This window comes from Carya illinoinensis, chromosome 16, assembly GCF_018687715.1.
Source record: "Carya illinoinensis cultivar Pawnee chromosome 16, C.illinoinensisPawnee_v1, whole genome shotgun sequence".
Classification (NCBI taxonomy): domain Eukaryota; kingdom Viridiplantae; phylum Streptophyta; class Magnoliopsida; order Fagales; family Juglandaceae; genus Carya; species Carya illinoinensis.
In genome coordinates this window covers 262,690-406,038 of record NC_056767.1, presented here as the reverse complement: position 1 = coordinate 406,038, position 143,349 = coordinate 262,690, and the positions used below count along the sequence as shown (strand labels likewise).

Sequence of the window (143,349 nt, the reverse complement as noted above, 5' to 3'; positions counted from 1 at the left end):
AGGATAACCAAATATAGAATATTAACAGACCTGATGAACACGGAAAGCGAAACGCACGCCTTGCAGAACCAAAAACTCTCTGTTCGGTTCCTTCTCGGGTCCACTCAATGCATCAAGTTCTGATGCTACTCGTTTCATGTACTTTCTTGCCAATTGCACGGATGAGAGCTTTATCTGCAATAGGAAGAAATTATATATGATCAATACAACTCATGCAAGCATTTGCAGTCTGCAAATACACGCACTTTTTGTATTTCAACTAGAAGCAACCTCACTAGCAATTGGAAAGTTCTTTTCTTTCAGTTGGAAGTTGAAAACTTGAAACCATACCTTGCCAACAACTCCCGAATCTAACAGCCAATCGACTGGAATTCCAAACTCCCGGTATCGTGAAATAGCCATGTCCCTTGTACGTAAGAGGGCATACACACTAGTTTCCATTCTGTCAAAACATCAAGAGAAAAGGTAGGATTATATATGCTCCATGTAAATGGCAATTAGCAAGTCAAGCTGTACAACAAAGTAAAGATGTTGGTGAAAACTACTTCTAAAAAGGTGAAGAATGATATAAGTTCTCCACATATAAGAAACGACAGAATTTTCAAATGATCCTCCCGAAATTAATCAATAACTATGTATCCGTCCTAGTCATATAAATGCATGAGAACAAAATTTCTTACTTTTCTAGCAACGAGTACATCTTTTTCAGAGCATCTTCACATGGGAGCTTGGGATCATCGACGAAAGCAGAGACTCTCTTCTCTAGTTTCATGAGGTCCTGGTATTCAAAAGCTGCCTCTCTTAATGCGTCTGCTTTTCCCTCAGGCCAATCAAAGTGCTTGAGAACTGCCCGCTCATCAACCTTATCACATAGAGAAAGAAACAACTAATTATGAACATTTCTCCAACGGCTATAGAAATATGTGTAGACTGTTCACCCGGTGAATTTGAATACATGCTCCCATTGTTATGGATCTTGAGAAAATTTGGAGCATGCTTAGTGGGAATTTCAGAAAAGATGAGAGCTAATCTTGGAAAGCAGTGTTCAAAAGGCTAAAAAATTGTGATTTAGCAACAGCATACTTTGTGGTTTCTTGGAATTTTTATGGTCCCCTTCTGGTCTTGAGGATCTCTGACAGAAAGGAAAATAAAAGAGAACGAGAACTTTGTAGCATACCAAGAAAGAGAGTTCCTCATCTAGCCAGTTTACAAAAGCCAGAAGATCTTCTATGTTGGTGAAGGAAGCAGCTCGGACTTCAGTTGCTAATGACATGACAAAATCACCTTGAGTTTCCACATCAGCTTTCACCTGGATCCAGTGCATACAGTTTGATTCTTTGTTAAATTTCTCTACGACAAACCATAACTTTATGCTCAAGAAAATAAGAAAATGAATACAAAGAGAGATTTTAACACACAGCTAAGAGGAATGATGATCTGTTCTCGATCTCCCCAATCATGTTACTCCTGGCATCTGATGCATTCGGTGTTGAAGAAAATAAAGATGGTGTATCCTTCTTTGCCTCTCGTTTCATCAATGACTGATAAAATTCAACCAGTTCAGGAGCCCGGTGAACTTTATCACCACTCCCTCCCCCTCTTGGTAGGCTTCCAGGTGGAGGAGGTGGCCTGGGTGGTCCACCAGGTGGTGGTGGAGGTGGGGCACCAGGTGGGGGCAGTGGAGCAGTAGGTATTCCACCTGGAGGATTTGGATTTTTACCGGCAGAAGAACCTCCAGATGGTTTAGGAGGTGGCCGAGGCACCCTAGGGGACCTTTTCTCTATGTCAGCAAGTTTCATCTTGCTTATTGTCTGAGAATCAGTCTTGTCATCATTAGTTTGGTTACCTGAGTCATCAGATACCACCACCTTCTCCTTTATTTTAGCAAGTTTTGGCGGCAAATTTATAGGTTTCTGTCCTTCAACCTTGGCTGTAGGGTCACGTAGATTTAAATTTGATTTGTCACCAAACTTCTCTGCTCTTGCTTGCCCAGCCCTCTCTTTAATTTGCTTCTCCCTTTCTAGGGCCAACTTATGCCTGTCTTTATATGCAGGATATTTCTCTTCTACAACTCCTTCAACTGATTTAGACATCAAATGGAATGATGCTGCTACAGTATTCAGTGAATCACTAGATGAAACCCGTGTTCTAAGTCTAGGGAGAGTCGGAGTTTCAGGAGAGTTGGGTTCCAGCTCCATCCTGCCAAAAGTGGTGATAGCCATGCTATCACCTGCGTTCCTTAGCATTAAGGATTCCAATGGACCCCTTGGTCGCCTGCTTGGAGAACCTCCTGAGAGAGATCTGGATGTTGGTGAAAGAGCACTAGAATCATCTTTGCTTTTGCCCCATTTTTTCAACTTTTGGATTAAGGTAGGCTTCTTTAGGAGACTGCTATATCTACTACTGGAGCTATCTATGGACATACCGTCGAAGTCCTCACTTCCAGGGGAGGATGGGTGGGAAAAGTTGCTTTCAAGATCTGTATCTCCTTGTCCTCGTTCTGATCCTGCATACTCTAACATCAGCTGTTTAGCCTTCTCTTGAGATTTGGGGCTCAGACTCTTGTTGAGATCACGAGCTGATGTCTTCCCTGCTGGTGCCTGATGGTTCCGGAGCTCATATCTCAAGCATGCATTGACCCAACGAAGGTACACTAGCTCTTCAACTTCACCGAATCTATTCATCTGAAGTCCTTCTACTTGCTTTAGCAGGTCTTCATTTGCATGCCTAAGATTATTGACCTCCTCTCTTGCCTTGGCAACCCTTTCACTCTGCAGTGTGATGCAAAGCACAGAAAGAATGAGAAGAACCCATAACATGTACCAGCACATATTAAAACACATGTTTGATTCACTATTACAAACATCCCATGTCCTTTTACCAGGTCGTTATATCAAGCACTCGAAATTGTCCTTTAGAACATCTTCCAAAGTTGACTAATTATTGTGAAGAACAAGAAGTTAGCCATTGAAAAAAGGTCGCACTTATTTATTACAACAGCCATTCAGAGATATTGCGATGTTGTTATAATATTCAAGTAGCTACAATATCCACTTCATTTACCTAATGATCTCAACAATCAACATTTGTTTTTTACTATAGCATGGATATCTTGTTTGGCAAGTTACGTGATTAATTTAGTATGCAATGGATGTTAAGACACTGCTAATGAGGAAAGTTGACCTATTTAAGCAACAGGTAATATCCTAATTACTTGATATACCATCTGCTTTCTATTTATGTATTGATATGATTTGAAGAAGGAACCATGTCAGTGTTTTATTTCTCGAGTAAAAGAGCAGGTTAAATTTCAACAACCCCAGGCATGCAAAGGAAAAAAAAAAGTAGAGCATCATATGATTCTGACCTCTGTCATATTGGAGAGGACTGCTATTCTAGCCTCTGCAGCATCAAGTTTTACAGTCAACTCCCGCTTTTCATGTTGAAGTTCTTTGTTTTTCCTCTTAAGCTCCACAACTTCGATCTCTAACTCCTCCACTGCTTTCAGCTTCTTTTCAATTTCAGAATCTTTCTTGACAGCAGCTACCTCTTTTGCCTGCAAACCTGAAACTTGTTGTTTAAGCAACAGCAACTGGCCTTTCGTCTGGTTAGCTTCAAGCTGAATCTGCCTTTGCAGTTCCTTGATCTTGTTCCTTGCAACCTCCAGCTCCTTCTTTGCTGAAGTTCCCCGTGCAATCTCTTCTTGAAGCTTTTTCCTTTCAGTTTGCAAAGAGTTAATGGTGATATTGAGCATGTCAATTTCCACTGTCTTGATCTTGAGTTGCCTCTGTAACTCAAGGATATCCGATTCCTGCTCTTTCAATCCGTAGTATTCAAGCAATTCACCTTCAAGCTTTACCTCTCTCTCCTCTAATTCATTTACTAGTTTTCGCATCCGCTCCAATTCACTTGCATTATTTGCCATCTCGATTTCATATACCTTGTCTCTCTCTGCATCATTAATAGTCTTACCAGGAAATGGATATTCAATCTCCCCAGATAAAAGTTCTTCAAATTCAGGCAAAATCTCTTCATCATATATATCAATTGGATTTCCCTGAATTCTGTTAAATACACTGCTAATTAATTTAACCTCTTCTTCCTCCTCTTCCTTCTTCCCCTGCAAAAAATGTTACAAAACGCAAACCACCCAAAATCAAATTTGTATGGCCATAAAAGAGATGGAAATCTATTTAAAGTTTAAGTACTTACGTCATTCTCTTTGACTCTATCATAAGAATATACGTCCTGCTCTTCGCCTCTCTCCTCACACTGATGTGGTTCAAAGTTTGCTTCACCATTTTCTGAGTTCCATTGTCACCAAATGACTTCAGTCTTAAGAGAATAAGATTTACAAGAAAACTGAAGAAGAAAACATATTTCCTCCTTAAGATAGCCATCATCATAAATATTATGAAAATATTTCTCAGACTACCAAGAAAAAAAAAAACTACAACATGAGGGAAATATTATTGGCAACAAACAGTTAGATAAGGGATATTTGTTCACAAACACGCAAACTCGTGGAAATAAATACCTGAAAGCCTAACTTCTGAGGTCGATGACCTTGAGGTTTTGACATTAAGCTGCCTAACTGCAAAGGCTGCAATTGAAGCAGCAACCAGGAGGCCTAACCGGGCTATCATGGAGGTATTATTGGTGGGAAATTCTTAACGCTAAACTCATCTATACATAGAACCCAACTCCAAAACACCCCACCACCCATTTCTTCCTAGTCTCATCATCAACCCATCAGGCTATGTATGCAACAACGGCCACCCAAATTCTGTAATGACCAAGAGAGCTTAAAAAACGTAGCATTTATACCACAAAAAACAAAAAAACAAAAAACAAAAAAAGAGGGAAAAAAAAAAAGTCGGTCGTCTCCGACTATAGGTTTGCAACACCAGCTTTATCACCTTATCAGGTTTATGGACCTTTCAATGGGCAAACTTTCTGGTATGCACGAAACGAAATTCCTGATAAGTAGAATCCCAGCACAACTGTCATGCTAGGAGCTGTAGCAACCACCAATTACTAGTGGCCACTCTTTATCCAAAAAGGATTGACAAGTCAGAATCTCTTCGTCTAACATGTTACTACAGTTGCCAAGAGGAATATGAACAGTTAAAACAAGCCAAATAACAGAACTGAAAAAGACTAGCAACTGTAAATTCGAACAAAAACTAGGGGTGTTCTGTGTGCCTTGCGTTCTGACCGTTAGATGGATTGGATTAGATGACTGGAAGAATGTCTTGTCTTCTATGCCACACAAAATATTTGTGTGTGTTCTCCAGCTAATTGGTAGGTGCTACTCCGATAAAACTTTCAACTTGACAACATCAAGCTAAGGTAGATAAACAACTCATTGAAAACATATTTGCTAATCATAACCATTCGATTGATCTGGACACATGTAAGCTTTGATTGAAGGGTTTGGAAAACAAGATTATAATGACCCAGATGACTAAGGACATTAGTGTGGCCCGATCTCGCAGAATACGTGCATTTCTGCATTTTCTAGTGGATCAATCATGTACCTTTAGAGGATGCCTCTGTTTGTGTGTGCTGTAGCGACCCACACAAGGAATTCTTTGATCCAAGGGTTCGGTTTCTCTGATTAGTACAGACAATAAGAAATCCTAAGGGTTTCGTAAAGTGGGTCCACCTCAAAGGCATGCCTGCATAGAGGACGCACACAATGACAAAAATGAAGATGAAAAAGTAGATGGTGGGTTTGGTGAATAAAGTTTTTTGAGGCTGAAAATTGAGTTCTCAAACTCTAGCTTAATGGACTGGAGCACAAGGCATGGTGTAGCCGAACAAAATCTAGTCCACCAAAACCTTTTGCAAGTGATTGAGCCAGAACCCCGTAAATTTATCCTTTTTGGCTTTTCTCCGACACTTGTCCCCTTGTGGTTTTGTGTTCATCTATGACATCCTTTAGTGCAGTCTCAATCAATTAGCAACTAATAATTTTATGTAGACCTAAACCTAATGATATTTGTCCCAATCTCTAGTGAGTGATTTCCTGAGATCGAGTCCACACATTCCACAATTCCTTTATAAATCATAAAATAACAATAACATATTTTGTTATTGTTAGAGCAAACATATATATTTTGGCTGAGACCATCGATAAGATTGGTCACATATGTTATGTTTTTGCTATGGGGGAGGTGGACTCCATCCATCCATATTATATTGGCTTAGGATTTTTTTTTTTTTTTTTTTTTTTCCTTTCCCGAGGATTTTGGCATTGGAATTTGATTGTGCGAACTTGTCAACGGGGATATTTTCTAAAATATAATGTTGTGTGATATTGAGGATAAACGAGAAGTTGTTTTCAGGGTCCTATTTTTGTGGACTACACTGTTCCAATAGCAGCCTAAGTCTTATCCAAAACCAAGTGACGCTGGGACTCTTATAATTTCTGCATCGTTTTGGCTATATCAACTTATTGGAGGGCTGCAATTGCATAGAGTTCGGTCAGACCGTTTATAAGATTAACTCTTTATATTATTGTGTCTAGTCTTTCTATTTTGGCTGAGCAACTAAAACGAGAAGAAGGAATAGAAATAAAATGCAGACGTAAGTAAAGCATACCGGTCCGGGAGAGGTGCAAGTATAGTGTCGAATATGGTCCCTTATTTGAATGTGATCGTTAGTGGTAAACGAACAAACAAACATACTCACTCCATACGACCACAACTACATGAATTCTATGATGCTTTAAATGTAAATCAAGCAATAAGAACAACTGTAAAGAGGGTTGGTTATATTGGATGAGAAAGTCGACCGGGTTGAAACCCTTTTTGAGCGTTAACAACTGTTCTATATCATTTATAAACAAGTATACATCTCTGCAGTATAACATTCTCTAGTTTGTGCGTGAATGATTGATTAGAACTATAACGATAAGGGATTGTAGAGCTCTGAGCTGAGTACGGACGATGGAGCATCTATCAAAATCCTAACCGTGTAGGCACACGGCTTCGGCATTGCGGAGGGGTTTGGTCGAGGGAAGGTCTGTGCTTTGCTTTGCTTTGCTTTCCATGAAGGTCGAGGGAAGGGAGAGTTTTTGCTTTCTATGAAGGTCGAGGGAAGGGAGAGTTCCAAACTTTCAGATGCTGCCAATTAACGTAATGCAAAAGTAATCGCCATTTCACACGGCTTCAATGACGATTTAATTTAATTCCGACACCAAAGCGGATTTGACATCCACCACCAGTGTGGTTAGAACTGATTAAGAGGACTGAACTGATCAAAATCAAAAGAGGCTCTCGTTTGTATATACAAAATGAGTTGAGTTAAAATTAAAATTAAAAGTTAAATAAAATATTTTTAATATTATTTTTATTTAAAAATTTTAAAAAAATAAATTATTCATTTTATTTTATATAAAATTTTAAAAAAATTGTAACGATGAGATAAGTTAAAATCGTAGCCGATATTTCCACTTCCAAAATCAAACCGTTCTTTCCTTTTAACTTCAAATGAAAAGGATCGTTAAATGAGGAAAACAGATCAAGACTATTTAAAAATCAAAATCCATATCCTAATCTTTATTTTCTGGACAATCTAACATAAAAGACAACCGTAATAAGCACAGCCCTCAACCAGTTTGCTGTCAGGGGAAGACGGGCTTCATATTTACCCACTACAACATTTCACAAGTCTTTCCAAGTGTCCCTAAGGGCCACGACCGAAGATGCCTGGTCCCCGGCCCCTCCCTACGTAGTTATACCCCCTTCCATAGTAACCACCACGAGAACGGCCACCACGCCCAGACCCACGACCCCCTCGACCACCCCGATATCTTGTGAAGTCACCAAAAGTCTGCAACCAAACCACCAAATATGTTGGAAATAACCCCACAAAAACTTGGAGCGAGATAAATCAAAACACACATTACCTCCGTGTCTATCTTCATTTGCTCAGAGAATCTACTCCTTTGTGAATCATGATTGAGTGCGTTGCAGGAGAGGGAATCAAAGAAATCATCTTTATTATAGACAGACTGCTGACACAAAGAAACTACATATCATAACGAAGTAAAAGCAGAAAAATGCGTTTTTCCCACCCTCAACAGAACTCAATTTAGTCAGAGTGGCACAAAACAGCAAATCTCACATTGACTTCAAACTTTGATGGTTGAGCATCTTCATCATCTAGAGTATCATCTTCATCACTAACTTCTCCATCCCCTTCCCCTGAATGAGATTTATTACTCTTGCCAAGATGACCCCACACTTCGTCCTTCTTAAATTTCTCATTCATAGCTATGAAATCAAAATCTTCAGTGAATTTTGTTACTGGACGTGAACTCTGCACAGAAAATGGCAACATTTCATGCCAAACCCACATTCAATGAAAGCATCAAGCCAATTATAAATCACGTTCATTGTGTAAATCAAGATTTGCTGGGGAAAGATGCCATCCGCAGTACCTTGATCAGAGTTTTTAAACTTAAAATGTAACAGTAAACAACAAATTACCCCACTTCCTCTTCCCCTATCACGTCCCCGATAACCTTGACGATATTGAAAAGGAGTTCCATTCGGCTGGAATGTGTGTGTGTGAGAGAGAGAGAGACAGAGAGAGAGAGAGAAGCAATGTCAGCATACTCATCAAACCACATGCACATAACTTCAATCATAGGTTTAAATTTGTTATCATTGTTTAGCATAAAAAAGCACCAAGTTCAATCAACTTCAAAGGAGAGAAGAGAAACAAAATTGCTTTAGCACATGTAGCAACCTCTGGACATCCAGCAAGTAAATCTCACAGATAAGAGGGAAGTGGCTTACGCCTTCTTTACATTAATAAAATTTAATATTACTTATAAAAAAAAACAGATAAGAGGGAAGAGTACTTAAACAAAAACTGCAAGATACAGTGCTTTTAGCAGCTTGTAACGAAACGAGGGCACACGGGATAGGGTCAGATAAACCCTATTGACAACCTCGGATATTGTGAATTAAAGCTCACAAAAAATACTGAAAGAAAACTTTGTTAGCTGGCAACAGTGTTTCTTTGGGGAGGGTGGAACCTACCGTCCCTCATCTCACAATAAGCAATTCAAAATACCTAGCTTCTTTTTTTTTTTTTTTTTTTTTTTATTGGCACCGGGTGTCTAGGAACAACGTCCCGACTAATTCCAAGGGTGCACAGGCTCTCGGCAAGGAGTTTCCTACAAGTGCACCTCGGATAATTCAAGAAGAAAATCCCCCAGTCCCATGGCTCCTAGAGATTATTTGCACCCAAGAAAATTTGAACCTTAGACCTAGGGGGACATACCCTCAAGTCCAAGGCCTTTACCACTAGAGCCAACCCTTAGGGGTTCAAAATACCAAGCTAGGGAAACTACGACCAAGCCCAAACATATCGAAAGTAGAAACTAAGGTACCAAGCGTGTAAATAACAGAAACAAGTGGGCAGTTAATTGGACACAAAGACAGAAACATATATAAGCGGATCACCTTTTGAGAAGTTTGTGAAGGTATTGGCAAAGGCAGTAGTGGTGGCTGACCTTCAGCTGGAACTGGGACTATTGATTCTGATGATGAAGATGATACTTGATCCACTTCTACATCCTTATGCGCTGTTTGTAAAGTTTGGGAAGAAGCAACTGCACTAGGTACAGATTGCAACAGCTGACCTGGAGTTACTAATGATGGCGCTGGTGCTTCTGCATGAATAGTGTTGGATGTTCCAACAATAGATGAGGTAGATTGAGAAGAGGCTTGATATGACAAGATTGGTCCGGGAAATGCACTAGGCTTGTTGGAGATTGTTGGCAAAATAGCATTTATATCTGGGCTAGGCATCGCTAAAGGAGCCAGTGATGGCATACTAGAACCTAGTGCAATTGTTGGAAGGCCAGAACTAGGGGGGCCCTTGCTGGGCACCGAGTTTATTAATGTTTCAGAAGCTAGTGTAACTGATGGCACAGGAGGCAGAGTTGACGACAAAGTTGATGGTGCTAAAGAACTGGAGCTTAAATTCATGGAACTAGAACTGGCAGGAGGCAAAGAAGATGGAACTTCGGGTAAGTTTGATGAACCAGAGGGTAAAGAGACATTAAAATTAGGATATTGCATTAGCGGCTGCAGTGAAGAAGGCATTGGCAGCCCAGGTGGTGGACGAAGCAAAGATTGCTGATGCAAATGAGGAAGCCCATTTGGTGGGCCATAGTATCCTTGCCAGTACATTGGCATAGCAAGCCCACCACCATTTGCACTAGAAGGAGGTGGTGTAGCTCCCCAAGATGCTATATTACCTCCAGGCTGATACAAAGGAAGGCCACCTTGGAAACTTGACCCGTGGAGTCCCAACTGTGCACTATGGGAACTAATATCTGTCAAAGACCCACTAACAGCAGGAGGCAAGCTTGTAGAAGTAGAAATTGGGCGAGCATAGTGAGACTGCAATAAGAAATTAGAAAGAATTCAGAATAGTGTAGCTGATTTAATTTGAAATAGGATAAAAAAAAAAAGGTCTTCACTCCAATCACCTGAATAATAGCAGGATCAATGTTTATGGGTGGCATAGGCTGAACAGGTGGAGAAGATTTAACCTGTAAATCCTGCAAAAGGAAGCTTAAAGAATGTTTAGGAACTTTCTACTCAAATAAAAATATTAACAAAGGGGAAGTGCTTAAAGTTGAACCTTGATATGATAATTAATGTCAGTTCAGTTCTTTTCCTTCTTTCCATTTTTTATGAAACATAAAATCTCAGCCCATTCCATCCACTAAAAGGCAAAGCCACTCCATTTTAAAGGTCATTGAAAGTCAATGTCAAAGACTAAATGTACTTGTTACAGTCATCTCGACAGATTTTATGTTTCATCTCGACTTGTCAAACATACAGAGGCAGATTTGATACAGGGAACCACTAGAAACAATGTAAACATAAACCTTGGCATTATTAAGCATAAATAATGGTGTAAATATGGTATAAACAACATAAAGAGGAGCCAAAGGCCGCTTGCCCATAAGATACCTTGATGTCACTCCCACGGAATAGTATATATTTATAGATTTTGTCGCCGGGAGGGACTTGTGGACCATCTTTTTTCCTTCCTTCTGTTCCAAATGACCTTACTGCCACATTAAAAGATATTTTTTTATAAGAAATTTATTAAAAGACCATGTAATTAGGTATAGCCCAAGTACACATGAAGTATACAAGAGAAAACACCTAATTACAAACTAAAGCTGAAAAACAGCACGAAAGTCATTGGAACTAAATCCATCCATTACCTACATTAAAAGATATATACAAGCATTAATGATCCATCTGAACATCTCTTTGTTATAAATATATTATAGTGTGTTGGTGAAAGCATTCCGCACAAAAATGCCTTCGAGAGTCTAGGCACAAAGTGCAAGTGGGCGCCTTACTGAAGGCTAAATCAAATAAAAAAGGCCATGACCAAAAACTCTCGAATTATAGATATTGACTTCAAAACAACTTAAACTATTATATCGAGGTTTTTTTTTTTTTTTTTTTTTTTTTTTGATCGGTAAAAATTTATATTGATCAACTATTATATAGAGTTCAAAGCATACACATCAAATATGACAATATGTGGCATCATGGCATGTAAATAATCTTCAATATCAACTAAATACTTAAGAATATTCGTTTACAACATTTTCTGGGTCTTGAAATCATCAATGCTTTAAGCTCATAGAAAAAGCATAGAAAAGCATGCTTTTGTAAATGTGCTTCGTTGGTGCTTTGCGCTTATGCATGCTTCTACCAACACTCATCGTATACCAAATATATAAAGAAAGGGTACATTTTTCTTTTTGATATCCTTGGGTGTCCGGGCCAGCTTACGCGCACCTCGACTAATCTCACGGGGCCTTGAAGTTAATGGCCAGGTAAACCTCCAATAACCATGAGGGGGCTTTCTTTCTTTCTTTTTTTTTTTTTTAAGTAAAAGAAAGGGTACATGACAGAGGATAAACAAGAATATGGGCAAATAATCAGGAAAATACAAGAACCTCAGGCTATGTCCAAATGCATCCAAACCATAATTATTTACAAACAAAAATAGAAGATTATTTTCTGAAGAGTACTCCAATTTCCAAAGATCAATTGAGACTATGACAGGGATCAAAAGATTATCTCATCTTGAACTTAAAGAATTACATAAGTTGAGATGGTGTTTTAATTGAGACCCACAAACATCCCTACTTTCCCAGTTAGACGATTGATTAACCCAAGTCTTACATAAAACATACAGTTATGACCGTTACCCATAGCATTTATATAGACAAGTTAATGTTCCGATGTTGCACGAGTCGTGCGCACCGAAAACATTTTACCTGGCGAGTGCCACTCAAAGCACGCCCTCTACAGCAATGGGGGTTTAGTATAAAATAACCACACAACTTCAAACGAACAAAACTGGCGTCCTCCTCCTCGAAGAACTGATTCTTGGGTATTGATGTTAGAAAATCATAAGAGGGAAGCAAAACAAAATAGAAAGAAAAAAGAGTACCATTTTCAAGTCCAATACTGGACTCTTGAGTGTTGATGTTATAGAGTACGCCCTCGTATCTGATCTCGCTCTTGGAAGTCAAACTAATCAAGCTCCCTATGTAGGAATCGGCCGATGTAGTGGATGGTCTGGAAGCACTTTCGGAAGCCAAAGCCATAATCTTGCAATTCCAATCATAAACTACAATAACCCTAAGATCATTTATCACTATAATTAACGGAGAGAAAGAAAGAGGCCGGAGAGAAGGAAATGAAGGGAGAGAGAAAGTAGGGTTTAGGTTATGGGGCCGTGTCGTGTGGCTTTTTCTGTGATTATCGGGAGGAGATCTAACGAATAATGAATAATAACACCCACTATTCTTTTTAGGAAAAATCTTCAAAACCTCCCAACGTCCCAACCCTCAACCTTTTCAAAATATAAAATGTTAAATCTTATTAATATTTCACTTAACATAATATCAACCATTAAGTCTTTAAAAAAATATATTATAATAATTTAAAGATAAAATGTATCGATTTTAATAATTTAAATTGTAAATAATAAAATAAAAAATTATATTTATGTTTTTATTTTTTATTGTTTATTTTTTTTTATGGAATAATGGATAAGAAAATGACACAATTAATTTTTTTTTCATTTTTACTATTCTTTTTTTTATTTTTTAATAATATTGTTATATTTTATATAATTTTATAAATTAATTATTTAGATAAAAAAATAATATATTAATTAACATAATCTTTTTTATATAATAAAACCATAGGAAAAAACCATTACATATTGTTTTTGTCAAGCCATGTAACTTGAGAAATAAATATTAGGACATCTTCCTACCACATTTTAATATTCTCAACATTTCAAGCATAACGAGCAAGCCTATGCATTGCTTCATTTCCCAACCTATGAATAGATTGAATTTTGCATTCTATGAATGGTTGCAAAAAGCTCTTTGTTTCTTTTAGCAAGTTTTTGAGAGCTAGAAAAGAGTTTGCATACAGTCACTCTCAAGGATTAACTTAGAAAAATCCAAGTTTGCACCTAATTGTAGGCCTTAAAACATAACTAGGAGCTCAATAGTTTTTGAGCCAATTACCTCATTCTCCACTTTGTTAGCAGTCATCACAATATCTCATTTATCATCCATAAGAATAGCACCCACACATGCCTCATGTTAATAAAAAAAGCACTGCTCCATTTGCATTTAATTTGAGGTAGCCATGAAGTGGGGGTTTCCAGCGACAGATAGCCTTAGATTTTGTGCTTCGTATAATTTCCAAATCCTTGTAAATTTTCTACATAGACAAGGCATATTCAATCACATTTTTAGATTCAATACTTACTTTTTCCTATACCATCCTGTTTCTTCTAAACCAAAGTCCCTAAGCTATTAAAAAAAAGTAGTCAGATCCTCCATATTGCCCTCCTCTTTCACAAACAATGCTAGATCCATTATATTCACATTCTTCTCAATTTTCAACATAGAAGGAATATATTTGTTCCAAACATCTTGAATGGTATGGCAATAAAATAAAGCATGTGGAAGGTCTTCCAAACTGATTTGACATAACCAACACTTATCTTCAACATCAACATGTTTTTTCCTATAAGATCATATTGGGTAGGTAGGCCTTCTCTACTAACTCTCCGTGCAAAAACCTTGACTTTATTTAGAGTTTTCATCTTCCATACCACTTTCCATAGAGCTTTCCGTCTGTGCGCATTGGAGCTCTCACCTTGGTTTCTTAACTTCCCTCTAAAAAATTTGTATGCACTTTTAACACTGAATTTAACTAGAGTTCATTTTCTCTTGTACAGATAATGATCTTAATATGTCTGCAATTACAATTGGATTGAATAGAACTCTAGTTTTTTGGGTATTCCACCACATAATATTTTTGTCAATAAGATTATCAACAGTGTTTTCACTATCTTCTACCACCACCATGCTTATTTCCTACTTAATGATCAGGAATCTATACATCTTTCCAAATCTTTACTGATTTTCCATCACCTATTCTCTATCGACATCCTTGGATTAATAAGTTTTTTGCTTCCCAAATTCCTCTTCATACATATGAAGGATTTATGCCAAAAGCTAAATCAAAGAAACTTACTTTTAAAGTAAAGTATCCTCTTCTTGCAAAATTCTCTACCCCTGTTTAGCCAAGAGAGAAATGTACAAAATCCTCAAATCTTTAAAACCTAACCCACCTCTGAATTTTGACTCACACATATGATCCCAACTAATCCAATGCATCATTCCCTCATTTGTTTTCTAGCCCCACCAAAATCATGTCATCATTCTCTCCAAATCAGTATATAGGTTACTAGGTAATTTAAAGCATTTCATTGCATAAATAGGGATAGAGAGTACCACTACTTTTATAAGTACCTTCCTTCCATCTTGAGATAAAAGCTTTTGCTTCCAACTCTATAGCTTCTGCCAAACTTTTTGCTTGATTTTTGAAAAAACTTGTGATTTTGATCTACCTATCACAAGAGGTAAGCCAATATACTTCTCATATTGCTGAACATTACTAACACTCCACATTGACATAATTTCATTTTGCATCCCATCTGTCACATTTCTACTAAACATCATAGAAGTTTTGTACTTTATTTTCTATCCCGATGCAAGTTCATATTTATTCAACAACATTTGAATTTTCTTATCTGTATTAGAATTTGCCTTATAAAAAATAACACTATCGTCTACAAAAAGTAAATCATTTTGAGGGGCTCCTCTATAGATCTTGAGACCCAATTAAACATGAAAAGGCAAAGGACTATTTCTCTTTTAATTTTTTTATTTTTGGGAGAAGTTTGTCATGATTATGAGGGTTAAAGTTTAAAATTACTATTTTACATTCTTAATGTTTTTAGAATAATGGTTAGGTTTTTAACAATGGACAAGGCGATGATGATGAAGAAGGACCATGAGGCGCTCTTGGAAAAGATCACGGACCTTTAGAATGTGGTTAGTGTTAAATCTTGAGTTGAACATTTGTTTTGTAAATGGTTTTCGTAAGAATAGTGAGAAAGGGAAGAAGAACAATAAAAGTGAATTGATAAAAAATGAGACTACTACTTCTCATTCATGTGCGTGTTGCTTTTACAGACTACTGCTATCTATATATAGCAAAAAATATAACAACTTGCCAAACTAGAAATAAAAAGGAATATTTGTACAATTTGCTAACTAACTCTGTAAATACAAAAATGTACATAACACCTCATCTGCTTGAGGGACTTTCTAGTAAACTAATTTACAATAGAATCATTGCTGAATAATGCTAGACTCATGGGAAGCTTATGTAAGAACTGCTGCATTGTTGATACCATGAGTGAGTGGATCATCATGATCCTGTAGCTCCAGGATAGTGGCGCATGATGATGTATGCTACTTTGTATGTTGCCCCAATACCCCCACCCCCCAAAAGACGGATAATAGAAATTAAATATTCCCATCTTGGAGAGGTGCGAGTATAGAAGATAAGAAGGCAAGGACTTTATAAAAATGTTAGCAAGTTGTGAAAAGGAGGAACATAAGCAGTTTTAAGGCTACCTTCAAGGATTTTGTCTCTGATTAAATAACAGTCAAATTCTATATGTTTTGTTCTTTCATGGAACACAGGGTTAGTTGTTATATGAATGGCAACTTGATGGTCACAGTATAAGTCAACAGGTTGTAGATGAGAGACAGAAAAATTAGGTAAAAGTTGTCAAAGCCAAGTGAATTCTGTGGAGATGAAGACCATGGGATGGTATTCTACCTCAGCAAAAGATTGAGATACAATATTTTGCCTTTTGGATAGCCAAGAGATGAGAGAATGGCCTAGAAATATGCAGTAACCAATGATGGATTTTCTAAAGTTAGGGAAAGAGACCCAATTAGAGTCACAATATCCTTTAAGGTGAAGTGAGGAGTTGGATGAAAGAAGAATATTTTGACTAAGAGCATTCTTAATGTATCTGAGTATTTTGTAGGCAGCTGCAAGATGAGTGAAAGTGGGATGATCGAGAAACTGACTAAGGACTTTTGTAGGGTAGCTAATGTCTGGCCTTGTGAGGGTGAGATAAAGTGATCTGTCTGCCTATAAGTAGTAGGATCAGGAAGAGGGGAACTAGAAGACTTGCTAGTTTGTGATTTTGGTCTATGAGAATTTTTAAAGGTATGGAAGCTAAGGGGCAAGAATCAACAAGAATGTCTAAGCTATATTTTCTTTGACAAAGATGGATATTAGATGGCGATCTAACAACCATAATGCCAAGAAAATATCTTATGGGGCCAAGGTCTTTGATTTTAAAGTGATGATTGAGGAAGGTTTTGAGAAGGGGAATGGTATTAATAGAATTGCTAGCCACGACTATGTCATCTACATAGATTAAGAGGGCTGTGAAAGTATCACCATGGATGCAAGTGAAAAGGCTATAATCTGCCTTAGATTGAGTGAAACCAATTGAATGAGACTGTGAGAAAATTTGTCATACCATTGTTGAGAAGCTTGTTTAATCCTATAAAGACTTTTGAGTAGCTTGCATACTTGATTTGGAGAATCTTTAGTATCATCAGGTGGTCTTTTCATATAAATTTCCTCATAGAAATCACCATGGAGGAAAGCATTTTTAACATCAAACTGTTGTAGATGCCAACCCTTGATAGCTTCTAGAGCAAGAATAGTTCTCACAATGACCATTTTGACTATTGGGAAAAAATTCTTATGATAGTCTATCCTTTATTGTTGAGTAAAACCTTTAACAACCAACAAAGCCTTCTTTCTCTCAACAGAACCATTAGAGTGGTATTTGGTCTTGTAAACAAATTTTCAATCAATAGAAACCTTACCAGATGGTAAATCAGTGAGGATCCAAGTATTGTTGAATTCTAAAGCCTCAATCTCAGCCTCAATTGCCTTACACTAGTCAATATCCTTTATAGCTTGTTTATAAGTTGTGTGATCAGTGTGTGAAGAGATAGTGGTAGAAAAGAAAGAAAATTCTGGTGACAATTTATCATATGAAATAGAGGTAGACAAAGGGAATGATATACCTAAAGAAGAAGGTGATGACACCACAGATTGAGTGGATGAGTGAGAAGAAATTTGCTAGCAATGGAAGTCCTGGAGATATTGTGGAGCTCTTCTAGCTCTAATTGATCTTCTAAGAGTAGGTGGAGAGGAAGAATCTAAAGGTAATAAAGGTGCAGGTAGAATGGATTAAGAGAATTGAGGTAATGGAGAAGATGAATGAGAGAGTGAAGTAGGATGAGTGGGGAGTTGTGGTGAAATTGAAGGAGAATGTGCAGGCATAATAAAAGGTGGTATCTGAGAAGTAAGTTGGGTAAAAGGTGGCATCTGAGGAGTGGTGGAGGGAGTAGTGCAATGATAAAAATGAAAGACTTGTTCATAAAAAGTGACATCTCTGGAAATAAACACTGAATTAGTGTCAAGATCAAGGAGTTTATAGCCTTTGACTCTAAAGGGGTATCCAAGGAAAAGACATTCTCTACCTCAATGATCAAACTTTCTTCTGTTTTGAGATAAGGTGGAGGCAAAACATAAGCATCCTAATACTCTCATATATGAATAGGTGGGAGGTGAGTTGAATAGAAGCTCAAATGGTGTTTTGTTGGAAAGCAATGGATTGGGTACCCTGTTGATAATGTATGCCGCAATGAGAATGCAGTCATTCCAAAATCTTTGTGGAAGATTGGATTATATTTGAAGAGCGTGAGCAATGATTAATAAGTGTTGATGTTTTCTCTCAGGAATACCATTTTGTTAAGGGTTTCGACACAAGTTTTATGGTGGATGATCCCTTGTTTATTGAAAAAATTTGTCATTTGAAATTCAAGGCCTTTATCACTTCTTAGAATTTGAACTTTAGTGTTGAATTGAGTTTGCACTAAGTTACAGAAAGCCTCAATACAAGGTCTGGTATGTGATTTGGCTTTGAGTAGATAGATCCAAGTACTTCTTGAAAAATCATCTATAATTGTTAAGAAGTATTTAGAAATATCATAGGCTGTAATGGAGTTGGGTCCCTAGATATCAGTGTATGAACTCAAAGATTTTGTTGCTTTTATGTTTACTAATGGGAAAAGAAAGTCTGTTATGCTTTGCTATTGGACAAACAAGACAAAGTTGATTATAAGAAATAAAAGATAAGTAATTTTTAATTGAAGGATATGAAATTACACTCAATTTTGGAATAGGAGTGTGGCCCATTCTACAATGCCACAAATTTGAAATTAAAACAATAGAGTTGAAAGTAGAGGAACTAGAAGAACTATTAGGTAGAGCAACAAACATTGATGAATAAGTGTTGTAGGTGGGACTGCAGCAACAACCAAATGATATAGGTCATTCTTCATCTCACCCATGCCAATCATGATCCATGACAAAAGGACTTGAATAAAGCAATTTTGTGAAAAGAAAATGAGACAGCAAGAAAGGAAGTTAGTGAATTGTTTTGCTGAAATTAAGTTGAAAGTGAAAGAGAGAACACAGAGCACATTGTGTAGTATTAAAGTGTTGGTGAGTTTAATAGTTACTATGTGAGTAACAGGTGTTGTGTTACCAGTAGGAAGTTTTACCACAAAAGAGATGTGAGGTAATAGCTAAAAGAAATGAGGTGTTGCAAACTATGTGGTCTGTAGCACCATTGTCAATGATCCAAGATATTTGAGGTGCTATGTTCTGTGTTTGTGTGGATGAAGTGAGACTGAAATGAGTACCATTCATGACAAAAGAGGGAGTACAATCTGCTTGAACATTTATTAACCGAGTGATTGGCAATGGAGGCCTCATTTGATTGCAATAGAGACAACAATTGTTGATATTGGTCTTTATGAAGGTCATTTGCTTATCTGTAGATGCTACTGGTTCAACTGAAGTGAATTGACAGATGAAAAATCAAGAGAATTATGCTTACCATGCAGTTTATGCCCAAGGGGATAGCCATAGAGTTTATATCACTTTTCTGCCAAGTGACCTGTCTAATGACAGTGAGTGTAAAGGGGGTTGTGCATTGCCTAATTTGAAGCAATTTTCGAGAATATGGCCTTGGATTTTGCAATGTGTGCAAAAGGGTCTGTCATGGTTTTGGGAGTTAGGTGGTCTGTATGAAGGTTTGGATGGGTTATATGGTTGCCTAACAACAAGTGCCATAGAGTCAAGAGAAGGCAGACCTAAAAGCACGATGCTATGCATTTCTTGCTGTTGAATCATGGAAAAATTTTTATTGATGGGTGGCAATTAGGGGTGTAATTGGACCGGTTTGGTCCGATTTTGGACAAAATCTAGGACCGAACCGGTAGGTACCGGTTTTGTATTTTTCAAAACCGATTACACACTTATTTTCCTTATAAACCGGTATTCCGGTTTTCGGTTCGGTTTGGTCCGGTTTTCCGGTTTTAATAAAATATAAATTTGTCATTAAAAAATTCTGTTTTTAAAAAAAAAAAAACTGTTTTAAAAATCTGTTATGTAAAAAAAATCTGCTATAAAAAATCTGCTTTATAAAAAAAATCTGTTATGTAAAAAAAATCTGTTACAAAAAATCTGCCTTATAAATTGTTAATATGCTATCTAAACAAAATTCTACTATATAAAAAATTGTTACAACACAAAAACTGAAATATGAAATCTAGTGTAAAAAAAATATGTTCTAAGCTTATAAGCCTTTAAATAAAACTGCTACAAGAAAATAAAATCTATAATAATAAAAAAATTCTACTATAAAATAAAATAAGTCCAAAATTCTAAATTACAAATCCAAAAGTCCAATAAATTACAAGTCTAAATTTCAAATGTCTAAATTTCAAGTCCAAAGGTCTAACAAATTACAAATCCAAATACCAAAAGTCTAAAATACAAATAAAAAAGTTTAACAAATTACAAGTCCAAAAGTCCAACAAATTACAAATCAAAATTACAAATCTAAATTAGAAGTTCAAATTACAAGAACATCCAATAAAAAAACCTTACAACTAGAACAAATAGCTAATAATAATAGCTATGCACGTAGCCACCAAATCCAATAGTCCATTCAACAAACCTTGCAATTGTATTAAAATAAATCAAGCAGTTAATTTCAATACAAAGTTAGTAATTACATTAAATAAATAAATAAAAAACTTTAAGAAAATAAAATATACAAGTTGTCATACCTTAAATTTAATCGTCTCCAACTAAAGAAGTGGGTCTTGAAGAACTCCCTAAGTCTTCCATAAGCTCTACACAAAAAGGAAAAAATAAAGCATAATAATTAAGATAAATTACTAATATGATATACATTTTAAAAACACTTAAAGAAAATGTGAATAATGCTACATACTTGTATCAAATTTCTCAAACTCCTCAACATCATCCATTAAAGTGCGAATGTTTAACGGGGTAGAAGATGAGCGAAGCCAATTTTGTGTACAGATAAGGGCTTCAACCATAAGTGGAGATAGGCTACTGCGGAAAGGATCAAGTACTCGACCTGCTGTGCTAAAAGCTGACTCAGAAGCCACTGTAGATATCGGAACTGCAAGAACATCCCGCGCAACTTTTGAAAGCACGGGGTATCTAATGCTATTAACCTTCCACCAATTCAACAAGTCAAATTTTGGATCACTCTTTTCACGTTTTTCAATTAAATACCTATCTAATTCAGATTTACTCTCCAAAGAGTTCTCCGACTCCAACCGCATCTGAACTTTTAAACTGATATATGATCCCATTGACCCAAAATCACCTTCACCTACCCCAGGATTTGAACTTGCAGTAGCAGCCCATCCCTCACTTGATTGGCTCATAGTTTGATCTTGTGCCCCAACATTACTTTCCTCATTCGCACAATAACTATCATATAAACGAGTCAAAACATCTTTAACCAAATCCAACAATATAAGAACTTTTGAAGTGTTATCCTCATAGAATCCTTCAAAAAGAATATCTAGACATCGCATTTTATATCGAGGATCAATAATCAATGCAATATACAACAAAAGATTCATTTTTTCAATATTTTCCCAATACTTCTCAAATTTAGATTTCATATTAAATGCCATTGTCCTCAATTTATGAGACCCTTCCGTACACTCCAAATTAATTGCAGCATGAATTATCACAAGCTCAAATGCAAAACAGTTGCAAGTGACATAATTGACCCCAGAAAAACGCAAGGTTGTATCATAAAAAAGTTTTAGAAATTTTACAAACAACCTACTCTTATCCCAATCATCCATGGTTGGAGGCCTTAACTTGGATGCCCCTCCTTTACCCAACTCACTAACACCATCATCATCCTCACTGTCATCATTCCCAAGGCTCTTAACATATCCTGAATCTTCATCCTCTAGCCGTTGAAATGCTTTTTGAAACTTTTCAGCCCTATCCAACATCATAAAAGTGGAGTTCCAACGAATTGGTACATCTAAGCATACAATACTTTTACAAGTAATATTCTCACTATCACAACATTGCTTAAATGTGTTCCACCTTTGTGGAGATGATTTCACATACTTCACAACCACTCAAATTCGTGCAATTGATTGATCATATTCTTTCAACCCATCCCGAACTAGGGGTATACAAGAAACCGGAAAACCGGCCGTGACCGACTCAGACCGGCCGCCGGAGGCCGGAACCGGCGGAAACCGCCAAGGAACCGGTCAGCGGGCGGCAACGTTTTAGCAAAACCGCCTATCGTCGGTTCGGTTGCGGTTTGAGGCCGGCTCAAACCGCTGAACAGGCCAATGTAATATTCCTCTTTTTTTTTTTTTAATTTTATCAATATGAAACGACGCCGTTCCACTTAAGTTTAAGTAGAACGGCGTCGTTTTACTTTTAGGTCTGTGTTTTACACACAGATTAAACGACGTCGTTTGTTATTATAACAAACGATGTCGTTTTGTCTGTAAGGTGAGTAAAAAAATTAGAACAGCGTCGTCTGGTGTTAAACCAAACAGCGCCGTTTAATATAACCCATCGTCTTCTTCCTTTCTCCTTTCCGTTTCTGCGTTTCTAACCCTCTCTCTCTCTCTCTCCTCTGCAACTGTCTCTCTCTACTCTCTCAGACGAACGATGCCGCTGGAGGGGAATCGAGAACCGACTTTAAACCGCTAGAGAACCGCCGTAGTCGATACGGCCGGTTATTCTCCTCCCCGTCGACCGGTTACGATCGGTCCGTCCACCGTTTTCCCTCTCATAGGTCGGCGGCGGTTCTACCCAAAAACCGAGCCAAAGGGGTCGGTTTTCACCATTATCCCAAACAATTAAGTTCAAGATATGAGCACAACATCTCATATGCAAGAACTCATGTTCCAAAATCGTATCTTTTTTATTCCTTGTCTTTCTTTTAATATACGAAACTATCTCATTATTTGAACTTGCATTATCAAGTGTAATTGTAAATATTTTGGGCCTCCCCATTCAAGCAAACACATTTCAATTTTTTTTCCCAATGTCTCATCCTTATGGTTTTCCACCTTACAAAAGCTGATAATTCTTTTGTTCATTTTCCAATAGTCATCAATAAAATGTGCAGTGAGATACATGTAGTTAACATTTTGCACAGATGTCCATATATCCGTGGTTAAACAAATTTGCTGCCCCTTAAGAGCACTTTTCAGCTTGTCTTTCTCTCTCAAATAAAATTTAAAAATATCTTTTGCAACCGTTACACGTGATGGAATTCCATTCCATCTAGGTTGCACAACAAGCATAAATTTCTTAAACCCTTCCCCTTCCACAAATTTAAAAGGAAGCTCATCAATAACCAACATTTCAGCTAAGGCTGCTCTACAAGCCTCAATACTAAAAGCAATAGATACAAGCCCCCCACTACTTTCTCCAGACTGGAAACCTAATACAGATTGGTTTCTATCCACTTTCCTAAGTGGAGACTTCTTACAGGTTTTTTCCAAGTGCTGTAACATTGATTTTGTGCCATTTATATTAGGATCACAAGCATAAGTAGTCCTGCAAAAATTACATGTAGCTCTAGGTCTTGAATTATCTTCAGTTTTAATCTTTTTAAAATAGTCCCAAACTACAGATCTCTTCCTACCACTCCCAGGACCACTAGATGGCTTACTTACATTGGAGGGTGGAGAAAGTGGATCATTAGTTGCCGTTGATTCCATGGTCTTTTGACTCATTTCCTTTGAAGGTCTTACATCGCCGGGTGTTTCATTTGATTGATCCATCTATAGTACCAACAATAAATAGCATTAATATTAGATTACAATCACATACTTTATAAAATAATAGATCAAGCAATTTAGCAATCACACGCTTTATAAAATAATGTTCCAAGCAATTTAGCAATCACACGCTTTATAAAATAATAGACCAAGCAATTTAAAAAACATATTAATATTATTTAAGCCACACACACGTACAAGTAGTAATTTAGCAAATTACCAAAATAATGTTCATCAAATAAATAAACTAACAAAGAAAAAATATATCACATTGCCGGATCGTGTTAAACTCCAATAGATTTCTTTTTTTTCTAACCAAGAATATACTACAGTTACTACCAAAATAATATTCATCAAATAAATAAACTAAAAAATATATATATATGTGAACTAGCAGTTAAGTTAGTCTGTAGTCTACAAGCTTGTGAAATCCGTAGTCTACAACTTGTACAAAACTACAACTTGTGAAATCCGTAGTCTACAAGCTTTTTAATTAGTCTAACTACAAGCCCCTCAACCGGCTCAACGTAATTTTGTACGCAAGTTGATTATTCTTGCAAGAACTAATGAAGTGCTCTAGCCTCTAAGCCTCTAACTACTAACTAGCTATTTCTTAGGAAGTTAAGCGTCCCTGTGTAACAAAACTACATATAATAAATGCAATAAATGATAAATGTACCATCTCCAACTATTAAGAAAGAGCCTTGTAGTTGTAGCGTGCTTCAGTGCTTGGTCCAGCCGGCATCAAAGCAGAGAAGAAGAAGAGGAGGAAGAGGAGGAGTCGGCGCAGTAGATGGTCTGGAAGCAGAAAAAAAAGTCTAGTATGCTTTACTCTTTAGTTTAACCTAATTGGAATTGGGCTGCTGACTGGGCCGGGCTGGATGACTGGGCTATGGTGGCTGGGCTTAAAATAGATTCCAAAATATACTTAAATGGTTAAAATAAGTGTCCAATAACATAAAAATAGTACAATAAAATAAATATAAGACAATTAAAAACACTATAACAATTATATTATTAAATACAAAACAATGACTAAAACTATTATAGTATTAGTGTTACTACTACATATAATGATATTAATACTATAAGTCTATATATAGGCTATATAGTTATACATTAAATAATATAATTATTAATGACTATTAATATTAGTATATATATAATAAACTATTAGTATTAATACTATAAGTCTATATTAAACTATTAGTATTAGTATATAAATATTATTATTAGTTATAGTTATATAATATATTAGACAATATAATAGTATTATTGGTAAACTATTAGTATAGTTATATCTTAGTATTAGTTATGGACCTTATGTTGAATTAGTGATTTAGTATAACTATATCAGTATGAGTATAACTATAGTCTATATTAGACTATTAGTATCATTATAAATATTAGTATTCATTATAGTGATTATAACTACCATATAATGATATTAATATTTGTTAATTGTTATAGTGAGTTTGTTTTATTATAACTATATTACTGATAGACTATATTGATAGTATTAGTATATTAATTTAGTATTAGTGTTATTATATCATTATTTTATATATGATTATTTAGTATAATGATTTATATACTAATTTATAAAATTATACATAGACTTAAAGTATAATACTAATAGTAATATAGTTTTAGATTATTAGTATTTAGTATTAGGTCATACAATTTAAATTGTATTAATATAATAGACTATATATATATATATAATAGACTACATAGTTATACATCATAAATTAAAGAATATAACAATGCAATATAGTATTAATATTATAAGTCTATAAGTCTATATTAGACTATTAGTATTAGTATATATATTAGTATTAGTTATAACTATATAACTAATATTAGATTATATAATAGTAATAGACTATATAATAGTAATAGTATTAATATTAGACTATTAGTATAACTATATATTAGTATTAGTTTTGGTGATTTAGTATAACTATATTAGTATGAGTATAACTATAGCCTATATTAGAATATTAGTATTAGACTATTAGTATATATGTGATTATTTTTTATGTAATTAATGATTATATAGACTTAAAGTATATTACAAATAGTACTATAGTATTAGACTATTAATATCATTATAAATATTAGCATTAATTATAGTGATTATAAATATTAGTGATTATTATAACTATATTATTAATAGACTATAGTGATTATTTTATATGTGATTATTTAGTGTAGTGCTTTAGTTACTAAAATTAGTATAGTAGTTTAAACTTTATTATAGTTTATACATAGACTGAAAGTATAATATTAATAGTAAATTAGTAATATAATATTAGACTATTAGTATTTAGTATTAAGTCATAATATTTGACTATTTAGTATTAGTGATTATTTCAAAATTTAGTAATAATATTTGACTATTTGAGTAATTTTTTTTTTCTTAGTTCTTACTTCTTATAATAAAATGTTATTAATAATATATATTTATAATATTATATATTAAAAGCATATGATGAATTAAATTTCTATGTTCAAGATTAAACATTTATTTTATAAATTATAATAACATTATCTTATATATAATTATAATTTATATTATTTTATATAAAAAATATATATAATATAAAACATATTATATATAATATTAATAAATATATATATATATATATAAACAGTACCGGTCCGGTCCAATATTAAGTGGAACCGGAACCGGAACCGGATCGGTACTGCCGATTTCCTATTTATAAAAATCGGTTCCGGACTGGACCGGTCCAAAACCGGCACAACCGGTCCTGTCCGGTCCGGTTTTCCGGTTTACCGGGTTTTTTTTACACGATGAGTGGCAATGGGTCCAACAGCATGATTTGGTATCAAATAGAATAGTGAGCTTACCACAAGTACAATCAGGCAAAGGGTCATAGAGCTTGAATTCATCTCAAAGGGTCTTAAGTTTGCCAAAATAAACACTTACATAATCATGTTCTTGAAGCAAACCTACCAAGGCCTTCTTTAGTTGAAAATGTGATGTCCATTTTGCTCAGTAAATCTATCTGAGTTCAATCCCCATTTGACTAGCATCATCAGCTAATGCAATACTAGATTTAAGAGATGGATTGATTGAATTTTGAAGTCAAGAGACCACAAGGTCATTACAACATTCCCATGCATGATAGAGTGGGTCAGTAGGGGTTTTGGTTTCATCAAGGTACCATTGATAAAGCCAAGTTTGTTTTTGGCTTTGAGGGCTCTGCACATAGCCCTAGACTAGGCCGTGTAATTTTCAATGGTGAGAAGGTCAGGGACCAAAGGAATAAAAGGATTGTCCCCATGACCAAGTCGGTAAGGATTGATGATGTTGGTAAAATCTGTAAAGAGGGTACTGTTGGAGTTGCCAACCATGGGGGGTGAAAAAAAAAAATTCACTCTTATGGCTCTCATACCGTGTAAGAATAGTGAGAAAGGGAATAAGAGCAACAATAGTGAATTAATGAAAAAGGAGACTACTGCTTCTCATTCATTGCGCGTGTTGCTTTTATCGATCACTGCTATCTGTATATAGCAAAAAAATATAACAACCTGCCAGACTATAAATAAAAATGAATATTTGTACAATTTGCTACCTAACTGTATAAATACAAAAATGCACATGACACCTCATTTGCTTGAGGGATTTTTTTTTTTTTAAGAAGAGGACGGTACCCTAATTTTATTGATAGCCCTCATTTATGGAGGAGGAAAACTGTGGTTACAACCAAAACACCTGGGTGATACAAGAAATCAAAAAAGAAAAACCAAATCCCAGGTGTTAAAAGAACTAAAAAACCAAACCAACAATAAACTGAAAAAACACCATTGTTCTAGATACAATACCAAAACAAAACCAAGCCTAAAAATACAAACACATCAACACCTGCAAGAAAGAGCACACAAGCAAAAATAGATATTCAAAGAATAAAAATTTTAAAGAAAGCAAACTTACCAAGGCCAAACCTACGAGATGCGAAGATAGGGAAGCCCGAGTCTGTCCAGCTGAAGAAGCCCTCTAAGTTGATCAGGCATATCACTATCATCCACTCAGTTTCTGTTTAAACCCCCAGTGCCCCTCTTAGTAAGAAAATCAGCTACAACATTCCCTTCCCAAAAAATATGGCGAATGCAAAAAACCATACCCATAAGATACTCATGTAATTCCTCCCAGAAATTCTCTAAGTACCAAATATTACAATTCCCTTTAGAAATCCAATTGACTAGCAATTGAGAATCCGTCTCAAACTCAACACGTAAATACCCAAGTTGATAACACCTACGAATCCCTTCCAAAACCCTATGCAGCTCAACAAAGTTATTAGAACCTTGACCTAAGGAAACAAAATAAGCCATACAAAGCTTATCGCAATGATCACGAATAAGACTCCCAACACCAGCCGGCCCAACATTATCGAAGCTACTACCATCCGTATTTAGCTTAACCCAGCCATAATGAGGCCGAGACCATCTCACCACACGCACCTGCTTAGGTTTAAGGGCTAAGATCGGGATCTCAAGTCTGTTTAAGATAGCAACATCATGAGAAGAAATATTAGAAACTTTCATAATCAAATGCATAATCCTTTGAAGCCAAAATTTAATAACATGTCAAACCGCCTCAATATTATAAGCTTTACCATCATACCGGGCTTTGCAACGCCATTCCCAAACCTTCCAAGAAACAATGGAAGGGAGAAGACCAAAAATGCTTCTAACTTGAGAAGAATTATTCGCACTATGGAACCAAAAATTAATTTGTTCATGCCAGGTCTGAAAAATACCCATGTGCACAACTTACTGAATCGCGACCATGCGCCAGATCTGACGAGCAACCTCACTAGTACAAAGCACATGATTCAAATCCTCAACTTGACCCCTAGCACAACAATAACATTACGATGCTAGAGGAACACCAACATTTTTAATCTTTGCATCAACACTCAAACAATTGTGATGGGCCTTCCACATCATAATAGAGATTTTTTTAGGAAGATTTTTATGCTAGATCCAATCAGCCCAGTCTAAAGGAGATGCCCTAACTCGGATACAATCTCAAGCACTTTTTGTAGTAAAGTTACCAGCCTTGTCATTTAACCATACTAGGATATCGTGACCCTCCTTCCTCCTAGCCAAAAAATTATACAACTCAGAAGCTTTTTGAATACCCACAAGCCTCTCCATGAGAGGAACATCCCAATCATTATCAAGGCAACATTCTTTAATCTTGAGCAAAGGCTGCTCAATAACTAGATAGAGATTGCTGAGAGGGACACCTTCAACACAATTATCATGCCAAAAGGAAATATTACCATCTCAAACGAGCCATTTAGAATTATTTAAAACATCAGGAATACTTTTGACAATAGATTTCCAAAATCGGGTACCCGTATTGGTCGTCAAAAGAAAGAGATGATTACCCCTAACATACTTACCCCTAAAGAAATCCGCCCATAAAAACTGTCCCGTAACCAGATGTCAGGCCAGTTTCAAGTGTAAAGCCTTTCGAATATCACCAAAATCCCTAATACCCAAACCACCTTCCTCAATAGGCCTGCAGATATTATACCAAGTAATCTATTTTCTCTTACTTTTTCCATTGGAATCACACCAAAAGAAAGAACTCAGAAGTCTATTCAAAACTGTAAGCACAGTTTTAGGAACATGTAAAACAACTAAAAGATGGGTAGCCATACTCGACAAAACATGTTGAAGCAAAATAGTACGACTATAAATAGAAAACATTTTCATCTTCTAACTCGCAATCTTCCGTTTAATCTTTCCAAGCAAATCACCAAAATCACTAACTTTAAGCCTACCAACCACAATTGGAACCCTCAAATATTTAAAAGGAAAAGAATCTTCAAAAAAACCAGTGATAGGAAAAATGGAAGATTTTCTAGTAAGAGAAATTCTTTCAGAGAAAAAAATAGCACTTTTTTCTCTACTAAGAACTTGCCCCGACCAAGTTGCATAAATATTCAAAACCTCCATCAAACTCCTCATGGACTTTTTACCACCATTACTAAAAATAACAATATCATCCGCATACATAAGATGGGCAATAAGGGGAGTACCACGAGCCTGAATAAACTGTCCAATATTAACATTCCCGAAATAAACCTTAAGAATGCGAGAAAACACCTCTTGCATAATGATAAATAAGTAGGGGGAGAGCGGGTCGCCTTGTCTCAAACCACACTCCCCTTTAAAGAAACCCAAAGAGGTGCCATTTATCATAACAGAATACCAAGGAGTGGTAATACAAGCCTTAATCAAAGTACAAAACTTAGAAGAGAAACCAAAGGCATCTAAGACATGTAAAAGAAAATTCCAATCAACACAGTCATAAGCCTTGAACATATCAAGTTTAACCAAAACATTCCCTCCATTAATATTTCTATGAATAGAATGAACCATCTCTTGGGTAAGACTTATGTTCTAAAAAATACTACGTCCAAGAATGAATGCTCATTGCTCCTGAGAAATAATCTTACTAAGTAAATTCGTAAGACGGCTCACAATAATTTTAGTACAAATCTTATAAATCACTGAACAGAGACTAATAAGTCGGAATTTATCGAAACCAGAGGGTTTATCCACCTTAGGAATTACAACAATGAAAGACGCAATATAGAATCTGGGAAGAGACTTACAATGAAAAAAATCAGAAATAGCACCCAACAAATCATCTTTAACCAAATCCCAACAAACTCTATAGAAACCCGATCCAAAACCATCCGGACCAGGACTACTGTCAATGAAAATATTGAAGAGAGCGTCCTTAATTTCATTGAGAGAAGGAGCTTGACAAAGTACCATGTTCTCATCAATAGTAATCACAGGATCAATTAAATCACTAAGATTGGGCAGATCACGAAAACCCCCAACCCCCAAGAAATTATTAAAATAATCAACAACAACTTTATGAATTTCAAATGGAGAATTTAAACAAGTACTAGCAACCAAACGCATCTCCTTAATCTTCGCATGATTTTTAGCATTTAGGTAAGCATGGTAAAATTTAGAATTTCGATCCCCATCTTTCAACCAACTTTTTTTAGCCAAATGAGCAAGACGAGTATCTTCTCTATCAAGCCAAGTGGACAGATCCATTTTCGTCTTCAAAAGAGCATTATCATCCTCTTGACTAAAACAAGTTTGAAGCTGAACTTCCAAACCCTCAATACGATGTTCTAATTGACTGACGATGACCTCAGTCCTGCCAAACACATTCCTATTTCACTCCCTTAAAGTAACCTTGACCCTTTTCAATTTAATAGAAAGATTCGTAAGGCCATGACCATACGCCTCTAATCTGCACACACTCTCCACAAGGCGAAGAAAATCACTATGATCAGTCCACATAAACTGAAATCGAAAAGGACCAGGTCCATACCTAAAAGGATCGTCACCCATTTGAATTACCAGCGGAGAGTGATCAGAAGTAGTACGAGCCAAGACCTGAAAAAACACATTAAGAAAATTAGAATCGATAAAACATCTGTCTAACCTTGCCCAGTAGCGCGCCAAACCGCCTCGACCATTGCACCAAGTCATGCTCGGGCTTTTAGAGGACATGTCCAGCCAGCTGTCGTTATGAATATACATGTTAAAATCTTCCATAGCTGCGAAAGGACGTGGATGACTGCCTCTTCTTTCCGAATCATTTTTGATAATGTTGAAATCTCCGCATATGAGCCAAGGAAGATTACCACACCCAGAAGCTTCTAGGTCCTCCCAAAGCATCTTCCTCTCTAACTGAGTGCACTTAGTATAAACAATGGTAAGAACATAGACATGCCCATTCTCTTCTATTTTAACAGACACAAATTGATTAGAAGCAGCCAACCACTGGACAGAGACTGCAGACTTCCAAAGTAACCAAATTTTTCCATTTTGTGCTTCATTAGTGAGGAAAGATTCACACTTGAAACGCCCTAACAAATTAGGAATCTCCTCCGCTGGCACAAAAGATTCGGCCAAAGCAAGAATATTAGGCTTAAATTTTTTAATAATTTTCTTCAAGTGCATGATAGATGTACTGAGACTCCTAATATTTCAAAAAATAATTGGACTAATCATAAATTCAATTTAGAAGGGTGAGTGGCCACCCTAGTGGAGCTTCTTTTTGAAACCTTACCAGCTACATTATTTGGGCCTTCCGAGTCCCAATAATAATCTTTTCTCAAGTCACCTTTAAGCTTGTCACGTTCACTTTCACAATCTGAATGAATGGCAATGCTCACGTCTTGCTCAGCGGATCTTACACATCCCTCATGGTCTATTTCTTCGTCACTTGCACATTCAAACTCCTCAATTACAATCGGTTCTAATAATACCTTAGAATTAAGCCCAGTCTCACCAGGGCCCATAGCCACACGACCAACGCTCATGGAAACCAATTCACAACCCATAGGCATTTCGGCACTTTGATTAAGCTGATTCAATTCATGGTGGGCTTTCACACTAGACCCAAGAACATTACCTTCCTCATTCAACCCGGACGTGGACCTGCACGTAGGCCCTAGGCTTGCATTACCTTCCTCTTCAACCCTTTCCGGCGTTAGATCATCAAGAATAGCAGGATTCGTTTCAGCCTCTTGAATGGCTACATTTAAGTCCTCTCCAATCAACTGCACCTATCCAGAATCCCCCCGAGCCATGTAGGCTTTCTAGTAAACTAATTTACAATAGAATCATTACTGAATAATGCTGGACTCATGGGAAGCTTCTATAAGAACTGCTGCATTGTTGCTGCCACGAGTGAGTGGATCATCATGATCCTGCAGCTCCAAGATAGTGGCATATGATGATGTATGCTGCTCCAATAGTTTTAAATTGGAAATGAAAATGTTTTAGTTGAAAGTTTGTGACTTGGGATATATATATATATATATATATATATATATATATATATTTTTTTTTTTTTTAAAAGTCTGAAATTATGTTTTTCAAATCGGTATAATTGGCGCAAAAATAGCTTCATAGGAAGTAATTCATTGTTTAGTTATCCTATTGTGAGTTTTGCAAACTAACCACTTGACTCTGTTTTTTTTCCCATCTGTACCTAATAATATATTCCAACTTTAAAGTGAGAATCTTTGAGATTTTATTACCACAATTAAGAAATTTTGTGGGAGCAATTGCCTGCCTTATTTGTATGATCTTCTTTCCTTTTATTTGTATGATCTTCTTGTTCTTCTGTATGCGATATGAGATGCTGCGAATTCTTCATCAAAGCCTCATATTGGAGGAATTTTGTTGCATCATCTGATCAAATATTATTTTAAACAGTTTTATGGCTACTAGTACAACATGATGGGGGGCTTCTCTTGATTGAGGAGATGGACTCTCGACTTTGAAGTACTAAGAACTGAGGCAAGCGCGTCTTGAAATTGAGGAGATCCACAAACGTGATGAGTCCACATATTTAATTGCATTTTCTGAAGTATAGAATAAAGAAACATGATTCTTGAGAATATTGTTCAGTCTTAACAAAAGTCTGTAATTTGATATCTAAATTTCCCGACGCTTTTGTGGCAGAAAAGCTTTTTTACCATTAGATTTCAGCTCTCTTCAGGTTGCTGTTATCCTGATTCTGGACAATCTTTTTAAGAAGTTGATGTTTGATGTAGCAGCTTTGGAAAGGCTATACATGAAGTTCAAGAGGAGCATCACCTAATCAAGATTACATCTGAGTCAAAGTTGGCTAAGGCAGACACTCAACACTAGAAGAGAAGAATGAAGGAGGAGGAATTACTTTGTGCTGGAAGAGAAGCTCAATGCTAGAGAAAGAGTGGGTTCCAACACTTTTTTCCTGCCTAGTAAAGGTTGAATAACAACATGGGTTTTAGATTTTGTTTTTCACGTATAAAGTGACATCTTTTGAGAATATTATCCTATACAAATCACTCTTGCATAAGCATGGCTTTGTTTTAGCAAATAGCAAGCGTTGGGATGACTGAGTAGGCAATGAATGTTTTGTTGGATTTTGAATAAATCTGAGATCACCAAGATCTCTTATCAAATTTGTGAAGAAAATTAATAAGGAAACATACCTCCAAATATTTGTGATGAGTTTTCTATGGAGCTTTTAAGAGTTCCTGTAAAATAGATTTCTATGGAGCAAGCGACTCTCTACCCCTTTTCTGTTAGTCTCAATACTTGTCTAAGTCCCCATTTTCAAAGATATAAGAAAAAGGGCCAATAGGACCAGCTGAACACTAATAAAACTCAATGAGTTAGTTTTATTTAATTAGGGTGAGAGTAAGAACCTCTATATGTCTATAAAATGACCCATCACATTATGAGCTCAATAAATTTTACTTTGATAAATGAGCTCAATAATCAAACTATAATATTAGTCCATTAAAAACAAATACAACATGTTTGTAATGTTGTTGGCGTGGCTCTTTTAGGACTTGTGTCTTGTTATATTTGGGTAACTGTTGAGAGCTGAGCAGGATACAGTTGGCTTATGAAAACAGGACATTGCCTATATAGTCTTGTTTATTTAGGGGTACGTACACTCCAATCATTCAAGGCAGAAGGAAGAAGTAAATTATTAGTTCAGTTTGCACGACTCCGGTAACAACTTTGCTGTGAAGACGACCAAATAAGTGGAAGTGGGACATGTTATTTAAGGCCTGCAGCCTATACGACCATTACAGACCGCAAATCACAAACCATAAAATAGGCATCTTGACTTACAACTCATCCCTCATCCGTCCATTGCAACAACCCTATCCCAAAACTGGCGAAGTGAATAAAAAAGTTTCACCAACACGATCAAGTTGAGATTGGACTCCATTTCTTAAAAATTTTCCAACTTTGTTAAAATGGAGTAATAAAAACAAGAACTCTACCAGATAGTCATGACTTAAGATGAAAAATATTTGATGCAATAAAATTGTCTTAGTTTATAAATTGATATGCATGATAATAGTGCATCAAATTGGAAAAGAAACTTTTCATCTAACCTATCATATCACATGTTTATACACTAATGTTATGAATTTTTTTTAACCAAGCACTTGGATCCAAGAATGGAATAGAAACAGGGCATATAAGTTTATAACAAAAATCTAACTAAAAATAACCAGAGCACACAGTATCTGACCCTTCTCTCTCTCTCTCCCTTTCTCTCAGGACGGTACCTCGAAAAAGCAAGGTGGAAAATGACTTTTCAGCCTATGATAGGACTGTCTTTAAAGATTTAAGCAGAGTGTGGGCTATGCATACTTATTAACTTTCCATGCCCCTTCAGTCTGGTCCACACTTAAAAAAGCTCTAAAATTGTTTCCAGTTTCTTTGTCAAGCTGTGACTTTGGTCCACACTCTGCCTTTTTGGTTCTCTCTGTGGAGAGGGAATGGAAATTTAGAATCATGCAACAAAACCGTGTTCGGATTAAAATGAAATCGTCAGGTCATATTCACACACCAAACCCCAATTCCAAAACCTCTAGGCTTTGGTGGTTTTCATATGTTGTATATGCATTTCTCCAACCAAATTTGTTTATTAGGACTCTAGGTATCACTTATTTATTAAGCTTCAAACTTGATTTGCCTTTGGGACTTTTCAAGCTGGAAAGTCATGGAACCGAGCTTCCTGGTGAGTGGAGAGTGATGATCCTGCCAAGACCCAAAAAAACAGTAACTACGGGCCCAACTGGATCTATGATGCCTCACTGCTCTTTTTGTCTTTTATTCTCTGGTTCATAGAAGAGGAGGAGAAAAATAGGGTTAACAATATTATTTCAATGGAGAAAAATAAAGATGGGGTTAGCTCACGTGACGAAGGTCTTGAGATGAAGGTCTTGAGCTTGGAGTAAGTATTTCCTAACTTTAAAGTTTAAATTTTTTTAGATGCAAATAATCATTAGGGATTATCGGATTTGAAGATTTTTTTTTTTTTAATTATCATATATGTACTTAAGGAAACTCCTTACCGAATTCCTGTATACCTTGGCTGTTTCTCGACCCGTGTCAAATCAAAAAAGACAACGAAAGTTGGGGTGAACAAGGAAGAACGAGTTAAATCCAACTTTGTCTTTGCATGCGTGTTGCGCCTACATGCATCACTCTTTTGCACCCTTTACCCTAACTATTCCCACAAACTTAAACATGACTCCAATCATATATCTCCCAACCTATAATATCTCCAACCTGTTAGATAAAATCAAATTAACAATTTATATTTGATAAATTAATGCTGATGAAGGCCACAAGGGTGCAAAAGCAGAGCCGTAGAAAGAGCAACCCTGCCTTTCGCTTTCGCCACCAAGTCTTCAGTTACTAGTAGTACTGTTCTGATATTATAACCATTTTCAGTACCATTAATACATTGAGCTTCGAGAACTGGGATTAGATATTGGGTTTTCTCTGCTATATATGATGTACTTCCTTAGCTTTTTCCATTAAAACAAGCAAGCTTTTTCCATTATTTGCTTCTTTGTCTTTGTTTCCTTCGTTTTCCCCCCATCATTCAACAATTTTTTCGAATAATATTCTCTTTCATTCTGCGTCACAAACTCTCTATGACTCCAAAAATACCCTGTTTTGTTTTTATGGATAAAAAGTGAAAGGCCAATGTTATACGAATGCTATAATGTTCGCTTAAATTCAAGCCTAGCTTCTTCATTTTGTGTTCCTTTGTGTTGTTGTCCATCAAGGTTGTTCCGGTCCATTTTCCTTTGGGTGTGGAAGATTCTGAACATCCATGAAAAGCATTACCACCATCAGTAATGTTACTTTTGCTGTCTTCGTCTTCTGTTTGGCTGTTTGGTGCTGTGGGGAGGAAGAGATGGATGTAGCTCCAATGGAAAAAACAGAGAAGGAAGCTCTGTACTCTGCTATACAGGGCTTTGTGGGCAATTGGTGGAATGGATCAGCTCTATATCCAGATCCCTGTGGATGGACTCCTATACAGGTACTGCTTGCCCCCACCAATCGTAATGTAGAGCGTGTAGTTGTAAAACTACCATGGGACTACCTTTTTCTTTGTGCTTAATTTGGGTAAAAGAATACTGACCACTTCATGTTTTTTCACTCATTGTCAAGGTTAGAAGCCATTGCATTTTCATCTAAAGGTACTTTGAACACTCAAATCATCCGCTTTGTTTCACAGAAATAGATGAATTTCTTTGACATGGAAGTATGACTAGTGCGGGATGTTATCACCATTCTTACTTCAAAATAGAATGTGAATATTAATCTCTTCTGATAGAAGAAACCCATTAACAGTTAAGACACCTAGTAAGATCATAATCATCATCATCATCATTATTGTTATCATCATCATAACCCTTTTGGTCACAGGGCAAACATTACCAAAAAAGGAGTAAACAAACTAGCGCCTTGTTCAGTTTCTTGCTTGCACCATGGGATGATAAGCAATTCACAAATAAGGCATGGAATTATGAAAATTATTTCTCAAATACACTCAAACCATTTGCTATCCGGCTACTCTATTGTTGGCTGGAGTATTTGTCTTTAGCCCACGAAGTTCCTGAGAACTGATATATATTCTGCAGAAGCGGAAAATGGAACCTGGCCTCCTAGTTTTCTGCATACATCCTGAAGGCAACAGTTTATGAATTGCGCTCTAAAATCTTAAGGCTACAGATACCACTTGTTTTGCACAGAAAACTTCCCATGTACTCTTTAATGCTCCTTACGGAAGATTATTACCATGCACATGGTGATTCTAGCTCATTACCCAATTTTCATCACTAAAAAATCGTTAATTTCAGACGCTATATATGTAAGTGTTGAAGTTCAATTTACCCGAGTATATTTCACACATGTAATGAACTTAACTATCTGATGGATTATAGCCTCTTTTTTCTCAAGTTCAATACGTTTTCTCATTTTCTCTTACAGGGGGTCTCTTGTGATCTGTTTGAGGGGTTTTGGTACGTTACTGCGTTAATTATTGGTCCCGTTCATGACAACTCGCTTGGTTGTGCAACAAAACTAGAATTCAGACCAGAACTGTTTGAGCTCAAGCACCTCAAAACTCTATCCTTCTTCAATTGCTTCGTCTCTTCCCACAGATATCCCATCTCCATTCCATCCAATAACTGGAAGAAACTTGCGGGAAGTTTAGAATCATTAGAGTTCCGATCCAACCCTGGTCTCATTGGGCAATTTCCTGCTAGCTTTGGCTTTCTCCTGAAGCTCCAATCATTGGTGCTAATTGAAAGTGGATTAACTGGGAAATTACCAACAAATATTGGAAACTTGATCAACTTGAAGCGTCTAGTTCTTGCTGGGAACAGGTTTAATGGTCCAATTCCTTGTAGTTTTGGTGGGTTGAGTCAGCTACTTATATTTGATTTAAGTAGGAATACACTATCTGGGCCTTTGCCATCGAGTCTCGGAGGGTTGACCTCACTTTTGAAGTTTGACTTGAGCAACAATCAGCTCGAAGGTATGCTACCAAGTGAGATTAGTAACTTGAAGAATCTGACCCTTTTGGACCTTAGAAACAACAACTTTTCAGGCGGCTTGAGCAAATTGCTTGAAGAAACGTGTTCATTGGAAGAGTTGGTATTGTCCAACAACCCCATTGGTGGAGTCTTTACGTGCCTAGAGTGGCATAAACTACACAACTTAGTCGTTTTGGATCTTTCTAACGTGGGCTTGAAAGGAGAGATACCTGAATCCATCTCAAAATTAAAGAGATTGAGATTTCTGGGTCTGAGTGACAACCACCTCACGGGCAAGCTCCCTGCAAAGCTATCTACTCTACCTTGCGTTACTGCACTCTACTTAAATGGGAACAATCTGACAGGAGAGATTAATTTCTCTGAAGGGTTTCTTGGGAAAATGGGAAGGAGGTTTGGGGCATGGAACAACCCAAATCTTTGTTATCCGGTTGGGTTGAAGTCACCTAGCCATGTTCCATATGGGGTAAAACTGTGCCAGAAAGAGGTCACAGTACATGAATCCAATCCAAGAACTAAGTAGTTGGCTGATGGGAATTTGAAACAGAATTCCCATTTTGTGGCTTCTTTGGGGATTCCCAAGCTATGTTAGTGATGGGTTTTGGTGAGTTTCTCAGGTGGAAATGTTGATGGGTCTTTCCCTAAGATGTTTCCTATGGGAATCTTAATTGGAGATCAGGTCTCAAGTCCAAAATATTTCTTTCAGATATATCCAACCGCATTCTGATCTTAATTTGTTCCACTTTTCTTGTCCCCTAACATGAAGTTGTAGCCTTTTTTTCCCGGTTGTACCAGCCATATATAGTTAATGTCCACTTTGACTTACCTCTAATCATCGGAACGATATATATTGTATTACAATTCAAGCTAGTCATGCCTTCTTTTCCAAAACATGTTTTTCCGGGGATAATGTCACTTATATCCATTTTTTATGTGTATCTTGAGTGGTCATCTGTTATTTAAAAATTAAAGACTTTTAAATACCATAACTACACTTCTTTAACATGATTTTCTAGATACTAGACTCGATATATCTAGTAATAAGAACTTCCCACAGGCATGAGAATTGAGGAGGACAGCAAGTAATAGAATTTTTTTTTTTTTGAAAAGAGCAAGTAATAGAATTAAGTATTATCGTATGAGTTTAGTATAAACAAGTCATTAATCTCACTACATTACGAGGATACTTGTTAAAAAAAACAGAAAGAAATTCTTTAAAGGAGAACTAGCATTATAAAATTTGTTCAAAACTGAACGAACCGGATACCCCTCGATTTCTCGAATACCAAGTTGATCACTTGGCTTCTAGTGGACGAGGCATTTAAGTAGGAGTTCTGATCATGGGTTGATTTTTCGAGGAGTGTCAGTTAGTCCTTTATGACTTTAATTACTAGGTTGAAAGTGATATGTGGAGGATTATCCTCAGTAGGCCTGTGTACTTGGTACGTAGTATGATTAGGCTTAGACTTGTAGGGAAGCCTAGTAGCCTGTTTAAAGACGATGATCCTGGCCGGGGCTGGCTGGTTCCATGTGAAACGGTGGTAAACAAAATTAAAAGCTTTTGTCAGCCAATCTCAGCTGCCTGCATGTGTTCTGGATTGGCATGTGGAATTGTTCTTTAGGTATTAACCATTAATTAATAGCCCTGACTTCTTTCAGGGGATTGAAAATTGACTGTTCTCTGCCATTTCACGGGGACCGGGCATTATTTTTGCCATGTGGACATGCTAAGTAAAGTTGACAAACTAAAATCATTAAACAAAACAGGTTAACAACAACTACCTCAGTAATTGAGGTTTCAGGCTTTCACCAAATAACATTGCAATCAAACCAAGGAAAAAATGAGTTTAGAAGCAATCAACTACCAAACAACAACTACAGTAACTGGAGTTGCTGGTTTAGAAGGAATCATTTATCTTTTGAAGGAAAAGTTCTGGAAATAGATATCGCTATTAATCAGGCCCTCTCTATGCAAGCAGCTTGGAAGATAGCCAAAAGAAATGATACGAGGAGTATAAAAAAAACCTGCAAATGGTTACCCCCGCCACAGAATGCATTGAAGTTGAATGTGGATGGTGCTGTATTCCATGACCAAAAGTTTGCGGGTGTGGGCATAATTCTTAGAAGTCGGGGACAAGTTATAATGGCTACCACCAAAAAAGAAAGTGAAGTTGGTAACTTGGTGATCCCTCAGAGATAGAAGTACTGGCTATTCTCAGAGGCTTACAACTGTGTATCCCACTGGGTATTAGAGATCTCATGATCGAAATTGATTCCCTATTAAGTGTTAAAGAGATTCAAGAGAAGGAGTCGTCACGTTCCATGATGTACAATATCATTAAAGATGTAAAGAAGCTAATGAGGAAATTTCCAAACTGCAGTATTCAACATGTGAGAAGAATTTGTAATGGTGCAGCTCATCGACTTGCTAGATTTGCATGGAATGTAGAAGACATCATTGTATGGTGGGAATCCTTCCCTGATTTTATTCACCAGGTCATCTGGACTGATAACCAGTTGTAATTCTTGTGATTAATGCAATGAGTTTGTTAGACATAAAAAAAAAAACAAGGAAAAAAAGAGTTTTTTTTTTGGTGCCCATTGATCTTGTCAATATACATGTTAATACAAATAAAGGAGATACCATTTGGAAAAAGTTTGCTGAAACCGTTCCCTGTCTGGCCAAATAAAAGGAATTTTGCTACTTGGTCAGCGATTCATCTAAGAGAAATTAGTTTCGCTCACTTCATTTGACTTTAGCTCACTTGCCAGCAAGAAGAAAAGTAAGAGAAATTGGAAACCATCATAAATATATTATGGTGTGGTTGGATACGTTAATTCTTTATCAATGAGACAATGATTCCCATTCCAAAAACTTAATTGAAAAAACAAACAGTCATTAGTTTTCGTGCTTAGAAGAGACGGTTCTGACTAATGCCTTTCAATTCCCCCTGGCTTGAGAAACTGCCAGCTCAAGATATTTGAAGGATTTCTGATAATTTAAGAAACCCATAAACCAGAAGTCAAAATTATCCCAAGTTGTTACTTCTATGTACTTTGCCGATGGCTTCCTCGAATTCTCAGTCAGGTCAACTCTCTTTATCTTCTTCAGTGGGATTAATACCTGAGAAAAATTGAGTGCAACAGATTTCTTCGGGTTAATGAGTAAATAGTGCGAAACTTGTTAATAAGAATTTTAAGAGAGAGGGAGAGAGACCGTGTGTGTGAATATTTATGAATACCTTATAGTGGAATCTAACCATTTCTCCATTTGGAGAGGTGACTTTGATAGATCTCTCACTACAAAAAGAAACCTTTTTGGTGGAGATAAAGAGGAGCCCAGCTACTGGACCAGCTGTAGTTGATAAAAAGCATTGGAAAGCCTTCAACAGTTTCTCTCCTTCTGAAACACTAAATAACTCCTTGAATACCTTCTCAAATCCACCTACTCGAAGAATTTTAGCCCCCAACCTCAACTTCCACTTCATAATTTCTGTGAATTTGTGCCCCAATCTTACTGTAGTCCCTCAACATAAAAATTAAATAAATCAGTCAATGTTGTTTTACACAAGTGGCACATGTAATTGTAACATGTTCAAGCAACAATTTTGTCTTTCCATGTGTTGTATGTATTCAAAGTCATTCCTTAAATAGAAACATATGACTACATGGGGATGAATGAAATTCATAAACCAGCATGAAGATTATAATCAGATCTGAGCTGCTGAAGGAATGAGCTTAATTACCATGCTCTAGGACCCCATGAGTAAAGTTCTTTGCTTTTTTCTTAAGCTTTTTCATCCTTTTAAGTACTGAATCTATTTTACCTGCAATATCAAAAGCATCGAATATCTCATTATTTGAACGGCTCCGTTTCAAGGGGTTTGAGAGAGAGAGAGAGATTGGGTACCTTGTTGTGGTGAATATCCTTGAGCTGGTATCTCAGCTGGATGTGCTTTGGCATTAGACTTCATGCGTCCCATATTTGGTTCTAAGTAACTTTTGTCTCTAAGGGCTTCTTTTCTTTTATTCATGTAGAATGTTTTCAGCTGTCAGAGTCTTATGGATGAAGAGATGCTTTATATGGTTGATCAAACCTTGTCTTTCTGCATACGGTTTAGCAACAATAATTTATGTAATCTTTTCGTACTATCTTAACTTTATTACAATAATTTGAAAAGTAGAAAAAAGAAAAGTGGATGAGATCAATTAAGCTTCATTTGCAGATTTTTTTTGTTTTTTGTCATGTATTATACATGGTGCATCGATTAAAATTTATGCATCTTTTCTAGAATCACATCCAAACCTTAACAAATAATGCCCTAAAAATAAGAATGCAGGGATTGATTCATCCAACCTTAGCTATATAATTTTATAATTATAACCCTCATTCACAGAGAATATCTCCCAAATATTACGTTCATTTTTTTTTTTAAATATAATATTTAGCTGTTAAATCTTGTTGCAGTCAATGATATGTGGAACCACAGAATAATTTATGCAGATCATAAAAAAAAAGTTAGAAGGAGAAAAAAAAAAAAAAAAAAAACTAGCAAACTTGATCGAAAGAAAGGTACTGCTATTTGAAGGATGGAAGTTTTACCTTCAATGGTGTTGGAATTGGTTTGATTCTCTTTTATTATATTTCAACAATCCAACTTCAGAGAACCATAACCAAGAAAAGAATAAGGAGGAAAACAATAAATTGTGAACCTTGACCTCCTCCTTCTCCTGTCACCCTATTTCGCCTCTTGATCTTATTTTCACGGGCATTCTTTCTTGCTTCTTTTTCTCTTTAGCTCTCCTATTTCTATTTGTGTGGTAGCCGTTTTTCGTAATTTGTCCAAATTAAGCCTCCCTTTAACCAAAAATGGACGATGAAAAAAATATATATATAGTGAAGGTAACAATTAACACATTGTTGAAGAATTTAATTGAACGTCATGCTCTCACTTTTGATGCAATATAATTACACTTTTGATGCAAAAAAGCAGAAAAAGAGAGCTGGCGGAGATTGCTGATCATAGGTTATACAAAGTGAGCAACAACAGCAAAAATGTGAAATTATGACATGCTACTGCATAAGAGTGATCGATCATGATATTGTGCTATCAAAAGTTGATTTGTTTAAAATCAACAATATGAAACATAGAAATACCAGCCATTTGTCAACACTTACAACATAGAATTAAAGCCAACCGCCAAGCCACCCAAAGACCAACTCTGAAAATAGATATTTCGAATAAATGTGTCGCATAGGTTTAGATATGCTACTTCAAATGTGCCATAGAAATTAAGCACCGACTATCTCTAAAGACTAATAATGGTTCTAATAATACTCCAGAAGGATTGGAAAAACTAGAGAGAGAAACTCCCACCACTCTTTAAAAAGAAAACTCAGAGCATCCCAAGAGGGAGGTGGGAGCCTCAGCTCCCTCTCCCTTCCTCCCTCCTCTTCTAGTTTTACTGTTTTTATTTAGTTTGTTTGCTTTGTCTAGTTTTGGAATAAGGTTGCTTGGTGTTGGATGCTATGAAGACGTAATGTCGTGGCTCATGCGCCTAGCCCAAGATCTTGGTGGTTCACGGAGGCTCCTGCGGACGTCTATGACCCTTGTATCAAAAAGAGGAGGATGTTCTCGGTCGATGGGGAGGTTGCTCCCGATCGGTTGGATGCAACCTAGACAGGGGGCGTTTGGGTCTGATTCATGAAAATGCTTTGTTTTCATAGCATAAAACAGAGGAATAAATCCTCTTGCAAAAGTGGCCGGTCTGCCCAGTAGACGGAAATTTCACGGTGGACGTTACCGAAAGGTAACGATGACCTCTGGAGTGGCGGTTTGCGGTGCAGGTAAAGGGGGGGAGTACATTGTTTTCCTGGGCGAGGGGCGGTTGGCAATGCAGGATGGGACGTGTGATGACCCGTTTTGAGTGTATTTTCGTTGATATGGTTGTTTTTATTTTAATTAATATATTAGTTATTTATTTTAATTTATTTGCGTTTTAAAATTAATTTTTAATTTATTTGATGTTGTGTTTTATTTCTTTAAGTTGTTTTGTAGTTTTTAATCTCTTTTTGGCAGTTTAGTTTTGTTTCTCGGAATGAGGTTTGGACCTCATCTTTTCCCTATATCTCTTTTCCTTTTTCTCTTCTTTTTCCTTTTTCTGTTTTTTTTCTTTTTCCTTCTTTCTTTTTCCTTCCTTTTTCTTTTTTCTTTCTTTTCTTTTTTTTTTCTTTTCTTCCTCCCGCTCGAGCCCCCCCGGCCTCTCTCTCTCTCTCTCTCTCTTCTCTCTCCCTCACGCCGGATCGTTCCTCAGCCCAGCCCCACCGCCGCCGGCCACCGTGTGGCACACCACCCCCACCATCCTCTTCGTCTCCCTCCGGCGCACCTCCCCACCGGTTTCCACCCCCATCCGGCCGGCCGTTTGGCCGGAAAAGCTCTCCAAAGGCTGCACGGTTTTGGCTCCGATCTGCCGCCGTCGCTCCACCTCCGGCCACCATTTCTTCACCACTTCATCACCGGTCCCTTGCCGTCCTAACCCACCTATTTTCGGCCTCCAACGACCACCGGAACAGCTCCTACGAGCTTGCTTTCCGATTTGGGTTTTTCGGCCTCTTTCCGGCGATTCCGCCGCCACCCACGGCCAAACATCACTTCCAATAGCTTCACAACCATCCCTAAACCATTCTCTATCAATCCCAAGCCCTAGTTTGTCCCCGTTCAAAAGTGGGTTTTTCATAACCCACGGCCACAGTGAATTTTCACTGTGACGTTGCTTTTTCGCCGCCGTTTGCAACGCCGCTTGTTTTCTAAAATTGCCATATAGCGCTGTAAGTATTTTCCAAACCCTATTTTCAGATTTAAATATATATTGCTCTTTCAATTAATTAATCTACTGGTTGGTTGATTCCGGACTGAGTCCGAGGAGTTCGGGGGCCGGGTGGATGGAGGACGGAGTTGCCTGTTTAATTGTTTTATGTTGTCAGATTATTTTATTATGCATTGTTATGGCATTGCATGGTGCATGCACGTGTATTTGGGGCAGTGTGTGAAAAGCCTGTGTATTGGCGTGAGTGGTTTTACGGGTGCGTGTGTATCACGACCCCAAGCCGGGATGGGGTATTATCCCGGTGGAGCTCCTCTGGTCACTCGGGAGCGGAATAAACTGAGTGATGTCCCCTGAGTTGTCGCTAGACGACGGGAGCGGGGGCTAGGGGTTGCTTGGCTACTAACGCGCCGGGCGCGGAACCGGGCATCGCCCTACGCACCGACTCCGTGGCCCTTCGTTGGTGAGGGCTAGAGGATGCTTGGCTACGCACGCTCGGGGTGCGGAACTGGACATCGCTTGTTAGGTGTCACACGCGTGGTGGTACTCTGCGGTGTGGCACTGGAGCCAGGGTGTGCGGATGACCCCTAGGGGAGGTCATGGTGCATACGGTTAAAATTGGATAATGGTTTGAGAGGCCAAATGGGACTTTTGGCGTGGTATTGGGCCAAATGGACTTTTGGCGAGATATTGGGCCAAATGTGACTTTTGGCGTGTTAGTTAGAAAGGTTGTGTGTTTTTGGGCCAAATGGGTTTTTGGCGTGTGTGGAAAACTTGTGTTTTATGGGCTTTGTGCATTGGGCATGTTTCATGCATCTTGTTTGAGTTTTATGTGTTTTTATCTGATAGTGTTTGGGTTTTACTTACTTGCGGTACCATTTTTGGTTCCGTAGCTTTTGGTGCAGAGTTAGAGGACGAAGAGGAAGAGGCTGAGCCCGAGGATGCGGCTCCGCCGGGTTGCTGATGCTATGTTTTATATTTGTTTAAAACTGTATTTGTGTTTTTTTTTTGTAATATTTTATCTATGTACGTTTTAAACAGCTTGTATTACGTTAAGAAAAATTATGGTACTTAGTTATGACTTTCGTTATCCGCTGCGTGCTTCTTGTGCACATATGTTACCTTTGCACACACTTGGCACCCGTCGATAGGATGGTGACCCGGGTTGTCACCATCCGGACGTCTCGATTTCCCCGTGTTCGGGCGTGGGGATTTGGGGGCGTCACAGGTGGCATCAAAGCGGTTTGACTCTGGGTAAAACCACATGTCCCATAGGTAGTACCAGAATGTTTTTTTTTAAAGTTGTGTTTTAAAAATTATGTTAAGTATAGTTGTTTTATTTGTTTGAGCTTGTTTGTTTGTTTTTATTTATTTGGTTATGTTTTTGCAAGCTGGTTTCTTTTGTTTCTTGCTGTGTGGTGTTGGTTTTGTTTTTGTTGGTTTTATGATGGTTTTATTTGTTTTCTTAAAGGAGGGTCAAGAGTGGTGTTGTGGCAGGAAAATGGGGAGACCAAGGAAATCTACCCAGGAACCACGGGACAATACCTCCAGGGATGACTCCCTAGCCGAAGCAATACGACAGATGACAGAATTTATGCAGCAGAGTGCGAGGTCTCAATAAGCAGGGCCTTGGCCACAACAAGGACCTTGGCCACAACAAGGGGATCCTTGGCCACCATCAGGAGGGCCTTGTCCACCATCAGGAGGGCCTTATCCACCGTCAGGAGAGCCTTGTCCGCAACAAGGAGGGTATTGGCCACAACCAGGAGGTCCTTGGCCATATCAGGGAGGGCCTTGGATGTATCCAGGAGGGTCCAGTAGCATGGTGCAAGCCGGATGCACCTATGAGCGCTTCCTGGCGCATAGGACTCCACACTTCACTGGAAATGAGGATCCACTTCAGGCTGGAAAATGGATCAAAGATCTGGAGAAAACTTTTGAGGTGTGTGGGTGCACTGAAGCACAGCAAGTACTCTACGCCAGCTATCTCTTGCAAGGTACCGCTTCTGATTGGTGGGATACCAAGAGGGTGCTGTTGGAATCTGAACTGGGATCTTTTGCTGCGGTGACCTGGCAGCGTTTCAAGAAAGAGTTCAATGACCGCTTCTTTCCCACATCGGTAAGGAAGCAAAAGGCAAAAGAGTTCTCCAATCTGGTCCAAGGGGGCGCGACAGTGGAACAGTACGCCCGGAGGTTCATAGAACTTGAGCGGTTTGCTCCTCACCTTGTCGCCACTGAGGAGATGCGAGCAGATCGTTTCCAGGAGGGGCTGCGTCATGACATACGCCGTATGGTGGTCAGCCATCGGATATCCACTTTTCAGGAGTTAGTGGATGTGGCCACCCTTGTAGAGCGGGAAAATAATCTGAGTATGGGCTCCCCTCCAGGGCATAAGAGGCGGAGTTTCTCTGGTGAAGGAAGCAGCTCGGGTTCGCCCCAGAAATTCGTTCAGCGGACCGAAACTCGACCTCAAGCATCCTCAAGTGTTCGCATGGGAGGACGTGTACCTGTTTGTGGAGCTTGTAATAGAGCTCATGAGGGCGAGTGTCGGACGAGTAGCGGACCCCAGTGTTACCGGTGCGGCCAAGTGGGACATATTGCATGGGATTGCCCCGTCAGAGTTCAAGGAAGCCGTGGAGGTAGACACGGTGGAAGAACCAACCCGAGACAAGTAGTGCAAGCCCGGGTTTATGCTGTCACACCCGGAGAGGTGGATGATGAGGCACCAGCGACCCATGATGCTGGAGTAATCACAGGTATGGATTAATTTAATTTTTAAGTTGGATTTAATTTTTGGTGCATTTGGTTTCTTCGTTGTTTTTTTGGATTTCATGGGTTGTGTGTTTGGTTCAGGAAGAGTCCGTTTGTATGAGTTTTATGCTTGTACTTTGTTTGATTCCGGTGCTTCACAATCGTTTGTGTCTTCCACGTTTGCTCGGGTGTGTAACTTGGTCACGGAACCGTTGCCGAAGGCTATGGTAGTGGCTCTACCCGATGGTGAGATGGTGTGGTGTTTCAAGGTTGCTTTGGGATGCCCGTTAAATTTTGAGGGAAGATTCTTTGATGCTGATTTGGTGGTGTTCAAGCTGTTGGGTTTTGATATCATCCTCGGGATGGATTGGCTATACCGATATTCTGCGAGTATTAATTACAGAAGTCGGATAATTAGCTTTCAGCTTCCAGATGGTGATTGTCTGGAATTTGCGGGGAGTAGATTAAAAGAAAAGCCGATGATTATATCGGCGATTCAGGCAAGACGAGAGATTGCTTGAGGAGCGAATGCATTCTTGGTGTAGATGGTGTCCACGCCGTCTGAGAAGAAGTCTTTGGCAGACATTCCAGTTGTGGAAGAATTCCCCGATATGTTTGTGGATGACTTGCCCGGATTACCCCCTGTTCGGGAGATGGAGTTTGTCATAGATTTGGAACCTGGAGCGGCTCCTGTGCATAAAGCTCCTTATCGCATGGCACCGGCTGAATTGAAAGAGTTGAAGACTCAGTTGCAAGAACTGGTAGAGAAGGGATTTATTCAGCCTAGTACGTCGCCGTGGGGTGTACCAGTTTTATTTGTTAAAAAGAAAGATGGAACCCTCCGTATGTGCATTGATTATCGGGAATTGAACAAGGTGACCATAAAAAATAAATATCCTCTCCCGCGGATTGATGATTTGTTTGATCAGTTTCAAGGAGCAGCCGTGTTTTCTAAGATTGATCTGAGGTCGGGATACTACCAGCTGAGAATCAGAGACCAGGATGTGCCTAAAACTGCTTTCAGGTCGAGGTATGGGCATTATGAATTTAAGGTGATGCCGTTTGGGTTAGCTAATGCCCCTGCAGCGTTCATGGATTTAATGAATCTAGTGTTTCGACCTTATTTGGATTCCTTTGTAGTAGTATTTATTGATGATATACTAATTTATTCCCGAGATGTGGAAGAGCATGTGTATCATCTTAGTCTGGTACTTGAGAGATTGAGAGAACACCAGCTATACGCTAAGCTCAGTAAGTGTGAATTCTGGTTGGAAGAAGTTAAATTTCTTGGGCATGTAATTTCCCGGGGAGGAGTGGCAGTTGATCCTAGTAAGGTAGAAGCCATTTTGTCATGGCAGCGCCCGACTACAGTACGCGAGATCAGGAGTTTCTTGGGGCTCGCCGGATACTACCGAAGATTTGTAGAGGGTTTTGCTCGCCTATCCGGACCTCTCACAGCTTTGACTCGGAAGAATACAGAATTTGTTTGGTCAGAGAAATGTGAGAGAAGCTTCCAAGAATTAAAGAACAGGTTGACAACGGCACCAGTGTTAGCACTCCCAGAACCGCATAAGTCATTCGTAGTCTTCAGTGATGCGTCTAAGTTCGGTTTGGGTTGTGTCCTTATGCAGGAAGGACGGGTTGTAGCCTATGCATCTCGTCAGCTAAAGGACCATGAAAAGAATTATCCGACGCACGATCTAGAATTGGCTGCGATTGTTTTTGCCCTTAAGATCTGGCGGCACTTCTTGTATGGGGAAGCTTGCGAGGTATATACCGATCACAAGAGCTTGAAGCATTTGTTTTCCCAGAAAAATCTGAACATGAGGCAGAGGCGATGGTTGGAGCTAATCAGTGACTATCAGTGTGAGATCAAGTACCACCCGGGGAAGGCTAATATAGTTGCTGATGCTTTGAGCCGGAAATCTCATTTGGAAGATGAAGCCGAGCCGTCGGAAGTAGATTCGTTGCTTTGTGGGATGAGAAGGCTCCTTATAGAGAGTTCGCAGCAAGTAGAGATCTTATCTTCAGTTCTTGATATTCGGGTAACTGATTTTGAAGAATTGAAAACTCTCCAAAAAAAGGATCCGAAGCTGCTGAACATCAGGAAAAGAGTCAGAAAATCTCGAGGGTCGTTGCATTATAGCATGGATAATGATGGGATACTTCGGTTCCGAGATCGCAGAGTGGTCCCCAAGGACTCTGAATTCAAAGAGCGGATCATGGCGGAAGCTCATGCGGCCCCATATTCAGTTCATCCCGGCAGTACAAAGATGTATCGAGACTTGAAGAAAAATTACTGATGGGATGGAATGAAGAAGGACGTTGCCTTATATGTGGAGAAATGCCACACATGCCGTCAGGTGAAGGCTGAGCATCAAAGACCTGCAGGTATGCTCCAACCCCTCCCTATTCCTGAGTGGAAATGGGATGACATCATGATGGACTTTGTTGTGGGTTTGCCGAGAACGCCTAGTGGGAAGAATTCTATTTGGGTGATTGTGGATCGGTTAACGAAGAGCGCTCATTTTCTGCCTGTTAATAACACCGACTCTTTGGGTAAGTTGACCCGTTTGTATGTCAAAGAGATAGTGCGGCTACACAGCGTACCAAAGAGTATAGTGTCGGATCGAGATCCGAGGTTTACGTCGCAGTTCTGGAAGAGTTTGCAGGCAGCTTTGGGTACTAAGTTGAAGTTCAGTACTGCTTATCACCCGCAGACAGACGGCCAGTCAGAGCGCACCATTCAGACCCTGGAAGACATGTTGCGAGCATGTGTCATGGAATTCCAAGGAAGTTGGGAAAACCATTTGCCGCTCATCGAGTTTGCATACAATAACAGCTTCCATGCGACCATTCAGATGGCTCCCTATGAAGCTCTTTATGGGAGAAAGTGCAGGTCGCCCTTGTGTTGGGATGAAGTTGGGGAGAGTAGGATAATTGGACCCGAAATAATTCAAGAGATGCAAAACCAAGTCCGAATCATCAGAGATAAAATGGCGGCAGCTCAGAGTCGCCAGAAGAGTTACGCTGATACCAAGAGGAGAGAGTTGTCGTTTGAAGTTGGTGATTGGGTTTACCTTAAAGTCTCTCCCATGAGAGGTGTTAAGCGTTTTGGTAAGAAGAGGAAGCTAGATCCGAGGTACGTCGGCCCTTTTCAGATTCTGGAGAGAGTAGGGTCCGTCGCCTACAGAGTTGCTTTGCCAGATTATTTTGGGGATGTTCATGATGTCTTCCACGTATCATCCCTGAAGAAGAGCTTTGGACAGCAAGAGCCACACTTCGTCGACCCAGCGGGTATTCAGTTGCAACCGGATCTCACTTATGAAGTTGTTCTGTCGCAGCTTTTGGATTGGAAGGAGCAACGTTTGAGGTCCAAGACGATACCTTTGGTTAAAGTGGCTTGGGGAGATCTGTTAGCTCAAGACTTCTCTTGGGAACGAACAGCGGACATGAGGGAGCAGTACCCGTACTTGTTCGAATAGAGAAGGTATGTATCTTAATCTCGATCACAGTTGGTTTATGTGCTTTCTTGTGGCTTGCTTTAAGTTGGTGGTTGATTTGCAATTTCGAGGACGAAATTGTTTTTAAGGAGGGGAGGTTGTGATGACCCGTTTTGAGTGTATTTTCGCTGATATGGTTGTTTTTATTTTAATTAATATATTAGTTATTTATTTTAATTTATTTACGTTTTAAAATTAGTTTTTAATTTATTTGATGTTGTGTTTTATTTCTTTAAGTTATTTTCTGGTTTTTAATCTCTTTTTGGCGGTTTAGTTTTGTTTTCCGGAATGAGGTTTGGACCTCATCTTTTCCCTACATCTCTTTTCCTTTTTCTCTTCTTTTTCCTTTTTCTTTTTTTTCTTTTTCCTTCTTTCTTTTTCCTTCCTTTTTCTTTTTTCTTTCTTTTCTTTTTTTTTCTTTTCTTCCTCCCGCTCGAGCCCCCCCGGCCTCTCTCTCTCTCTCTCTCTCTCTCTCTCTCTCTCTCTCTCTCTCTCTCTCTCTCTCTCTCTCTCTCTCTCTCTCTCTCTCTCTCTCTCTCTCTCTCTCTCTCTCACGCCGGATCGTTCCTCAGCCCAGCCCCACCGCCGCCGGCCACCGTGTGGCACACCACCCCTACCATCCTCTTCGTCTCCCTCCGGCGCACCTCCCCACCGGTTTCCACCCCCATCCGGCCGGCCGTTTGGCCGGAAAAGCTCTCCAAAGGCTGCACGGTTTTGGCTCCGATCCGCCGCCGTTGCTCCACCTCCGGCCACCATTTCTTCACCACTTCATCACCGGTCCCTTGTCGTCCTAACCCACCTATTTTCGGCCTCCAACGACCACCGGAACAGCTACAGCTCCTACGAGCTTGCTTTCCGATTTGGGTTTTTCGGCCTCTTTCCGGCGATTCCGCCACTACCCACGACCAAACATCACTTCCAATAGCTTCACAACCATCCCTAAACCATTCTCTATCAATCCCAAGCCCTAGTTTGTCCCCGTTCAAAAGTGGGTTTTTCACGACCCACGGCCACAATGAATTTTTACTGTGACGTTGCTTTTTCGTCGCCGTTTGCAACGCCGCTTGTTTTCTAAAATTGCCATATAGCGCTGTAAGTATTTTCCAAACCCTATTTTCATATTTAAATATATATTGCTCTTTCAATTAATTAATCTGCTGGTTGGTTGATTTCGGACTGAGTCCGAAGAGTTCGGGGGTCGGGTGGATGGAGGACGGAGTTGCCTGTTTAATTATTTTATGTTGTCGGATTATTTTATTATGCATTGTTATGGCATTGCATGGTGCATGCACGTGTGTTTGGGGTAGTGTGTGAAAAGCCTGTGTATTGGCGTGAGTGGTTTTACGGGTGCGTGTGTATCACGACCCCAAGCCGGGATGGGGTATTATCCCGGTGGAGCTCCTCTGGTCACTCGGGAGCGGAATAAACTGAGTGATGTCCCCTGAGTTGTCGCTAGACGACGGGAGCGGGGGCTAGGGGTTGCTTGGCTACGAACGCGCCGGACGCGGAACCGGGCATCGCCCTACGCACCGACTCCGTGGCCCTTCGTTGGTGAGGGCTAGAGGATGCTTGGCTACGCACGCGCGGGGCGCGGAACTGGGCATCGCTTGTTAGGTGTCACACGCGTGGTGGTACTCTGCGGTGTGGCACTGGAGCCAGGGTGTGCGGATGACTCCTAGGGGAGGTCATGGTGCATACGGTTAAAATTGGATAATGGTTTGAGAGGCCAAATGAGACTTTTGGCGTGGTATTGGGCCAAATGGACTTTTGGCGAGATATTGGGCCAAATATGACTTTTGGCGTGTTAGTTAGAAAGGTTGTGTGTTTTTGGGCCAAATGAGTTTTTGGCGTGTGTGGAAAACTTGTGTTTTATGGGCTTTGTGCATTGGGCATGTTTAATGCATCTTGTTTGAGTTTTATGTGTTTTTATCTGGTAGTGTTTGGGTTTTACTTACCTACGGTACCATTTTTGGTTCCGTAGCTTTTGGTGCAGAGTTAGAGGACGAAGAGGAGGAGGCTGAGCCCGAGGATGCGGCTCCGCCGGGTTGCTGATGCTATGTTTTATATTTGTTTAAAACTGTATTTGTGTTTTTTTTTGTAATATTTTATCTATGTACGTTTTAAACAGCTTGTATTACGTTAAGAAAAATTCTGGTACTTAGTTATGACTTTCGTTATCCGCTGCGTGCTTCTTGTGCACATATGTTACCTTTGCACACACTTGGCACCTGTCGATAGGATGGTGACCCGAGTTGTCACCATCCGGACGTCTCGATTTCCCCGTGTTCGGGCGTGGGGATTTGGGGCTCCACAGGACGGACAGAAACGTGGACTTGCAGTTGTACAGAAGCTTGTGCTCGTGCAAAAACGTAGCTCCAATAATCCTCTTGCGGAAACCGGTGCTCGTGTGGTGGTGGACTTGCTAAGGAAAGGGAGGCGGCGGCCGCATAAAGATTTTGAAGAAACCCTAAAGAGCTCCTAGTTGTAATCAGACTTGGTCAATGTGTTTTGATGTTTAATGAGCCCATGAGTTTAGACTCGGCCCATATGTTTTGTTTTAGATTGAGCCATGTGTTTTGTATTTTTTAGGTACTTTGTTTTTGTTTTATTTTATAAATAAAAAGAAATAGGCTATTAGACTTGATGTTCATAGCAGTAGAGTCCCACTCCTCTTTTGGAGGAAGGTGGGTATTCGTTTCACTCCTCCACTGAAAGAAGGTGGGTGGTTGTACTCATCCTCCTTCGAAGGATGGAGTGTGTTAGTACCTCTCTTCTTTGGAAGAGAGGTCGTTCAGTTCTGTTTTTAAAACAGAGCGCTTTCTCTATTGACTGTTATCAGAAGAGAATTTATAGAAGTTTAGACAATGTCCGTCATAAATAAATTTATAGGCGGGAGAGCTCCTAACAAATGAGTAATTTTAGCTAGTAATCTGGATTTTTCTCGGGATTGATTAGTCACAGTTGTAACTTCGGTTTTATTAAATGAAATGAAGTCTATTTAAAATAATAATAATAATAATGGTTCTCAAAATGTTAATAAGAAGAAACAAACAAGAATGCTGCACTACTTATAGATACTGCCACCAGTTGCCTGTACAGATTCAGGGTAATTCCTACCCATATGGCTTATTTAGAACGGATGCAAAAATAGACAAATGACAGTTAAAACATTAAACCTTCTGCTAAATAAGCTAAAAATATTCAGGCTGAGATCCAAAATGGTCTCAAGAGTCCAAGAAGAGCAAAAGTAATATTCTTCTGTCTTTTGCTAGTGTTGAAGCTAGACTGCACATTATCTATGAGCAGCAGACGTGGGCGGCATTGGATATCCCATTGGACCCATGTTCATTGGTGCACCAGGAACGATGACTCCAGGTACAGGGGCTCTAACACCATATGCCATATGCGGTCCCGTAGGAAGATTCACAGGGGTACCAACTGCTGAGATAAGGGATCCTCCTATAGGTTGCCCTATAGTCGGAGCACCATACATGCCAACACTTGCAGGCCCAGCTTGGGGCTGCAGTGGTGGTTTGGTTGATTTGCCAGAGGAAACTCCTGCAGAACCATCATTGGTTTGGCCAGTGATTGGTCCTTGTGGTGCTGAAATGTCTCCATCGCCAACACTAGTAATGTCATGAATGCTTGATCGCCTCCTATCTTTGTTCATCGAGTTCAAACGAATGAAGTACTTTTGTGCATGGCTTGCCACTTGCGTAGGTGTTCTTGTCACCACAAAGTTTCGAGATATGCTTCGCCAGTCCCCTTTCCCATATTTTTCCAAACCAAGAAGAAATAACCTGGTGAACAAAGGATACAGAAATTAAAGCTTACTAACCAACGAAAAAATAACATTAAAAAATCATGGCATTTGAATGACATCATCTAAACTTGCTACTTCAGTATCTTCAAGCACTGGTTCATCCCTCTTTATTTTCTTTTTTAATATATCAGCATGCAGTCATAGTTCCTTACCATCTGACAGAAACCCCTCTCTTGCAACAGCCACAAATGCATTTTGTACAATGGAACACTTTCAGTGCACCTCAGAAATTACATGTATAGGCAGCAGACCTCCCACTTTTGCAGCTAAAGAATAGGCTCTAATGAATGTACAAATTAAAAACACAAAAACAAAACATCCCAAAACTTGCACAAATATGAAGCAGAGAGAGTTCGTAGGGGACGAATTTCAACATTCTGACTCAGCCTAAAAGAAATTAGGATTACATCAGATCCAAATTTATATTAGCTATTGGTCCGGGCAGATACTTTTTGAATCAATTACCATAGCTACTGATATATCGAAGATGGCTAAATTCTGGCTCTACTAAATCGCCCAACAAGATCTAAAATGATCGAGTCTAAGAAATTTTCTCATGAATACCACTCTGAATACTATTTAATATCCTCCGTAATTGACAAGCTTCATGGACAAGCAAACTCAAAGAGAAATGCACAAGTATTAAGTTTTCAATCGGCGATAAAAAAATTTTATAAATTGACTTTATAAACACTTCACATAAATAAAATCCAAATAGATAATAATGCAAACATTTTTGGAGCAAAACAAAGGAAAAAGGGCAAAGCAAGAGGGTGAAAAGGGCAAAGCAAGAGGGTGAAAATGTGTTTAAATCCTTTTCACCCCATCACTCTTTGCCAACACCAAAAAAAAAGTGGCAAAACGTGTTTAAATCCTAAAGACAACATCCAATCCATTTGCAAATTAAAGGAACAAATAACTTGCACTAAATTCTGTAGTTGGATGCCTGTTATATTTGTTCATGATGAAAGTATGCCAAAGCAAATGATGACTGCCAAGATTATCCATATCACATAGCAATCAGAGCTTTGTAATCAAATAACATGGCTTTAGTACCAGAAATTATCTCAATGTTGTAGATTTTTCATTCAAACATCTTTTCCACATCCTATCAGATACCATCTCTAATCTATTGTCTTTTATCCACACAACCTTCAAGCAAAAAATCATGGATCCCAAACGAAACTGACTTTCCAAATGCAGAGCACTAGAGAATGATGCCAAGATATGAGGTCAATCCTACCCTTCCCTGAGTTTTGTTAGGTACAGAAATGGAACATGATGACAAAACACAAATTGTTATTACAAATAGCATATAATAATATTAACAATGGGATTTGATTAGGCAAATTCAGTACATTACAGGGTTTCAGGTTTGTAAAAAGAAAAGTGCAAAATAAAACAAGAAGCTAAAGAAGTATGGAAATGTTGTATGTCTATTCGGAGCAAACCAACAGGGAAATCACTTTCATTTCATAGGGCTGCTTCAGAAGCAGTCGATCTTAACAATGCAAATGCAAGTATTTGTAAATAAAAATTAGCAAGGTTTAGCATTAATATCAAGTTTCAGTTTGATTAGAGGCTTACTAAGATTAGATAAACTAGGACTTCAAGTTTCAACATATACATGACTTAGTTTTACAATATACGATGCATGTATAGTCTTTGTTAATGGTATAGGTCTTTTACGCCTTGGTTTTTGGTAACCGCAAGGTGCTTCAATCTGTCACCATGGTATCCTTTGACATAAGTGAGGGTTTATTAATAAAATTATGGGGTATCTTTCTCTTTTGTAGAATAAAAGAAATTGAACACATTCAAAGGTTGAACACGGCTGCTTCTGTGCAGGCTCTTGTATGCCTAATTCATTGAGGTCACGACCACCAAAAACTAACTCTTCATAAGGAGCCTCTCTCTTCTCAAATCCCTTGGTGTTTCCTTTTTTTATAAGACACAGTTTTATTAGATAAAAAAGGGGGATACCCCAATACACAGGAGTATACAAGAGAAACACCTAACTATAAGAAAAGAAAATGGGTCAAGAAAGTTCTCAAAAGTAGAGATAGAAAAAGCAGCACCATTATGGGCCACTATCCAATGATGGTATTAAAACAATGGCTCCAGGTCTACCACCAACTTCTCACAATCTTCTATTTCTCAATCTCCAAAAGACATTAAATTTTGCTTTCCAAAAGAGGAATAGACTTGCTTTCCAAGAAAATTTAAATTTTACAGTACACATGTTTGATACCAAAACTGAAAGTAAAAGCAATAAGCTTTTGTGTCGTTATAAAAGTTTTAAAACCAATAAATTCATATAACAGAATGATTTGTACCTTAAAACAATTTTCTAGGTTAAACCATCTATCTTCGGTACAGACTAGGTGGCACATCAAGAAACTGTCAACAATCATCGAAGGAAGGAAAATACTCATACAACTGATCTCAAAAGCACACACTTTCTACTATATACACACAATAATCACTAAAGTAACCCAACATAACCAATCTTAACCATAATTTGGGTAAGTAGTTCTGCCTGTGCCAAGCATAATAGATACTTTTGAAAATGCCACCTACGAATTTATGCACTTCCAGAAAGTAAATAAAATCATAAACAATTATTCTGACCTGTGCTCATCCTCTGTCCAAGCAATCCCCTTACGGCGTTCCTGATCGGACCTTGAAGCCTTATTTCCATGATTAGACTCATTGTTATGATGCCCCAAATGGCCACCCTTCTTACCAGTTCCTTCATCACAGGTATGGCTCGTCGAACCCTCCAAAGAAGAATTATAGGAAGGTAGTGGCACACAGCCAGATTCAATCAGGTTAATATCATCAACCAACAGCTCATAATGATGTTTAATCTCTTCTAAGGTTTTCCCCGGAACATCAGCTGCAATTTTCTCCCATCGATCTGGAGCATCTTCAGGATGAGTTGCCAGGGCATTCTCAAATGCCTTATCTTGATCTCTGCTCCATAAGGAGCTAATATTCGCTTCATCCACAGTCATCTAGCTTATTCTGAGCCCACTACCAAGAATACTACCCACAGGAAGAAGATAAGAAACCTATCAAACTGCTCTATAATCTAGGCTAAACCCATCAACAAAGTCATAAACTTTCAGGACTTGCTCTTGAAAGTTGAATCGGAGTTTCTTTACGGTGGCGTCGGTGGGATTCCAGTAAGTAGTTTGATGGTAGGCTAAATTATGGGAAGCAGATATGTCAGACAATAGAGGTAAGCAAGGAGAGAAACAAACAGACCGAGAAAACGCCCATGAAAACGAAGGAAGATCACCGCCAATAAAAATCAGAAATTTAGTGAAGTATGTGAAGAATTTAACGGTGATTTGCTCCGCAATTCCAACTTTGTACTCTTGTGAATTGCTGACCTATTGATGAACGAAAAGGCAACAGTTTGGTTAGACCATGAAAATATCTGAAAACCATTAAATCAAAGATACACTAAAGGGCATTCTTAAACAAGATGGGAAATATAGAAATGAACGCAGCGGTGAATTCCATAGAATGGTAACTGCGGCTTTGGATGGTGAAATCTGAAAGAGACAACGCAGAAGCCAAACAAAAAAGAGAAACCTAGAAGTCTATAATTGACGAGAAAGATCATTCAAATTGCTATTTTCCATTCCAACAAGACAAAAAAAACCCCAAGACAAGAACAGCTCTAACAGCTCAGGCCCACAAAATTTATCCTCCTTTCCTTCAAAACCCTTTGAAAAGTAAAATCACCACACACGCTCCTCAATTGGCAATGATAGAATAATATAATTTCTACCTATTCAGCTCAAAATGGCATGAGAATTCTAGAAACCAATGTATACAATCTACTATCTAGCTCCCAACATCAAAAAGAATTCAAAATGAGATTTATCGAAAGAAACAAAAAGAAAAAAGACCAATATTTAGGAAAAGGGGGTGTTATATTGTCAAATTGAAAAACTTTAGGTAAAATCCCATCACAGAGACGTGGATACTAGCTATTACTATATTTAGGAAAAAGCATCACAACTGACTCCAAGTCCTTTTTTTTTTAATCACATTTTCATTCAAGAAAACCCATACAGTAAAAACTAAAACCCAAAATGATTAGGGGGTTTTAAACCATACAAGTTGAAAATACTCAAATTGGTAATTCCCGAGATTTTTTAACCTTCTTCTGAAATAACCAGGACTTTTTTAGGCTATCTTTATTTATGGGCATCTACCTGTATGTCCCAAAACCGAGGCCGAGGCAAGCCATGAAAGGCCCCAAACTCGCATATCCATTATTGCCAACCATTTTTTTATTGTACGTTTGTTATTTGGATCAGTCCTCGATCTTCATATCCATGGCATTTGCAATAAACTAACTGATGAAAGGCCCCAAACTTGGCATTTGCAATAAACTCCACTACTGGATGCCGAACCTCAACCATGAAGAGGGAGAGCAATTGGAACTATCATTTAGTTAAGGAGCTTGATAAGAACAAATTCCCGAGTAGAATCAGGAGCCTAATAAGAACACATTAAGAAGGTCCCGAATCCAGATAAGCCCAGAAAAATAAAATCATTAAAGACAACAAATTTAGGAAATCGAGAAAAAGAGTTCGAAATTTACAAGGGGCGTACAAGAAATTAGGGGAGATGTCAATGGATTATCCTGAGATATCCCAGAGGAGGTGAAAACTGCAAAGGATGGGTCAATTGGTCCCATTCTCTCTCTCTCTCTCTCTCTGGACATTTGGTCCCATCTCCACCGACTACTTTGCGCTACACACTGGACACCTAGGATGGAAAAGCCAAGTGGCAAAACCCACTGCCACTGGAATCTGCATTACCCATTAATATCTGACAGATAACTCATCGAGAGAGAGATCAATCTAAATTTATTTTCTATTTCTTTTATGTCCAAACAAACCAATTGCAATTAGATGTCAGAAGATGATATAACTAGTAACCATGCACAGTTGCAGAGAACAAAACACACGACAATTTCAAAAAACGAAAAGATAGAAGAAAAACAAAAAGTGCATCATAGGTGTTTGTGGGTCATTACCTATTTCTTCATTTCCACAGCAGGCCGATAAAAAACCATGCAAAAGGCTCAATCTTTCTGCAGCTGCGGGCGTCGTTTCGTCAGTTCCGAGACTATTGCACGAAAAATGAGTCAAAAAGCTAATATTTTTCTGTTATAGTATTTTATCCATATCTGATTGATTTTTTTTTATAAGCATCCATATCTGATTGATTGATTTATCGTTTCCTTCTTTCTTATATGAGTCAATTAAGCAATATTGAAGGAAGAGAAGTTGCCATTATTATGCCACCTCATCAGACCATCAAATTTCACGAGCAAAACAGTAGACAATAGCACGTGACCAATCGTGGCCCGTGGAGGTTTAAAACGGAAAGGTAACCAGCCCTCCAATATAACTCTGGGCCCACAACGATATCCATACGTATGACCCAAATCCTTCTAATGATTTAAATACGAAGTTTTCGTAATTTTCTTTCCTTTTCAATGGTTTACCTCCATTTTCTTGATTATTTTTGTGTTTCATTTAATAATCTATCATGCTTTGGATCAGGCCTGCCCTTACTTTCGTTAAACGAGTCCTCCATTTTTTTATATAATATATCTATAAAGTTATTTTTATTATAAAATAAATTTAATAAATTACATAAAATCACGTCAATCTATCAATTTATTTTTATATAATTCATTTATATCTATATCCATTTTTAAAAGGAACTACTCCCCCATCATAGAAAATTACAAACTTGAGAGAATTTGGGCCTCCCGTCTTGGAGAGGGTATAAATCTATGAATTTTATGAAGCCCAAAAAGTGAATCTACTTCCCATAAAACTGTCCAGATAACAATAAGAAGCCCAAAACTGATCCAGCTTTGCCCATAATTTTAAAACAAAGCTTCCTTTTTCTTTCATTCTCCCACTCAAATTCCAAAAATAGTTTGCACATCCACTCAAGTCCCACGTCAGTGTCGTTTATTTTCACAAAATTTTTTAATTCATTTCATTAAATTATTACAAATTTTTTAAATTTTCATTCTCTCAGTCACATTCCTTTAACTCTTCTCGCACAAACTCATTATATATTTGAGATTTGAACAGTCAAATAAAATGAGATGAGTTAAAATAAAAATTAAAAGTTAAATAAAATATTATTAGAATATTATTTTTAATATTATTATTATTTTAATATTTAAAAAAATCAAATTATTTTTTATATTTTATGTAAAAATTTAAAAAAGTTATAATAATTAGATCGGATGAATGAAATCAACCTTAAATACAAACGGAGCCTAAATAACATATCTTTATACATACACATACACATATAGAGTAATGTTATATATAGTCAGAATAATATTAATTACATATATGAGTTTTACAAGTGATGCACACTCTTTTTTAAAAAAAAAGGAAAACAAAATTAAGATCCACTATAAAGCGATGCACACACAATTAAGGGTGAAACTCTAAATCGGAAAATCGAAAAATCGAACCAAACCGGTTGGTTCAATTTTAAATCAACCCAACTTGAGACCGGTTTCTATATTTTAAAAACCAGTTAAATCTAATCCGGTTTTCGTTTTGGCCTTTTCGGGATTGGGCCGGACAGGTTTATAAAATATATATAAATTAATTTTTAATATTATATAAAATATTTTTTATATATAATTTTTATATATACTTATATATTAAATAATTTTATATTACAATTTATAACAAAAAATCTTAATCGTAAATATAAACATTTGTTTGATATATGTTATTAATATAAAATATATATTAATTACATTTTATAGCTTAGTAAATTTTTAATATATTTCTTTTGATAAATATAAAATATATTAAAAATACTAATATCTTACTTATATTTTGTTTTAATTAATTAATATATATTAAAAAATTATATTAGTACTTGATTAAAGTAAAAAAATGGGATCCAACTAGACTTAAATGGATAAAATTGAAATTATCGAGGGATAACGGGTCTTGCATTGATTTTTGAAAATCTAACACACACCGATTCGTTCAAAATTTATACAAAATCGGACTGAAACGAACCAGTTACGCCCTTGACACGATTCGAGGACCGCCAGTGGGAGAAGCAGTACATCAAGCACGTCCACCCCAAGACTTCGCTCCCGAGTCCCAGCCCGAGTTGGATTATTCCATTGACGCCGAGGACTACGTGAACAACGAGGAGAGGTTCAACGTGACTGAAAGGCTGGCCGTGCTCTTCCCAAGGATTGATGTGCAACCGGTTGATTGGTTCTTGACCGAGCACGAGTTCACCGAATGGAACTTGCAGCAGGCGGAGAGGGAAGTGATGTACAGGACCCAGAGGGAATTGGATACCCTTGATAAGAATAAAGATGGCTTTGTTTCTTTTGCCGAGTATGATCCCCCCGGTTGGGTTCAGAATGCAGGTCAATTAAAAAATTTCTTTGCTTTTTCGTATACCCTTTCTTGTTGTTCCGGTGTGTTTTTGTTGTTTGAATAATGGGTGTTTGTTTTTTATCCTCTTGAACTAGAGAATTTTTGTCATTGGTTTGTAGTTTGTTTTTAACGTTCAGTTTTAGTGTAAGTTGTGAAATTTATTTATTTTTACTCATTTTTCTGAGCAATGAGTTCTTAGTAGACCTGATGTATTTTATATTCTAATATCTCCCGTACTGTTTACTAATACTAATCTCGTCGTGGTATATATTGTTGATGAAGATATGATGTTTTCGGGGAGAAAGTTTGTCTATCCCTGCTTTTTTGTTTTTTTTTTTGTTTTTCCTGGTGAACATGTGGTTTTTTCGTTTGTTTTCCTTCTTAAAGTACAATTTATTGATCTGGTTATACGAAGAATTCATTAGATTTCTTAATATTAATTCATGTTATATGCTAGCATCTTAATTAATTCTCTCTTAATTCATTAACAGGTTTCATTTTATAGCTTTCCCGTTTATATTATGTTCCACACTTTGATCAGAGATTTAGTTAGGCAGGAGCCAAATTTTAGTTTCCCTTACCATGTAATTATTCTCTTCATAGTCCAACTCCTTCATCACCTCGTTTCTATGTGAATTTGTCTTGGTTACCGATCCTATCTAATTTACCAGATAACAATTCTTTTGGTTATGGTATGAGTTGGTGGAAAGAGGAACACTTTAATGCATCTGATGCAGATGGAGATGGTCTTTTAAACTTAACAAGTTCAATGAGTGAGCTTCTTCTGTTTACCAAGTTTCTTTCATTGCAAAAAAGCTTCTTTATGTTTTCCCATTTATAGCTAATGCTTTTTACCTAACTTATCTCTTGATTTTCTAGCTTTATGCACCCAGCTGATACCAAGAACCCAATGCTACTTAAGTGGTTGTGCAAGGAGGAAGTTAGGTGAGATTGTTTTTATCAAGTTCCCTTTTTCAACAGTTCCAAATTGTTGTATCATTTCAGACCATAATTGCATTGAATCAAAATATTTGAAAACAAAACTTTTCATTCCGGTTTGCAGTTGTGTCATTGTTGGTAAGTGTCAAGCAACTTACAAAATTGTTGACCAACTTATTGAGGTCATTCTCAAGTGGGAAATTTCTTACAATGAAAAACACTATATTATCAGTTCATTTAATTGGTGTCAATACTTTCGTAGTAATCTAGTTTCTCCTCCTTATTAAATTCTTTGGCTCTAGATTTTCTCGAGTTCCTGCACCACTCTCAGTATAAGACAGGTTTAATGCATCACACACATATTTCTGACTCTCAAAAGGGACTTGACTCTTGAATCTCGCTTGCATTAACTTTCATCTAAATATTTTTGATTGACTTGGTTGAAAATTTCTCTTTTGTAGGCTCTCAATTTAATGTGTTCCATATGGGTCTAGTTACCTACTAAGGCCCCGTTTGGATTGCAAGATGCTCTCATTTCATCTCATCTCATCTCAACATCCAAACACCACAAATACAAACACTTTTCAATTTCAAATCTTTTACTTTTTCATCTAATCGTTACCTAATCATTACAACTTTCCCAAACTTCCAAACAAACTACAAAAAACAGTTAAACTTTTTCAAATCTAGAAACAAAAATTATATTTTAAAAATATTTTAATTTTATAATATTTTTATTCAATTTTTTCTCTCATTTCCCAAAACCCCATAAAATATCTTAACTCCAACTGTTTCACTACTCATCTCATCTCATCTTATCTATCTATCCAGACGAGGCCTAATTCTTATTTGGACCATCTAGGTACCAAAGGCAGGGTTTCTTTGATAGTTAGGGGCTTAGTGCATGTTTGGGATTACGGTGGGAAATACAGCTTATGGCTTTAGGGCTTATAACTTATAACTTAAATAATAAGTTCTATTTTTCAAAAGTTGTATACTGTTTGATAAACATGTATCTAAAACACTTTCAAAGTTAGTTACATTAATTTTTTTAAAAAGATATAGTTATCTGCAGGAGCTTTTCAATAAAATCTTCAATTTGGTACTTTTTAAAAAAGTAGACTTTTAGCTTTTTTAGGTGATTAATGCACTTTTTATAAATTTACCAAACATATCATTTTTTCTTTAATAGAACTTTTAAACAATTAAAAGTACTTTTTAAGCTTTCAAACTCAATCTCAAACAAGCTCTTAACCTTTTAGTTTCTGACTAATACAATCAAGTCATATAACTCTATTCGGGGATGTTTGACTGCTTGTTGCACAAGGGATCGTTTGCCTTGGTCTAATGGCGTTATCTGGTAGCTCAGTATATTGCTCCACTTTTATTTTATTTATCTGTAAAGTGCTTTGATGTTGAAGCTATTTGGTTCTGCCCCTAACCTTGTACCTTGCTAATTTGTTTTTTTACTTGATAAAAAAGGCTATTGAATTTGCCATTTTGCTTGGCTACTTATCTATTTTGTCTTTTTGCATCCTTAGGTAAAGTGATACAGACAAAGATGGGAAGGTTAACTTTAAATAATTTTGTCTCCCGGATTCTTTGACATGGTCAGAAACTATGATGAAGAAGGTCATAATTCTTCACATCAATTTGGTGACCCAAGGGAGGCCTAGCTAGTACATTGTTTACACAGCTTGACAAAGATAGCGATGGGTACTCATCAAAGACATGTTTCTAATGTGAATATTAATCTTTGAATGGTACTAATAATTACTTGTGTTTGGACTTTTCATTCACAGATACTTGTCAGATGTTGAACTACTACCTATTATTGGAAAACTTCCCCCATCAGAGCATTACTATGCGAAACAACAGGCAGATTACATCATGTCAGAGGTATTTGTTTGACTAATATTAGTTACTTATATAATTGATGACAAATTTACCCCCTTCATATTTCCTGTGTTAGTTTGACACGAAGACATGATCTGTATAAGCACTAAATATAGTTTTTAGCCGGGTCGGAAGATTGAATCTCTACTGTGCAGCAGAGTGTTTGCATATTTACCTCGACCTTTTTGATGGCGAGGGACCTGTCAAGTGATAAATGATTAAATGTGTTTTAAACAATCTGCAGACTCATTTTGCATCTTCAGATGTCTTTGATTTGGTTCTCTCATGTCAGCCAATGGGTGTTCCTACTTAAGAGAATCTTATTGTTCAAAAAGCTTTTTCAAAGATCCCTGTTTTTAGATGACCAGAAGAACTTGTTATTGAAATAGATTTCTTACCTTTTTTCTGACTGTCATCATGCTGCAAGTCGTACATCCATCTACACGAGATTGATAAGAGGACTCATTAACCATGCAGAGTTAGTTTTTATTCTGTGTTTCCGTATAGAAGCATAAAGCAAAACAACTTATACTGCATGGATTCACAAAGGTAACAACTTTAGTATTGATTCTCTGTCCTGAGATTTTATCACAGATTTGACACAAAAGATGAGGTGTCGGTCCTTTATTTCATGGAACTGTAATGCTATTCATCTCTTGTCCATCTGCAACTGATATAACCAATCAGCCACTATCACCAAGCACAAGATATGGTGGTAGAATATTTTGTTGAGGGCCTCTAGATGATATAAAATTCTGAGTTTTGGCCATCTCAATGGATCTAGTTGACAGGATGTGGCGCCCTAGACTGGTCTTAATAGAATCATTCTATCCAACTGTTACTACTGCTTCTAGCACGGATTATATGGGAAGAGAGAATGGTAGGGGCCCCAATAATATCCTTACTCCTTCAGCTAATAATGATCAAGTAATTTTGCTTTGATTTCAGAGTTACACTAGCATTTCTGTCATCATCTTGTCCATGATTCTGCAATATATGTTTTGAATTTGTATGGCTTTATGTCACTATATAAGTTAAATATATGTGCTCTTCCCTTGGCACAGTAGAAAAGAATGCTATTTGAAGCGTAAGTATGGGTCACACATGGCTCATCTAATTCTCTCTCTCTCTTACATTATTTGGGTCCGAAGTACGTATCAAACGCATAGGTTGTCTGGGTCCTAATTGCCGTATCATCCCAAGCTTATAGGCTTTGGTGGGATTTGCATGTTTGCAAAGAAGTAGATAGAATTCAGTATGCTGGAGGAGTTGACAGAAGTGTGCATTTTGTTCAGTGCATTGGGTATCTCTTGATCTCATGGTTTCTTGGAGGTACATTGGTTTGGTTAAGGAGATAGCCGTTCTCCCAAGGACCTGTAGAGGTAGCATTTTTTATCCGTAGTGTTTATGAACCCTTTTTTTTTTTTTTTACGTAAAAGATATTTTATTGATCCACGTAAATAGGGAAAACTCAAGTACACATAAAGTATACAAGAAAAAGCCTAATTACAAACTGAGGGCTACGAATAGTAGCATAAAAGTCATTAAAACTCGTTCATTTTAATATAATAGAAGAGGCCCAAAGTAACAAAGTATGAAAAAAAACAAGGCTCTGAAACCATCCGAAGAGCGTTCCCTATTCTCAAAATAGCATCCATTTCTTTCAATCCATGTGCACCACATTAAACATAAAGATACAATCTTCCATACAGTTGCGATATGACGATTGCTCCTAATCTCTCATCAACAAGACAATAAATCTATCACCCTCCCAAGCATAGCCCATGCGATACCAAACCTCAAGAGGATTTCATCTCACAATACCTTAACTACTTAGTAATGAAGAAGAAGGTGGTCCACTGATTCATTGTTATGTTTGCACATGAAGCACCAATCTATTATGTAAAGTTCACGCTTTCTTAACTTGTCTATAGTCAGTATTTTACCATAGGAAGCCACCCAACCAAAGAAAGCAATCTTGAGAGGAACATTGCTCCTTCAAATGCTATTCCAAGGGAAGGCATTGTAAGAGTGGGTTGTCAATGCCTTGTGGTAAAAACGAATTGAAAATTTCTTGTTCCCTGTGCATGTCCAGAATAATCTATCATCCCCTTCTGTCCTTTGCTTCAATGCATATAATGCGTTGTAGTAGTCAATGATGTCTCTCACCTCCCAATCCTAGACATCTCTAGTGAATCTCACAGACCAATGAATGGAATCAGCAGTACTTCACATATTATCAACTATCAAGGAGTCCTGGCCAAACGCAATCCTATAAAAAGAGGAAAGCATTTTTCAAAGCAACATCCTCACACTAAATATCATGTCAAAACCTTTATTCACATGCCCCTTCCCACCACAAACTTGCAATTACTGAGAAAATCATCTCATCCATTCCGGATAAGTTTCTAAACTCCCACGCCATAAGTCCCTCTTACTTTCTCACTGCACCAACCTCCCCAGACACTCCCATATTTGACATATTAGATATTCTGCCAAAAAGCGTCTCCCTCAAGATGATAACGCCATAACTATTTTCCAAGAAGTGTCTTGTCGAAGATTCTCAATTTTCTTAAGCCCAACTCATTGCAAGACGAAGGGGTGCATACTTTATCTCATTAAATCAAATGGAATCTCTTTGGATCCTCTAGCCCTCCCAAAAAAAAATCATGGAAAATCTTCTCCAGTCTATTCGCCACCCCTGCAGGCACAAGGAATAAAGAAATGAAGTAAGATGGAAGATTAGATAATGTACTCTTAATAAGTGTGATTCTCTCTCCCTTAGACAAGTAAATTATCTTCCAACCTGCCAGTTTGCCTATAATTTTCTCAACAATCACTTCCCACATTACCTTAAATTTATGACTCAAGGAGAGTCCAAGATACTTCATAGGCAAGGATGAAACCTTGCAGTCCAAGATGACAGTCACCTCACTTAAGTTATTGACCGAACCAACGGGAACTATTTCCAACTTTGATAAATTCACCTGTCAAATACAGCTTCAAAGCAAGGTAGAAGTGTTCTTAGAGAGTGAATCTGATCCAAATCTGGGTCATAGAAAATCAGTGTATCATTGGCAAAAAGAAGATGAGAGATTGTCAAGCTTCCATGTGAAGAATCGCCCACTGAAACCCAAGAAAAGCTTTGATTTGGGAACATTATTAGTTGCATTTTTTCCCGTTTAAAGATGTATGTAATTTTAGTTGTTATAAGTTATGTCATGTAGCATTGTTATGGTTTGGTGATTTGTTTTTAACTTTTCATCCTAAAATCTTCTCCGAGATTTCTTCTTTTGTTTAAAACAAGAAAATGCATTCGCTCCATAAGTGCATTTTCTTTCGTTAATTGTTAAAAAAATTCCTTTTTATGTTCTTCATGTACATGGTTTTCCAGGGCATCATTGCACTCTATTTATGTAGTTGTTAAAGATGTGTACGACATGAAACATTTTATTTCGTTAATTGTTGGAACTTGGAAGTGGTAGTAAAGATTGAATTGTTGCACCTCCGAATTTTCAATGGTTTCCTCTACTGGAACAGAACAGACGAGTTTACTTGTTCTTCCTGCTGGTTTCTTGATGAATGTTGAATTGTTGCGTCTGAAGTGTGAAGCCCAAATTCAACATTGAAGATTTAGCAAATAGCATCATCACGTTAAACATCAAACTTTTCACGAACGCCATCATGAATCCATTATTTATTTCAAATATGATTAATATTCCCAACGGCTACAGCAACAAAAAAAAAAAAAAATGGAAAAAATATCGCCTTTAGGATCCCGCTATTTCCGTTGATGTACCTTTTCATGCTCACGGTTATCATCTTCCTCCTCGTCGTCTTCATCGGACGGAGGAGAGGGGTCGAGACGAGCTGCATCCTTGGCCCACCGAATCAACTTCTCGACTTCATCCTCTTCATCGTCATCAGATGATGATATAGGACCCACAGAGATAACGTTAGTAGAAGATGAAGAAGACGATGACGAAAACAAAGAACCCTTGAGAGCAGCGAATCTAGCGGATAGCTCGTCGCCCAAAACGGCCTTCAATTCCTCGTCCTCCGCACCAGCAGAAGCAACTGATGAAGTCGATTTCTGGGATTGAGACGGATATATAGGGAGGGATGGTCGGGATTTGAGGGATTGGAAACGACGGTCGAGATCGGTGTGGAGGTAGTCAGGAGGAACGCGGGACATGTGGGAGTCGAGAGAGAGCTTAAGAAGCAACTCGTCCTGCGCTGCTTGAAGTAGCTCTTCAACCTTCTTCTCCTCTTCGTTATTAATTGCTGTCCTCTTACTCTTCTCCGTCTTCTTCCTTCTGTCGGGCTCCATCTCTCTCTCTCTCTCTCTCTCTCCCCTGCAAAATACAACCGACTGACCTAAATTAGCATTAGTTTGCTGCTGTTTTAATTTGTTTTTAATTTTTTTCAGCCTCTACTCCTAATTCCTATTCTGCCCTTGTAATTTTTTTTTTTTTTAAACTTTAAACAAAAAGTGCCAAATTTATACTATTTAATTTTATCATTATAATTTTTTTAAATCCTTACACAAAATATAATAAATAATTTAAATTTTTTAAATTATAAAATAAAAATAATATTAAAAAATAATATTTTAATAATATTTTATATAATTTTTTATAAAATATTTTCTCACTTCATATAAACTGTGTAATAGAATAAAGCGTTAATTATTCGCTAGTTTTGTATGCATTGGTTTTGAGCAGAACCCAACAAATTTCTTTGAACTAAAATCTGACCATATTATTCTTTATATGTTTTAAAATTGTATTAAATTGTTAAAACTTAAGACTGGTTTCATTATACAAAATAAAATTATCTCATCATTACAATTTTATTAAATTTTTATATAAAATATAATATAAAAATTTAAATAATAATTCAATTTTCTCAAATTTTAAAATAAAAATAATATTAAAAAAATATAATTTAATAATATATTATTTAATTTTAACAAAATATCTCATTTCATTTTATCTGAACTGTGTTTGATTATCAAAAGAACTTTATTTTTTATCCATCAAATTTTAATAAAAAGACAACAAAAGATCTAAATTGAGGCTAAGGTAACGAGACTAGCACCACATGAGAGATGTAACACAACCGAAGGAAGGGATTTTCTTACCCAGGCTACAGAAAAATCCTTCAGACACATAAATCTTAAACGACACAAACAGCAAGCAACACAAAAAGAATATCAAAGAAGATACCTCAAACGCAAAAAAGGCCACATGCGAAGAAACAGCATTCAAACCAATGAGTTGCAGTAACTCCAACATAGCGGGTTCACTAGGCGTGTACTGATCTAGGAACAGATTACATCAATCCAAAACAAGTAAAATCCTTAACATCATGATATCAGTTCCTATATCATTATACCTGCCCTATTAGTAACAATCTAAACAACATTTCAGACAAACATCATCAACTCAGGCCTACTGTATACGTTGTTCTGCTCGTCCTCCAGCACAGGATAAGCCGCCACAAGAGCATCTTGTGCTCCAATATAAAGCGAGTTATAAATCTTCCAGTACACCTCCCTAACCTTACGAGCAGGATGAAACAGCCCCTGAAGGCAGTAGTTTAGAACAACAGCAGCACCCAAGGCCACCCTCATTCCTTCAATGGCTTCCATTACAGCATTTATCACGTGCGGGGAAGTCTCAAAAATGTTTGGCCACACATAGTTGAGCAAGTGGATTAAAGCATCCTCGCAACCCAAACCAGCAACCCCCAAGGCCATGTGCTTAACAGCAGAAGCCGCAGTCTGCCTGTGAACCAAATCCCTATCCATGAGGGCATCCTCAAGTAATGGGGTCACAGCATAGATGTAGTCTTTTCCCATTTCCCCAATATACTCGAACAGAAAAGAGAGGGATTTCAGGACACCATTTTGCACATTAAGCTCTGGCACGCGATACTCATTCATTAAAGCTGGAAGAACTGTAAAGGGCGAACAGGTTTCTGCAACTATAGCAATTGCCACAGTTGTGCACACACGGTTCTGCCGCTCCTGCACCTTGAGATTATTCAACAGGGTAGCCAGGACATCCTGTGGCCCAATGGCCTTGGCAATATACCCAAAGGTGTTCACAGTGGCTCGCCGTATACCCTTCTTGTGGGCTTTAAGCATCTCGAGAAGCTCGAAGCAAATCCTCATCCACTCCCTAGCCGGAACAAACTCAGCCCCGCGGTCAGCAATCCGTCCGACAAGGTCTATGCAGTTCTCCTGGACTTTCTCGTGCCTATTCTTCAAAATTGGTGTCAGTCTAGGAAGCAAATCCTTTATAGGAGGAGTCATCTTTGTCATACCAATAACATTGACAATTGCCTTGAGAGCTCCTAGGATAGATCCCAGGACCTCGGGATACTCCTCTCCCAGATACTCATACAGTACAACACCAAGGTGACCCATCAGTTGTTCCTCCTGGCACTGCTTCATCACCACAGCAATCCTCGATATCAGATCCGCTGCTTGCTGTCTCACCTTTGCGCTCTTGTTATTCAACCGCCATTTTATGGTGCCACAAATCTGGGGAAGGTACGGTTTCACTCTCTGCCCAAGTGCATTCACAACCGCACCAAAACCATTAAGCATCACGTTGGCATCATCACTGGTCTGCTCTTGGAAGGCATAAAGGATTCCATCAATAAGAAGTTCCTCCAACCGAGCATCGATATCAGATGCACCCAAGTTGGCAACTACCTTCTCAATGGTCTCCATAACCATTCGTCTGTAAGGCTCACTCTCATCTTTAAGATCCTCCACAATTCTCCCAACTATATCGGCAACACCGACTTTGTTTGCTATCTCCACGGTCGTGTCCACCAGCTGCCTGTAGTTTCTCCTATCCAAAGCCATCCTCCTGACCCAGAAATTTTTAAAGAACTCCGGAAGAATATCATTGCGAATGTAATCAGCCTCCACACCCTCCGTACTCACACACTGCTTCACCACCTTCAGAACAATCTTCTTCATTTCTTCATCGGGCGACTGGAACTCACGAATCAGAATAACCATGACTTCCTTGGTGTAGTAACTGGCATATAGTGCATCCATGAGCGGGATGATAAAACCGATGGCTTTTAAGAACGCAGCCAAGACTTTCCCACGGTGCGACCTGATACCCTTCCACAAAGGCTTCAACACCGAGTCGAAGCTCTCGATACCATAAGGGGCAGCAGCCTCGGCAAGAGCAGCCAGAGACAACGCAGTGATTGTCCTCACCTTCTGATTCTCGTCCAGCAGACCGTGCTCTATGATCTCCACAAGAGACCTCAGATGAGGAAGCACGGCACAACCAATCAATATGGCAATCTGCTGAACAATCTTAATCCCTGTGTGCCGAGCTTGCCACGATTTCTTACTCTGACACACGGCCTTTAAGAAGGGCAACAGAGCAGGAATCCCGAGAGCAGAAGCAACAACGCTGAAAGCTCTGGCAGTGGTGTTCCTCACATACTCATCGATGTTATCTATATCGGGACGCATGGCAGCAATCATGGTGGCCAAGCCAGCGGCTTTGCTAAGATTGGAAATAATCTCTCGCCCTTCAACACGCGCATAATAATCCTCATCAATCAACAACGGTTCAATCACAACAAGAATCTTATGCACGTAAGGACGTACCAGCTCATCCAACTTATAGAGCACCCTGTCGATCACCTTCACCAAGAGATGCCTCTCTTGATCTTCCAAAGTGGGTTGCATGAGCAGCGGCAGGATCCGGTTAAACAACGGCCCGGCCCCAAACTCTCTTGCCTTATCCGTAAGCTGCCGCAATGCCGTTTTCCTCTGTGGGGGCGTCCCATTCTTGACCTTAAGCAGGAGCTTCATGATCTTCCGCTCTTTCTGTTCATCGGGGGACAACTCCTCCTCATCGTCCTCGTTCAACAACGCCCCAAAGTACTGGTAATCCTCGGGCTTCATGAACGGCAACCCACCCGGGGCTTCCTTGGGCACATCAAACTGCTGCCCGCGATTCTCTTCGGGGATGGAATACAGAGGAGTCCCCAAAGGAGTGGGGGTCGCCAGCAGCTTCCTTGCGGGAGTCCTAATGGGAACATAGGACGCCGGCGGCTCCAAAATCTTATAACCCTCCTGCGGAAACATGGCGTCCAACTCCTCGTCCGTCAGTGGCCGGTTCCTCTCCTCGATGTCCTTCTCCCACCTCAGCAAATTGTACTGCTCCGGGGTGATGTTACCACGCAAATTGATAGCCCCTGGCGTCGGCGTTGCTAGCTCAACACCACCGACAGGAGTAATCCCCGGTGTAAACGACGCTGCAGCTGCTGGAGTGGCCCCTGCCATTGGGGTTGCACTGCCCATGGTAGCAGGCGTCTCGTCCCACCTCGATCTCTGCCGTTTTGGGGTGGGCGTGGCGAGGCCCGAGATTTTCGGGGTGGCGTCCCAGGTCATCCCCGCCGGGGTCGCTCCCGGAGTAGCCCCACCGGCAGGGGTGGCATCCGCCAATCTGCCAGGAGTTGGCGTCTCGTCCCACCTATTTCTCCTCCCAACTGACGCCGATGGGGTGGCATCGCCCAACCTCCCAGGGGTGGGAGTCGCGTCCCACCGCCCCGGAGTAGCATCCTCAGGCAAATCCCAATCCGACGTAGTTTTCGGCTTCTTCGCAGCGGCAGCCCCATCGTCCTGCGACTGGTCCCACCTATTCCTCCTCTTGGTTCCCTTATCCTCCGTAGCCTTATCAGACTTGGCAGCAGCCTCCTCCTCTTCCTTCTTCTTCGCAATCCTCTTCAGTGTCTCCTCCTTTTCCCTCTTTAAAGCCTCCTCCCTCATAACATCTGCGTAGGTTCTCACGGAGGCGTCCGGAGTCTTCTCCCCCGCGGCGAAGGCGTCGTGCCTCTCGGGTGAGATCACCCGATTGAGTCGCCTCTTGCGGTAATCGTCCTCGCGGTCGATGATTCGCTGCGGCTTCTTGAAGCCCCCAAAACCGTCGTCGTTGTCGTCTTCGGCTCCTGCACCACGGGGCATTTCTTTCAGGAGGGATTTGGGGGCGGTGTAAGAAGCGAGCTTGCGCGCGACCTCGTTGTCCATGGAGTCGAGGTTCTCATCGTCGTCGGTGACGGGGATGGAGGTGACGTAGGAATCGCGGTCGTTGCCGCCGTAAAGATCGGTGTCGAACGTGAGGGAGGTGATGGAAGCCAGCTGCTGCTCCAAGCGCTTTCGCTCTTCCTGAGTCTTGGCAATGTCCGTGTCCATGGCGTTTGATTGCTGGAAACCCAAACTGAATTTTTGGGTGTGGCAATCGACGTGTGAGCGAGGGATGGACTGGAAGCTATTAGGGTTTTGAGTTTAAAATTAGGGCTCAATCAAATCGGATGAATTCCTTCCTGTAACTGTACTTTTTCGTTGTGAATAGATCGTGCGTATCATTTTTATCTTGAGCCGTGCTGTAGCACGAGAATCAGCGATTACTCTCTTTTATCATTATTTTTATTTCTTTAAATATTTTTTTTTAATCACAATATTTTTAAAAAAATATTTTCTTAATCATTAAATAAAAAATAAACGCATCCTCAGTATGGATTCTCAATAGGAGTATCATTTCTGTTTTATCTTTCCTATGGTTTTTCCTTTCATAACATAATTAAATTTTTAAATTCACAAAATATCGATATATATACATTGTTTTTCTATAATAATATTTGGAAAAAGTTTCAAAACGGCCTTTGTGTGCTTTTCCATTTTACTTGCTCTAATAAAAGTTCAACACGCAACGTTTGTATTACTTTTAGTCTTGTTGTGGATATAAAATAATTTTATAAATTAACGTGATAATCTGTGACATCATTTTTTTTAGATCACATTTTGGCAACTTCATCATTTCCTGCATCAGTCCTCCAATTGTAAGGTACTAGATAAAGTGATGTATATAATCAACCACTTCAAGGGGGCTAAATCCTCCAACACATAAATTCTAAAAAAATACTTGCTTACATTTTCATTAATAACGGAAATATAAATAAATATTACAATTAACAACACCTGAAACTCACTAAAATTAAGCAACTAACAACCCAATCGGAACGGTTACCGAAATAGATTTCAAAACTAATCCCAATAACCAACCCCAAAGGCCCAAGGCCCATAGGCCCATAACAATCCCTCCCTCGTCAAAAAACCTTGCCCTCAAGGTTTGGGAAGTCATTCGACAGTTTCCCATACTACACCCACAAAGCTTCATCAAGCCCTAACCCTTTCCATTTGACCAACAACTCGGTCACTGCTTGGCATCCTTTCTTTTGCATTCACCGTTGTAGAATCTCTTCAAGTTCTACTTTGAAAACTCCATCTTCATCGCATGGAGAAAGGGTAGGGATCAACACAGTTTTATGCCCTAACTTTTTCTTCAAATGCTATACATGGAACATGGGATGCACCAAAGTATTAGGTGGAAGATCCAACTGATAAGCCATACTACTAATTTGCTACATAACCTTGAAGGGTCCAAAAAAATCTGGATGAGAGTTTCAAGTTTCGGCATTGAACCACCTATTGTTGCTTATATGGTTGAAGACACAGGTAAACCATATCTCCCATGTCAAAACTACTTTCAGTTCTTTTAAGATCTACAAATCTCTTCATCCTTTCCTATGTGATGTGCAGATTTTCCCTCAATCGTCTTAATACTAAATCCCGAGATCTTAGGGCCTCCTTCACGGATTGCACAGATGATGTACCTAGAGTATAAGCCAAAAAGGGCAGTGGTAAGTACCCATAAACCACTTCAAATGGTTTAAGTTTTGTTGAGGCATGCTTATTCGTATTATACCAACATCCCGCCATAGGTAACCAGTTAGACCACTCCCTTGGTTTGTCCCGTGAAAAACACCTCAAGCAATGTTCAACACAATTTTTTACCACCTCTATTTGGTCGTCGGTTTGAGAGTGGTAAGTAGAACTAAATTTAAGTTCAATCCCTTGCAACTTGAACAATTCTCTCCAAAACTAACTTATAAGAGTAGGGTCTCTATCACTAACAATCGAATTAGGCATCCCATGCAATTTAAAAACATTAGCAGTAAATACTTGAGCTATGTTAACAACTGTATAAGGGCAAGACACAGGGATGAAATGGGCATACTTACTAAATCGATCCATAATTACGAAAATCACACTGAAGCCATTCGAAAAGGGGCAACCCTTCAATGAAATCTAGGGAGATATCAAACCATACATTCTCAGGAATAGGCAATGGCTGAAGTAGACTTGTTGGGTGTAGAGTATCAACTTTATTTTTTTGACAAACTTCACACTCCTTATTAAAATTAGGGGTGGGCAGCGGGTGCCCGCCACCCGCTGCACCGTACCGTTCGCCCCGCCCCCGCCTGGGTGGGGCGGGGGATCCGCCCCGCACAGGCCGGGGGCGGGGCACCCCGCCCCGTAAGAAGGGGAACTGCGGAGGCGGGGGACGGAGGGGGCTCAACCCCGCTCTGTAAATCCCCCGCCCCGCCCCTGCATATATAAGGCCCCCTCCGTTCCCCTCCATCCCCCTGCATAGATATGCCGTGGTTGGGCGAGACCGCCCACGCCGAGGTCCTCTGCTTCTTTTGGGACTCGATTGCGCGCTCATCCGCTATGGAAGACGAGGACGCTCCAGAAGTACCCTTAATATTCTCCTCCAAATTGAGCTCGAGCTCCAGCGCGTCGAAGTCACGGTCCACGTCGCCAGCACCGTCGTCATAAGTCCACAAAAGCCCCTCGTAGGTCAAGCCCTTCTCGCCGTCGATGAACTCGCCGTATGTCCTAAAAACCTCGTCGAGAATGGCGTTGATTTGCTCTTCGCTGAACTTAACCCTAGGGTTCACCACCACGACGAGAGCCTCCATTTCGTCCCTGTTGAGACCTCCGTCTCGATTCGCATCGAATTGCTGGAAAATCCTCTTCACCTTCTCTGATTTGCTACCCCTCGTCGCCATTTCTCCTCTCCTTTTCCTTTTAGGGTTTGGATCAACTTTGAGAAAGACGACACTCTCTGGAAGATAGAAAAAATTGGCGGAGGGCGGACGGCTAGAGGTCCACCCCCGCACCCCCGTCAGCGGACGGGGGCGGAGTCCGGAGAAAAAATCCCATCCCCCGTTCATGCGGGGGCAGGGGGCGGAGAAGGGGTGGCCCCGCCCCATAGGGGGCGGGTAGCACCCCTAATTAAAATTCTTGACATCTCTTTTCATACCATTCCATTAAAAATTGGCTTGAGCTCGATGTAAAGTTTTGTGCAGACCTGAATGTCCAGCTTGAGGGTTGCTATGAACCAATTGTAGCAATTGATCCCTAAGAGCTGTTGATTGCCCAATAAACAATCTGTCCTTGTAAAAAAGTAGTCCATCCTTCAGCTTATATTTAGTAGTGTCCAGCATGTGCTTGGCATAGTCATCCAACAACTTCTACAATATAGGATCTTGTAAGTATGATGCCTTTAAATCAGCAAACCAACCTACTGTTGGAAAAGACATGCGACAGTCTAACGTTCTTCTTCCCACTTCCTTGATAATGCATCAGCCACCATATTGTCTTTTACCTTCCTGTGCTCAACTACAAAATCAAAACCTAATAATTTAGTGAGTCATTTCTGCTGCATAGGTGTCCCGCTTTTTTGCTCAAGTAAATACTCGAGACTTTGATGATTAGTTTGAATGCAAAAAGTCTAGCCCAAAAAATAGGAACACCACTTCTTAACAGCCATAACTAAAGCCATGTACTCATAAGTCGATAGATGTAGAGCCTTGCCATGGAGAACTTGACTCATAAAGGCAATGGGTCTATTCTGCTGCATCAAAACAACACCTACACTACAACCTGAAGTATCACATTGAATGGTGAAAGATTTAGTAAAATCAAGAAGAATAAAAACAAGAGGGTTGGACACAGCTTACTTAAGTGCAATGAAGGCCTCTTTTGCTTCTTGGTTCCATTCAAAAGAATTTTTCCTAAGTAGTGAGGTTAAGGGAGTAGCAATGGAACTATACCCCTTGATAAGATTTCTATAATGGCCCGTAAGACCTAGGAAACCCCATAAGTACTTAATGGTTGTAGGAAATGGCCAATTTAACATTGAATCAATCTTCTTAGGGTCTACCTAAACACTATCCTTGGAGATAAGATGGCCAAGGTATTTGATTTCATGACTCCCAAATGAACATTTGGATTGTTTGGCAAAAAGTTGCTGGTTTTTTAGAATTTCTAAGACAACTTGTAAATGCACAAGATGATCTTCTAAATCCTTTCTATAAATAAGAATGTCATAAAAAAAAAACCAATATGAATTTACGCAAGTAAGGTTTTAAAAATGTGATTCATGAGGGATTGGAAAGTTAAGGGTGTTGGTGAGATTAAAAGGCATTACTAAAAATTTATAATGACCCTCCTGCGTTCAGAAGACAATTTTTGGAATATCTTCAGTGTGCACTCTAATTTGATGATAACTGGATCGGAAATTCAATTTATTAAAAATAGTTGCACCGTGAAGTTCATCTAAAAGCTCGTCGACAATAGGAATTGGGAATTTAACTTCAACTGTTTCTTTATTGAGAGATCGATAATCCACGCAAAGACACCAACTGTCGTCTTATTTATGCACGAGGTGAATTGGGGAGGAAAAAGGGCTTTGACAAAGACGAATGATTCCAGATTTGAGCATATCATTGACTAGTTTTTTAATTTCAAATTTTTGGAAATAAGGATATCTATAGGGACCTACACAAACTGGCTTAGCATTCGATTGGAGAGTTATATGGTGGTCATGATCACGTTTAGGAGGTAGACCAAGAGGTTCTACAAAGACTCGTTGAAACTATTTGAACAAGGTAAGAATGAGTGGGTTAGTATCTAAGCAAGAATTGGTATTTTCATGAGATGCAAGAAGCTGTAAAACCAAACCCTTTTTTGTCTTATTTCATATCCCGACCGAACTCTTCTCCCGCCATTAAAGATACCTCAGTGGGTGAGATGCCCTGCAAAACATTCTCACACCCAAAAAACAAATAAACTCCATTCGTAATTTGTCAAAATCCCATCCAAGAATTGGGTTAGCACCTTCCTTCACTTAATAATATGTCTCCGTTGTCCACCTTAACTTGAAGTTCATATGTTGGTTCTAATTACAGGTGAGCTCGTTGCTGAATGGATGGATCCATGAAGCAGGGAGTACTGCTGGTATCCATGAGAATCACCACTAGACAGCCACAGACCTGGCCCAAAATGAGCATGGTTTTTTAGCTATGGGGCCCAGATAATGCATGGATCAAAATGCCCAATAGCTGCTCCGTAACTTCGAGCTATGTGTCACCAAAATTGGATGTATTAGCCAATTGGATTGATTCTGTACTAGGCTGGAGCTTCTCCTTATCGCTGGGTTCCATGCATTCCATAATAAAAAGGTGGGCAAATTTGCATTTATGACCCGACCCTCATTTTTCATCACAATTATAAAAAAGTATGCATTCTCTCCGCTCCTTCATATGTATTGGGGATAATCTTTGAACTGAAAGTATAGCTTATTTCTCTAGCGTTAAAGGAAAAGTAACAATAGGTCGATTAGGAGTAGACCCGAAGCAGTTGGTACACCTGCATTTTAGTCATACCGAAAGCCATGGTGAGATTCAAGGGATTAAGCATATGTACCATAAAACGGATATCCTCCCTTAACCCGCTCAAGAAGAAACTGAGGTTGTATGACTAAGCTAGTCTTTTTAGTTGATTAGACTGGATCTCAAATTCTGTTTTGTAGGCCTCCACAGTTGCAGTCTGTTGCAACCTAGTGATGGCCTCCATAGGATCATCAAACATAATAGGACCAAATTCTATGAGTAGAGTCTGAGTGAACTCGTCCGAGTAAGTAATTCCACCAGATGATTCTAAATCCTGAAACTAAGTAAGTGTCTTGCCCTCCATATCAAAAGAGGCCAAGAGGACCCGATGGTGTGGATTGGTTTGATGGTATGTAAAAAATTGGTTGGCACGATATATCCAACCATTAGGATCTTGACCATCAAACTTAGGGAATTTGAGACAAATCATCCTAGTTTGAATGCCTTTGCGCTCCTTGAACAGCGGGTTCCCATGTGAATTTGATCCCGTAGTTGAATCATCCTTCAACTTTCCCTACGCACAGACTAATGTCTCCATGTTAGCCACAACAAGTTGTAGTTGTTGTGTCAATCCATCCACTGCCTATTGCAGCGTATGTTGATGCTGGTTTTGAGCCTCCTAGTTGGTATGTAATGAGGACACTGACTCAGCCAATTGGGAAAAATGTGTATTGTTTCCTTGTTCCTCAGCCATGGACTGTAGCTTTGGATACCACTTGTAAAGTGCTAGATAACGAGATGTAAATAATTAGCCACTTCGAGGGGACTAAATCCTTCAACATATAAATTCTAGAAAAATACTTGCTTGCATTTTCATTAATAACGAAAATATAAATAAACATTACAACTAACAACGCTCGAAAAATACTCGCTAAAATTAAGCAACGAACAACCCACTACTCGCAGCACTTCATCACAGCTGCTTCTACTAACAAACCCAAAGACTCAGACTCCAACAATACCCCAAAGACTCGAAATCATAACAACTTAGATAAATTCAAACATAGAAGAAATAAACTAAACCAACACAAGGCCTTCATCAGATAAGCCTTAATAACCAACTCCAAAGGCCCAAGGCCCATAGGCCCATGATACCAACCCAGATCCAGGCATTAGCGCATTGCATCCTTTCCCGCATCATCCTTTGCATCATAAACTACCAAACTAACACATCGCATCAATTCTTTCTCCGTCTCCATGCATTAGCGCCCTACACATTATGTAAAGGATATAGAAATTCCAATTACAAAGTCAGGACCATACTTATTCAAGATAAACTCAATAATTGATAATTCTTTAGATGTAAGCATAAGGTTATGAGAGCAACATGTAATAGAGTGTCAAGACCTTTGGAGAAAACAACAGTTCCACCTCTTATAATTATGGGGTAGTGAGGGAGCTCGCAGGCTCAAAATCTACTGGGTGCATGAGATCAATTTGAGGAAAAAAAAAAAAAAAATGAAAGATAAGCTAAATTGAGGATATAGGAAATGGATAAAAAAACCTTTCGTTTTATCACTTCTTTAAGAAGTACTAAAAGCCACCTCCCTAGATATTTTCACATTAAATGTAAACTTTAGAACCGTAAGAAGAATTTATACCCTCTACAGACCAATTAAACTCAAACAGAGTACACATAATTTCTATTAGAATCTAATTTATGTTGTTATTCATTCAAATACCATGAATTAAAATACTCTCCTCCCCTCAGTATACATTATTTGATGCAAGAGTGTTGTGGTTTTGGAGATAATGCAAGATATTGAATATAATTTATGTTGTTAGGGTGCGACAAAAGTTAGGGCTACTCAAGTATGGAAAGAGAGATACTTGGCGTTGAAGAGAGCTGTTGAAGAGGGCTTTCTGCGACAACTATCAATGGGTGTTATCAACGACGGTTTGGGTGATGGGGAACTTGAAGAGTCTCTATTTTCTACGAGTTTGGGAAGGGTAAAGGGGAAAGGGAAATGGAGGAGAGGGTCTAGGTAGTGGGAAAGAGTGAAAAAAAAATTGGGATCCCTTTGTCTCCCTGTCAATTCTCTTATTTTTATGGTGGAATCTTGCATATTCTCATTTTCCTCTTATATGACCCTCGATCTCTCCCCTCCTTTCCCTTTCCCCTTTCTCTCTTTTCGAATCATATAGCACTTGTAACAGCCCGCTAGAAATTCAATTGTGAAATTTCTATTAACTTTAGGAACCTCGTGAAAACCCCATAAGTTTTCACGAATCCATTAATCGCATAGGTTTTTGTCTAACTACATAGTTAGTGTTATTATTTGCTATGGTATCAGAAGTGTGTTTTTGATTATTGGAGATAGTTAGAAGTGTCAAAATGTATTATGATTTGTGCCATTAGACTCGGAGGGTTATTTAAAGTCTTATGGCGCAATAACATTTTTTCATATTTTTGGACAAAACGTCTGTTCAAAACTGTAGATATTATTGGATAAAAAAAAATATCTTGAGGTAATTTTCATGAATATTATTGGGTAAAAATATTTTGAGTTGATTTTTATAGATATTATTAGATAAAAATATCTTAAGTTGATTTTTTGTAGATACTATTGGATAGAATATTATGAGATAATCTTTTATAGATATTTTGGGTAGGAGAAAACTACACTCAAATCTCAACTTCAGCCTCATCTCTTCCATATCTCATCCATAAGTATCTCCAGCCACCTCTTCCCACGAAATTATCTTCATTTACACTTTCCATTGAAAGAATATCAAACACTCTCTCTCGGACAGCTTTTAGGAGGTTTTTTGCACACCCATTTCGAAGCTTTTTTAAGTATTTTATCATAAAGTCTCCTTCATATAAGTTGTTCCTTTTTTAGTCTAGTTTACGTGGATATCTTATTTGTCCCATTTGAAGATCATTTGATCAGTTAAATATTATATAAACTATAGAAAGGTCATTCTGGGAGATAAACTGGAGAATATATTATAGTTTGGAGTTTTTGACCAAGCTAATGGATAGATATTGGTCCGAAATTTTTATGGAGTATTGTTAACATGTGTATATGATTATTGGTTGAGGATTTTTGCATGATTAAAGGTTTTGATGAAAGATTTTCTTAGATTTAGAAACTTAGAAACTGGAAGAGGAAAAACAGTTTCTGTTTTGAGAAAGTTTAACTCTTTGGTAGTCTAAACCTATTCCAATGACTATGATAATTTTATTGGAGGATCCTAAGCATCTTATATACATTTTATATTATTATTTTGAAGATATTTGATGTTAGTTTCAAAGATATGAAATTTTATACAAAGAGATATTCAAATAAGCCAAAGTGTGGATATTCTTGGCTAAATTTATGTTTTAATTAATTTCTAACCACGTGATCTTGAATTAGAAGCTTCTATATATTTTAGGACATCTTTTTAAACCATGTGATGGTTTGGTTTGAAGATCATATATTTATAAGTCATAGATCAAGAGATTTATCAAAACTAGTTGAGGAAAAAGTTTCTATTTTTGGACTAAGTGTAAAACCAAAAACTCCAAATGTTATTTTATGATTTTGGTGACTTTAGTTTGATGATTTAAAGCATGGTTGATGTTAGGATGATATTATGAATATGTTAGAAGTAAGATTTGATTTTTGAAATTCTTGGAGATGTTTTGATTTAAGGTCAAAACTTGTGATTCAAGTGCTTGGATCTTTTTACAAAAAAGTTTAGTGTTAATTATTAGCTTTTTCTAAATGGATGTTTTAAGTATGGTTTTGAACTTAAGATTGGAAGATGTTTGTTGCAAAATTTTGGTTTAAGCATGAGTTTTGAAGTTGGAAGGAATTACAACAAAAATCAAGGGAAATGGCCTATGGATGTTTCGACCATAGTGTGTTTTTTATAGTTGTGTTTTGTTTTAAATTTTTCTGAGTTGATATTTAAGTTTATGACAAAATTTACATGAGGAATGTAAATTTTGGAAACTTTTGGAGTTAGTATGCAAAATCCGTAAGTTATGGATAAAACGGTCATTTTCTCACATGTAGAGAATAAAATGAAAATTTTACTCTTTAAGTTAGTATTTTCCATATTTCAAATTATTAGTGATTTAGTTCTAACTTTTAGAATCACTAATTACAGTTCCTCGTGGTCGCACTTGAAGTTTTATAAGAAACGCGGAAATCAAGGTAAGTTAGCTTTTAACTTACTAGCAATCTACTGTGTATGTGTGTTAAGTAAATGAACTACAGTATATGTATGTATGTTATCATATATGTCATGCCATGCCAAGTTATCACGTAATTGTCTATTATACAGAATTTATTCTGTCATCAATTTTTATCTGTTACATAATATATTCTGTCATGTATTACAGTACATTACAAGTATGTCATGTTAAATATGTTGTCTATTATATGTTATGCCATGTTACGAAATGTTTCTATCTCAAGTTGGTCATGTATTTCAAGTTATGTTCAAATCACGTTATGTTATGTCAGGGCTTCAGTCATTTCGTATTCCAGTCACGTTTCATCTTAATTACTTATGTATGGGGTCACAGCAATTGTGACACATACACTACGTGAGACACAGCAATTGTGACACGTAGAATACATGGGGCCACAACAACTGTGGAGTATGTATTTTTCATGTTAAGTCAAGTTTGTGTAGAATACATGGGGCCACAACAACTGTGGAGTATGTATTTACACGTAGAATACATGGAGCCACAATAACTGTGGAGTATGTATTTTTCATGTTAAGTCAAGTTTGTGTAGAATACATGGAGCCACAACAACTGTGGAGTATGTATTTTTCATGTTAAGTCAAGTTTCAGATCAAGTTCATGTCAAGTCAAGTTCAGTTCATGTTTCAATTTAAGTTATGTCAATTATGCTATGTTGTACGCCAAGTTATGCTTTAATTACTTATGAATTTGATTATGCATTTATGCTTTTACTGTCATGCATGCATCATTAGCTTGTGTGGAAGTTTTTTGTTAACTTACTGAGATTTGTAATCAAATCTCACTTTGGTAGTCCCAACTACCATTCCCCCCGAATGGTAGATCTTGTTACAGGATCTGAAGGAGAATCAGGAGCTGATCAACTATACACAGTTGACTAAGCGACGGTGCGACGTCAATGTTAATACAGTAGTTAACGTAAATTACTACTTGTACAATGGAGTTGCATCTTTAGTACTTTTTGGATCATAACCATTTTGGACTAGTGTTGTGATCTATTTAATGGGTCTTTATGTATGAAGTATGTTTTAAGCATTTGGGATATTTTCAATTTGGTGCATAGTATTGCTAAAGAAAAAAAATTATCCGCTGCGAATATTGCATAATATTAGATGCATGTTAGGAACATTGCATCTTATATGTCATGAACGGGGGCAGGTAACCTTGTGTTGCATGTCTCGACGCTTTAAATGTTTGTCCGATCCCAAACGGAATTTGAGGGCGTCACAGCACTCCTCTCCCCGACTCAAATCTCCTATCCTAAAATCTAACGAAATACTTATTTATCTAGGTTTGTTTGTATTGTGACAATTTTTTATCTGGGTTATGATAGAATTTTCTTCTTGTGTAGAGAGTTTCTGGGGATTTTGCTGGTCTTAGCTAAGGGTAAAGCAGTGGAATGCTTCTAGGCTAAAATTAGAGAGAGAGAGAGAGAGAGAGAGAGGGAGGAGATCGACGCGAGGTGGGGGGAAGAGGAGAGAGAGGGGGGAAGAGATCGGGTTGCGGGGAAAAATGAAAAAATAAAATTTAATTCTCTACGTACGATTCTATTCTTCAATTTGCTACAATCTTTATGTGTCAGCTCATTATTTGTGGGTGTAAAACAAGAAATTTACCCATCCAGCTAGTAGCGTCTATCATAATATTTATATATTGGTTTGCAATTTATATCTAATCTATCTATAATATAGAAGTCAGTTAGATCCTATCCGGTAGGAATTCATCTGATGACTTGGCCCAAATTATCTCTCTACATATTTCATCAAAAACTGATATCTCCATATTACGGATACTAACCTGACCAAAGTACCTCTGCTATAGACTCAAGGTTGGGCTAAAAAGGTCCTTGCCACATATCCAAATGGACTAAACTGCCCTTAAAACAAATAAAACTAGATAGAAATACTAATCATCCAATTCAAACCATCCAACCAAAAAGCTTTAGAAATGTCGACAGCCAAAAATCTCAGCAACCAGAAAGCTACTAATTATTGAAAGAGACACAAATCCATAGTGGTGTTGTCCATGTGAGAAGACCAAACCAAAGACGATGTCTTGGGTCTCAGTTTACTTACCTGGCTCTTTAATTGACAATTTGTGGACTTCTGAAAACGTCTTTCAATGTAGCTTGCCAAGAAAATTTAAGGATGTGAAGACCAACAGCAATGACAATGTCTCTACTACGGAAGGGATTGCATGTGTGTATGCGTGGAGAGAGAGAGAGAGAGAGAGAGAGAGAGAGAGAGAGAGAGAGAGAGTCATGATATTATCTGTTCAATATAATATTTATGTTATTGCGTTGTATTTAAAAAACCTAAGACATGAGATTATGTTCTAATTTCTGCCCCTATCAAAGAATATAATAATGGCTTATATTTTTGATGTTATTCCATTACACATGTGCCCAACATCATTTGTCCATATTGGTATTATAATGAAATGCTTATGAAACACCAAAAACACCACTGCCATTTTTTAGAACTATTTGTCTCTGCATGCTATAAATAGTTCATGTTTTCACACTAGTATAGGCTCGTTACTTATTGAGTTATTGATAACTAATCTGATTATCTCCATTATCTTTCAGATAACTTTGAGGCTCCAGCTGAGGATCAGCAATAGAAAGTACAAGCAAATTAGTTGAGCGTAGAGGAATAAGTGCCAAAGAGGCACAAGTGAGTTTACAGATTGGAATAAGTCCAAAGGGTACAAGAGATTATTAGAGGATTGTTATTCTGGATATTAGTTATTCTACTTTTGAAAAATACTTTTAGATCAGAGAATGCTATATGTACTTAACAAAAACATAAGAAAAATATAAAAGACAATTTGAGGAAACACAAACAACGAAAAAACAAAACAAACAATAGAGCAACGAAAAATGAAAACAAACCGAAAAGCAACACATAAGAAAATAAAAATTAAGAAACAAAAAGCAACCCAACAACTCATCTTCAGATGTCTAATTGTCGTCGACATCTAACCAGATAAGATCTAGCAATAATGATCTCATGGACCATGCTATAGAATTTCCTAAATGGTACACAAACAAAGACAAAATTAGAATTAAAAACATAGAGTAAACATTAAAGAAATAATTCTTTAAATAGAGCAAACAATTTCTTAAGGATTGAATGAAAAGAGAGGAGAAAAGAACAAAAAAAGGCAAAAGTTCGAGTGCTTACCGCCAGGGATCATCTCCAACAAGCAAGTCTTGTGGCTAAATGACTATTAGTGAGGGATATACCAAACTATTTACAACCGCCAACTCCCTTAGGTTTCACTTATTTTTGTAAAAGTAGTGTTTGTGGTTTCATCAAGGTTGGATAAGGAGAATATGGGTTACCTGTCAGGGGCAATAGAGGTAACAACTTATTTCTAAGATGCTGCTTAACTGCTGCTGCAGGAAGTTTCATGTTGCATTCCATATTAAATGAGGGATGCATCATGGTGGGAACATGCAAGTAAGTTAGATCTTTGATCCTGTTTTAAAATATGCTTCTTCATCCAATCAGCATTATGATCAATAATGGGTCAACTGAATCCAAAGGGAGTTCGAGAAGCTAATATTGAATTCCTATAGCTCATTTCATTCATCTATTTAGGAACACAATCATCTCATCCCTCTCTTGGAGCAAAACGAGATTTAGTTTGGTTCATATTCTGTGTATGAGTCTATAAAGTAGGTTTTGAGCAGTGTCTGAGTCATTAATCTCAATAACTAAGCTGCTTTTCTATTTCTTTCTTTTATTTTTCTTATGTTTTATTTTTTCATTTGTTAACATTTTTTGTTGCTTTTATGTTTGTTTTGCCTTTTGCTTTTCCATTACTTCCTTCTATTTTTCTTACGTTCTTTAAATGAGATTGGTATCCACATGGATTTTTACATTTTTCTTGCATTTTTGTTAAATATGCATAGCATTCCTCTTTAGATAATGATGGATCATTTGAGACATTGTAGAGTTTCTTTTACTTTATATGTTGGAGGAGTTCATTAACGTCTCTATGGAAGAATGTATATTTTTTAATAAATGAGTTTTATATGTTATAGAGACTCCCCCTTTTCTCACTGGGAGTCAATACTTGTATTGTTGGAAATATGCTTTTTAAGTGGCAGGAATTCACTCGCTTACCCTCTGGATACGAGGTGTGATAGTTGGTATCAAAGCCAAATGTGATAGATTTTGCAGACTCTAGGTCAAAGTAAGATATGGGTAGGAATAAGTAGAATAAGGAATTGAATTTTTTATTATTATTTATATTTGTATTCACAGTGATACCCCTACTTACCTGAGTATTGTGCTGAAACGATTAACTAAATCTAAGTTTTCCAGGATTCCACCTTCTTGCCATGCACTTAACCTTTTGGAATTGAATGGATCAAATACTGAGGAGGGGGACAATTCTAATGCTTATTAGGTAATTCGAGTTGTGGCACAACAATATTGTAGAAGGTTGCACAGTCGAGCAACTCAAACAGATGCACCCACCCTCTTTTGACGAAAGAGGAGAATCAACTATGGCTAAAGACTGGATCTGGGATGTCGAGGAGTTACACTAAGTCCTCAAGTTCACATACAAACAAAAAGTATTGCAATTTACCTTTAAGTTGATTGGTGAAGGAAAACGTTGGTGGATTGTGAAGAGGACTATTAGAGAAGCTGATAGGGGAGAAGTCTCTATTAGAGCATCCACATCCGGATGAGCAAACTTTTTCCTAAATTTTTGTTAAAATCATCTTTCTCTAAATTTTTCCCTAAATTTTACTCATTTTTCCAAAACATCCTACATTTTACTCCATATTCTTTCTCTATTCTTTCTTTATTATTTTTTTCTCACTTCCTTTTATATTCTTTCTTATATTCTATTAAAATATAATTTTAAAATAAAAAATATATAAAGAATGATTTAGGATTGCTATAGTTGCTCACCAAATTTGGGGGAGTTAATGTAGTAATCCTAAAAAAAATCAAATCTTATTTTAAGGAAGGGGATGTAGCTCCCATTTTTCCACTTTCCATGTATTTTCTCTAAAACTTGGCTAATAATTCGTTATAGGGAATGAGTTGCTGGTGCTCTTAGTTGGCCATATTTTAAGCAAATCTTCTTTTAGCATTTTTTCCAAAATCCATTAGAGGTGCCAAATTGTACTTCAATATGTTGATAAGTTTGTTGACTTGTCGTGCTTTGCCAAGTATATGATCCCAGATGATGAGAAGAAGACCTGAGAGTTTGAGTAGGACCTGAATCACAAGATATACGAACAAGTTGTGGGCTTTCAGAATCAAAATTTCTCAAAGTTGGTTTACAAGGGAACCGTATTTGAGTAGAGCCTTAAGAGGAGTGCAAAACTTCAAGATAAGATAAAAAGGTCTATGCCATAAAGGTCCCACTCTAGTAAGGTTCAAGGACAATGGAAAAAGAGGAACGAAGGGAACAGTTCAAGCTTAAGACAAGTGTAGGATAATCAACAAAATAACTCCTGCAAGTCATGCGATCTAGCAGAAGGGAAGTTGGACGATGCTTTTAATGTGGTTAACATAGTCACCTCATCAGAGATTGTCCATGGCAATTAGATAGTAGTAGGAGCCTAAACCCACTTTAGATAACCAATCCAGTGACACAAGGAAACAATCAACGAAATCTAGTACCGGCCTGACTAATCTAGTAGTGGGAGGGTGATGCGAGCTAATCTAGTAGTATTTCCTATGTTTGGGTTTGATGTGATATCCAGGAAAGGTTGGCTAGCTTCCAACCATGTCAATGTTGACTGTTTTAAAAAGGAAGTAGTATTTAGACCCCCTAAGGAAGAGGAATTTTGGTTTATTGGATCTTAGATTTGGTCCTTTCCACCAATAATATCTACAATTCAAGTTTAAAAAAAGTTACTACAAAATGGGTGTCATGTATTCTTGGCTTGGGTGGTTGAAACACTGAAGGAATAATTGAAGTTAGAAGACAACCCCATTGTGAAAGAGTACCCAAAAGTGTTCCATGAACACTTGCCTGGATTACCACCAGAGCGAGAAGTGAAGTTTGCCATTGAGTTAGTTTTAGGCACAACACATATTTCCATGGCCCCTTATAGAATGGCACCATCTAAGCTAATATATTTCAAAGATCAATTTCAAGAGTTATTGAACAAATGTTTTATTAGAGCCAATGTGTAACCTTGGGGAGCCCAATATTATTTGTGAAGAAGAAGAATGACGAGTCGATGCGAATGTGAATTGATTACAAGGAACTCAACAAGGTCACCATAAAGAATACATACATGCTACCCGACTTGGAAGATTTGTTTGATCAGCTTCAGGGTGCTCATGTATTTTCTAAGATTGACATTCAATTTGGTTATTGTCAATTGAAGATCAGGACGAAGGAATTGTCCAAGACATCTTTCAGAACTAGATATAGTCACAATGTGTTTCTGGTTGTGCATTTTGGTCCGATCAATGCCCCAACTATATTCATGGAGTTGATGAATCCTGTGCTTCATACCTTTTTGGATACGTTTGTGGTTGTTTTCACTAATGATATACTGATACAGAACTGCTTTGGAGCGGCACCTTTTGTTTTTGTGGTGAAACCAACCTCAAATAAGGAATTGCCACATCACTAATATAGTAAAACCTTACGAGGACCACCCCATTAGAATTTTTCCCAAAAAATCTCTAAACATATTTTACCTCAGCATTTCACCTCACCTAGCCACAGGTTCCCACCCCCATCTAGTTGCTGTTGCCACCAGATGCTACCACTAGCCAACCAACCACCTCCACCAGACATTGCCACCAACCCAAGAAAGAGAGCTTGGGTGCGGTGGATTTTCGATGGGAGAGACAGACGAGAGAGAGGTAGAGTTTGCGATGGGTATTTGATGAGAGAGAAGAGATGAGTTCTTCGATGTGATTGGGAGAGATAGACGAGAGAGAGGGAGAGTTGAGCTTCTGTGCTGGACGTTTTTGAAGAGAAAGAGAGCTTGGTTGCGGTGGACAACCATTCCTTCTGTAATGGGTGTGCTACATGGCTTTATTTGATTGGATGCTGTTCTCAAGCCTACTTCAGATGTACTGACTAGAAGGTTTTCTCATACTGATATCCTACATGAATAGGGTTGAACATACAGAACATATGAAATAGGTACTTCAAACACTCAAGGATAGAAAGTGGTTTTCTAGAGACAATTTCCTTCTTGAGGAATATCATTTCAAAGGATGGCATACATAAAAGAATAGAAAAGATCAAGATCATTCGTGATAGACTGAAGGTAGCTCAAAGTCGACATAAAAGCTATGTAGACAATTATCATCACCAACTAGAGTTTGAGGTTGGGGAAAAATATTTATAAGGGTTGCACTGATGAAAGGAACCTAGTTATATAGGGCCCTCTGAAATTTTAGACCAAAATGGCCCTACCATAGGATACCATAATGGTCTCTATTTCTGGCCATGCCACTAGATACCATAGTTATCTCTACTTTTGCCTCTACCACGTGATATAATAGCGGTCTCTCTCTAGCCCTGTCACAGGATATAATAATGACTTATATTTATGATGTTATCTCATTGTGCATATGTCTAACATCTTTTGTCCAAATTAGTATTATAATGAAATGCTTCTTAAAACACCACATCCATTTTTTAGAACTGTCTATTTCTGCATTGTGTAACTAGCTCATGTTTACACACCAGTATAGGTTTGTTGCTTACAAAGTTATTGATAACTCACCTAACTATCTCTATTATTTTTCATATGACTTTAAGATTTCGACTGAGGATTAATAATAGGAAGCACGGGCTGGATTAGTTAAGCATAGAGGAATAAGTGCCGGCACAAGTGGGTTTACAGATTGGAATAAGTCCAACAAGTACAAGAGACTATTAAAGGATTGTTAGTCAAGATATCAGTTGTTCTACTTTGTATAGTACTTTTAGATAATGATGCCTTATTAGAGATCTTGTGGAGTTCTCTTTTATTTTATATGTTGGAGGAGTTCACTGAAGTCTCTGTAAAGGAATGTATATTTTTTAATAAATGTTTTTTACATGTTGTAGAGACTTCTTTTTATCATTGGGAGTCGATACTTCTATTGTTGGAAATATGATTTTAAGTAGTAGGAACTCACTCCCTAACCCTTTGGGTATGAGGTGTGACAAATTGTACGTGTATGTATGCATTGAGAGAGAGAGAGAGAGAGAGTGAGTGAGTGAGTGACACCTTCTTATGGTTGGTGGAGAAAATCAAGGCATTCGTGGTGGAGAGTTGTGGAATAGAAGATCCACTACCTTTATATGCGAGCACTGCAACACAATAGATCCAAATCGAAAATACACTTTTGCTTGTCCTAGGATGCGAGCACTCTAGGGTTGATCACACTTTTCAGGATGTGAGCACGTATACAATATGGTCACTCTTGAGAGAGCACTTTGCTCTCTGAGTTGCGATCTATTGTTGCTTATATCAAGATTCAAGCATCTTTTCTTCGCCCTTAGGTGTTTCGAAAATATCATTGGAATTTTTTCCCTTCAAATTTTAAATGATTTGAGAACTAGGGCACAAGTAAAAGTTCATTGCTTGGCCTCCAAGGCACAATCACTTTGCTAGAGTGCGAACTCTTATGTTCGCCCTCTTGCTTGTAGCAGCTCCCCCGATATGCGAGCACTTGTTGCTCACCCCATGGTGTGAGCACTTTTGCTTAGTTTGGGTTGAGAAATCTTTGGTTGCCCCAGGGTCGGAACAAACTTTACTCACCCCAAGGTGCAAGCTCCCTATGCTTGCATTTGAGAATAGAGGTAGCGAGTTTTTTTACTCGCACTGAGCAAAGTCTGGTGCATCATTTACCTTTTTGGATGTGAGGACTTTTGCTCACATCGAGAAAAGTGCTCAAACCCTAGGTTTGAGATCACTTCAGTTATTTGTTTGAATGCTCGCTCTTGAGGGGAGCACATTTTGGGGCAAGCTCATTTGGTCGCCTAGGTTCATTTTTCCGTCCTACTTTCATTTTTGCTAAGTTCATTTTTCCTTCATACATCATTTTCCATCCTACCCTCATTTTCTGACCAAGTTTTATTTTCCACTCCTACCTTCATTTTTCTAGCCAAACATAGTTCCGATCGATCCTCATTTTTCCATCCTAAGTTCATTAATTTGGCTTGTCTATGCTTTTTCATCGTCCTTTTATTTTTTGTCGAAGCTTCATTTTACGACCTATCTTCATTTTTTTAGCCTACTATCATTTTTCTTTTAATCCTGGGACCGAACACCTTTTCTAGTCATTCTACCAGGCAAGCACTCTTAGCCTTTAGTTGAACCTTCATGCTCATTCACGGTGCTCATCTTGAGCGCAAACTATCTGTGCTCGGCCCCAGAGTTCAACTGGCCTAGGGTCCGAGCATTATTTGTTTGCCTGTATGCAAATGCTCTTTGCTCGTATGGAGCAGTAGGTCTCATTGCTTGCCTAGGGTGCTCGCCCCTGGGTTCAATCAATTTCACCTACATTGTGTGGGAGTTGTTGTTGCTTACACTCGGGTTTGAGAACTTCTTAGTCACCCCTAGGTTCACGCTGTGTCTACTTGTCCAGGGTGCATACACACCCATACTAGCATTGTTCACCCACCTTGGGCAAATACTCAATGTTGATATATCCAAAAAAATAGTACATCAAAATACACTCTAATCTCATGGATAACAATTTTATGAATGTAGCCCCATTCGGGATGGATTTCGATAAGGCCAATTGACATTTTTTTTTTCATTCATTTTTTTATACCATTAAATATTTAAAAATAAATTCACAATATCATTAAAAACTACTTCCTTAAGCACTAAATTATAATTAAAAAAAATTGCATCAAGATCCTTTCTCGAGACAACAAGCATTTCCCATTTTATATTTTAAATACTAAAAGAATAATTATTTTGGGCCCATCATAAGGTTCTGGCTCAATCTTTCTATACAAAACTCCACCGTATCAGTATGTGCACTCTCTCTCTCTCTCTGTCTCTGTCTCTGTGTGTAACATCGGGTGTGGAGTGGAGGCAAAGGATGCATCGAGTTCCGATTACAGTAACGGTGAGCGTCAACAACATGTTGATAAGCATTTGGGAACGCATCACATCATCCGATTCTGCTGGCCCTACCGTTTCTGATCAGCACCAGATAGACTTCATGGCCTAATTTCACTCCTACGCACTTGTAATCTACTATTGGCCTTACCGTTTCCGAGCAGCACCAGATTAGATTCATTTATATCATTTTCCAGCAGAATTTTAGCATCTTTCTTAGTGCTCGAATTCTCTTATAAATGTATATCTATAGAAGAAATAGTTTCTACGTTAGATCAACTGCATGATTTTAGAGAATAATTCAGTAAAATTTAGTCTAATATCAAGGAATACCTTTCTGAAACATATACATACATACTTACATACGTGTGTGTGAATACCAGGCTGCAGAACAAGTGAGAAGCACGGGTTTTTCCAAAACCTCTATCAAGCTGAAAAACAATTCCTGACACTCGGAATGTAGTAGTACCACACAGAGAACAAACAACATGAAAAGAAAATCAAAGAAGGTACAACAAATACAAAAATCGTTCCCAGAGAAGCAAGTGAATTAAAACCATGAATTGGAACACCACCAACACAGCGGCTTAATTATAAACAAGGGGGGAAGTAACCAAAGATAACAGACTCCTTACTGTTATTTATTTCAAGTATACATAACAGACTCATTATGGTTCGATACACATACAGACTTGGAAAAAGAATACATCAGCCAGAACAAGTAAAATACCTAACATCATGAAATCAGTCCATATCCTCATATATGATTCTACGTGCCACCTTAGTAACAATCTAAACAACATTTCAGACAAACATCATCAACTCAGGCCTACTGTATACGTTGTTCTGCTCGTCCTCCAGCACAGGATAAGCCGCCACAAGAGCATCTTGTGCTCCAATATAAAGCGAGTTATAAATCTTCCAGTACACCTCCCTAACCTTACGAGCAGGATGAAACAGCCCCTGAAGGCAGTAGTTTAGCACAACAGCAGCACCCAAGGCCACCCTCATTCCTTCAATGGCTTCCATTACAGCATTTATCACGTGCGGGGAAGTCTCAAAAATGTTTGGCCACACATAGTTGAGCAAGTGGATTAAAGCATCCTCGCAACCCAAACCAGCAACCCCCAAGGCCATGTGCTTAACAGCAGAAGCCGCAGTCTGCCTGTGAACCAAATCCCTATCCATGAGGGCATCCTCAAGTAATGGGGTCACAGCATAGATGTAGTCTTTTCCCATTTCCCCAATATACTCGAACAGAAAAGAGAGGGATTTCAGGACACCATTTTGCACATTAAGCTCTGGCACGCGATACTCATTCATTAAAGCTGGAAGAACTGTAAAGGGCGAACAGGTTTCTGCAACTATAGCAATTGCCACAGTTGTGCACACACGGTTCTGCCGCTCCTGCACCTTGAGATTATTCAACAGGGTAGCCAGGACATCCTGTGGCCCAATGGCCTTGGCAATATACCCAAAGGTGTTCACAGTGGCTCGCCGTATACCCTTCTTGTGGGCTTTAAGCATCTCGAGAAGCTCGAAGCAAATCCTCATCCACTCCCTAGCCGGAACAAACTCAGCCCCGCGGTCAGCAATCCGTCCGACAAGGTCTATGCAGTTCTCCTGGACTTTCTCGTGCCTATTCTTCAAAATTGGTGTCAGTCTAGGAAGCAAATCCTTTATAGGAGGAGTCATCTTTGTCATACCAATAACATTGACAATTGCCTTGAGAGCTCCTAGGATAGATCCCAGGACCTCGGGATACTCCTCTCCCAGATACTCATACAGTACAACACCAAGGTGACCCATCAGTTGTTCCTCCTGGCACTGCTTCATCACCACAGCAATCCTCGATATCAGATCCGCTGCTTGCTGTCTCACCTTTGCGCTCTTGTTATTCAACCGCCATTTTATGGTGCCACAAATCTGGGGAAGGTACGGTTTCACTCTCTGCCCAAGTGCATTCACAACCGCACCAAAACCATTAAGCATCACGTTGGCATCATCACTGGTCTGCTCTTGGAAGGCATAAAGGATTCCATCAATAAGAAGTTCCTCCAACCGAGCATCGATATCAGATGCACCCAAGTTGGCAACTACCTTCTCAATGGTCTCCATAACCATTCGTCTGTAAGGCTCACTCTCATCTTTAAGATCCTCCACAATTCTCCCAACTATATCGGCAACACCGACTTTGTTTGCTATCTCCACGGTCGTGTCCACCAGCTGCCTGTAGTTTCTCCTATCCAAAGCCATCCTCCTGACCCAGAAATTTTTAAAGAACTCCGGAAGAATATCATTGCGAATGTAATCAGCCTCCACACCCTCCGTACTCACACACTGCTTCACCACCTTCAGAACAATCTTCTTCATTTCTTCATCGGGAGACTGGAACTCACGAATCAGAATAACCATGACTTCCTTGGTGTAGTAACTGGCATATAGTGCATCCATGAGCGGGATGATAAAACCGATGGCTTTTAAGAACGCAGCCAAGACTTTCCCACGGTGCGACCTGATACCCTTCCACAAAGGCTTCAACACCGAGTCGAAGCTCTCGATACCATAAGGGGCAGCAGCCTCGGCAAGAGCAGCCAGAGACAACGCAGTGATTGTCCTCACCTTCTGATTCTCGTCCAGCAGACCGTGCTCTATGATCTCCACAAGAGACCTAAGATGAGGAAGCACGGCACAACCAATCAATATGGCAATCTGCTGAACAATCTTAATCCCTGTGTGCCGAGCTTGCCACGATTTCTTACTCTGACACACGGCCTTTAAGAAGGGCAACAGAGCAGGAATCCCGAGAGCAGAAGCAACAACGCTGAAAGCTCTGGCAGTGGTGTTCCTCACATACTCATCGATGTTATCTATATCCGGACGCATGGCAGCAATCATGGTGGCCAAGCCAGCGGCTTTGCTAAGATTGGAAATAATCTCTCGCCCTTCAACACGCGCATAATAATCCTCATCAATCAACAACGGTTCAATCACAACAAGAATCTTATGCACGTAAGGACGTACCAGCTCATCCAACTTATAGAGCACCCTGTCGATCACCTTCACCAAGAGATGCCTCTCTTGATCTTCCAAAGTGGGTTGCATGAGCAGCGGCAGGATCCGGTTAAACAACGGCCCGGCCCCAAACTCTCTTGCCTTATCCGTAAGCTGCCGCAATGCCGTTTTCCTCTGTGGGGGCGTCCCATTCTTGACCTTAAGCAGGAGCTTCATGATCTTCCGCTCTTTCTGTTCATCGGGGGACAACTCCTCCTCATCGTCCTCGTTCAACAACGCCCCAAAGTACTGGTAATCCTCGGGCTTCATGAACGGCAACCCACCCGGGGCTTCCTTGGGCACATCAAACTGCTGCCCGCGATTCTCTTCGGGGATGGAATACAGAGGAGTCCCCAAAGGAGTGGGCGTCGCCAGCAGCTTCCTTGCGGGAGTCCTAATGGGAACATAGGACGCCGGCGGCTCCAAAATCTTATAACCCTCCTGCGGAAACATGGCGTCCAACTCCTCGTCCGTCAGTGGCCGGTTCCTCTCCTCGATGTCCTTCTCCCACCTCAGCAAATTGTACTGCTCCGGGGTGATGGCACCACGCAAATTGATAGCCCCTGGCGTCGGCGTTGCTAGCTCAACACCACCGACAGGAGTAATCCCCGGTGTAAACGACGCTGCAGCTGCTGGAGTGGCCCCTGCCATTGGGGTTGCACTGCCCATGGTAGCAGGCGTCTCGTCCCACCTCGATCTCTGCCGTTTTGGGGTGGGCGTGGCGAGGCCCGAGATTTTCGGGGTGGCGTCCCAGGTCATCCCCGCCGGGGTCGCTCCCGGAGTAGCCCCACCGGCAGGGGTGGCATCCGCCAATCTGCCAGGAGTTGGCGTCTCGTCCCACCTATTTCTCCTCCCAACTGACGCCGATGGGGTGGCATCGCCCAACCTCCCAGGTGTGGGAGTCGCGTCCCACCGCCCCGGAGTAGCATCCTCAGGCAAATCCCAATCCGACGTAGTTTTCGGCTTCTTCGCAGCGGCAGCCCCATCGTCCTGCGACTGGTCCCACCTATTCCTCCTCTTGGTTCCCTTATCCTCCGTAGCCTTATCAGACTTGGCAGCAGCCTCCTCCTCTTCCTTCTTCTTCGCAATCCTCTTCAGTGTCTCCTCCTTTTCCCTCTTTAAAGCCTCCTCCCTCATAACATCTGCGTAGGTTCTCACGGAGGCGTCCGGAGTCTTCTCCCCCGCGGCGAAGGCGTCGTGCCTCTCGGGTGAGATCACCCGATTGAGTCGCCTCTTGCGGTAATCGTCCTCGCGGTCGATGATTCGCTGCGGCTTCTTGAAGCCCCCAAAACCGTCGTCGTTGTCGTCTTCGGCTCCTGCACCACGGGGCATTTCTTTCAGGAGGGATTTGGGGGCGGTGTAAGAAGCGAGCTTGCGCGCGACCTCGTTGTCCATGGAGTCGAGGTTCTCATCGTCGTCGGTGACGGGGATGGAGGTGACGTAGGAATCGCGGTCGTTGCCGCCGTAAAGATCGGTGTCGAACGTGAGGGAGGTGATGGAAGCCAGCTGCTGCTCCAAGCGCTTTCGCTCTTCCTGAGTCTTGGCAATGTCCGTGTCCATGGCGTTTGATTGCTGGAAACCCAAACTGAATTTTGGGGGTGTGGCAGTCGGAGTGGTAGCAATTAGGGTTTTGAGAAAGAAATTAGGGTTCAATGGAATCGGAGTAACCCCCCTTGCCGGAACTGCGCTAGTATGTGAGTTTTTAATTAAGCGAAATTACAAGGGTAGGCTTGGATGACGGTGCCCTTGGTATGAAGTTTTAAATTTGTATGGGCTGGCACTGGAAGGATGAGAGTGCCATGGCCCATGATTCTACGAGCCGAGTCAATCTTGTTGAATTTGATTTGATGGGTTGGGTTCTGATGACGAGGGCTCAGTCGATCAGTTTTCTTTTTTGAGAGGTTTGTTAATGCTTATTAAAGATGATGAGAAGGCCCAATCCAATTGTTTGTGAAACCTTGGTTGACGGGCTCACGTACGAATAATTAATGAATGCGAGAAAAATCTACATGAAAGAAATTAGTACTAGAATGCATGCAGCTGATCATGGTCAACAATTAATTGATCTTACATATTGTATATTCAAATAGATAAGTGTCCTATAAGTCTTTTATAAAAAAAAATAAAAAGGATCCCATTAATAAAAATAATTTTTTAACATTTTTTTTTTTAGATAGGGTCTAGTTTTTTACAAGAGCTTGTATGGAGGTTGTCTGTTTAGAGTTTGTTTCAAACATTTCTCATATAATATATAACAAAAATGAAATATTGCATATAAATGGAAAAAATAGAACTTATAATTAAACTATAATATGTAAAATACATACACACTAATTACGGTACGTACCTGATGATGTGATCAAATTCACATGACAAGAAGGAAAACGAAAGGAAAAAAGAAAAAAGAAAGTCGGTGATGATAGGGAAGTATACGTTGGATACATAGCGCATGGTGTCTGGGGGTCCATATATATATATATATATATATATGAATTATGCATTCATGCATGTATCTGCACACGAACAGCATACCAGCAACTTTGCAGAAATATTATGATGAGCTAGCTTCTTTCGTTGTATTGCTTTCATGATAGAAAGAAAAGCAAAAGATTTTTCATGCTGATAGCTAGCAAGTTAGTGTACTCTGAAAATGACACCGCGCGCATGCACTAGCTTGTTAATTGCTAGCTAATTAATTATCTCCACGTACGCCCGAGATTTATAGATTGAATGATATCGAGTCACACACACACACACACACACACATATATATATATATATATATATTTTAATTCCCTTATGGATCGAATTTATTGATAATTTGATATGAAGGACGTTTAAATATGCAGAGAAAATTAGATTAATTATATGATCTCAATGATGATCTCTTAATTCGGATCATCATTTGATCTTGCTTATACTATCAACAAACCTAGCTCTATCATTAATTAAGAAGTCTTTAGTACGTGCACTAATTGCATGTGTAGCACATATATATAATTATATATCGAGAGAGAGGTTACTAAAAAATAAGATTAATAAGATCACCAAGTACTAGTTCTTTTAGGTGCTAATAATTATGGTTCAATTATTGGGCTGGAGGTCATGCATATATGCATCTCTACCTTATAATTAATTATATTAATGCATGCATCATCATGTATTAACAGCTGCTAGTATTCCCAAGTACTATAATTTTCTATTTTGTTTGTGACATTCCCACTCGGTATATATAATTAATTACTAATGTAGTGTTCTTGATCCTTTCTCTTTTCTGAGCATTTTGGGTTGGTCTTGTCGTATTTCGGAGCATCAACTCATTTGAAAACCCTCCATATACGTACTGATTTCCCACGAACTCTGATATTTCATATTTTTAATTGCATAACAAATTACTATATTATATATATATATATATATATATATATATATATATATATATATGCGTCAGTACTATTTTCAATTATATTTGCGTACGGGGGACAAGAAGTGGGAATATTGGTGGAGACACCTTTTCATGATTTATTTCTATGGATTCTGATCTTCTCTTGGTGGTAACTTTATTTAATTTGGACTGACACGATCTGATTTTGTTCTAAACAGTACTGATCTAATTCCGGTCGATCGATCGAGTAAAGATGGACTTAATTTGGCATTGATCATCTGGTGTACGTTGGAAGTCTGATGATCAGAACCTGCATTAATATTATAATTAATTTATTGGACGCCCGCCGTGCAACTTGTGAATCTATACATGAAGCATATATGCATGCGCTGCATTATATGCCAAAATGAATGAGCTCAGCCGCCATTATATATAGAGTTAAAATATCAGATTACAAGCAATCTTTGCTTTTAAACTAACATCCCACTCATTGAGGGAAAAAGGTAGCACGATTGATCTTAGAAGTTAGTGTTTCCGCCACAAAAGAAACATAACTTTCTCTGAGATAAGCCGCCCAAATATAAAATTGGAAAGAGAATTATTTGCTAGCTAGTGATCATCATATTCAATGGTTTATATGATCAGAAATAATAATGTTTACCTATATATATATATTCAACCATGCATACTCAGAACATAAAAAACCTGCAGGCCGAAACGTATAACAGGACTCGATCGATCTGCTGAAGCAATTAAGCAGCTGCGCATGCATGGAAAACAATTAAAGAAAACCGAAAATCTGGATATCATCTGTGAACGAAAAATATAAAATCACTTTTACTCATGGTAACTCTAGCCAGAGGTTATTATATATGGAATAATAGAAATTAAATATCCTAAGTCAATAGACACCAGAGGTGCAATATATCAAAGCACAATATATATCATGATTATTGTAGATGGTCATGCATGGTGAAATAACCTAAAAAGTAAATCCTTTAATTTATTACGTACAAAGAAATTTGTGTTCACCGCGTGCTTCCTATCTTGAATAAACATATATATATATATGGTTTAAATTTGTAAAAAGGCTATTCTATTTATAAATATGTAAAAGGAGCTTATATCTTTTCGTAATTTACGACAAAAGAAAGAAAAAACTAAGATTACTTTTGCCAACACCATATCTCACAAGGGTACGTACGTAGTTAATCATGTTACCTTTGTACCTAAGATTTCAAGGTGTTATTTGGGAAGGCTATATAGCTAATTAAATATCATAAACTTCAATACATGCACTATATATATATATAATATTATCTCTAGCTAACACTGATATATATTTTATTTGGATCATGGAAAGCTAGCTAGGTAGCTAGCTTCTTAATTAATTATTTGGATTCAAGAAAGCCTAAGATCGATCCTTCAGTCGATCGACATACAATTATTGCGATAGATCAGTTTCACGTACGTACGTCGAACTTGATCAACAGAAGTCAATCTTCATCATTATACCATGTTGTTGGATGCAGTTCACGAACAGTAAAGTCACAATAACTACTATTAATAACCTTAATTAATTCATGCAGTGCTTAATTCTGATCATCGATCGATATGATTAATCTTGAGACGATTCTCAAGGCATGCATGCATCTTTATTCACCAAGCTAAGAATTAATTGAGGTCAAGATCAATTAATTATCCTAGTTGTGCCATTTCTCAATTCATTCATATATATATATATAGCTAGTACTACGCTAGCTTCAAGTGTTAATTAATTTATTATATGATATTCAGCTCCATCCCTGCATGCATGCACTTAATTTATATATAAATGTTGATGAGACGACCCTCGATCTCATATTAATTCTGTCGAATGAATATCATTTCTTTCTAATATATATAATATATATGATCACAAATAATGGAATTTTCCAAACATAAAACAAAATCAGTAGGACTACTATACTGATCATATGTATGTACGCCGCATAAGAGGCAAAGCAAATATATATATATATATATATACTAGGTGGGAGCAACGTGCAAAGCACGTTTGTCTAATTTTATGAAATGATTATTTGTAAAAAATAATATATATTTTATAAAAATTATTGATATCACTTAATAATTTAAGGCATATTGGAGAAGATAAAAAAAATTAGTTCAAAATATCATATAATGTAATACATATTTATAACATCCATAATTTTAGCAAATATGTATACGAAAAATTTAATAAAAGTCTAATACAAACGGTAGTTCAAAATATGTGTCGTTTGATATTTGTATTATAATTCATCAATTTATATAATCCTGTAGACGAGCAATAGAGACAACATTGAAATTCTTATTTTGCTGTTGGTTGAATCGATCAGGATCAACATAAAGTTAAAACATAATCTTTTTATAAAATTTGTGGTATAATATTTTTTATATATAGCATATATATAAATTCTAAAATATATTTTGAAGTTATTGGCCGAATTTACTATTTCTTGATTAGCTCAAGGATCACGACCTTTGTCACGTGCCCATCATGGCAAGCCCACGTGTGGAATATGACTTAGTGGAAGTTACATCCTACTACCATGGGAAAAAAAACACTTTGATTAAACACACTTGTATTATATGAGATTTTTAAATTTAGAATACTCAATAATCTAATTTAATGAAACGTACTTAGGAATTCACGTCTTATGCACCTAATACACGTGTATATGTTAAGGAAAAAAAGAAAAATATAATAACTAATCTTTAATCACTTATTATTATATAAACTATTAAGTATTATAATTATTGTGATTAATAAATCATATAACAATATTGAATGTTATTTCTCTCAACATTTATGTTTTCATTCTATATGCCAATTACATTCACACGTATTTAAATAAACGGTGTTAACTTTAACGAAAAAATAAGAAAAATCGTTAAAACAAAATTTTTCATTTCATACACACTTTTTATATATAGAAGATGTACGTATTTCATGCGCGTGAATTGGTTTATAATGGCCGTTATGCCACTAATAAAAGAGAGAAGAAAGAACAGATCGAAGGGACAAATTAATAATTAAAGATGTATCCTTGTGTACACCAGCAGCATGCATGCATGATTAGTATATTTTTATAAAGGCCTGCAGGGTCATATACATACATCCAGTAGCTAGGTATGTACCTTATAATTATAAATTAATCATGTAACGCCGTGAACAATTTCATGATCATGTACATGAGAATAGTAATTAGCATGTTGGAGTAAATATAATATTGGTAGTGATCAATTGATGTGAACTTACAGTAGTTACGAATTAACCAGGTAAGTGGCCTGGATGCATATAATATATATATATATATATATATGCCAGGAGGTGGCCGTGGTTGAATCATTTCCATCCATCCTCTTACGTTCGAATCTGATCTAATTAAGACTTGGAAGACATATAAAGAGACATAAAAATGCCTTTTTTTAAAAAAAATAAAAAGAAGAAGAAGGAAAATTTAGTGCATGCATGATTAATAGACCAATTACTCCATTTCATGCAGTACTACCCCCGTGGTCAACATTATCATTGCTGTTATAAAGTGAAAAAGGATATATATATATATATATATATGAGATTATTAATATTTAGCGGTACTAGTACCGATCTCCCAAAAAAGTTGAAGGTAGGAGATCAGCAGGAGACATTAATCCAAAAACTAGAATATACAGATTAAATAAAAACACAGTCAGAAACCATGCTGCACCCGGCCCCTCGAACCTTTTCTTTTTCTCGATATATTCCAAAACCACAGGTCTATAAATCCACCCCACCACCAAAACCCTAAGTGCCTGCCCCAGAAAAAAAATAAAAATATCACACACTTAAAGCTAGCTAGCTATGGATCAATCCTTACCAGCACTTCTACTCGTGGTGCTGGTGGTACTGTTGTTTCTCCACCTCCACCTCCCAACTGGCATCGCCTCCTCCGCTTTCAATTCCACCACCGCCTCTTCAGCAAACCATGGAAACACAATACCTGATGATCATCACTCTGATAATTCCCAACACTTGAACGTAAAAGAAATCATGGCCAACACCAAAATTATTTCACAACCCCAAGAACTTCTGGAAACCCATCAAGAGACTAGCGACAGAAAATGGAAGCTGAAACTACTTCATAGAGACAAAATAACAGCAGCATCCCTCCACCACAACTTCCATGATCGTTTTCTTGAGCTCATGAAACGGGACGTCAGTAGGTTCACTAGCCTTATCCGCCGGCTGACCATTAACCGCACTAGTAGTACTAGTGATGACCCTTATCATCATGAGGTACTGGAAGAGAATTTCGGGTCCGATGTGGTTTCCGGGATGGACCAGGGAAGTGGGGAATATTTCGTTCGGATAGGAGTTGGTAGCCCTCCAACAAGTCAGTACATGGTCATCGATTCTGGCAGTGATATTGTATGGGTTCAATGTCAGCCTTGCAACAAGTGTTACCGCCAGTCTGACCCGGTATTCGACCCCGCCGATTCAGGTTCCTTTGCCGGAGTGTCCTGCAGCTCCGCTGTTTGTGACCGTCTTGAGAAAGCGGGTTGCCGTGGGGGTCGGTGTCGATACGAGGTGTCCTATGGTGACGGTTCCTACACCAAAGGAACGCTAGCGCTTGAAACGCTGACGTTCGGAAAGACCGTGATTCGGAATGTGGCGATCGGATGCGGGCACACAAATCAAGGAATGTTCGTAGGAGCGGCGGGGTTACTGGGACTTGGAGGTGGGTCGATGTCGTTTGTGGGTCAGCTTGGTGGTGAGGCAGGAGGTGCCTTTAGTTATTGTTTGGTAAGTCGGGGGACGGAAACATCGGGGTCGTTAGAGTTCGGGCGAGGAGCGATGCCCATGGGTGCAGCATGGGTGCCTTTGATCAGGAACCCAAGGGCCCCCAGTTTCTACTACGTAGGACTATCGGGTCTTGGAGTGGGAGGCGTGCGGGTACCCATACCAGAAGAAATGTTCCGGTTAACAGAATTGGGTTATGGAGGGGTTGTAATGGATACGGGAACTGCAGTGACAAGGCTGCCCACAATGGCATACGAGGCGTTTCGTGACGCCTATATTGAACAAACCCGAAACCTCCCTCGGGCAACTGGAGTGCCCATATTTGACGCATGCTATGACCTATCTGGGTTTGTGTCGGTCCGGGTACCAACAGTATCATTTTATTTCTCGGGTGGGCCAATCCTGACCCTTCCAGCAAAGAACATTCTAATACCAGTGAATGAGGGGGGAACATTTTGTTTTGCATTTGCACCATCTTCATCTGGACTTTCTATTATTGGGAACATCCAGCAAGAGGGCATCCAAATAACGTTTGATGGGGCAAATGGCTTTGTGGGATTCGGTCCAGATGTTTGCTGATGATGATCAAGTGAATACAGGAGTACGTACGTACGTAGTATATGAATTTTGCTAGTTTTATATAGTTATGTTCGTGTTAATTTAGTGCCTGCAGGTGGTATAATATCCACGTACACGATCGAGTATTATTATTATTATTAAGGTCATTAATTAATTAATATGATCTAATGTGTTTGTGAAAATTTTGCTGGTCATGATCGATCATCGGTAGTATGTTCCTAGCCTGTTATCAAGGTAGTGCATGTCAGTGTGTACATGAGAATTATATATCAAGTTACTATTAATTAATGTTTGTTTGTCGCTAACTACCAGCTGCTTTCTAGTTAATGCTATTGCATGTGGGGAGTTACTGTATGTACGTGCTTTGCTTTTTTTTTTTTTCTTTTTTTCTTTTTTTAATTTTTCAATCCATAAGATGTAAAAACAATATTCTAAAGTTACAATAATAATGTTGATCTTCAGACGAACTAAAAGTGGCAGCTTTGTTTAAAGGCGGTATAATAATAATAATAATAATAAAAAACCTGATCAATACATGTGATGATTCCCAGCTGAAATCAGATCTGAAAACAAGCCATAGAAGAGAGGCTGGAAAAAGAGGGAAAGAAAAAATACGAGGAGGATGGTCAAAAGAATATCCAAAACAAAAGTTATTTACTTGGGTACTAAAGCACCCTTTAGGTGCCATGCGAGGATCCAATAAATCCCTTTTACCCCCAAAATAAACAGTGGTGGATATGACCCTGACACTAGTCATTGATTGCCAACACTACCTTTAATCTTTTCTTTATATAACCCTAATAGAGAGAGGCGATCGAGGAGGGGGCTCTCTCGCTCTCTCAATGCTGATGTCTCTCTGTAGTGTTTGAATCATGATACGGGAGCCACCACCAAATGTGGACACGTGAAGCCATCAATAGGGGCTTTAAGTCGACCTTTGGTGTGACCCAACTCAACTCGTAGTGCATTCTCAAGCAGATGACTTTTTACAAAGGCATTCGCTTTGTCCTATTTTGAAAGCTTGATATTAACATACATTTACTTTTCACCTCCTCCCTTTTTCTAATAGATTAGCAGTCTTCTCTAAGAAAAAGATTTACTTCATTTAACCGGTGAACACTAATCTACCTTATTAACCCATCTTGGGTATTGTGAGAACTTTAGCAGTCTACAAAAGTGGGAATTTGTTGGTGAAATTCGTAAAAAGGGAGTCGATAAAAGCGAGCTAAGCTTTGCTCAGCAATTTAGCATCATTAGAGATGGATATACTTTCCGATTTCTGACTTTAGACCAGGAGCAATAACCCAGTGCCCATAACCATTTGCCCCAACTTTCCTTGCCACACCAGAGAACAAGATCGTTAACACTTCGTTTGGTTACATAGTTTAGGTAAGATGTTTTGTTAAAAATTAAATAAAATATTATCATAATATAAATTTATTTTAAGATTTGAAAAAATTAAATTGCTTATTATATTTTATATAAAAATTTAAGAAAATTGTAATGATTATATGAGTTCAGATGAGATTAAATGAAATAAAATAATTTGATTTTGTATAACCAAATCAACCCTACTTTCATCACGGTCAATTTATTTCTCGCCCGCATCAAACCCTTCAAGAGGATAGATGACTAAAATATAACAAAGTCCGACTCAATGATGCTTTAACAAATTTCAGAGCTCATTGTAACATATCTTCAAAAGATACAATTTATTTCAATCGCTTAGAAGGCTCAAAACGGTAAAAGCAAGTCGTCCAAGAAAAGTACACATTAAGAGGTTACAGCCAACCCCGTATGTGCAATAATTTTCTAAAATTTGTGCACACTCTAACGTTAGATGTTTAACCAATGCAGACTGGTGGTATGAACCAGATCCTGAAAATTGACACATTTCTGCCTGAAGTGCTTAATTTTCTTTGAAATATATTTCCTGTATTCCACATTACAACGGCTCCATTACATTACCAGAGAGAGCGAGAAATTATATACAAATGGTGGAAACCGTAACACACTCGGTCAAAGAACCAACGATAAAACTAGGGGGCAGATGTGAACGTCGAGCTGAGAATATTACATCTTGATCATAGGAAAAAAAAAACATGACGAGCCAGAGGAAAGCTGGGAGTACCAGTGACTTCGATGCAGGATCAGAGTCTTGGCATTTTCGCACTCTCATCAGCTGGAGACCATCCTTCCAACTTGGTAGAGCCCACATCCCCCTTTACAACACTCTCCCCCATACATAGATGTGGCCACTGGGCATCTCGTAATTTTCATAGACAACTAAAATGTTGCGAAGAGAAAAATGTACCTTGACCGAGGGGACAGTGGAGACCACCAGCCTTCTTTATTTTCTCTTCCCTCTCTTTTGGTCCTTCAATTCAACCTTTGACACAAAGCTGTAAATCCCATGAAATTATACCCATCAACGGCATCCCTGAGAGTTCCATATTTGCCGCAAGGCATTTAAGAAAACAGCAGCCAGATTGGAAACCCCCTTAATATCACTAGCCACTTGGAAAATCACAACTTGTGAGGGAGAGCAAACCATCTGAGCGCCTTCCTATGCCTTTGTCATGTGCAATACACAGGCAACGAGATTATACAATATTAACATTAACAAATAGAAGAGATTAACTACAAAATATAGATCTTTGGTGTGCTGATAAATTAGTTTAGAATATTTACAGGTGGCTCTAACTCGCAATGTTCACCATCGATTGGAACAAAAATACCCTTCATGGGCCACAAAACTCGTGTAAGTTACCATCAAGATGCACCAACCCATTAGGCCGGATGAGACACGGGATAAGCAGGCCCTGTAAGTGTAGCCATATATCATCTTGCTGTCACGTTCACTGATCAAGATTCAAACTTGACTCTCTTGGAAACTTTGTTTCTTCCAGACAAATGCCAAGAGTGAATAATTACCAAAATCCAGAACCAGGAAACAGGAACATGTGTTCAGACCATAAAAAGATACTTCAGATCCTCCACCGTTAGGCGAGTTGCAAAGCCCCCACTTTGGTCTTCACCAAAAGCAGACGCAACCATTTTTCTCTTCTCTTCCTACAGAGCAAGGTTAGAAAGAAACAAGTTAGAAATTTATCAAATGATTAAATTCAACATTTCTTATTGTCTTAGACTCCTGGGTAAATGGCAATTTAACAGGTATTAGAGCACGTGATCAAGAATTCAAACCCTTACACCCACTCCACCTCAATTCAAAAAGTTAAAATCTCACATGTTAAGCCCATTCATTAAAAAGAGTCCAGAATCACATACAAGGGAGGGTGTGCAAATATTGATCAAACAAATAATTCACCATTCCCTATCTACTTTAGCTTTTGGAATAATCAGAAATGCAACATATGAAGATAATCATTGCATCTCCCTGCTTGTAATCATGCACATGTTTGACCTTCTCACTCCTACCAACCCAATCTCTGACTCCAAGCACTGTCAATTTACCCAACAACAGAGGCAAGAGTATTTCAGATTGTAGTGCCTGCACACACAATCCAATGCAAGAACCTTATTCCATAATTGAAATCTAAGATGATGCGGCAAGTCTGGTATGATGAAATATTTGCCAAATTGACCCATGCTTGTCTCCAGTAGGGTGAATATGGTGACTTATTAAAAGATTATGTTTTTCTAGTGTGATGAGTTCTGGTGAGTTTAGTTCTTAAATGAGATTGGTCAACACAATTTTCTTTTTAATGATACTGGGTGTTCGGAAGAAATTCCAGGCTAATCCCATGGGTGCCTAGGCCCTCAGTAAGGAGTTTCTCACAAGTGCACCTTGGGTAATTCAAGGGGAAATCCCTTTAGTCTGATGGCCTCGGGCCCTCAAGAGTGTGAATGCGGAATTTCGAACCCAGGATATCCGGTTTATACAGCTTGCCCCAAGACCACCACGCCACCCCTTGCGGTTAAAACTTCTTTTTTTATCAGACCACAATTTAAACTTCTAAACTCAATTCTTGCCTCAGTTCAATGACCTCACTAATTAAAACATCTAGGCTGTTCCAATAGAATCATTTCAAAATATGACCGGCAGATACATCCAATGGAATTTCTAAGGCATGCCTTCTTTACATACACAGCGACTATGCAACCACCCCCTCATATTTTAGAGCTACCCACTTTTTCGATCACATTTAGATTGCTACTAAATAGGAATGAAATTTAAAAAAAGAAAAATTCCCAGTTCCGCACCTTAAACACTTTTACTGAATCTCTCCTGAATCAAACCAACACTAATAGAAGAAATCTAATAGTTGGAGACAGGATGAATAACCAGTACATCATGACATACCTGGAGAGCTAATATTCTGTCTTCCACTGTATCTTTAATGGTGATCCGCGTTACAGTAACAGGACGAGTCTGTCCAATCCTATGAGCTCGATCAACAGCCTGGTCTTCGGTAGTTGGATTCCACCAAAGATCCAAAAGAATGACATGGCATGCAGCAACCATATTTAACCCAAGGTTTCCTGCTTTTAATGACATCAGCATAACAGTCACCTGCAACAAATTATCAGTCATTCAGCTACTTTAAAGTACCACACAGGTTAAGGCAGAAAGAAACAGAAGGGAAACAACCAAGTATGAGATCAACAATTTGTGATGCTGATTTCAAAAAAAAAAAGTAAACAATTTGTGATACCAAAGTACCACAGCAATGCACATTTAGGGGCCAAACCTCTGGGTCAGTGTTGAAATCCCTAACAGCCCTGTCCCTTGCACCCAGAGTCATTGTGCCATCAAGCCTTCTGTATTGTATACAAAACTGGTTCAGAGAAAACTCCACCAAGTCCAACATGCTAGTCCACTGGGAAAACACAATTGCTTTTATTGCTCCTTCAGCTGGTGCCTTTGAATAAACTGTTGTGTGCTTTACAGCACTAACACCTGAATGGAAATTCTCTGCGTGTGCCTTTTCTTCAGACAATGAACTTCCATTGCATTCCATGGAACAATTCATTTTACAATGTGTCTGTAGAATCTCAAGAACAGCTCTGATTTTAGATGAACTATACTCATTCTGCAGAACTAGTGAACTCTCGGCGAACTGAGAATTCATGGGACTACCATCAACATTGTCAGAAAGACAACTGCTCAGAGTAGCTTTGGAAAAAACAACATCAGAACCAAGTTGTTCCTTACATGCAGATGCAGGACACGTATTATCATCACCTGTCAAATACTCTGATACGCACTGATAGCAGAAAACATGACCGCACATGGTAACAACAGGGTCCTCAGGTGGATCCTGTAAAAGCATCAGATACTAGGAAGAATTAGATAGGAATGACAGGTAATGAAGTAGATTAAAGACTTTTAGACATACATATATAAAGGTACATAAAACATGTAAATGCATATGAAGATGTCTACATCACATCTAACTCAAGTTCACTTAAAATATACTAGCAAGAGAAAAGACTGATCTACAAGGGTTGCTTAGAGACAATAATCTAGAAAATAAGCGAGTTTCAATCCAGGACATAAACATTAAAACCCTAATGCAAATAAACTATTCATGATTATCACCAATACTTGGTCAACAAATTACCTAAAACGCTAGTTAAACCCCTAAATAAACAAAATTAAACATAAAATCCATTGCAACAAGAGACCAAAAATCTGTTCCTCTCCATATTTTACTAGGTTGCTAAAATAGTCAATGATTAGCTAAGCTTCTTCATCCTCGTTGTAGCTCCTGTGTCACACGTTCCTTGAAGTGCTTCCCATGATGGATATGGTCAGACTATGCATTTCTTGGATGAACTCTAATCAATCATAGTTTAAGAAAATAACCCACTTTCAATTCAAAATTAGAGCACCCACATATCTCTAGTTCTTTATATAGCCCTTGAAAATAGGCAATATCAATCTACAAAAACCTTTTTTTGATAAGTCAATCTACAAAAACCTATTATAAACCATAGCAACAATGAGAACATTCCAACCAAGTGTTTCCAAGTGGATGCAAAGAGTTTCATCAATAGACTCTTACAAGCCACATTAAACAATTCACAGAAAAGAGTAAAAAACCAATGTATTTTATTTTAAGAAAAAACTCACATTGCATACATGACAGATGGCAAATGAAGTTTCCAGGCAATTCAATAGATTAATCAGCATGTCCCTAGGTAGTTTCTTTGCCATTTCAAGAGAATCTTTTCCAACAGAGTCGGATTTATAATCTTTGACAAGAAATGGATGATCACAGGCCTGACGGAGGCGCAAAAGCATCAAAAGAATATTTGCGTAATTCTGATTCACTGTGCCAGCAGCAGCATATGCCTGCAAAATGTAGATTCATAATTTCAAGTTAAGTGGAGATTCAGCAACGAGCATCACATAAACTAGAATTCATTCTTTACAAAACCAGAAAACAGAAAGAAGGACTTCATAGCATTGTATTGGTATTTAGTTGAAAAAGACTCTAGCACCATTTAAAATATTCTGTGTCATTTGAAGCCTCATTTGAAGACCATGATACACATCAAAATTGCAGTAAGTATCTAAACAAAAATGCCAGTGTTACTTCATTCATGATAGTGTGCTCATTTAACGACATCATAGTCTCTTCTATGACCCTTTCTACAAATTTCTTTCTTGATGTATGAATGATCTTACCGCTTGCTAAAAATTATAAAATCACGTGAGAAAATAAGCTAATATAACTGATCCAAGCATTTTTTTTTAACCAGCCTAAAATCCAAAACTTTACAAGAATATTGATTAGAGAGCCCCTAAAACTATAGCAGGCATAGTTAGACTACAAAGGAGAAGAGGAGGAGGATTTTTTTTTGGGGGGGGGGGGGGGGGGGGGGGGTGCACAACAAATACACCTAATGACAGAAAGAAAAGAGTAAGAAATCACAGAAATTAAAGCTAGAGAGACAGAGTGGCTGCCATCCACTCGTAGAGTATATTGAACAAGAACTCCTTGAGGAAATCTATTATTCTCAGAATCTTGGAAACTCCAGTTATTCATTTCCCTCCATATGCACCACATCAAACAACACCGGACCATCTTCCACAATGTCTCGCCATGTTGGCTCTCAAACCGCCCTTTCCAACATGCTGAAAGATCTACCACACTTCTAGGAATTACCCAACTAAACCCAAACAAGTTAAGAACAGCTTGCCATTATGTGGTAGCTACGTCACAGTTTAATAAAAGATGACTCCCCATCCTGCTTACACATAGAACAGCACTCTACTACCGTGACATGTCGCTTCCTTCCTAAGTAAGGATCTTTCAAAATGCAGTCATCCAAACAAAGAAAGCAGTTCTCAAGGGGGCCTTGCTCCTCCAAATGGTCTTCCATGCAACGACATTGTTTTTTTGATAAGTAATAACTTTAAAAGGAGTGAACAAAAATAAAAAATAGCAGTGTTCCATGGGATATAATTGTTGTCATTGGGTAGTAGTGCATTATAAAAGAACTAGATCTGAAACACCTCTCTCCGATAAGATCTATCGCATCTTGTCCTCCCCACCCTATCCTAATAGAGAGTATACAGCCTAACATAGGAGATAAAGGAATCAACCTCCTAGTCTTCAGCCACTCGAACAAACTCATATTTTTCTGAAAAATAAATGCCGCTCAAACAAATTGCAGTACTTGCCATCAAGGAGAACCGTTTGAAATCTGTAAGTTCTTTGCCACCAATGTATTCTGTTCCCTAGCAATGTTAAACAGGCCCAGGAAACCTCCAAGTCTTGAGCCACTTGAACAAACTCTAATTTTTATTTTATTAAAAAAATAAAAAATTAATAATAATAAAAATTAAAAAAAAAAAAAAAAAAAACTCCACTTCCCATTGAGGAGAGCCATTTGAAATCCATAAGTTGTCTGCCACCAGTGTATTCTTTTTCCCTAGCAACGTTGAAAAGGTCCAGGAAAGCCCTTTTAGTAGGCTACTTGCCGTAATATACATCATCCTGTAACCTAATCCCAGTTCCATCCCTACTAGATTTAATGTACCTCGAAAATTCTCTGATCTCTTATTCCCAAAAAACCAAGGGTGATTGAGGTGAAAGATTATCGCCCCATAAGTTTGGTGAGTGGGATTTACAAAATCATCTTAAAAAGTCTTGGCAAACAGATTAAGCATGGTGGTGGAGACAGTAATATCAAAGCCCCAAAATGCCTTTGTGAAGGGGAGGCAAATACTTGATGTGGTGCTTGTTGCCAACGAATTTTTTTTTTTTTTTTTTTTAAGAAGAAATATATTAAATCATGAAAATAGGCTAGGCCCGAGTACACAGGGGGTATACAAAAGCGCCTAGATACAAGCTAAGAGCTGTGAAAAGCAGTGTAGAGATCATTGAAAAAAATGCCATTCAGTACAACAGAAGATGCCCAAAGTAGTAAAGTATGATAAAAAATTATAAAAAAAAAAAAAAAGTCCCTAAACCCTTCCGTTGAACACTCCTCAAAATAGCGACTATTCCTTTCGTTCCAAGTGCACCACATTAGACAAAGAGGCAACATCTTCCAAATCGCCGACTCAAGTTGGGAGAGCCAGGACTTCTTTGCAAGCTAGATATGGAAAAAGCATATGATCGAGTTAATTGGAGCTTCTTACTCTATATGCTAGAATGATGTGGGTTTGGGGTGAAGTGGTGCTCATGGATCAAACATTGCATCTCTACTGCACGCTTCTCTATTTTGATTAATGGCACAACAAGCGGTTTCTTTCAAAGCTCGTGGGGATTGAGATAGGGGGATCCCTTATCTCCATTATTTTTTGTTTTCGTAATGGAAGCATTTAGCAAAATAATTGACGGTGTGGTGGAGGGTAGCTTTATATCCGGCTTTTCCGTGGGGGAAGCCAATACTGGCTCTCTCAATATTTCTTACCTCTTATTTGCTGACGATACCCTAGTATTTTGCGAGGCCAGCCATGATCATATTCGTGCACTGAGGGCTCTCATTCTATGCTTTGAAGTCGTTTCCGGATTGAAGGTGAACTTGGGCAAATAAGATGTAATTCAGGTAGGGCAAGTGCAAAATGTGGATGGTATGGCTTCTATCTTGGCATGTAAGATATCTCATTTACCAATGAAATATCTTGGCCACCCGTTGGGCGCTCACTACAAATTGCTATCCATTTGGAATGATGTCCTAGAAAAGATGGAGCGTAAACTCACTAGTTGGAAGCAGATGTACTCATCCAAAGTTGGCAAGGCCACACTCATTAAAAGTACCCTATCCAACCTACCAACTTATTTGCTCTCTTTATTTCCACTTCCATCACAAGTAACTTACCGCAAGGAGAAGATACAGCGGGATTTCCTATAGGGAGGGATGAACAACGAATTTAAATTTCATTTGGTAAAATGGGCCACTGTTTGTTCCCCAATTTATCAAGGAGGCTTGGGTATCCAAAATTTGCAACTTTTTAACAAGGCATTGTTGGGTAAATGGCTATGGCGATATCCCTTAGAACATTGAATTTTGTGAAGATCAGTTTTAGACTCAAAAGTATGGTAGAGCATGGGGAGGTTGGTGCGCAAATGACGTGAATGGACCCTATGGGGTGGGGCTTTGGAAGCACATAAGACATGGATGGAATATCTTTTTTAGTTGTACTCATTTTGAGGCAAGTGACAGGTCCCGTATCAAATTCTGGCATGACATATGTGTGGTGACAGGACACTTAAGAAAGCCTATCCAGACTTCTTTAGTATAACAAGCATGAAAGAAGCCTCGATCGTGGACCTCCTTCACTATTCTAACGGCACCCCTCAATAGAGTATCACATTCCAGAGCTGCCCATGATTGGGAAATTGATGCAATCTCTGAATTCTACACCCTAGTCTATTCAATCCCTATGAGGGGGGTAGGTGAAGACAAACTATTTTGGTGCCCCTCGGCGAAAGGGAAGCTCACAATACTAGGCCTGTGCAAAATATCCGCTAGGCCGCAAAATCCACAACCCAATTGGGTCGAACCTGCTAAAATCGGGTTGAGTAAACGTCGGTTTTGACAACCTTCCAATCCAACCAATATCGGACAAAATTTGAACCCGACTCAAAACCCATTGCAGTGAAAAAGTGAAGCCCCTCTCTCGTTCCTCAGTTCCGTTGCGATTAAACTCGTCTAGTAATATAATTTCAAATCTTGGGAATTTGTTTTGTGGGCAAGTGATTTCTTCTCTGACTGCGGCTCTGCATTTTGATGGTGCTCTGAACGTGGATGTCACAGAGTTTCAGACTAACTCTGTTTATCATCTCGATGACCCCAGGGTTTTAATGTTTTTCAACATTGCATTTTTAAACCTAGAGAGAGGGATATTAAGCTGTTTTTGGGTTTTGGGTGATAATTAATGGCTACAATGTTGAAGATGGTAGTTGTTGCTTTGTTTATCATCTCAGTGACCCCCGGAGGGAAATTGGTTAGAGCCCAAGTGCACCATATGCTCAGAGACAACCATGGCTGGGACCTTGCTTCCGATTTATCTTCCTGGTCCTCCGGTAAAATCTTCAGGGTCGGAGACAAAATCAGCTGGCTTGGCTTCGCTTCTAGGCTCCCCCAACAAGCTCATGGTTGATTTTTGATCTAGCCTCTCTTAGGGGGAAAGCCTGTGTTTTTCTTCTTCTCAGTGTTGGCAGAAGCAAATGCTATAAGCTTATGTTACACCCTTTACAGAGAAGCAGGGCAAAAGCAATGGGGATAGAACCACTTGAAAGATTACTTTGGTCACATGCATTCACACACACATCGGAGTTGCATTTTTCTTCTTCACACTCGCAGCAAGGGATTTTCCACTACACAAGAATATTCCTTCAAGCTTCAAGACTTTGTGGCTCTTATCTTTAGACCTTTCTATCTAAGCTCTCCTTAATCACCTACCCATACCTTGCCTCCCTCTTTCCTCTTGCTTGGAATGTCATTTTTCTCCTTTTTTTCATATCTACCTATCAAAAAAGGTAAAAGAATTTTTCTTATGTATTTTCTTCTTGGTTTCTTGAGATTTTTTTCCTAAATAGTTTCACTCGATTAAACAGAGTCATTGGTTTCTTGGGTTTAATACTTAATTATGTTCTCATGCTACCGCTGCAGGTGGAGTAGGAGGAGGAAGGGAGGCATCATTGAAGAGGGAACGGGAGCGGAGGGGGGGGGGGATCATTTTTACCCGACCCGAATGGTTAGGGTTTGGTCGGGTTATTTTCTCTGGTCATAGTTGTGGGCCAAAAAAAAGTGATTGGGCAGGCCGCAGGCCAATGTGCAGGCCTACACAGTAAACTCCTTCTACCAATCCATCTCTAAGCGTAATGCAAATCCATTTCTGTGGAAGAGCATTTGAAAGACAAAGACATCATTTTTTGTATGGACAGCTTCTTTGGGGAAGATCCTCACTATTGACAACCTAAGAAAACGTCATATCATGGTATTAGATTGGTGTCATATGTGTAAAAAGAACAAAGAATCCATCGATCATCTACTAATGCATTAAGAAATTGCCACGACTTTGTGGAATGACTTTTTTACTAGGGTGGTTGTAGCTTGGGTGATGCCAAGAACTGTGATTGACCTCTTAGCTTCATGGAGAGGTCTTCAAGGCACTTCTCAAATTGCTACAATTTGGAAGATGGTTCCGATATATCTATGGTAGGGTCTTTGGAGGGAGAAGAACGAGTGAAACTTCTAAGATTGTGAGCAGTCATTGGATGAACTTAGAACTTTCTTTTTTAACACCTTGTTCCAATGGTCAATTGTAATTGATTATAATGGCATGACCATTCATGAATTTGTTGTATCACTAGAACATCACTTCTAGGCGTTACTCTTGTATATGACCCGTGTACTTAGGCTTTGCCTATTCTTATGATCAATAAAATTTTATTTACCGATCAAAAAAATTCTTTGATCTCTTCAAACGTTCTTCCATAAACCAACCCCACAGCTCTCATTCATTTCATTAAAGCACCAACCACCCCAGTCACTACCATTACTCCATAGGTAACCTTTATCATTCGCATAATGCCAGAGCCGCTATACCCAATAATGCTCTAATGAATGTCACCGATCTACTAACACCCAAACCAAAATAAGGGAACACACCTTGGGCCAATTCACCAAATGAATTTCATTTCCTCCCCTTTACCGCCCCATAAGAAATCCCTTTGTAGTTTCTCAACACAATAACACAAAGTATGGGGGGAAGTTTGAAAGAGTGCTCTTAACCATTGTTACTTTGCCTCCCCTGGATAAATATAACCTCTTCCATCCAACCAAACAACGTTCCAATTTCTATAATATACCCTCCTAACTAATCTTGGCCGTAAAATAAGCTCCCAGTCATAGGCCCAACTACATCACCATCAACAAAGATACTTGAAATCCCAAGATACTGGACTGAGAGCCCATATAACTCTTAACTTTAAAACTTCTCCAAAAAATAATTTTTTTTCCCAGTAAAAGGATAACTTTATTAATGAGAGAAGTAGGCATAGCCCAAGTACATGGGACATATACAAAAGCAACACCTATGCATGATTGTCAAAGATACAAGAAAGTCATGAATGTTCATGCCATTAAAATCTATTACAATCGACATCCAAAAATTAAATTTAAAAACTAACTACATCAATTTGCTCAACATGCATCCTAACTTCAAGCATAATGGTGAAGCAATCACAGTTTAGAGATCCTAAAATTTCATAGAGATGACCACTATTACTTCCTAAGTTACCACATGCATACCATATCATAATGAAACAAAGGTATAGTACAATATAAAATAAATTACTTAGTAAAAATAATTACAAAAAAAAAAAAAAAATCTTTCTAATATACATTTTTTTAATAAAAAAAAGTGCTTATTAGAAGATCAATTTCATTTGCTTCCACAAGCAAAGAAAGTACCTTTATTTTACTAGGCTTATAAGCTCATTGAAAATAGCATAATTGCTAATTGAAGTATCCAAAGTTAATTCAAAAGAACATAGTCCAGCACAATCATAACCTATTCTATAAATAAGGAATAAAGAAAATGGAATGAGTAAAACCTTGAATTGAGAGCGTGAGTCAGCTTCTAGCTTGGTATAGAAGGCCCGTTCCTCGGTTGAGAAGTTCACCTTCGACAAGTGTACTGTTTTTGGAGGTAACTTAATTATAGGCTCCCCATCAATTAATGTGCCTAGACAATAAAAACTAACAGGGATCAGCACCAAACAGAAAAGTTGTTGGTTTAAATTATCTATGGCACATCAGTAACAACATATGTAGAGTATAAACAATGCATGCAGTTCTTTCCTCATAAACGCCTCCCTATTCCTTCATTTACCCCTCCACATAATAGGGTCGGTACAGAGAGTTTTGAATATGTTGGCGTGTTTAAATTATTAAATGCTAAATGCAAGGTGAAATGACATTGATAAATTAACAATGGCTTTATAGGGATGTCAATGAAAGGCTACTCAACTCAGCTCAGTTAAACTCGAGCTCAGCCAAATTCAATTATAAATACTCCACAAAATTAGGCTCATATTAAACTATACAAACTCAAAAAGACTCACTCGACTCTAATACTATAAGTGAACAAACTCATATAAAGCTCAACTCGACTCATTAATTTATTCATTATATTACTATATTTATACATATATAGTTTTTTTTTTTTTTAGAAGAGCCGGTAGCCACCTACATAGCAGCCCCGTCCTGAGTTTATTAACATGCGCTCACTTATGGCAGAGGAATACCATGGTTATAAGCGAAGCATCTAGGAGATTACAAATAAGCAAATAAAACCCTCCCAAATACAAACCAACAACCTTAAAGTAAGTAAACAAACTAAACAAGCCTCTAAAAAAAGAGATTTATACATATAGATCAATAATATATAAAAATGAGTTATATATGTATAAATTTTATTAGAAAACAAACACAAACATATAACTTACTAACAATGCATATTATTGCTATAACTCATGATAAAGTATGCGTCCATTACTTATAAAAATTAATAAATTACATGTATACAAAATTAATAAATGTTATAAACATGTAATCCTAAAACGTTATATATGATATACAGGTAATATATCAATATCAATGTATAAATCTAATTTTAGATAACATATTCTAAGTTTTTCAATACCGGTTTACTCTATCAAAAATTGAAGTTTGTGTATTAAGGCCTTCAGCTGAGTATAGTTGTTGTCCACTAAATACTTATAAATAAATAAATAAATAAATAAATAAATAAAGTTGTTGTCCACTAAATGATAAAATCCGTCGGTTTACTCTATGAAAAATATGATCCTTGACTCCAGCAAATATTGAGATTAATTCAGAGAATTTCCAATTCCATTCCACATATTATTTTCTCTCCATACACCCAAAACTACGATGATGAAAAGTGATCATTTTTCTTTCTAGTGGCGTTTTGGTGCTTGTAATTGACAGCATGATACGTCTCCACTTGCCTTATTTTCTGCTATGAGTTGTATATATCTACTTCCTTATTTAGATAGCAGACGTTCCATACTTAGACAGATTTTGTACATAGTCATAGTTTCCTTTCTTGTAAATAGATTTAATTCCTGTAATTTAGCCTTGATTTCAGCCTTGTATCTTAATGAAAGGAAATCCTCACTAAGGAGGTATTAAATCATCTTGACATGGTATCAAGAGCCAGACCTTAAGAAATATTTCTGGTTCATTCTCGTGGGATTTTTTTTCTGGTTGGAGGCTAGTGTTGACTCTGTCGGCACTTTCTGTGAGTTGTTTGCTTGTGGCTGGGCTGCGATTTTTTTTTTTCTCGGTGGTGGGTGTCAGTTTTCATCCCGTCGGCACTGTCTGTGCTGGTTTCTTGCTGTCGTTGTCGCTGGGCTGTGCTATTTCTTGGAGTTTTGTAGCTGTCGGCAGTTTCTGTGACAGAGTTGGGCTTCTCGGCATTTCTGTGAGTTTAATTTTTTGGTTTCTCGACACCTTGGGTTTGTTTGATTCACGGCAGTTCCTTTTCTTTGGTTCTCGGCAATTTTCATTTTTTTGGTGCTTAGTAGATACGTGCAGTATTATTCTTGGCTGGTTTCCATTTTATGAGCATCATGTCTTCAGATTCTTTTACTGTGAAATTTACGGGTATAAATTATTCTGCTTGGGAATTTCAATTTCGCTTATTTGTTTTGGGGAAAGATTTATGGGGTCATATTGATGGTAGTGATCCCGCTCCTACTGAGCCTCCTAAGTTGGCTCAATGGACAATTAAAGATGCTAGGGTGATGACATGGATTTTAGGCTCTGTTGATCCCCTTATTGTTCTCAATCTAAGGCCTTATAAGACTGCTCAATCTATGTGGGAATACTTACAGAAAGTATATAATCAGGAAAATACTGCCCGGCGTTTTCAATTAGAATACGAGATTGCCAATTACACTCATGGCGATCTCTCTATTCAAGATTATTTTTCTGGCTTTAATACTCTGTGGGGAGAGTTTACTGACATGATTTATGCCAAGGTCCCGGAAGCTTCTCTCTCTGTTGTGCAGGCCGTTCATGAACAAAGTAAGCATGATTAGTTTTTAATGAAGTTACGACCTGAATTTGAGGCCACTCGCTCCAATTTGATGAACCGTGATCCTGTGCCCTCTTTGGATGTTTGTTTTGGGGAGTTATTTCGTGAGGAGCAGCGTCTTGCCACCCAGGCCACTTATCAGCATGACAAAATGATACCCAATGCTGTGGCTTACGCTGCTCACGGGAAAGGCAAGGGAAGGGACATGCGGAACGTTCAATGCTTCAGCTGCAAGGAATACGGACATATTGCTGCCCACTGTACCAGAAAATCTTGCAACTACTGTAAAAAGCCGGGCCATATTATTAAAGATTGTCCTACTCGTCCCCAGAATCGTCAGGCTAATGCTTATCAGGCTACTGTGGGTTCCTCTTCTTCTACTACTGCGGGAGATTCTTCTACTCTTACTACAGAGATGGTTCAGCAAATGATTATTTCAGCATTTTCAGCCTTAGGGCTGCAAGGTAACGGTTCCCTTACATGGCTTGTTGATTCGGGTGCGTCTAATCACATGACTAGCTCTTCTGATACTCTTAGCAATGTTCGGCCTTATAATGGCTCATCACACATTCAGATTGCTAATGGTAGTCAGTTACCTATTCATGCTATTGGGGATGTTGATTCTACTGTTCGGGATGTTTTTGTATCACCTCAGCTCTCTACTAGTCTCATATCTGTTGGACAATTGGTTGATAACAACTGTGATGTTCGTTTTTCTCGTGATGGTTGTCTTGTGCAGGATCAGGTGTCGGGCCAAATACTCGCGAATGGGCCTAAAGTTGGACGTTTATTTCCTCTACATTTTTCTCTTCCTGCTGTTATTTCGTTTGCTTGTCACACTGTGAACAATAAGTATGAAGTATGGCACAAACGGTTGGGTCATCCTAATTACGTTGTTTTATCTCATGTAATAAATTCTGGTTTGTTGGGCAATAAAGATAATTTTTCTTCTCATCTTTCTTTTGATTGCTCCACATGCAAATTAGGTAAAAGTAAGTCTCTTTCTTTTCCTTCTCATGGTAGTCATACTGAACGTTGTTTCGATTTGATTCATAGTGATGTGTGGGGCATTTCTCCTGTTATCTCACATGCCAATTATAAATACTTTGTTACTTTCATTGATGATTATACGAAGTATACCTGGATTTATTTTCTTCGTTCTAAATCTGAGGTCTTCTCTGTTTTCCAACAATTCACTACTTATGTTGAGACTCAATTTTCTTCTCACATTAAAATTCTAAGGACTGATTCAGGTGGTGAATATATGTCTCGTGAGTTTCATGATTTTCTTCAACAACGTGACATTGTTTCTCAACGTTTTTGTCCTTATACACCTCAGCAGAATGGTGTCGCTGAACGTAAAAATCGACATTTGTTGGATGTTGTTCGTACTTTATTGCTTCAATCATCTGTTCCTTCTAAATTCTGGGTCGAAGCCTTGTCTACGGCTGTTTATTTAATTAATAGATTGCCGTCAAGTGTCCTGAATTTTGAAACTCCTTACTTTTGTCTTTATCATCGGCATCCTAGCTACCTTGATATGCATACTTTTGGCTGTGTTTGTTTTGTTCATTTACCTTCCCATGAGCGTCATAAACTATTTGCTCAATCGGTTAAATGCGCTTTTATGGGTTATAGTACTTCGCACAAAGGTTATGTTTGCTATGATCCATGCTCTAACCGATTTCGCATTTCTCGTCATGTTGTTTTCTTTGAAAATCAGTCATTCCTTTCTTCTCATGTTGAGTCTTTGCCTGAGATGCATGTCTTGCCTAATTTTGATGACTTGGCTTCTTCTTCTGTTCACTTCAAACCTGGCCTTGTCTATGAAAGACGACATCCTACTTTGCCCCTTCCTGAGCCTGCTCCGCCATCTGAGCCTGCTCCGACTGCATATTCTACGAGTGATCCGGACACTATCACAGTTCCTCGTCGTTCGACCAGAGTGTCTCATCCACCTGATCGGTATGGTTTCTCCCATACCTCTCTTCATACTACTTTGTCTTCCATTCCTATTCCGTCTGGATATTCTGCGGCAGCTAAACATGATTGTTGGCATGGGGCGATGGCTGATGAACTTCAAGCTCTTCAAGATAATCATACATGGGATGTTGTCCCTTGTCCTGCTCAGGTGAAACCTATTGGTTGCAAATGGGTTTATTCTATCAAGCTGCGTTCCGATGGGACTCTGGATTGATATAAGGCCCGTTTGGTTGCACTTGGCAATAGGCAAGAGTATGGGGTGGACTATGAGGAGACTTTTGCTCCGGTGGCTAAGATGACTACAGTGCGAACTGTCCTTTCTGTTGCTACCTCTCAAGGTTGGTCTCTTCATCAAATGGATGTCAAAAATGTCTTTCTTCATGGCGACCTTAAAGAAGAGATATGCATGACCATTCCACCTGGTTTGTCCTCTTCTTCTCCCTCAGATGTCTGTAAGTTGAAACGCTCATTATATGGGTTGAAACAAGCTCCTCGTGCATGGTTTGATAAATTCCGCTCCACTTTGCTTCAATTTTCCTTTAAGCAGAGTCAATATGACTCTTCTTTATTTTTTTGCAAAACATCGATTGGAATTGTTCTTCTTCTGGTTTATGTTGATGATATTGTTATTACTGGGACGGATTCTGTCTTGATCACCCAACTGCAGCAGCATCTTCAAGCCTCATTTCATATGAAGGACCTTGGTCCTCTTACATACTTCTTGGGGTTGGAAGTTCATACTGATCTATCTGACATTTTTTTGAATCAGCATAAATATACTCAGGATCTGATTACTTTGGCTGGTCTCCAGGATACTTCTTCTGTGGATACTCCTTTGGAAGTAAACACGAAATATCATCGAGACGAGGGTGATCTCCTCTCTGATCCTACTCTGTATCGACAATTAGTGGGGAGCCTGAACTATTTGACTATTACTCGGCCTGATATTTCATTTGTTGTCCAGCAGGTTAGTCATTTCATGCAGGCTCCCCATCATCTACATTTTTCTGCTGTTCGTCGTATTATTCGCTATCTTCGCGGCTCTCCTAGCCGTGGCCTGTTCTTTCCTACTGGGACTTCTCTTAATCTTGTGGCTTACAGTGATACTGATTGGGTGGGATGTCCTGATACGCGACGCTCTGTTACAGGCTGGTGCATGTTTCTTGGTGACTCCTTGATCTCTTGGAAGGGTAAGAAAGAGGATCGTGTTTCCAAATCTTCCACTAAATCTGAATACCGTGCGATGTCTGCTGCTTGCTCTGAGATTCTTTGGCTTCGTGGTCTCCTCGCTGAGCTTGGTTGCGCTCAGTCTGATCCTACAGGACTCCACGCTGACAACACTAGTGCCATTCAAATTGCTGCCAATCTCGTTTTTCATGAACGCACGAAACACATTGAGGTGGACTGTCATTCCATTCGGGAAGTATTGGACACTCACATCATTTCTCTTCCTCATATTTCTACTGACCTCCAGATTGCTGATGTATTTACTAAGGCCATGACACGACACCGTCATCAGTTTCTTGTGGGCAAATTGATGCTTCTTGACCGACCAGCATCAATTTGAGGGGGGATGGCAGCATGATACGTCTCCACTTGCCTTATTTTCTGTTATGAGTTGTATATATCTACTTCCTTATTTAGATAGCAGACGTTCCATACTTAGAGAGATTTTGTACATAGTCATAGTTTCCTTTCTTGTAAATAGATTTAATTCCTGTAATTTAGCCTTGATTTCGGCCTTGTATCTTGCACACTTGTGCCTATATAATGAAAGGAAATCCTCACTAAGGAGGTATTGAATCATTTTGACAGTAATGACGAGATTGTGATTGAGTTTAGAGTGTGAATGGGCCATTCGAAACTTGTTGTAATCAAATCCAAGGTGTTTGAGGTATTAAGGGATGGTAGATATGTGCTTTTAACCAAGAGAAGTTGGAAAGTTGTGAAAGAGATAAGCTTGGGGTTAGCCACGGCACGATGATTCACTAAAGCTCTAGAGGATTGTTTGAAGGCTGGGAGTAAGGAATTCTATACTGCTCATTGGGAATGAGTCAGGGGCTTCATTACACAACGATGCTCTAACTCCCGAGGATGTTATATGGCATTGGTGGAGTATGGTGGGGATGGTCGTCGAAGCTTCATCTTTATACCAAATGATAGGGATGGCATGGGATGGAGGAAGCTGGTGGAGGTTTTGAGGGAAGTTGGAAGAGAAGGTGGAACTGATCGTCAGTCGCAGCCAATGAAGACGGTAGCTCAGCATCAGCCTTATACTCAGTCGTATCAAGAGGCACTCCAACAACCCCGAAGAGAACGTAGGGAGCTAGCTCTGACACATCGGCCCGCCCGAGATGAGCTGTAGGTCTACTAAGGACAAGTAGTGCCGCCATTTTTGTAGGTGCCCAGAGTTTGGAGGAAGGTGGCAAGGATGTTGTTGGTCAAGATGAGGAAATGGAGCATTTTGTTTTGTATGAGATGAAGAGCCAGCTGAGTGAAATGCAAGACAAAATCAATTGGCTTATACGGTGCGTTGAGGAGACAAAAGGGGTGGGCTTGGGCTTGGGCTTGGGCATGGGCTGTGGTTTGAGTGAAGGAAACATTGGGGTCTTTTGCGACTGTTTTTAGCACTGCAAAAGGCTATTTTTCTTGTAGTGCCCCCTCGGAGATTGAGAACCATATAATGCATTATTATGAGAACATCCTCACAGAACCGGCTAATTGGAGGCCGAACATTGATGATTTTTGTTTGAATCTATTGATCTGCAAAGTGCACGCTGGTTGGAAAGACCCTTTGAAGGAGATGGGATTTATATAGTCATTGGCGGTATGGCAAAAGAAAAAGCACCGGGTCCTAATGGCTTTTCAATAGGATTTTTTTCACGCTTGTTGGGACATTGTGAAATGTGATGTTATGCAGGTGTTCCTTGAATTCCACTCCTTTAAGAAGTTTGAGAAATGCCTCAATGTGACATTCATTGCTCTCGTACCAAAGAAACATAGGGCAACGGAAATTGAGGATTTAAGTCCTGTAAGTCTCTTGCGTGGGGGTATACAAGATTAATTTGAAGGTTCTCGCTAACCGGTTAAGATTGGTTATGGAACAAAAATTATTTCTACGCCTCAAAATGCGTTTGTTCGAGGGAGGCAAATTCTTGATTTGGTTCTTATGGTCAATGAGTGCTTGGATATTAGGTTGAGGGAAGGAGTTCCAGATATTCTAAGCAAGCTTGACATGAAAAAGGCATATAAACATGTGAACTGGGAATTTCTTTTCTACTTGCTTGGGAAGTGTGACTTTGTAGATAGGTGGATCTCATGGATTCAACATTGTGTTACTACCACTCACTTCTCGATGCTAGTTAATGGCACCCCTGCTGGTTTTTTTAACAGTTCCCGTAGTTTGAGGCAAAGGAATCCATTGTCTCTGTTTCTCTTTGTTATTGTCACGGAGGCACTTAGTCGAATGGCAAAGGCTGCTATTGGGGGAGATCTCTTATCTGGATTCTCGGTGGGAAATGGTACCGATGGCTATCTTCTCTTTTGTGAGGTCAATCGTGGCCAGATTCAAACTTTAAGGGCACGCTTGTTATGCTTTGAAGCCATGTCAGGTCTTAAGGTGAATCCTAGTAAGTCCAAGATGGTTTTAGTGGGGCCCAAGCTTGGCAAGTCTCCTGGGTTGTAAAGTGCAAAATTTTGAATACCGTACAGGAGGCCATATTGGTCGAGGCACTAGAACGAAATATTTTGGTACTGGTACCTTTCGTGTACCGTTTTGGAATAGTCAATATATGAATAAATTATATATATAAATATATAAATTGTATTCCAACATAATATTCAATATATGAATAAATTATATATATAAATATATAATTTGTATTCCAACATAATAGTCTATATATGAATAAATTATATATAAATATATATATAAATTATAAATAATCTAAATTGGAGGTCAAAAAATGAACTTGCAGTTTGAAAAAATTGAGGAAAAAAAAAAGAAGAATAAGAAAAAAAAAAAAGTAACTGAAATATTGGCCGATACAGGCCAAAATATAGGCGGTAAAAGCTGAAATATCAGCTAGTACGATCAGTACAGGCCGAAATGGCCAAAATTCTAACCGGTACAAAACAAGGGTTTTCTTTGTACTGGCTACCCGGCCGGTATGGTATGAAATTCAAAACCATAGTAAAGTGTCTTCTTTGCCTACGAAATATTTAGGACTTCTATTGGGAGCAACATTTAAGGCTAGAGCCATTTGGGATAAGGTTATAGAGAAAGTTAAGAAAAGGTTGGCAGGCTGGAAACGAATGTAGTTATCGAAAGGGGGTAGACTCAAATTAATTATGAGTACTTTATCTACTCTCCCCACTTATTTTTTATCTATATTTCCCTTACTTTCAGGGATGGCTAATAGGATTGGGAAGCTATGCAGGGCCTTTTTGTGGGGTGGAGTGGGGGAAGAAGCAAAATTTCATCTTGTTAATTGGAATAAAGTTTGCTCTCCTATCTCGAATGGTGGCTTATGAGTGTGCAATTTGAGGACATTCAATAAAGCTCTATTGAGGAAATGGTTGTGGAGATATCCTTGGAGGGGGATGCACTTTGGAAGTTATTGATCTCCGACACGTAAGTGCTTGGGGGGTTGGTGTTCCAATGAAGTGAGGAGGGGTATGGCGAAGGCTTATGGAAATTTATTAGGATGGGCTGGCAGAGTTTTGAAACTCAAATCTGTTTTGTGGCCGGCGAGGGTTACAAAATCAAGTTTTGGCATGATATTTGGTGTGGTGATAGCACTCTTGATAGGGTTTTTCCAGCTCTCTATCGCATTGCAATTAACAAGGATGCTTCTTGGCAGATCTGATTGCATTTTCTCATGGTTCTTACCAGTGGAATGTCCTCTTTAATAGGGATATTCATGATTGGAAATTGAATATTGTTTCATAATTCAACTTCATATACTCCACGGGAGGTATAACGGCATAGGGGGACAGGATGCAGTGGAGGCCTAATATTAGCAAGAAATTTACAGTGAGGTCATATTACAAATTATTGGCACCACAAGGTAATTTTCCTTTTGCATGAAAGAGTATTTGGAGGTCACGCATGCCTTCCAAAGTAACTTTTTCATATGTACTGCTTCTCTTGGGCATATTTTGACCACAGACAATTTAAGGAAGAGGGGGCTCATTGTCATGGATCGGTGCTATTTGTGCAAAGAGCATGGCGAATCAGTGGATCATTTATTGCATTGTGAAGTGACAAGAGTGATAAGGGATGAGATACTTGGAAGAGTTGCTTTAGCTTGGGTAATGCCATTGAGGGTAGTGGATTTACTAGCTTGTTGGAAAGGGATTCAAGGTTGTCCCCAAGTGGCGGCAGCATGGAAGATGATTTCATTGTGCATTATGTGGTGTACTTAGTTGGAGAGGAATGCACGGTGCTTCAAAGATAGGGAACGTACAACAGCGAAGCTGCAAAACTTTTTTTTACACACTTTATTGCTTTGGTTTTCAGCTATTGTGCAGCTGTGCTTAATGGAAACAATGTTCACAACTTTCTAGTTTTAATTTCCAGCTCCTAGAATGTATTTAGGTGTTCTCTTGTATACTTCCTGTGTACACAGGCTTTGCCTATTTCATTCATATCAATAAAATTTATCTCTTATTTATCAAAAAAATAATTGTCATTACATAGAAAAAAAAGTGTATTTATCTTTGTATTTGTAATTTTGTATAGTTGATTGTATATTTTAAATAATTAGTATCATCTTACTATTTTTTTTTAACTTTATTTTAGTTTTTTCTTAGAATTGAGAGATTAAAATTCTAAAAAAAGGCTAAATGAGTATAATCAAGTCATGGTGTATGGGATCCCACATTGCCTAGAAGGAAGAAGTTATTGCTCGTTATAATGATTCCAATAGGACTCCAACTATACTATTGACTAGTCATTTGGGAGTATATGCCCAGATCTGGCTAGGGCGATATCTTTAAAGCGTTACACCATATATAGCATCACCTAGTCTAACTTATCAAAAAAATAAAAGCATCACCTAGTCTAGCTCAAAGAGGCCAAATAGAATGTCACAAGGCACTAGCTATATCACAGTGGACTAAGAGGTGATTCGTGGTTTCTCCATCCATGCAATACTACTCCATTATTATCACGTCTCCATATTGAGGCACGGATATTGAGGCACATCCACAGATATTGATTAAAAAATGCAAAAAAGAAATGTTTACACCCCCCCCCCCCCCTCCCCCGCCCTCAACAAAAAAAATGACAATTTAATATATAGGAGAGAAAATGTTCACCTTTTGTACGACGTAGCATTATAGCCCTCAGAACCGCTTGAAGCTTCTTGTACCCGTGTAGTGAATTTCGGGATATTGGTAACTTTATTGTATTGTAAAATGATTTGTACACAGCATATGGATCATATTTTAGGAACCTGAAATAACTGTACAAGTCATCAATAGCATTTTGAATAGGTGTTCCAGATAAGCACCATCTTCTTTTGGCTCGAAGGCTGCAGCATGCTCTAGCCACTTGAGTTCGGTGGTTTTTTATCGTTTGAGCTTCATCTAGTATCACCCTGAACCAACCCACTCTTGCTAGCGGACCACAACCATAATCAATAGAACCATCCATTCCTTTTTTTCCCTTCTTTCCCCTCTTAGTTACATTAGTCGTTTTTTTCCTCTTTTTATTGGTGGAAAATTCAGTGGATAACCCATACACTTCATTTTTTTCATCAGCATCATCCTCTTCAACTAAAGGTTGTTTTGGAACTTCGTTAGTTACAATTGCGTATGTAGTGAGAACAACATCGTATTTTGCCAGTGCAACAGGATCTTTTGTCCTACTGCCTCCATGATAGACTAAGACAGAAAGTTTAGCTTCATCTGCAACTTTTTCATCCAGCTCCCTTGCCCATTGCCGAAGAACACTTGCTGGGCACACAACTAATGTACCAGCTGCTGGCCTCTGCCTTCTAAATGACTGCGTAGATGTACTCACCTCTGGAATAGGTTTTAAACCATCAGATTCTTCAGAATTCTTGACTTCAACCACACCACCCCTGCCATTATCATCATCGTCATCAAGATTCAATGCTTCAGTTTTGCGATTGCATGGATCTGATGTTGGTTTTGACTGCAAAGACTTCTGCATTTGTATAAGGGCAATCATAGAAATGGTCTTGCCAAGGCCCTGTGAGATAGAAGCACAATGTGTAAAAAATTCAAAAAAGAATTCCGTGTCCTGGATAAAGTGGGATATTGATTTCAACTAGACTTTTCATGACTAACCTGATCATCAGCTAAAATTCCACCCATACAGTGCAAACTTCTAGTTTCTTTTTGCAGCATCCATGCCAATGCAATTTTCTGTAATACAATGTTCTTAGCTCAAACCATACAAGTCACATCTAAGAAAGATAGTAACGATAGAGAAACACCTGATGTCTGAGAAGAGAAATAGACAAAAGACCATCCGGCAAAGTTGCTTCAAACTTGGGTTGATTAAGATCCTGCAAGAACCAAAGTCCATGAAATCTAAACTAAAATATCAAATCACTAATCATGTTCTAAAAACAGATGTAATGACAGTCTGACAGTGCCAATCTTCATTTTATACTCAAGCTCAGTGCAAGTACATAACATCCAGTCCGTGAGCTCCCTCAAATCTTAAGTATAGAGTTCCAAGAAACCAAGAAGTTCCAAACTTTAACTTTATTTTTAGGAGCAAAAAATGGCCATTCAGAAGATGAAGTATGGAAACATTGTTCATATCAGAACAATAAGTTATCAGGAAAAAGATTATGAATATCACAAAGCATCTTGCAAATAGAATATGCCAGAGTTCATTTATCAACACAGAGCTAAGATTGTCTGTTAAAACAAAGAGGGAACTTTTCTTTCTTAAGCATATGATATTATAGGAATTGCAGTACCATTGAGCATGGTTAATAACAAATCAGACACCATATAGAGACTATTCATTGAAAAAACTAAAGTAGACTTGCCACACTGCCCAAGAGTGAGACACTGAGGGTGACTTATCAAAAAAAAGAGTGAGACACTGAGGGTATATTATTGAGGTTTTATGATCTTCGATGAAAGTTAAACTCATGACTTGTGTCTCTAAATTGATTACACATGTCATACTTATGGTTGGTCGATTATAAACATAAACGAGGGACCATTAATGCTATAAAGCATTCTCAACTTAAAGAGAATCTTCTTTTGCTTAATATCTCAGGATGGCAACTTTTTGCAATAGCTTCTTATATTTGAACAAAGCCAGCAGTCCACCATATTTTAAACCCACCCCTTTTCCCTCTTTTTCGTAAGTATTAAGTGACAGAAAATAGAACAAAGTGCATATGCATATATAACAGAATCTCCAAATGTTTTTTTTTTTATTGGCACCGGGTGTCCGAGAACAACGTCCCGACTAATCCAGGGGATGCACAGGCCCTCAGCAAAGAGTTTCCTGCAAGTGCACCTCGAGTAATAGAATCACCAAATGTTACAACTAACACTTACAAGATCAACAAACTCGAATAATAAAGAGCACATGCCACTGCCTAAAACAGTTAGTCAGTCATCAAGTCTCAAGGAAAATAGACCTGAGGGAATGTCCATTTTAATAACTTGACTTAACTAAGAGTTAAGGACCAGAAAAGATATTAATAAAAACAAAACTCTGTAACATAACCGCAAGGAATACCTCCAATGCTGCTTGATAAATCAATCTCTCATCATTTTCAGTTTGCCTTTCTTCACCTACCATGGGACGGTACGAGGCATCACTTGAACTAACAAACTGGCTGGAGGAAATGGCCTTTCCATGCATCAGAGATGGAGGTAGCATCCTAGTTCCACTGTTTTCGTACACAGCAACTTCATCATTTTTGCCCCTGCTAAACTGATCCCACAGATAGCCCTTGCTTTTGGTTGCACTAGGCCCTGCTGAATGGTAAGAGCTTTCATAAGTATCATGAACATGACTGCCTCCCACGTTCTCTGCTAAATTTCTTAATCTAGTACTTGGTGTAATTGGCTGTAAAGATGATGGAAGAGTTCTCTTCAAAGCCTGTTGAGATGAAATTGTCTCATAATCATCACTAGAAAAGTTAGCAATACAGGAACTAACAGTCCAAGGCTGACTCACATTTCCATTATTCGTAAAGTACTCAGAATCATCCAGTTGGGCACTCTGATGATTTGGGCCCCTAGTACCGTTGCTTGAACCAGGATGAAAATGGAATTTATCCTGTGAATAATCATTAGCATTCGAAGACTTCCCATTTGAAGCAGATGCTCCTTTAGGAGAATTAACATTTTGAGATTGTACACTGTAACCTGCACATTTAATGAGTTGCTACGTGATTAACCAAACATAAGACTTTCAATATGAACCTTGATTTATAAAAGCAGTCTAACCTGTAGCTCTTGAATTTGTTCCCTGGGTAGAAGCCCATAAAGGAAGAACCCTAGAAGCAGTAGACCCCCTACCATCAGTTTCCCAACTCTCCAAATCTTCATCAGATGAACTGATATCTATAAAATCCATCACTGACAGAGATATTGAATGGTGACTTTCCTTTTCTTCAACCAACTAAGAAAGACAATTACCAATATGAGCCAAACTGCCATTCAGAAGTATAATCAGCATCCCATTTCAAATAACTGAAGAGCAACATCCCACATCAAATTATCAGGTGTTATATTTGAACTCACCAGTTCTGGGCAATTTCTTTAGATTGGCTGGAAACCCAAGCAACTAAAACAGAGCAACATCTACATTCTGAACCAATGAAATCACAGAGATGATCCACATGATCAATGAATTATGCCCCCACCTCCTTTAAAAACGGTAGATTGATGAGATGCCAGCTTAGTAAAATATACATGACCAAAGAGAACAAAAAAGTGAAAGCATAAGAAAAATTAATTCAACACCCCCAATTCCTTCAAAAGCACAATTCATGAAAGAATTTGTATCAGCTACGAAGTGTTACATTAACACAACTATTTCAAAGGGAGAAAACAGATAGAAAGAAAATTTGCAAAGACAAAAAAAACCACGCAAAGGAGACTCGAATATAAGGCCAACTGTTTTCATTGCAAGCTCGCGATACCATGAAAGAGAAAATGATAAAGGGAAGTGGGGAGAGCAAAAAAGGGAAAATCAAAGTTTCAAACTTGCCATTTACAACCCACCACAAGATTATTACTCAAATTCATTGCCAACACATTACTAAATCAATTAAATAAAAAAAACAGAGAATCTGAAACCAGTTAAGAAAATTAAAGTTCTACTCTTATCGAGCCCAAATTAAAATTGCAAGACACTAGAATTCTCTCAACACGTGATCAACGGCATCAAAATGTGCACTGTTTGCATTTATATCTATGATAACCGACTGGGTAATGAACGGCACCCATCACACAACCAACAATCAAGTACAAACTTGAAAGAAGACTCTAAACATACAACGAAACTCGCAACACCATGTGTGAAAGGGAAATAAATGAGAATTACCTAACATATTTTACTACATTAACCCAAAAGAGAAAGCAACGAAATTTCAAAGACAGAGCTAAAGAAAAAGTGCCAGGGACAGTACCCAAGGTTACATGAAAGCCTTAAGAAAGAAACCCACAATAAAACGTTGCGAATTTTTAGGCTTGAGAGGGACATTTAAGAATACTAAAGGGGAAAAAAAAAAAAAAATCGTGTAAGAAAGCAGATATAATAAAAGAAACTTCGGTTGTATAAGTAAATGAGACGCGAAGGAAGTAGAAGGGTAAGAGAGAAAGACCGACCTGCAATAGCCGATCATCATTGAGCAGTTCATAGGGCTTGGTTTGCGGTCACCGAATCCGGAAGGCGGAAAGAGAGAGAACCGAGAGGGACCAGCGGCAGCGTTGGGAACAAGGGAGGAGATGTGCTGTAATTTCCGAAATTAAGTTTTGAATATAAATACCAACAATAACATTTGGATTTCATTGGTATGATATTTTATTCTTTCAACCCCAGAGACCGATGACTTTTTATTATTATTTCCTTTCCTTTTTTGTTGAGCCTCGACTACTCGTAAGGTTCGTTGGGTTATACAATTTAGATAAATGAGGCAGTGAATTTTGAATAATAAAAAAAAAAATGTTATTGTAATATAATTTTTTAATATTAATTTTATATTAAATTTTAAAAAAATTAAATTATTTATTATATTTTATATAAAAATTTAAAAAAATTATAATAATTATATTAGATTAGATAAAATGAGACCTAAGCCCACAATCTTACTATTATTCACATATTTATCATCTCCTTCTATTTATATAACTAAATAATGCGTAAAAGAGGACTTGTGAATGAAAACTCTATTATCCTACTTAATTTTGTCACACCGTCCAAACATGCCACACTGCTACAGTGAAAAAAACAAAACACCCCTCATAAATGAAAAGTTTTGAAACGGAAATCTCACTTCCCTTTCCTTCTGTCACACCCCTAAAATTGGGAGCCTCAAGGTCTAAATTGTGAGCTGGGTCCATGTTGGTTGAAGGCCCATTAATCCAATCAATTTAATGTGTTCCTTTAAAATTGTTGATCCAGAAGTTTAATACAATAAACTTTTTTCTTTCTTCTCTAGAGGCAAGGTCATACTTGAATTTGATTCCATTTTCTTGCACTTTCTTGTATCTTATGTTCCTCCAAACAACTTCCATCAGGTATGTTACAAATTGATATCAGAGAGACATTGATTTATATACTATCAATCCATAAAATAAATTATTGTATCCATCAATAAAATCAAGGAACTAGTAGAGCAAACATGACAAGGTCACAAGGTATTACAACAACATTTAAAGGAAATGGCGAACAAGTTTTTAGAAACTTTCAATCGGTTGTAAGTAAAACCAGTAACCCCCCCCCCCTCTCTAGGGTTAGAGATGTCACGTGTTTTCCTAAATAAAGTAAGGCAAGAGATTTTATGATTAATAAATCAACTAAATAATAAATAAATCATGGAACTAAATCCAACTAATCCATCTAAGCCTGACCAGTCTACTCGTATTGATCATCATTCTCACTTCGATGGTTGAAAGCATGAAATAAAGCTAAAATGAATTAAAAACTCAGTAAGAAACTCATCACAATGTAAACATAATAAACATAAGGATTTTGATAAAAACTTTCATGTTGAGAGTTTAAGATCATGACTGACCATACTGATGATTATGTTATGCATGACGTGTATTAATTTATCTGAATTAACTGACTGTTCTAACTTATATGAATTATCTAAATGATCGGATTGGCTAACACACTTAACCTTATATGCAAAGTTGTGTACCGGCCCCACATTCCGTGGCCACAATGGGAGCAACTGAGTAATATTTTGACATATTATGGTGGACAACGCTTAAGTTTGTGACTTGCACATCCACCCTAAAACTGCATTAGTACCATGCATTTAAATGGTCATCTGATTAAGCTATTCTGATCTTATCTTACACTTGGACTTAAGAAAGCTTACATGTCTTATGCGACATGAGATCATGATATAATATGTACATAATTATAATTGATAAATTTGAACATGATGCAGAATGATATGATCGTCTGTTATACTGGATTACAGGTTTGCATATATCACAAAATTCATGGTATATAACATTGGCTTTCAAGAATTAACTTTAATAATAATTTATATGACTAATTAATGTTCTACTCCTAATTTATGATCAAGCTACTTATATCGTTGTGTTGTTTCTTGAATCTTACTTCGTATCTTATTATCTATACGAAGTACAAATCGTTACTAACGCTTCTATAAGAACGTTTCAAATATTCTACTTAATTAAATACATAATAGAGAATAATTTAATAAATATTATGGTCCATACAAAATCATTGAATACTAAATATCATATAATTAATTATATGCTAATAACATATTTTCACTTTAAATTTATAATTTAGGAGAATAATTAGGCTTTACACAAGCTGTTAAATAAGTTGCAAAAATCTTAATTTATAAAATAGTTAGATTTTTTTCTTAACATTAACATAATTATTCGAATTTACTAATAAATAATAAAATCATTTAAATATTCTTAACACATTTATTTATTTTCAATTCAAAACTCAATAACATAATTATAACAAAATCTATCAAAGTAAACAAAAGAATTTCATTTAATAAAATAGACTTAATCAGATTAAAGCATTCAAAATAAAATTAAACACTTATTATTTGCTGCTAAAATTTAAATACTAATATAATATCTAATCTTTCAAATATCATTAAATATATATTTTTACCTGAGTTTATAAAAATAATTGGTGTAAACATTCTATTTATAAAAATAATCTTAATAATATTTAATATTATAAACATTCTACTGATAAAAATAGTTTTAATAATATTTAATATTAAAATTATTCTAGGTTGTTACTACAATTCAATATTAATTTAAAACGGAATAACATAACAGAATTTCTGAACTAATATATTTAGTTTAAAATTAAGCCTAACTTAACTGTTAAGGCCTTGTTTTGTTAACCAAAACTAAAAATTTCATCTCATCTTATCTCAATTCATCATTACATCTTTTTCAAATCCTCATACAAAATATAATAAACAATCTAACTTTTTCAAATCCCAATACAAAATTAATATTCAAAAATTATATTATAACAATATTTTATTCATTACTATTTAAAACATATCATCTCATCTCATTTCATCTGTGTAACCAAACGGGGCCTTAAGCCCAACCCAACTTAAACAATATAACAATTTCTCAAACGAAATAAACCAAGCTTTTCGTAAAATTAAGCCCAACATGTAAATAAAGCCCATGTGAATTTAAATAAGCCCAACTACAACAACTGAAACAAGAGGTGCAAGCTGACAATTAAGAGAGAGAGAGAGAGAGATGCTCACGGTGCTACAGGTTTGGGGGTGCAAGGCGGCACTAGTTGTACGTGGCTGAGGTTGGCGTAACAAGTAGGGGAGAGTTCGATCCGGTCCAGTCCGGTCTCGGAGGGTTTTATGGACCAGACTGGACCTATTCGGTCCAGGGTTTTTCCACCCTAGACCGGACCGAACCTCTTAAAGATCGGGACAGTCCGGTCGGTCCGACCAGCCTCCAAATGGCCCAATCTTTTTCCTGGATTACTTTCAGCCCAACAGTTAAAATCTAGCCTCAATTTATCTAGTTTGAAACCAAAAATGTCAAAAAAATACTTAGAAAGAAAATTAAAAATAACCATTAAAAAACATTATCTATATATAATAAATTTGAATAAAATATTTTACTGCCAAAAAAATAAAAAATTTCTATATACATCCAAACAATTTAAACAAGGGGATCAATCAATCATAATATATACTATTTAATATTTTTCATATAGCAAACTACCAATTTAATTGCAATTTGCAACTTGCATTATCTAAAAAAAGCAAGAAAGGTCTTTAAAAAAAAAAAAAAAGAGAGAGAAATACAGCTAAATTCTATGTGGTACACTAACTGTGCAGCCAGACAACATACTTATTATTTATTATGGAGAACAATTCTTTTTATTTTTGCCTGCCAAATATGTGGTACACGAATTGGGTAGTTGAAACTGCCAAATTAGCATAGCAAAACCTAATACAATGTGGATGAGGAATAGCATTGATTTTGACAACCAGTGGGTGTAATTTAAACCTTTATGATATCAAATCAAGAGCAAGAGGTGCAGTAAAACTCTAAATTCCCTTGTTGTACGTCTCCTGCAGTGCAAGGATCTCTTATTTCATAGCTCAAGTTCTTTGCAAACTAGAGCTGGATTGAATCAGAAGTTCTTACCATAAATAAATCCACATTCTGCAGCTAACTATGGAACAATAAAATTGATTAAAACAGCACTATGTAGATAAAATGCAAATGATTCAAATCTACCTTCATGTATCTTACATACATCAAATGATTCAAATCTGCATTCTAAAAGAAAGAAAAATAAAAATCCATTCCCAAGCATATTTAAAAATTGAAAATTAAAAGGTTTTTAAAAAAATAACTATCAAAGACTAGAAATCATATTTAATAATTTACATCAAAAGCACTAATGCACTAAACATACTAACAGTAGCATAAATTACTTTTAAAAAAAAAAACGACCAACAGTAGCATAAAACATTAACATAATTACATCAATACAAAAACCAAATTATACAATTAGGCCTGGGTAGATCCTAGCCTCCTACATCTTTTTGGCTTGACATACTTTTCACATTTCAGTGTTTTCACAATATCCTGTAAAGTGTAAACAAATGGTTGATTAGCAAAAATTCTCATCACCAACCACATAAGAATAGAAAAGAGTATAAATGGTTACTGTAAATCAAGATGAGCTCGGTCAAGAGTTAGAATCAAAAGTATTTAAAGTCAAGTATTATACTGCTACTTATTTCCTACAATTAGAGATCAAAGGGAATTATTCTTATACATGGAAGAGTGTTTGTTCAGCAAAAAACTTACTCAAACATGGTTGCTTTTGGCAGATTGGAAGTGGCAAAAGTCAAGCCTATTAAAGTGTGGACTAAGAGGTGGAGTTCAAAAAAATTAAAGTTGCTGGATTTTCAATCTTCAAATCCATTACCATCAAATGCAATTGTTAATATGTTGATTGATGAACATACAAGACTATGGAAAGTTGTTTAAAGCTCCTAAGTCCTAACATTTACATTTACATTGATAAATAGATTTATATATTCCCATGCACTTAAAAATAAAAACACAACAAAGAAAAGAAAATATTTACAAACATAAAAAAGCCAAGAGAAAGAAATAATACTGGAAAAACAAAAACATAAAAACAGATTTAAATGGTTACTAATTCTGTTTAAAGATCACAATCTCATTCTAATTATTGTGGTACTTGTTTAAAGCTCCTAAGTCCTAATATTTACATTGATAAATGGATTTATATATTCCCATGCACTTAAAAATAAAAACATAACAAAGAAAAGAAAATATTTACAAGCATAAAAAAGCCAAGAGAAAGAAATAATACTGGAAAAAAAAAACATAAAAACAGATTTAAATAGTTATTAATTCTGTTTAAAGATCACAATCCCATTCTAATTATTGTGGTACTTGTTTAAAGCTCCTAAGTCCTAACATTTACATTGATAAATGGATTTATATATTCCCATGCATTTAAAAATAAAAACATAAAAAAGAAAAGAAAATATTTACAAACATAAAAAAGCCAAGGGAATATAATAATACTGGAAAAAAAAAAAACAAATTTTAGTGAGCACAATTCCATCATTCTAATTTCTCATGGTCTCACCTTTTTGGTCTTACATCAACATTGGGTTAAGAGCCGATAGCTATTGAATTTGATCATTCTGAAGAATCAGCAAATTCCCCAACAAGTTCTCATTCGATACATAAAAAATTTAAACAGCCTAAATTAAATAAAGTTAAAATAATATAGAAGATAAAAAAAAAATATACCAAAAAATAAATCAAAAGTAAATTGATTACATACTCATATCTATCTGCTTCTCAAATTCCTCCACTTCATCCATTAAAGTCCTAAGGCTTATTGGAGTAGAGGAAGAACGGAGCCAATTTTGTGCATATATGAGAGCCTCAACCATCATCGGATTTAAACTACTTCGGAAAGGGTCAAGTACACGACCCGCAGTGCTGAATGTAGATTTAGAGGCCATAGTAGATACCGGTATTGCAAGTACATCGCGTACAACCTTTGAAAGTACGCGATATCTAACTGAATTCACCTTCCACCAATTTAGTAGGTCAAAACTATCACCTTGATCCTCACATTTTTCAGCCAGATATCTATCAACCTCTGACTTGCTTTCCAAAGAGTCTTCTGACTGTAACTCTTGCTTAAATTGGGCCATTAATACAGTCTGTCTATTCATAGATTGATCTGTGGGAGGACTTGCATCTTCATGTGGGGAACTTGTGCATTGAGGAGAACTCCCTTCTTCAATTTGGATGTATGCCTCATACATACGGACAAATGCATTTTTCACCTTCCAACTCAAATCAATGATTTTTGATTGATCATATGCATACATTTTTCTCAACCCAAAGTCAAGATATCGCATCTTGTAACGAGGATCAAAGACAATCCCAACGTATGACAACATATTCTGATTATCCATATTCTCCCAATACTTTTCAAACTTTCGCTTCATATTTAATGCCATTAATCCCATCACGGGACTTCTTTCTTCACACTCTATATTAATGGCATTTTTAATGGTAACCAAATCCGTAAAAAAGGTATTGCAAGTTACATACTCACCCCCGGAAAAGCGTAAAGTTACATCATGAAATAATGTAAGAAACTTCTCAAACAACTGTACCTATTCCCAATCGAATGCATTCGGAGGCCCTAACTTCTTTGACTTTCTCCTAGTCACCACATCACCTTCATCATAGTCATCATCATCATCTCTAATACTACTTAAAAAGCACATATCTTCTTCCTCCAACCAATCAAAAGCCTTTCTAAATTTTTCAGCCCTCTCCAACATAAGATAGGTGGTGTGACGCCCCTAACTCTCATGTACGGACACGTGGAAATCGAAGTGTCGGGATAATGATAACACGGGTCACACATCCTATCGCTAAGTGCCAAGTGTGTGTACATGCAACAAGTGTACAATAAAATCACGCAGTGGATAATAAAAATCTTATAACTAAGTACCAAAATTTTTGTTTAAATACAAACTCATTTAAAGCACACATAATAAAAATATTACAAGTCTCAAATATTGTTTCAAAACCAAATTATAAGACATAAAAACTAGCAGATATAATTTTTGACATAAACAACTCCAAATCAAAACTCTGGCGAAGCCGCCTCCTCGGGCTCAACCTCATTCTCCTCCTCAACATCTACATCAAAGTTTACGGTACCAAAATGGTGCCGCAGGTAAGTAATAATCTAAACGCTACAAGATAAAAATATATTAAACTCAATAATATGCATGAAAGGATACCAAATGCACATATCTCATAAATCCACATTTTGCACGCAAGCCAAAAGTCCCATTTGGCCCAAAAAATATTTTACTTCCAACTCACGCCAAAAGTCTCATTTGGCCCGAAATCCAATTTCAAATCAATATCCAATTATCCGAATTCACCATGACATCCCCTAGGGGTCATCCGCACACTCTGGCTCCCGTTGTCACACCACGGGTAACGACTATACGTGTGACTTCGTAATGAGCGATGCCCAGTTCCGCGCCCCACGCGTACGTAGCCAAACATCCTCTAACCCCCGCTAGCAGAAGGCCACGGAGTCAGTACGAGAGCGTTACCATCCCACCAGCTCCCATTGTCACCCAGCGACAACCCAGGGGACGTCACTCAGTATATTACACTCTCAAGTGACTAGATGAGCTCCACCGAGATAATGCCCCATCTCGACTTGGGGTCGTGACACACACGCACCCGAAAATCCATTTACACTGATAAAACCAGTTTTTCTCAATTTAATACATGCACATGAATGCACCATGAAATGCACACCTCAAGACACAATTTATCTAACAAATGTCAACATCAATAATAACCAAACAACTCCATCCTCAATTCATCCAACCCCCGACTCCTCAGACTCAGTTCGGAATAACCAACCAGTTAATGAATTTATTATAAAAGCAATAATATATTTAAATCTAAAATGAAGTTTGGAAAATACTTACAGCGCTATATAATAATTTTCGAAGAATCAAGAGGCTGCAAACGAAGAAGAAAAAGTAAAGTAACAGTGTAAAATACAATGTGGCCGTGGGTTGTAAAATATCCACTTTTGAATGGGGACAAATCAAGACTTGGGATTGATAGGGAATGGCCTAGAGGTATTTATGAAGCTAGTGGAAGAGAGAGTTAGTCGTGGGTGGCGGCGAAAACGGCGGTGGAAGTGAAAAACAGCCAAAACGAAATTGAGCTCTTGGGGGCTGCTTCGGCAATGGATTGGAGCTGGAAATAAGTGGTTTAGGATGGCAAGAGGTCGGTGATGAAGTGGTGAAGAGGTGGTGGCTGGAAGTGGAACGACGACGGCAAAATGGGAGAAAAACCGTGCGGTTTGAAGGAGCCCACGGCGGCACGGGAGGGGCTGGGATTTGGTGGGGAGGTGCGCCGGCTGGAGGGAAAGAAAACTGGGTGGGTGGTGTAGGCCACGGCACCGACGAATGGCGGTTCTGGGCGAACAATGCAAACAGCGAAAAAAAAGGGTAGGGAGGCTTCGCGTGCGGGAGAGAGATTCGGAGGAGAAAAGAAGAAAAAGAAAGAAAAATAGAAAGAAAAAGAAAGGAGAAAAAGAAAAAAGAGAAAAAGAAAATATGCAAAAAAAGAAATGAGGTCCAATCCTCACCTCTGGAGTCCAGAAACTGATCCGACGAAAACAACTTTAAAAGCTATAAAACGAATAAAATAATTTAAACACCATATCAAGCTAAAATATAATAAATAACTAGTAAATACTAACAACATAATTTTAAATCAAAAAACAAATTAAAATAAATTATACAACAATTTAAACTCAAAACGATAATTAATATTAAGAAAGATCTACAAAATAAATTTCACAACTAAATAAATCTAATTAAAATACGATAATT

At 38.1% G+C, this 143,349-nt stretch overlaps 11 protein-coding genes and 1 pseudogene across 23 annotated transcripts in view; 3 read left to right on the top strand and 9 right to left on the bottom strand.

The window, feature by feature from the left end:
* Positions 1-5,081, bottom strand: part of LOC122298658 (protein CHUP1, chloroplastic) — a 5,603-nt gene extending 522 nt beyond the window's left edge. The window contains exons 1-9 of one of the 2 annotated variants that reach the window (XM_043108510.1): positions 4,920-5,081; positions 4,538-4,786; positions 4,213-4,304; positions 3,368-4,120; positions 1,419-2,771; positions 1,178-1,309; positions 681-862; positions 331-442; positions 31-174 (exon numbers count right to left, since the gene is read on the bottom strand). In XM_043108510.1, coding sequence (XP_042964444.1) covers positions 31-174; positions 331-442; positions 681-862; positions 1,178-1,309; positions 1,419-2,771; positions 3,368-4,120; positions 4,213-4,304; positions 4,538-4,646 — 2,877 coding nt within the window. In that variant the 5' untranslated portion in view covers positions 4,647-4,786; positions 4,920-5,081. Of the gene's footprint in view, positions 1-30; positions 175-330; positions 443-680; positions 863-1,177; positions 1,310-1,418; positions 2,772-3,367; positions 4,121-4,212; positions 4,305-4,537 lie in introns of both variants that reach the window. The other variant, XM_043108509.1, reaches the window with a different exon arrangement.
* Positions 5,082-7,514: 2,433 nt separating this feature from the next.
* Positions 7,515-12,862, bottom strand: LOC122299270 (protein decapping 5-like). 3 transcript variants are annotated; one of them, XM_043109406.1, is made up of 8 exons: positions 12,517-12,862; positions 11,007-11,107; positions 10,517-10,588; positions 9,483-10,427; positions 8,499-8,564; positions 8,134-8,328; positions 7,916-8,023; positions 7,515-7,839 (listed from the first exon to the last, which is right to left on the bottom strand). In XM_043109406.1, the coding sequence occupies exons 1-8, from the start codon at positions 12,671-12,673 to the stop codon at positions 7,693-7,695; spliced, it is 1,791 nt and encodes a 596-aa protein (XP_042965340.1). In that variant the 5' UTR covers positions 12,674-12,862; the 3' UTR covers positions 7,515-7,692. The 3 variants fall into 3 exon arrangements, with proteins under 3 accessions (XP_042965340.1, XP_042965341.1, XP_042965342.1); XM_043109407.1 differs by having other exon boundaries at positions 7,916-8,020; positions 12,517-12,860; XM_043109408.1 differs by lacking the exon at positions 8,499-8,564.
* Positions 12,863-30,187: 17,325 nt separating this feature from the next.
* On the bottom strand, positions 30,188-32,441 carry LOC122299567. The gene is made up of 5 exons (XM_043109938.1): positions 32,409-32,441; positions 31,860-32,358; positions 31,235-31,680; positions 31,026-31,180; positions 30,188-30,938 (listed from the first exon to the last, which is right to left on the bottom strand). The coding sequence occupies exons 1-5, from the start codon at positions 32,439-32,441 to the stop codon at positions 30,188-30,190; spliced, it is 1,884 nt and encodes a 627-aa protein (XP_042965872.1).
* A 2,697-nt stretch (positions 32,442-35,138) lies between these two features.
* Positions 35,139-39,057, top strand: LOC122298390 (piriformospora indica-insensitive protein 2-like). Of its 2 annotated transcripts, XM_043108109.1 has the most exons (4): positions 35,139-35,546; positions 36,391-36,647; positions 37,252-37,481; positions 37,601-39,057. In XM_043108109.1, the coding sequence occupies exons 3-4, from the start codon at positions 37,410-37,412 to the stop codon at positions 38,687-38,689; spliced, it is 1,161 nt and encodes a 386-aa protein (XP_042964043.1). In that variant the 5' UTR covers positions 35,139-35,546; positions 36,391-36,647; positions 37,252-37,409; the 3' UTR covers positions 38,690-39,057. The 2 variants fall into 2 exon arrangements, with proteins under 2 accessions (XP_042964043.1, XP_042964042.1); XM_043108108.1 differs by lacking the exons at positions 35,139-35,546; positions 37,252-37,481 and having other exon boundaries at positions 36,033-36,647.
* A 1,893-nt stretch (positions 39,058-40,950) lies between these two features.
* On the bottom strand, positions 40,951-42,936 carry LOC122299717 (GEM-like protein 4). Its single transcript, XM_043110137.1, has 5 exons — positions 42,770-42,936; positions 42,077-42,272; positions 41,913-41,993; positions 41,409-41,683; positions 40,951-41,290 (listed from the first exon to the last, which is right to left on the bottom strand). Exons 2-5 carry the CDS (start codon positions 42,198-42,200, stop codon positions 41,108-41,110), a joined length of 663 nt encoding a protein of 220 aa, XP_042966071.1. The 5' UTR covers positions 42,201-42,272; positions 42,770-42,936; the 3' UTR covers positions 40,951-41,107.
* Positions 42,937-54,282: 11,346 nt separating this feature from the next.
* LOC122299482 (transcription factor SRM1-like) lies at positions 54,283-60,260 on the bottom strand. 2 transcript variants are annotated; one of them, XM_043109820.1, is made up of 3 exons: positions 60,131-60,260; positions 57,700-58,466; positions 54,283-55,045 (listed from the first exon to the last, which is right to left on the bottom strand). In XM_043109820.1, the coding sequence occupies exons 2-3, from the start codon at positions 58,083-58,085 to the stop codon at positions 54,538-54,540; spliced, it is 894 nt and encodes a 297-aa protein (XP_042965754.1). In that variant the 5' UTR covers positions 58,086-58,466; positions 60,131-60,260; the 3' UTR covers positions 54,283-54,537. The 2 variants fall into 2 exon arrangements, with proteins under 2 accessions (XP_042965754.1, XP_042965755.1); XM_043109821.1 differs by lacking the exon at positions 60,131-60,260 and adding an exon at positions 59,301-59,693.
* On the top strand, positions 58,297-69,152 carry LOC122299566 (annotated as a pseudogene).
* LOC122298495 lies at positions 69,033-70,745 on the bottom strand. Its single transcript, XM_043108262.1, has 2 exons — positions 70,607-70,745; positions 69,033-69,733 (listed from the first exon to the last, which is right to left on the bottom strand). Exons 1-2 carry the CDS (start codon positions 70,642-70,644, stop codon positions 69,160-69,162), a joined length of 612 nt encoding a protein of 203 aa, XP_042964196.1. The 5' UTR covers positions 70,645-70,745; the 3' UTR covers positions 69,033-69,159.
* LOC122298494 (splicing factor 3B subunit 1-like) lies at positions 70,629-99,014 on the bottom strand. Its single transcript, XM_043108261.1, has 2 exons — positions 98,911-99,014; positions 70,629-74,636 (listed from the first exon to the last, which is right to left on the bottom strand). Exon 2 carries the CDS (start codon positions 74,614-74,616, stop codon positions 70,807-70,809), a length of 3,810 nt encoding a protein of 1,269 aa, XP_042964195.1. The 5' UTR covers positions 74,617-74,636; positions 98,911-99,014; the 3' UTR covers positions 70,629-70,806.
* LOC122298493 (splicing factor 3B subunit 1-like) lies at positions 94,887-98,917 on the bottom strand. The gene has a single exon (XM_043108260.1). The coding sequence runs from the start codon at positions 98,888-98,890 to the stop codon at positions 95,081-95,083; it is 3,810 nt and encodes a 1,269-aa protein (XP_042964194.1). The 5' UTR covers positions 98,891-98,917; the 3' UTR covers positions 94,887-95,080.
* Positions 99,015-104,513: 5,499 nt separating the features above from the next.
* Positions 104,514-106,424, top strand: LOC122299786 (protein ASPARTIC PROTEASE IN GUARD CELL 2-like). The gene has a single exon (XM_043110233.1). It carries the CDS (start codon positions 104,602-104,604, stop codon positions 106,117-106,119), a length of 1,518 nt encoding a protein of 505 aa, XP_042966167.1. The 5' UTR covers positions 104,514-104,601; the 3' UTR covers positions 106,120-106,424.
* A 1,588-nt stretch (positions 106,425-108,012) lies between these two features.
* Positions 108,013-134,672, bottom strand: LOC122299785 (helicase-like transcription factor CHR28). 8 transcript variants are annotated; one of them, XR_006239771.1, is made up of 14 exons: positions 134,501-134,672; positions 133,412-133,536; positions 133,115-133,320; positions 132,843-133,033; positions 132,399-132,764; positions 131,125-131,196; positions 130,976-131,053; positions 129,980-130,877; positions 119,166-119,296; positions 112,217-112,438; positions 110,832-111,419; positions 110,444-110,653; positions 108,811-109,191; positions 108,013-108,691 (listed from the first exon to the last, which is right to left on the bottom strand). XR_006239771.1 is itself a non-coding variant. In XM_043110225.1 (13 exons), exons 3-13 carry the CDS (start codon positions 133,242-133,244, stop codon positions 109,087-109,089), a joined length of 2,991 nt encoding a protein of 996 aa, XP_042966159.1. In that variant the 5' UTR covers positions 133,245-133,320; positions 133,412-133,536; positions 134,501-134,672; the 3' UTR covers positions 108,013-109,086. The 8 variants fall into 8 exon arrangements, 7 of the variants coding, with proteins under 7 accessions (XP_042966159.1, XP_042966160.1, XP_042966162.1 ...); XM_043110225.1 differs by having other exon boundaries at positions 108,013-109,191; XM_043110226.1 differs by having other exon boundaries at positions 108,013-109,191; positions 133,115-133,289.
* Positions 134,673-143,349: the final 8,677 nt, after the last annotated feature.

Excerpts from the sequence above, each read along its gene's own strand:
- LOC122299482 (XM_043109820.1), bottom strand. The coding sequence starts at position 58,085 with ATGACTGTGGATGAAGCGAATATTAGCTCCTTATGGAGCAGAGATCAA. Across the intron at positions 55,046-57,699 it reads TGGACAGAGGATGAGCACAG|GTTATTTCTTCTTGGTTTGG; the intron begins GTCAGAATAATT and ends TTTGTTCACCAG.
- LOC122298495 (XM_043108262.1), bottom strand. The coding sequence starts at position 70,644 with ATGCTGTTTCTTCGCATGTGGCCTTTTTTGCGTTTGAG. Across the intron at positions 69,734-70,606 it reads TGGCCTTTTTTGCGTTTGAG|GGGAGAGAGAGAGAGAGAGA; the intron begins GTATCTTCTTTG and ends TGTATTTTGCAG.
- LOC122299717 (XM_043110137.1), bottom strand. The coding sequence starts at position 42,200 with ATGAATAAAAGAAAAGAAGCCCTTAGAGACAAAAGTTACTTAGAACCA. Across the intron at positions 41,684-41,912 it reads TCATGGGGTCCTAGAGCATG|TAAGATTGGGGCACAAATTC; the intron begins GTAATTAAGCTC and ends GAGGGACTACAG. Across the intron at positions 41,291-41,408 it reads TGGTTAGATTCCACTATAAG|GTATTAATCCCACTGAAGAA; the intron begins GTATTCATAAAT and ends AATTTTTCTCAG.
- LOC122299785 (XM_043110225.1), bottom strand. The coding sequence starts at position 133,244 with ATGGATTTTATAGATATCAGTTCATCTGATGAAGATTTGGAGAGTTGG. Across the intron at positions 119,297-129,979 it reads AATGCTACGTCGTACAAAAG|GCACATTAATTGATGGGGAG; the intron begins GTGAACATTTTC and ends TTTATTGTCTAG. Across the intron at positions 111,420-112,216 it reads CCATCTGTCATGTATGCAAT|TATCTGATGCTTTTACAGGA; the intron begins GTGAGTTTTTTC and ends AATTCTTCCTAG.
- LOC122298494 (XM_043108261.1), bottom strand. The coding sequence starts at position 74,616 with ATGGACACGGACATTGCCAAGACTCAGGAAGAGCGAAAGCGCTTGGAG.
- LOC122299270 (XM_043109406.1), bottom strand. The coding sequence starts at position 12,673 with ATGGCTTTGGCTTCCGAAAGTGCTTCCAGACCATCCACTACATCGGCC. Across the intron at positions 11,108-12,516 it reads CAGTATTGGACTTGAAAATG|TAAGGTCATTTGGAACAGAA; the intron begins GTACTCTTTTTT and ends TTAATGTGGCAG. Across the intron at positions 8,329-8,498 it reads ATAGGGGAAGAGGAAGTGGG|AGTTCACGTCCAGTAACAAA; the intron begins GTAATTTGTTGT and ends TTTTCTGTGCAG.
- LOC122298390 (XM_043108108.1), top strand. The coding sequence starts at position 36,438 with ATGAAAAGCATTACCACCATCAGTAATGTTACTTTTGCTGTCTTCGTC. Across the intron at positions 36,648-37,600 it reads GTGGATGGACTCCTATACAG|GGGGTCTCTTGTGATCTGTT; the intron begins GTACTGCTTGCC and ends TTTCTCTTACAG.
- LOC122298493 (XM_043108260.1), bottom strand. The coding sequence starts at position 98,890 with ATGGACACGGACATTGCCAAGACTCAGGAAGAGCGAAAGCGCTTGGAG.
- LOC122299567 (XM_043109938.1), bottom strand. The coding sequence starts at position 32,441 with ATGAGTCCAGCATTATTCAGTAATGATTCTATT. Across the intron at positions 32,359-32,408 it reads TATTCAGTAATGATTCTATT|GTGCAGTTGATTGGAGAGGA; the intron begins GTAAATTAGTTT and ends GATTCTGGATAG. Across the intron at positions 30,939-31,025 it reads AGTGTGTGCAGATTAGAGGC|GACTGAGGTCATCGTCAGTC; the intron begins GTATGGTCATGG and ends TGTGTTTGGCAG.
- LOC122299786 (XM_043110233.1), top strand. The coding sequence starts at position 104,602 with ATGGATCAATCCTTACCAGCACTTCTACTCGTGGTGCTGGTGGTACTG.